Source organism: Rousettus aegyptiacus, unplaced genomic scaffold (genome assembly GCF_014176215.1).
Source record: "Rousettus aegyptiacus isolate mRouAeg1 unplaced genomic scaffold, mRouAeg1.p scaffold_m13_p_4, whole genome shotgun sequence".
NCBI classification, from domain to species: domain Eukaryota; kingdom Metazoa; phylum Chordata; class Mammalia; order Chiroptera; family Pteropodidae; genus Rousettus; species Rousettus aegyptiacus.
Window position 1 is genome coordinate 119,586,085 of NW_023416307.1, and position 120,891 is coordinate 119,706,975.

At 36.9% G+C, this 120,891-nt stretch overlaps 2 protein-coding genes and 2 pseudogenes across 25 annotated transcripts; 2 read left to right on the forward strand and 2 right to left on the reverse strand.

Annotated features, from left to right (window-relative positions):
- Nucleotides 1-14,965: 14,965 nt before the first annotated feature.
- Nucleotides 14,966-15,084, reverse strand: LOC118601844 (annotated as a pseudogene).
- Nucleotides 15,085-17,115: 2,031 nt separating this feature from the next.
- THUMPD3 (THUMP domain containing 3) lies at nucleotides 17,116-38,896 on the forward strand. Of its 3 annotated transcripts, XM_036218679.1 has the most exons (10): nucleotides 17,172-17,230; nucleotides 18,417-18,705; nucleotides 20,018-20,095; nucleotides 26,291-26,767; nucleotides 28,334-28,464; nucleotides 30,809-30,878; nucleotides 32,514-32,629; nucleotides 35,267-35,377; nucleotides 35,980-36,103; nucleotides 36,287-38,896. In XM_036218679.1, exons 1-10 carry the CDS (start codon nucleotides 17,217-17,219, stop codon nucleotides 36,452-36,454), a joined length of 1,578 nt encoding a protein of 525 aa, XP_036074572.1. In that variant the 5' UTR covers nucleotides 17,172-17,216; the 3' UTR covers nucleotides 36,455-38,896. The 3 variants fall into 3 exon arrangements, with proteins under 3 accessions (XP_036074573.1, XP_036074571.1, XP_036074572.1); XM_036218680.1 differs by lacking the exon at nucleotides 36,287-38,896 and having other exon boundaries at nucleotides 17,116-17,201; nucleotides 35,267-36,097; XM_036218678.1 differs by lacking the exon at nucleotides 36,287-38,896 and having other exon boundaries at nucleotides 17,165-17,230; nucleotides 35,267-36,097.
- Nucleotides 38,897-46,202: 7,306 nt separating this feature from the next.
- SETD5 (SET domain containing 5) lies at nucleotides 46,203-117,658 on the forward strand. 22 transcript variants are annotated; one of them, XM_036218671.1, is made up of 27 exons: nucleotides 46,204-46,482; nucleotides 73,101-73,152; nucleotides 75,955-76,139; nucleotides 76,691-76,787; nucleotides 76,946-80,456; nucleotides 80,739-80,844; nucleotides 81,170-81,378; nucleotides 81,716-81,774; nucleotides 82,266-82,444; nucleotides 83,381-83,419; nucleotides 86,710-86,952; nucleotides 87,510-87,658; nucleotides 88,033-88,150; nucleotides 88,897-89,006; nucleotides 89,840-90,089; nucleotides 90,461-90,544; nucleotides 91,279-91,533; nucleotides 92,216-92,536; nucleotides 92,930-93,172; nucleotides 98,450-98,579; nucleotides 104,565-104,809; nucleotides 108,045-108,101; nucleotides 110,009-110,479; nucleotides 112,836-113,134; nucleotides 113,990-114,123; nucleotides 114,599-114,687; nucleotides 115,022-116,477. In XM_036218671.1, exons 5-27 carry the CDS (start codon nucleotides 80,365-80,367, stop codon nucleotides 115,625-115,627), a joined length of 4,488 nt encoding a protein of 1,495 aa, XP_036074564.1. In that variant the 5' UTR covers nucleotides 46,204-46,482; nucleotides 73,101-73,152; nucleotides 75,955-76,139; nucleotides 76,691-76,787; nucleotides 76,946-80,364; the 3' UTR covers nucleotides 115,628-116,477. The 22 variants fall into 22 exon arrangements, with proteins under 22 accessions (XP_015990321.2, XP_036074565.1, XP_036074564.1 ...); XM_016134831.2 differs by having other exon boundaries at nucleotides 75,955-77,170; nucleotides 80,264-80,456; XM_016134829.2 differs by having other exon boundaries at nucleotides 75,955-76,787.
- On the reverse strand, nucleotides 70,401-70,519 carry LOC118602274 (annotated as a pseudogene).
- Nucleotides 117,659-120,891: the final 3,233 nt, after the last annotated feature.

Sequence of the window (120,891 nt, forward strand, 5' to 3'; positions counted from 1 at the left end):
GCATTTCTCTGTTGTTAGCACAAAGAAAGAATTCTCTCTCAGACAGGGTCCAGTTACCCTGCAATTTCCCATATCCTCTTCTCGAAGATATAAGTCTCCCTTTCTCTGTCTCTGTCTCTGTCTGTTTCTCTCTCTCCAAGGCATCAGATCCATGATAAAGACTGAGAGTATATGTTCAGACAGAGTGAAAGTAGACTTACCCATAAGCAACTTTTAAACAGCTCTTTCAAATATTTCCCTAGAGTGGTAACAGACATGGCTTCTAACATAGAGAAGTGGAAATTAAATTCAAATCATCAACTACCGAGTGTCTGTCTATTCCTGCTATACCTCATGCTAGGGACAGAGATCTACATAAGGCTTAGGCTCTGCCATTAAAGTAAAAACTCTGCAGACACTATAAAGGAAAGAAGGCAAAGAAAACAGTCATCTGTTTGATGGAAAACCTAGCAAGTATCACCTGAGTATCACCAACAGAAAAGAAATTCTCGGGATACTGAGCTTCTGTTTCCTCAGTTTTATTGTGACTATAATGATGTAAATAATAATCTTGTTTCATAGGATGATCACTATAGGGATCAAATTAGAATATGATTGAATGCATCTTGCAACTGCGCAATTGATTCTATTCAGTCTATTCAATTCTATTCGATCAGCATTTATTCAGCCAGGTCCTGTGCTAGAGAGATTGGAAATATAAAAAGAATCCATAATCCATTGAAACTAAAGCACCCAAGGTCTGAGTAGAGAGACATGTAAAAAAATATATAACACAGTGTGCTTATGTTCTGTAATAGAGATGTAAAAAATGTACCAGATTTCAGAAGAGAGATGGAATTATCCAGCCAGGGTTATGGAGAGTAGGAAAGAAGGAAAAGGCCATCACAGGATGCTGTATAAACAGAGCACATAATGTAAGAGTAACTATCTCTCTTTAAGGCTCTTCTATGTACTAGTCACTATATTAGGCACTTTACAGATAATATTGTCATTAAATAAAGACTAGATAGAGGGTTCCCCTTCTTGAAAACATTGTGTCCCATTAACTTAGATTTTGGCTTTAGTGGCTGTCAGGTTAATTGGCCTGAAGAAACTAACAGTTGATTGCCTAGATGGAAGGGGCTAAAAGCACTTAAGTAGAAGTGAAAAGTGATTGGTCCTTATCCTGCCCTGTTTCTATATGGCTCTACAGATGTCTCTTAGTTTGCTAGTTCTGTTTCCTCATCTACAAAATGGAGATTTAATACCAGTTGACCATGTAATGTTGGGATAATCGATACGTACAAGGCTTTCAAGTCTGCTGAGCGTTCTTCAAGTAAGGCCCAGGCTCGAAATTCACTTCCTACAGAGGCCAGGGAAGTAATATAATTCAACAAACCAGGTCAGTGGGGACTCTGCCAATTTTATATCAGCTCTTGCTGCATAACAAGTCACCCTACAACTTAGCAGCTTAAACCAACAACAATATATTACTTTTTTCTGTTTTATAGGTTTGCTGGGTAGTTTTTCTGCTGGTTTTAATTGGGCTCACTCATATGACAATATTCATTTGGAAGGTTGGCTGGGAGCTGGACTTGTTCGGGAGAGTAGGGCAGATATTCCTTGTTAGTTAATGTTGAATGTTTCCCTGCAGAAAACTGGGCCCCTTTTTGCAAACCTATTGTTCTTGAAAAATTGAAATATTTGCCTATGTATGTGTGTAAGTCCCTGACTTTTAAATATTAACTAATTTTTTTAATGGAAAACATCGTGTGACCCTAGAAAACACATCTATGGGTGTGATTTGGAGTATGGGCCACCAGTTGGTAAACTTCATGCAATGTTTCCGGCTGGCCTTTACTTCTATGTCCATTCTATTACGTTTTCTTCAATCACAAGGAGCCGTCATATCAGGCCCATCTGGGCTCTCTTCCTTAGTCCATGCCCTCTTAGTCAACAATTCTTGAGGTGTAGTCTGTAGATCAACAGTGACAGAATCACCTGAGAACTTATTAGAAATGCAGATTCTTGGGCCTGTGGACAAAAAAAAAGGGGGAGTGGGGTCGAGGGGAGATTCCAAGGAAAGTAAAGAGTGATCTGATTATAAATTCCTAACCGGGCAGGTCATGGTGGGTCATCACGCCCCAGGCATACAACTTTTTAGTGAAAGGTTTATCTTTGCCATAAGCAAACCCGTCCATTATTTCTGTGCATCTAGGTTAACACACTTTTGAAATAAACTTTAACCACCTCAGGAGAGCACATAATCTTAACTATCTTGTAATCCAATCCTTGTCTTGCTTTTTCGCACCTTCGTGCAATCTTCCTTATGTTCCCTCCTTAATTTCAAATGCATAAAAGAAACCACACAACTGTTATTTTCCGGAGCATTTGAGATCTTGCTTCCCGACACATATCATCAGTTTGGCTCAAATAAACTTATGAGAATTCTCTATAGGTTTGTATGTTTCTTATCTTGACAAGCCCTACTCCAAATTTACTGATTGGGACAGTCTCAGATGGGGCCCTGCTACCTGTGGTTTAATAAGCCCTCCATGTGAACATGATATAACTAAAGAACCAATACTCTCCATATTTTGGAAGAGAAAGGGTGGAAGGGATATACAGACTGCCTTTCTAAACTAGAAACGTTCTCTTCCTTGAGCATCACAAAGCAAGCCACAGGCTCCCCACTATTAATGAGATCACAAGCAGCCAGATTGTGTGACATAAACCAAAAGGGCCATGGGAGAGCTCAGTGTCTTCTGATCAGGAAGACTTCACATTAGTTTTCAATCCCTGCTGTGGATCACGTGGAGAACTTGCCAAAATATTGATGTCATGGTCCCATCCTCAGCGATTCTGATTTAAAGGTCTAAGGTGCAGCCTGGCTTTTAGGATTTTTAAATGCTCTGTAAGTGCCTCTATTTTGAAACTATGGGACTTCACTTGGGCCTTTAAAAAAAGGAAAAAGAAAATACTGGTAACTGCAATGTCTCTGGGGGTAAGCACTGGAGAAAGAGAAGACTGGGAAAGTGTTTCACTTTTTTATGCACTCTTTACAGTGAGCACTTTCTCCAGGTCTTCCTTTCTTGAACTTCCAGCAGGTTAGTCTTCTAATCACTTTCCACAGAGCACAATGCTCAGTAATGAAAGCAATTCAATACTTTTCAGGAATTTTCTTTGGAAAGTTTATTTAAAAAAAAAAGTTAGAAAGAAAAAAGGGGAGAAGGAGAGATGAGAGAGAGAAAGAGAAATGGGTAGAATGTGAATTTATAGAAAAAGGGAGAGCTATATTCTAAGCAAAAGAAACAGTTTGGACAAAGGTGAATTCTGCAAGGGATGTTTACAAACAATGAAAAGCCAATTTACCTGGGGCATGGTCCCTATAATATTGGATCTCAAATTTCATATGTGCAAATTACAAGACAGAGTAGTTCCTGCACAGAAGGAACTCAATAATTAGGCTAGTTTCCTTCTGAAGGGTACCAGGAAGTCATCCCAAAATAGCCTCTTTTGCATATGGATCATTTTGAGCTAAAGGCAATTAAGAACCAGCAGCAGCAAGAAAAGCCCTTTTAGCAATTGCCTAAAAATAGAGTATAAATTTCCCCTTTTGTAAAGAAAATTTACATTTATAAAGGAAATTTCCATCCATAAAAGTGTCTCTGGATGAGGAAGTGAGAATTTTTTTATCACCTGAGACTCTAACCTGCATAACCAGAGAACCCATCTTTACCATGTATTTCCTCCCCTTACCTTCCCATAACTTGCCTCTCCCCCCACAGAAGCCCCTTTTCCTTTGTCTAGCCTAGGATGGTATATAAACCTCAAGCATCTTAGTCATCTCCTTGAGTTTCATTTCTTTGTGAAACTCCCATGTGTACCTATATAATTAAAACTGTCTTTTTCTTTTGTTAATCTATTACGTCTGATTCACGGGCCTAGCCCGTGCAGGTGGGGGGGGGGAGGTTTTTCCTCCCCTACTTGTCCTTCCTAGAGACTGTGGGACACTACGTGACTTTATAGTGGCCAACATAAATGCATGCAACTGTAGAGACTGGCAATCTGGAGAGCCCATGTCCCACTAAAGGGCAGTGATCCACCCAACATTAGCCACTAATTTCCAGGAGGGGATGCACATCCAACACTCTATATTTTCTAGTTTTAAAGAGAAGCAGAAAATCTGGATGTTAACTATCCCTATTTTTAAATGTTGGCAACTAATTCAGAGGCAAGACAGGTAGTGCAGGAACAGTCCCTCTCCCTTTAGGACATGGCTCCTGAAATTTTTCTTCTTCAGACTGCTCCCTGTTTTACCCCTGGCAGAAGAAGGAAAAGCCAAAATTAGTCCTTTCCAGCCTAGATGCCACCTTTGGCTAAGGCATGACCTTTGGCTAATTATAATATCACTATAATCTCATCTGCATTGTACATGCTGCAGCTCCTATCATGCCCCTCATGGCAGCACAGGAAACACCACGTGAGGAAGAAAAAGCTGGAACTGAGCTCTTTGACTACTAGGAGGAGACAACAAAGCTACTTAGCATCACCTTCAGGGAAAACAAAAGTTCATAATCCAGCCATCTCGTGTGTCTTTCTCTGGAGTAAACCCGCACGGCCTGCGCTCGAGTGTGTATTTTCACTTTAATAAACTTTGCGCTTTCTTGCTTGCTGTTTGCCTTGCTTTTGAATTCTTTCTTGTGGAATAAAATGAGAACCTGGTCACGGGACCCCTCCACATTCCACAGCCATTCGCCTTACTCTTGAATTCTTTGGGGTGGAGTAAAACAAGAACATTTCCAGCAATAATTCCAAACCTGGGGTAGAACAAAAAAAAATACATCTGACCCAGAGGCTGCCCATTAGCAACTTCCATTACAGATTAACCCCAAGAAGTCAGGGCATTCAGATAACTCCCAATTTTAAGCACCCTCTGAGGCGTTATGCAGGAAGACTAAGAGACTTTTAGTAAAATCCTTGTTTCAGTCCAGCTCAGTCTCAATCAGCATAATTTTCTTCATGCTCCAATGAAATAGCAACCTGGTATGACAAGATCATTATCACCAGAGAAAGGGACAATCTCACCATGGTCATCAGTTTGCATTATATAAATGAATCTAAGGACTTGGTATGAGGAAACAATGAAAATGCACTGAACAGGGCAGTGTGAGGCACAAGCAGTTCAGGAACCAAATGTGCTGATGGGAAATAAAGGGTTAATCACGGATATACCAGGAACTTTCACTTAGCACTTTCAGGTAATATTTTCCCAGTGTGATACTGCTTTCATGTTTAGTTTGCCTCTGACTCTTTCTGGTTCAATCTATTTTGTTTACAGATTTAATATCTGGCACTATTCCTTTAAAGAGCTCACAATTTTCCTCTGTCTTCTCTTCCCCCTCCTGCTTCAGAGCAGGGCAGATGGAAAATGAAATAATAAACAATGACAGATGTAAAAAGATATGGATATGTATGATGCTTTGGTTTGGGGCCCCAATGAGGCTAGCCCAAAAGATATACAAGATTAGAGCTGCCTTATCCCTAAAGCAGAGTCTAAGCATTGTTGACTCTGACATATACCTTGTTTATAAAACCCAGTAATTACAATTCTGTTCTAGACCCCCATACTTCCCCCCTTAATGTGTCTCTTCTACTTTGCCACTTAAGGGTAACTGAGCATTCTGTGAGTCAGAAACGACCCTGATAGAACTGAGTCATCTAGAAGTCCACCATATGCTCTCGGAAGACCAACATCCAATAGACTTTTTACCTGTTGGAAAAGGTCAAAGACAATGAAACTGGTACCCAGCCACATCCCTTGATATGCATGGGAACACAAGAGCCCTGTGGAAGAGATATTGAATACAGCCCACAACTGGGATATACAACCTTGTATAATGGACAGGGGAATTCCTTAAAAAAAAAAAAAAAGGCTTGTGTTAGGAGAGACACTAGGGCCACTAAGAGAAAATTACCATGAATGAAGGAGTCTACCAGGGTGTATGTCTTAGCCAGTTCGTGCTGCCGTAAGAAAACACTATAGCTAAAATAAATACTTTTATTGTATTTCACGAGATCGAAAATTACTTTCATGGTGATACTCTATATGTATGGTTGCAAAGAACCTCAAAATTGACAAATGTAGTGGGAACTCTTTAGCACTTAAATTATCTGACTTCTCTGGAATCTGATATTGACAATTACTTCCTTGAAATTCTCTCCCCCTTTAACTTCCTTGTCCCTCTGAATCTCTCTGGCCATTTTTGGTATGCCATGGCTGAACCTAGTGCAAATGGAGAGGCAGTAGGAAGAGAGAACACAGCAGGGAATTGCCATGAGAACAGCTGGCCCCTTCCCCAGCCCAAAGGGAAGCGAGTGGCAGATAAGACTCGAAAAGGACTGCACTGACCACTGAACTTTGGTCACGTGCCCATGAGGAGCAGAAGAGATTCCAGAGCCTACTCACTCACTTTCATTCTCATTTTCTATGGCAATTGCAGTGCTTGCTTGCAAATCTGGTATTAAGCTGAAATGAAAGCAACCTTGTCAGGTTTTAAACTTGGATTAGCCTATTATTAAGGCTAGCCTAGTTTATCATTCCTCAAAATTCTCAGTGGCTGCCTCCTCCTTGTCCTGCCCTGAACTGTTATGCCTCCTCTGGGTTCCCTTCTCAGCCCTTTTCTCATTGTATACTCACTCTCCAGGCAACCTTAACAACCACCCAGTTTTAACAATCATTCATATACTGATGATCTCTACGTATACATCTCTGACCACACCTGAGCTTCAGTCTCGTACCACAGATTAGTACATGCAACGCAAACCCGTCAAACTCCATATGTCCAAAACTGAATTTATTCCCTCCCTCCACACTCTGGTCCATATTTTATATTCTCTTTCTTGGTCAACTGGGCATCTACTAACTTTGCTAAACATTTAGCCAGAAAAGGAAAACCTGATTACCAGAGTTAGCTCTGAATTTCCTTAAATGCATATTTAAAGGTACCATAAGGTTATAAATGAATCATGTTGGCTCTTTTAAAAGACCACTTTCACTACTGACTTGAAGATGAGATATATGTTTATAGTTCTCACAGGATTACTGAATATGTCTTCAATCAGCTTTTCCTTCTCTATCCACATTGCCATATCGTTAGTTCTTAGTCATATCGTCTTTTACCTGAACTACTGCAACAACCTCTCATCTAATATCCCTCATTTGTATTTCTTCTAATCACTGCTACCACAGTGATGTTTTTGTTTCAAGTATATTTAAATATTTAAATATTAAATATTAAATATTTTCTTTTCTTATTACAGAATACATGTTTATTATAGACATTTGAGAAAAGTAATACTACAAAAAAATCAATATTAACATTGTATAATATACACCTCCAGTCATTTTCCATGGATATACATCTTTAGATAAAAAATGATTATATTTTATATGCCCTACTTTTAAAAATTAATGTCGTGAACAATTTTCTAACATAAAAATAATTTCTTAAATATGCTGTAATTAACACCTTTATACATGCATCTTTGTTAATATTCATAATTATTTCTTTAGGAATGGAGCTGCTGGGTCAACAGGGATACATATTTTTAAGACTTTGAACCTGTTGCCAAATACTCCCTAGAAAGGTTTTATCCATTCGTTATACTTCTGCCAGTAGAGTGATCATTTCAATGTAGAAATCAGCTAGCTAGAAGAAAGTTACAGGTTCGATAACATAAGAGCAGAAAAGACTCAGAAATAAGACTATCATAGTCATTTAGGCTAGCATGTTTCCAAGTTTAGTTGTGGCCCACTAGTCTTCCTAAAGAACCATGAAAAGATCAAAATATGCAAGTTCTCTCCTCAACTCAGAGAGAATGTCATGCAAAGCCAGGGACTTTCATTTTTACATGACTAAGTATTTAACAGCTTCCTTCATTAATTATTAAAAGTGATTAAAATTTCATGTTCACCAAAAAAAAGTACAGTATAGACAATTACTGAAAACTTTGGCCGCCATAGAAAGTTGGGCAATTACGCAAATTTCCTGCTGCACATGTGTCAACATACATTTCTAGATTTTCCACAATTTTCAAGAAGGATGCTTTTTTTTTCCTCAGGACTTCACAGTGTCCTAAGTTTCAAATTCGACCCTTCTGGTATATGTTACTTCACGAATAAAATGTGTTTGATTTTGATCATTTTGTTCATGCATAAACATTATGCTGCCATTTCAGGTTCCTATTTTGTTCCTAATTCTTTATCATCAAATTCTTTTGCCACCAGAAATGAAAACAAATGGGGTGTATTAGGTGTATTGTGGTGTCCTTTGTGCCAATTAAGTTAACATTTTTGAAAACTGATGGTCTGAATGCCTCAAAATCTTCCTACCTTAGTCTAAGTTGCTTTACTAGGTTGGTTAATTAGTAAAGAGGACTGGTAAATTATTGCTTATAAGATGATCAGATATTTGAATGAAGGGAGAAAAACAGAGTGGCTAAAAACAATTTTGAGAAAAGATGAAAAGTGGAGAAAAAAGAGAAGATGACAGGAGGTTTATAGGTTCATCTGCACATATAATAGAAAACTGGTTTTTAAAACACTGGTCTTATGTGATGGAAGAATATATGCAGGAATATATGTTATATGACTATATAACAGGACTTGATTAAACATTAGCAGGGCTAAGAGGTCTGAGCTACCTATTAGCCTAATTGAAATATAAACAAGGCTGTGCTGAGAACTGAATCAATACTGTTCTGTACTCAGCCCAACCTACCCAGCCACTGGCCTACAGATTCATGAAACTCCTGATTTGAATATGAAAGACTACCAAGAAAGAAGAAATCTTCCTACATGAGTGACTAACCCAGGAAATTGAGACAACTGGATAATTGGTTCTAGTGATAGGTCCAAAACTCCTTTTTTTCCCATCTAGCCCTGGGAAGTCATGATTTTAAAATGTAGGGAGGGGATTTACCTTGACAAACAGCTTATGAGAGGATATGGGAATCTGATTTCTACCAGTTCAGTTTGCATTTCAATGGAGATTTACCAGCCTGAGAAAGAAATGGTTCATGGTAGTATATTTCCATTCCCTTAGGGAAAAAAGAGGGAGAGAAAATTGGCTAAATCAGTTCTACTTGGTTTTGCTCACATTTCTACTGTCAAGAGTAGCACAGTTACTCACCAAAAGACACTAAAAACACCCACATGCTCAGAAATATACACAGTCAGGCATTTATTAGGCTATAACTTAATAAGCTTGCTGTTTTCCATAATCTAGGCCGTCGTTAAAATATTCAGTAGCACTAGAATTGAACTTGCCTAAACAGCAGAATTTTATGTGAAGTCCTAAATCAGCTATAGATCACAAATAGTTACATTTAATCCAAGATAAAGTTCCAGAATCTTTTTCTGCACATCCTCTGAGGTAAGGCAAAACATCTGTGAGGGTCCCTGACAGGCCACAAGTAAGGGTAGGAGAGAAGAGGTACAGACAGAAAAAGGAAGAAAAGAAAAGGACAAAGACTGGAAAGAAAAAGGAGAAAGACTAAATGAAATAGAACACTTTAAAGATAAATGTGAATGATCTCATTTATCACAGTACTGAACTGTCATACGTTATTTATTGAGCATCATCTACTTTATGCCAGACACTCTTCTAAGTGCTTTTACATGCATTATTTAATTTATTCAACACACATTCATTGTATACCTTCTGTATGCCAGGCATTGTTCTAAGCAAAGAATTTTCCATAAAGAACAAAATAGATGAAGCACTGTCTTCCTGGAGTTTACATTTCAGTAGGGAAGATCTTATTTAATCATCATGGTAAAGAAAAGAGACAGGAAAGGCATGGTGAGAAGGGAAGGGATATGGATAGACAGAAAAAGGAAGGATTTAGGAAAGAGGATATAAAGGAGATGAAGGTTAAAGTATCATTCTCAGGGCTTTGAGATGCTAGATTAAAAAGTAAGTCTCTGTTCATGCCTCAGATCTTTCAACATAAAGGCTTTGGAAGGTCCCACCATGACAGATTGACTAAAAAGTCTGAATTGTAAATGTTTAAAGAAGTATGCTTCTATGTTATCTAAAATGTATATGGCAATTAGAAATGCTAACAAATCTTTCTAAGTAGATATACAGCAATATGCTGTATATCTACAAAAATACATATTTGTAATAAGCAATGTTCATCTGCACATATAAGCCTTGTTTTTCCCACCTATTCCAGTGAAGGGGGAAAAAAATCAGTGACATAAGATGAATTAGGTATTTAGCTGAATCCCTCACCTGTACCAACAATAATACTAATAGATACCATTTACTAAGGACTTGCTTTCTGTTACATAACAAACTATCTCAAAACTTATTTTTAACAATATTTTTAACAGTAATTTTTAACAGTATTTTTAACAATAATGATTTATTATTTCTTGTGATACTGTGGGTAGTTTTAGTTTTGTTAGACTCACTTATGCAGATGAATTCAGATGGTGGGCTCAGCTGTGACACTGGCTCCCTGATGCATCTTCTCTCCTTTTGGTCTCTTACCATATAAGACTATAGGCTGGGCTTCCTTACATAGTGGTGCTTAGTCTAAGAGAGCAAAAATGGAAGCCACCAGGCTCTTAAGACCCAGACTTGGCACTACCCAACAAAATATCTGCCACATTACTGAATTGTCAAAGCAAATCATAAGTCTAGCTCAAATTCTAGGGGAAGGGAAATAGATTCTAACCCTTGTTGGGAGGAGTGGTATTTAACAATGATGAGAATTGTTGACAGCCATCTTTGTAGGCAATCTGCCTCATTTGCCATATGTCAGATACTGTACATTATCTCAATAAATCTTCACGGCAACTTACTAAGTAGTCACCATTTTGTTCCTGTTTTACAACTAGGGAAAAGTAGTTCCTAAAAGCTTAAATATCCTCCTGCAAGTAGATGGCAGACCTAGGACCAGACCTTAACCACTATAGAATTCCACTTCACAACTATCCCTCAATATGAGGGTCAGTAGATTTAGAATAGTTGAACCTCATGCTCTCTCTCCCTGAGAGAAGAAGGAAATCATATGAGTTAGGATCTCAGACCCTCTGGTCAAAACACCTGGGTTCAAATCTTGGCTCTAAGTCTCATTAGCTTTGTGACTTTGGGCTAGTTAGCCTCAAGTTCATCATCTGTAGAAAATGGCTGATAATATGTACCCCCACAGGGCTATTATAATGCATGTAATGCACTGCCCAAATGTGTTCCATAAATGTTCATTACTTTTGTTGTTCCCTGAGTGTCCCAATTAGTTTACCCTGAATCAATCAGTACTGCACTGCCCAGATAGAATATGTTTTCCAGAAATGTTCATTACTTTTGTTGTCCCCTGAGTGTCCTGATTAGTTTACCCTGAATCAAGCAGTACTGCAGTCCCAAGACCCCAGTCTCCAGAGCTGCTGTTGCTGACCAATGATCCTGAATCTATGTGATATGACCATCACTGTCCCTGCTGGCCTTACTGATTCTGCTTTGCTTCTGGACCCATGCTGCTTCTACACTGACCACTGAGGGTCCTGCCTCACTGTGGTCCTTCTCTGCTCATTTGTTGTACTTCTTGCTTCCTTCTAGAATTGCTACTTCATACTAGAGATCTGGTAGCTGTCCATGTTCACCTACAACACTCTCCCTTGGTCAGTGCTCTGTTAATTCTTCTCATTTCACAAAGGGAGAACAGCTCTCAGAAGCTAATCCACTAATACTTTGTTTTGTCTTTGACTATTTTAAAAAAGTTCACTAGCATCTCTTTCTAACATGAGAGGAGGGAACAGAAGTTTCCCGGATTCAGGACATTGCCAGGCTATTTCCTGTACTGTTCCTTTTCTGTTGTGCTTTGAAGATTCAACAGTGCTTTGCAGTGTTTCAGAATGAGTAACCACTAGGTGGCAGGGGTGTTTCGTTCCCCAGCTCATCACCTTCTACCAATAACCATCAAGATATATACAGTTCCTTTCAAAACGAATGAGTTGCTTTTAAATCAACTTACTTATCCATATGAAGTTCGAAGTGAACAATAAATCTCAGGTACATTCTCTTGAAAATTCATTGTGATGTCACTAATTCCATCGAAGAGCTCTCACAGGAGTTTTATTACTAAAGCAGTTTTATAGACTTTGGCTTGAAAGGGCATGGGAAAAGTAAATAAACCTCAGCTTGTTTAGGGAACGGCCAAAGCTGATTATTCTCCCCTCTAGTTGTTAACACCCAATAGGCCAAAGGTCCATTGAGTTAAGAGTTCACGGACTTATGGGCTATCATTTAGTTAATAGGACTGTAGACACAGCTCTCATTTCCCAATGAGGTCCCAAAAGGTTTTCCCGGAGAGATAGAATTTCAGTAGCTTCTTGAGAAGCAGGTGTAGAGGCATCCTTTCTTTCAATTACATGCCCACAATAATCCAACCTGCCAAGCAGAATATTTTTTTAACAAAATGGATTGGCAGGTACAAAGAAGGGAGGAGAGGTAGAGGAAAGGCCAGGAGTGTTGATAAAACCCTCACTTACAGTGTAGGGGAATCAAGAAATGCTGTTCAGTGTTGATAGAATGTTTAATATATCACTTAAATTTACTCAGGTAAATTTAACAAAGAGGAATAAAGTATTTGGGTTATAATTTTAATGGGAGAAGAGGAGAAACAGGATAGTGGAGATGTTAGTAGGCTAAATCTAAAGTATCATAAAAGCATCTGTAGATAACCCCTAAAATTGAAAAAGCAAGAAATAGCATTTCAGGCATGTTATTTAGAGACAGAGGAAATCACCTATGAACTACAGGCAGAAGTGTCAGTAGTGTCAGTAGTCCTAATAGAGCTGAGGAATAGCTGTACTGTTGGACTTTCTAACCAAGACTTTGTTTTATCCTTAAGAATAGGAAAAGACAGTTATTATGTTAAAATAGATATGAGTTCATGGGAACAACTGTCACTGAGTTCCTAATTTGTGTCACTATATCTGATAGGAATTATCAAATTTGATCTTTTGTTTGTTTACATAGGGGTCACTTTAGTTTAATATAACACTATAGCCAGATAGAAATTAGAGGCTTCAATTTCCACATGTATGTGACTTACCGAAAATTGGCATTTTCAAGCAAGGATCCACTTTAGTCAGTATTTTCACAGTAGATCATCGAGGTTTTTCTAATGTAAACTAAAATACTATTACTCTGCAATAAACCAAAAACGGAATTCTGAGGAGCAAACGTGTCCATTTTTACTTTGTAGCGTTTTAGCCTGAGTTCTTCTTGAGCATGCATTTCCCAGCAGAAGAGCACTCTAGATTAGCAAATCTGCCAGGTCTGATTCTCAAACTCCCAGTTCTTTACCTTCTTTTCAGACTTACATCCAACCCACCACTGATGAGAGGTCATCCTTCAAAATACATCAGAATATGACAATTCTCACTACATTAATCCCTATTATTCTAGTTTGAGCCATCATCATCTCTTACTCGGACCACTGAAATAGGCTAATAACTGCTTTCATTCCTGCCCACTACCATTCTCCATACAGTACCCTGAGTGATCCTTTTTACAAGTAAGTCATGGTGATAATTTGTAAAACATTGACCTATATGATGTACCCACCCCATTTTATCTTTGACCTCTCTCTCTCTCATTCACTCCTTCCTGGACTCGTGGCTCTTCCTAGACTCTGTTGAGCATGTTCTTACTCTCTGCCTGGAATGCTCTTCTTCCAGGTATCCAATGGATTGCTCTCTCATTTCCTTCAGGTTCTTTGTCACCTTATCAATGAAATCTTTCCCAACAACCTGATATAAAAAGGGCATTTCCCTCTCCCCCATCTCTTTACCCCCTGATCTTGCTTAGTTTTTCTCCATAATATTGATGATCACAAGCATGTTACATATATTTTTTCTCTAGTCTGTCTTCTCCACTAGAATATAAGCTCTATAACAGGAAGTTAGGGACTTTGGGACTTTTTTTTTCACTGCTGTACCCCCAATACCTAAGAGTGCCTGACACATAATAAATGATCAATAAACTCTGTTAACTCATTTCCCGTTTGCCCCGAGAATACTCGCTGGCAGTACTTGCGGCTGCAGCATTTACCTCAAGATGACTCGCAAATTACAGCCCTAACCTTATCCTCAAAGTTTGCCACAAAATATCTCACTTTCATTATTATTTTCATTTTGCTCTAGCATATCGATAGTCTTCGGGAACAAATGATATCATTCTATTTATCGCATTCTGGTTTTATTAGTGGTATTTCCACTTACAAAATACAGTAATTTCCAATCACTGAAAATGTCAAATCCTAGAAAACGGAGCATTCCTATACGCTGATGTTTAACATCGTTCTTGAACACTTGTTAGCCAAAGATTCGTTTGATGAATCTGATTTATGTATACATTTTTGTTTCATTAGGATTAGAAACAAATTCTGTTTAGAAATAACTCCAAGAATAGTTTTTAGATTTTATTTTCACATTGAAAATCAGTCAGATTTGCTTCAGCTTCAAAGAGGATGTTTGTGTAAAATTAAATTAACACTGGCAGCAAGCTGTACTTTTTTTTTCTAAACGGGAAATGGGTTAAATAACAGACTCAACATGATACTACTGGTAGATAATGTGTCTTTAGGGCACAATGTTTCCCCAAGTGAGACCTGTTTATAGAGATAATTTTAAATAGTATAAAGGTATGCATTAAATAACACTAACTCAGATGGAGAATCTTTTCAATGTTTTGATCCTTCTCACTTTGTCAAGGTCTCATTTAGTGCTAGTTTGTCCCTAATGCTCAAAAATTTGTCCTTTTAAAGAACAGAAAATAGGCCTTACATGTAGTGCCTATTAAGAGCCCTTTGCAGGGAAAAGTATCTGGCTAGAATTTAATCGTCTTGCTTTGTTTCCATTGTATTTATTTTTAAGGGTACAATCTCTCTTTTTTTTTTTTTTTTTTTGTGCTTACAGCACCGGGTCTTCCTAGGTGGTCTCCCATCCAAGTACTAACCAAGCCAGAACCTGCTTAGCTTCCAAAATCAGATGGGATCGGGCGTGTTCAGGGTGGCATGGCAGGAGACAGGGTACAATCTATTTCCATTATGTGTCCATCAACATGTTAATCTCATTAAATCATATAAGTCTTATCCAAGAAGTTGCATTTTGCATATGAAGAAACTGCAGATGAGTTTCCCATAAGATCAAAGTTTCCTTTGAGACAAATTCACAGAACAAAAAACCCACCATTTAAATATCTGAAAGTGTACAATTCAATGTTTCTTAGTCTAGTCACAATGTTGTATTCCTTATCTATTCGTCCACTATCATCACTATCTAATTCCAGTACATTCTCATCACTCCAAAAAGAAAACCCATACCTTTTAGCAATCATCCCCAAATTCTTCCCAATGCTAAGCAACCCCTAATCTACTTTCTATCTCTTTAGATTCACCAACTATTGATATTTCATATAAATGGAACCATATATGTGGTCATTTGGATCTGGTTTTCCTTAGCATAATGTTTTCAAGGTTCACCCCTGTTGTAACATGTATCTTTTACTTCATCCTTTTTTAAAAGAGTAATATTCCATTGTATGAATAGACCACCTTTCCTTATCTATTCATCCACTGATGAATATTTAGGTTGTTTCCACTTTGGGGCTATTATGAATAATGTTGCTAGGTACATTCATGTTCTTGTTTTTGTTTAAACATGTTTTCAGTTCTCTTGTGTATGTACCTATAAGTAGAATTGCTGGGTCATATGATAATTCCATGTTTAACTTTTTGAAAAAGGCTGAACTGTTTTCCAAAGTGGCCATACCATTTTAAAAGTATTCCCACCAGCAATGTGTCAATGTTCCATTGCTCCACATCCTCATGGGAACTTGGAACTGTCCATTTTTCCAAAAATTTAGCCATTCCAATAGGTATTGCATTGTGATTTGAATTTGTATTTCCCTAATGACTACAGATGTTGAGCATCCTTTCATATGATTATTGGCCATATGTATGTGTGTATATATATATATATATATATATATATATATATATATATAAGAAACCTCCAAGCCTTTGCTCATTTATAAATTATCTTTCTGTTGTCCAGTTTTAAGTTTTCCTTCTAAAATAATTTTTAAAAATATATATTTAAAGAAAAGTGTTAAGTAAACAATAGTGCAATTGGGCAAAAATAGTGATGGCAATAAAGCAGTCACCTCTTTTCAGTGGGAGATATGGTCCAAGATCCCAGCTGATGCCTGAAACCACAGCTAGCATGTACTAAGATTTTTCCTATACATACCTACAATAGTTTTATTTTTGATTTAGGTGCAGTGAGATTAATAATAACTGATAAGAAAATTATAATAATATGCTGTAATAAAGTTATGAGAATGTACTCTCTCAGAACGATTTATTGTACTATACATATGTACACTGTAGATACATCAGAGAAAGGAATGATTTAGATCCTAGGCAAGTCTAAGCAGAGCAATGGGAGATTTCATTACTCAAAACAGCATGCAACTTAAAACTTATGAATTGTTTATTTCTGGAATTTTCCAGGTTATATTTTCAGACCATGTTGACCCAGAGTTACTAAAATGGTGGAAAACAAAGCAGAGGAGTGGAGGATAACTAGTGTATATAACTCAGGGACTAGTCTGAGCAACAATGACTCAGATGTTAAGAAGTCTAAGAGTCAGCCCACTTAAATTCACATCCCCAGTTTGCCTGGAAAGTGCTGCGCCTAACATTTTGGCCAAGATATTTAATATCGTTGGGGACGTTTCTCCTGCTTTAAAATGCAGACAGCCTTGCCCACATGAAAGCGTTGTTGGAACAGATAAAAGGACGCATGTGAAGCGCTTACTCAGGTCTTGGCATGGCTAAACACCATAAACGTTAGCCATTATGACAAGCCACAAGGCCCACAGGCTCTCCAGGTTCAGCTTGCAGATGCTGTCCCCAGCTGCATGAGCGAACACGCCATGTTAGCCGCCACGGGAACAAACCTTTAGGTTCACGTTTCTCTCCGTACGACCTTGTGCCAGCGCCCGCCCCTAGCTTGGGTCATTTGTGACCGCTCCGCCCGACTTCCGTTTCCGGAGCTGTGGAAGCGACTTCCGGCGGCGTGACCTGGGCGCGCTGGGTGGGCAGCGTGCCGGAGTCGGAAGGGTCTACGCTTGCGGCCGGTAATCGGACGGCGGATGGGAGTGGCCGGGTGTGGAGCCGCTAACCCTCGGGAGGGAGGGACGACCTTCTTCTTGCTATCCAGGCCAGCGCCTGGCGTGTCTGGTGTCAGTGTGGCTCTCTTCTCGCTGCCTCTCCCTGGCCTTCACCCCATCCCCTGAGTTCCTGTGATGAGGGCCAGGCGGTGGGAGTCCGGAGACTTGGGTTTCATTTCAGCCTACGCCACTGATTGGCTCTCTGACCTTGGGCGAGATACGTCCTTTCATAGGCTTCAGCCTCCTTATTTAGAAGCTGGAGGTTTTATTCACAGTGATTGTGAGCTCTTTAAGAGCAGGAACAGACTTTTATTAGTGTTAGACACTATTCCCTGTCCCAGATACAGAACAAGGACAATTTAGGTACTCGGTGTCTTAAGTTGTTTTAGATCTGTTGAGAGCTGTTGATCTCCACTTCCCAACTCGTAACTCCACCCCCTTCATGCTCAGACACAGGAAATTTGGTTTACTCTTTTGATGCCCACCCATAGATCACAGAGCCTGGCCCATAGTAGGCATGAAAATGTTTGTAGTTAGTAGATGTTCATTTAAATGCATGAATCACTGTACCTTTCACAGGAGGAAGACAGAAATTCTGTTAGCAATTTTTAATCATGAGTCTGGCATAGTCTCGCTTAAGACTCCCAACAACTCTAGAAGAGAGGTATTATTTCCCATTTTGCAGATGGGGAAATTGTTGCATAGGAGAATAAATTTGTTTTAGATCATTCAATCTATGAATGAAGAGGACAAGAATTCAAACCCATATCTGAAATTCCAAGGCCCCGTGTTCTTAACTGCTACCTGAAAAATGACTAGATGCAGAAATGTATCTGTTCTCTAGTAGCCTTCGTTCTTGGATATCAGCTGTTGTAGTTATGAGACGACTATTAGCCATATTAATGATCCCAAACCAAATATCGAATGCTTGTCTGTCTCCTTTTCTTCCATTGTATCTATATTGCTTGTTTAATAATATATTTTCTATCCTGCACTCTGTGCCCATGTTGTTCAATGCTTTTATCTTTGGTGAATACTGATTGAGGTGTGTTGACTGAATATGGCCATATCAGTCATGTTGCCTTGTTCTTCTAGCCCTCTAAAGCAGATGTTTTTAGTTATAGTTGAAATATGAGGTGATAATGTTGGACATTTTTTTTCCTTTTCTGACTGATTTTAAAGGGACTATATTAAGGATCCTGGAAGCACTGCCAACATGTCTGATGTTCAAGAAGCCACTAACCAACTTCTGGATGTGAATCTTCATGAGAACCAGAGGTCTATACAAGTGATGGAAAGTGGCCCTAAAAGTGAATCAGAGCATCTCCGAGTCACTATTGGAGCCACGGTACCTACTGGTTTTGAGCAAACAGCTGCGGATGAAGTAAGAGAGAAACTGAGGTCATCATGCAAAATCAGCAAAGACCGCGGCAAGATATATTTTGACATTTCAGTGGAAAGTCTGGCTCAGGTTTGAATGAAGCAATATTTAAAATAGTTTTCTAATTAGGTCATTTTATGGTTACTTTCTAGTTTACAGGCCTCTCTGGAATCCTTTTTGCTTTTCCTTCTCTGCTCCAAAATAGGTGATTTTAAAGTTTTACTGCATTTTCTATTGGGTACCAATTTATAAGTTTAACAAGATTTGCTGTATTTTTAGAAGTGATCTTAATATTTCCTGATGATGAATTCACCAGAAGAATTCTGTGTAACTTATAAAAAAATTCTGGGTACCTGCTATACTCATCTTTGAATTTGTTTACTTCAGCATCCAGCTAAAGTTTAGAATTTGGTGATAAAGCATAAAAATAGACATTTTTCTTTTGATCTGAGTCAAGAAACGCTTGCTCAAAAGTAATTAGGAATCACTGAAGGTGAGAAGTGAAGGTCAGCAAATTGCCATCCCACTAGAATAAAACAGCTAAACTGTATTCATTACCACTTAAGCAACATGAGGGCAGGAATTGCCATCTCTCTCTTTTTATTTTTGCTGCTATCTCCCAAGCTTTTAGTGTCTGACATAGAGGAGACACCCAATAAATACTTGTGGAGACTGGAGTGATAGGGAAATTTTTAAATACAAATTACAGGTATAGTAGAGCCCCCCTTCTCCATGGTGGACATTTTCCAAGACCCCCCAGTTGCTATCTGAAAGTAGTACTAAACCCTATATATATATATATTATGGTTTTTCCTATACATACATACCTATGATAAAGCTTAATTTAGGAATTAGGCAATTTCATGGATAGAAGATTTATTTTTGCCACATATTTTAGCAACCTCAGGTTTTTTTCTTATTAAATTCTTATTAATTCAAGAACTTTCACCTTTTCACTTAAAGGAAGCACTTTATGGCTTCTCTTTGGCATATCCAAATTGCCAGAATTACCACCCTTGCACTTTAGGGTCATTCTTAAATAACAGTTACTTGAACAAAAGCACTGAAATACTATGACATAGCTACAAAGTGACTAATGGGCAGCTAGCATATACAGTGTAGATACACTGGATAGAGAGATGGTTCATGTCTTGGGCAAGATTTCATCAAGCTACTCAGAATAGCATGCAATTTAAAACTTATGAATTCTTTATTTCTGTAATTCTCCTTGTAATATTTTCAGATAGTGGTTGACCATCGGTAACTGAAACCACAGATAAAGAGGGACTACTGTATTATCTGCTTTAAAGCCTTAGTACCTAATTTTTAAATTAAAATGTCAATAGTTTGTGTGATTCAAAAGCTTTCTCAGAAATTTGTTTTTAACATTTTCTCTCCCCAGGTTCATTGTCTGAGATCAGTTGATAATTTATTTGTGGTTGTTCAGGAGCTTAAAGATTACCAGTTCAAAGAAACAAAGGTGAGCTATCCCAAATATGGTAGCTGATTTTCAATCATCTTTCCCAAAGATATTATTTCTACTTTTTGCATTCTATCATTTAGCATTACTGCTGCTTTTTTTAAATAACATTTTTTATTTTTCAATTATAGTTGGCAATCAATATTATATTAGTTTCAGGTGTACAACAGTGATTAGACATCTATATAACTCACAAAGTGATCACCTCACTAAATCTGACACCATACATAGTTATTACAATATTTACTATTGACTATATTCCTTATGCTATACATCTCCATGACTATTTTGTAACTACTATTTTGTATTTTTAATCCCTTCCTCCTTTTTCACCTAATCCCCCAACTCCCCTCCGATCTGGTAACCCTCAAAATGTTCTATGTATTTATGAGTTTGTTTCTGTCGTTTTTGTTTATTTTGTTCTTTAGATTCCACATGTACACAAAATCATATGGCATTTGTCTTTATCTGACCTACTTCACTCAGCACAATAACTTCTAGATCTATCATGAAATGTCTTTTTCCATCCATTTACTTTTAGTCTTTAATCTGAAGTGAGTCTCTTGTAGGCAGCTTATATAAAGGTCTTGTTTTTTTATCCATTCAGCCACCCTATCTTTTGATTGAAACATTTAATTCTTTTTCATTTGAAGTACTTGTTGACAGATATGTAGTTATTGCCATTCTTTATTCATATTTTTGATTTTTCTTCTTAAAGAAGTCCCTCCAGCAGTTCCTGGAATACTGGCTTGGTAGTGATGAACTCCTTTAGCTTTTTCTTGTCTGGGAAGCTCTTTATCTGTCTTTTGATTCTAAATGATAGCTTTGCTGGGTGGTATAATTTTGGTTATAGGTCCTGGCTTTTCATCACTTTGAATATTTTGTGCAAAGCCCTTCTAGCCTACAGTTTCTGTTGAGAAATTGGCTGACAGTCTTCTGGGAGTTCCTATGGGTAACTAATTGCATTTTTCTTGTGGCTTTTAAGATTCTTTGCATTTAACGTTTGACATTTTAACAATAACGTGTCTTGGTGTGGGTCTCTCTGGGTTCACCTTGTTTGGGACTCTCTACACTTCGTGGGCTTATACATCTACTTCCTTCAGCAGGTTAGGGAAGTTTTCTGTCATTATTTCTTCAAATAGGTTTTCAGTTCCTTACTTTGTTCCTTCTCCTTCTAGTATCCCAATGATGCAAATGTTGTTGCACTTGATGTTGTCCTAGAGGTCCCTTAAACTATTCTCGTTTGTTTTTTTTTTTTGGATTCTTTTTTTCTTGTTGCTGTTCTGATTGGGTGTTCTCCACTACTCCATCCTCTAAATCTCTGATTTGATCTTCCACTTCATCCAATCTGTTGATTCCCTCTGATGTACTCTTCATCTCAGATTTTTTATTCTTCATTTCTAACTGGTTCTCTTTTATGTTTTCCATATCCATTTTTATGTTTTGTCTCTTTATTAAAGTTCTCCCTGAGGTCAATACTCCTCTCCTAAGTTCATTGAGCATCTTTTAACCAGTGTTTTGAACTCTACATCTGGCAAATTGTTTATCTCTACTTTGTTCTTTTTTTGGAGCTTTGTTCTGTTCTTTCACGTGGGACATGTTTCTTGTCTCCCCATTTTGGCTACCTCCCTGTGTTTGTTTCTATGTATTAAGTAGGGCTCCTTAGCCTCCCAGTCTTAGTAGAATGCTTTTATGGTGTACTGTGGGGCCCAGTGGCACAGTCTTTCCTGGTCACCTAAGCGAGGTGCTCAAAGTGTGTCCCTTGTGTGGGATGTGTGTGCCCTCTTGATGTAGTTGAGCCTTGGTTGCTGTTTGCACTTCAGTTGGAGGGATTGACCCCTTGGGCTAGTTGGTTGTGAGGATTAGCTGGTGAAGGGCTGGCCCTGTGGAGCAGGATCCCCTTTAGCAGGGCTCTGGTGCCTGCCTAGTCTGCCCTTTGGGTATGCCCTTTTCAGATGCAGAGCACACTGGCTCTCTTGCAGGTCCAAGAAGGCCTTGGGTGTGCTGGCCCAAGGGCCTTCTAGGTGGGGCCCAGGTGCAGGCCAAGTTCAGCCACAGCCTGTGAACTTCCCGGGCTACCTTATAAGAGTCACTGAGCAGTCTGCAGATGGCTGTTACCTGTGCTCTGCTTATAGGTGCCTCGAGAGGCCAAGCCAGAAACCAAGGCTGGCTGCCACTAGTGCTGGACTTGGGACTGCTCAGCAAGAGGTACCAGGTACACCAAGGTCAGATGCTGCTTCTTTGGGTTTTGTGAGCCTTTGAGAGATTTCAGGAAAGTCCACAGCATGGGTCAAGACAGTGCATCCCCAAAATTGTTTTTAAATATCAGTATCAGTGGTGGGGGTGTGCATAGAGAGTGGGCAAAATGGGTAGAGGGGGTCAAAAGGTATAAACTTATTGTTATAAAATAAGTCATGAGGATGTAATCTACAGCAAGGCAACTATAGTTAATAATACTGTATTGAGTATTAGCAAATTGTGAAGAGTAGATTTTAAAAGTTCTCGTCACAGGAAAAACAATTTTTGTAACTATGGTGACAGATGTTTACCAGATTTATTATAGTGATCATTTTGCAATATATACAAATATCGAATCACTATTGTGTACCCCTGAAAATAAAATGTTATATGTCAATTATACCTTATTTAAAAAAAAATGAAATAATAAAAATCAATATTGAAAAACATCAAAATTTATAAGAAATAAATTGTTTGCCTTTCTTATAAAAGATATATACCTTAGATTAGCTTTGCTGATGTATAGTTACAAAATAGAATTGCTTCCCAACTGTGAACCAAAGAGCAAGTGATGGTTTGTATCATCTACAAATAACATTTTCTCTCACCATTCTGCTTTTGCCTGGCCTTCTCTAACTACATTTTTTAAAATTAAAGCCAAAGTAACATGTTAATACTCCTTCAGTTGTTAACAGCTTTGTCTCCAACTTGTATTTAGCATCTGATTCCTAAATATTGAGACTGCCTAAGCTGAAGGTTGAAAATACATCTCAGTAAGGCTTTAGTATCTTTCCATATTGCTTTTTGGTCAGGTTTCCAGAGTTGAATGCTTGAAAACTTTTTCTATCAGTTTTACTCCTTGTATGAGTAATAATCTGTTTTTTAAAACTATGATATGCTGCTTACTTCTCTAATTTTTATTTATTGACAGGTTAATGTCCAAAACGTTATTCAGAAACCAAAGTGATATGAATCCACAGCTAGAAAAATAAAACCAGACCTAAAAGAATTCAGACTGAAAATAGATAAAAATTTTATTAACCAAAAACATAACTTTCAACAACAATATTATAACCATTCAGACTTCCAACAGTCATTGGCAACTGAATCATATCTGTGAAATTAGTAAATAATAGGCAGGCTACTGAAAATTTTTGCTAAGTATTTCAAAATGTTAATAGCCAGGAATAAATGTTCATAGGCATTAAAAAAAAAACTAAATTTTTTAAAATTCTTAAATTCTTTCCTCTAACTTACTGGGGTATTGTTAATATTTTCAATTCCTGAATTTTTGCCATCTTAGAGTTAGTATCATTTTGGTGTTTTTGATATCTAATTGGAGGTTAATTTGATGTTGTTGAATGGTTCTATATGAGCCAGCTTCAGAGTTGCTTTGTAAATAACTGCAAAAGAGGTTGCTGGTGGAAGTTTCCAAAGAAGAGCACCAAAGATTTAAGGTAGATTTTCAGATCTGTGTAAGGGCAACTTCTGTTGTGTGTAACCATGAAAAATTGTTAAGCTCTTCACTCTGTGGACTTAAATTGTAACATGTGCTAGTAAAACCGTATATTTAAACATTTGCTTCTAACTTTCATTCTGTTGACTATTGATTTTATTCTTTGTAGCATTATACTTTCCCGTCTTATAAAAAGTGTTCTAATGGGTTTTCTTATTCTTAAGTATCCATATATCAAGCTCCTGTTTCTTCTTCACCTCATCTTTCTGCTTTTCTGTCTCTGCCTTGAGCTCTTACTTTACAAAAGAATCTCATTAGGTTTTTTGGACACCATGTCAATACATTGGATCGTAGTTTTTAACTGCAGTGTCTTTCTGGTCAGTTTTTTGCCTACTATTTTTGTTACTTTCCTCCTTTTTCCTTTTTTTATGTTCCTGTAAATTCTGTGCTAACTTTTGGTAAGTGTTCATCTTTGAATGATGGAATTCCTCTTGGACCTGCTATTTATAGGAGTTTCTCTTGGGAGAAGCCAGGAACTGTTCCAGGCCAGCAAGAAATCTCCCTGGTTTACCGTGAAGTTCCGTCTGACAAAGGGCTGTGAGTGAATGAGTTCTTCTCTTCCTCCTCTTTTTTTTTTTTTGGTGAAGTTTTACTGAGATTTAATTTCCATACTATTAAACAAGTTCTTTTAACTGTTACTTCTCCCTATCCTTAAAGGATCAGCAGGTTCAGGATCATTCACTATGTAGAGTATCTCTCTCAATTCTACTTCACCAACAGACTGTTTCCAGCAAATAGAGCATTTGTGGGATTTCTTGTTTGGCCTCTATTTCTCTCCTCTGTTGCTTCTTGGTAGAAATGAAGTCCAGTGCACATACTTCTTCCTTGCTATTTGAAAAGAGTTTATTTGCTACTACTTTGAAGACTGTTCTACCCTTTATCTGAGATCTATAGGCATTCTCCCTCTCATGTCTTCCTGCACTTGTTTGACCTTCACTGCATTAGAATGTTACAGTTCAAGGTTACAGATATCACATAGATTCTATTAAGATAGAGTTGGTGTTTCTGATCTTTTACTTTTAGAAGTTTCTAAAGAAAGAAAGGGATTGTACCAGTGTTATTCCACCATGTTAACTTAGAAGTCCTGTAGATGCCCTTTATGGGAAAATTATTTGTAAATACAACTGGGTTTGCCAAACCCAAAATGTACCATTATTTCATCAGGTTTCTAGTATCAAAGCCTTCACTCACTTCCATTTCAAGTTTCAGTTCTATCAGTCAGCACTGATTTCGTTCTGCTTTGATCTTCAGTAACATGTGCTGTCTATATACCACCAGCATTCTGCCATAGAGCTTTCTAATGGAAATGTTCTATGTCTTCACTGTTTATCATGGTAGCAATTAGCCATCAGTGTGTGAAATGTAGCTAATCTGAATGATAAACTGTTTTTTTTTTTTTACTTTAAATCATTTAAACTTCAACAGCTACATGTGGCCAATGGCTGCTGAATCAGACAACATAGCTCTTTTAACATTTAATCATGTATTATCCAACAGCTGTTTATTGAGTACCTTTTGTATACCAGGCACTGTCTAGGAGGGTAGCTTATAGCAGTGGTCAAGACAGGTAAGGTCCTTCCCACCCTGTACTTATCTTCTGGGAGGAGCCTTGATGATGAACAGTACATAAATCTAGTAACTTTAGATAATACTAAGCTCTGTAAAGAAAATAACATGAGAAGAGATGACTTGAGAGGATTACTTTAAGTAGGTCTCTCAGAGACTTTAAATTGCTGTTAAATAATGAGAAGGGAGCCAGCAGTGCAAAGCGATGATGTAAACCAAATATCCTCCAAGCAGAGGAAGTGTGGAGAGAATGGTTCTAAAGTGATGTATGCGAAGTAGGCAGGAGTCAGATTATGTTGGACTTTTTAAGGAATTTAGTTTTTTTATGTGAAGCTACTAAGTGTCTTTAAGTAAGGGAGGGACATGATCAGATTTACTATTTTAAAAGATGTCTCTAGATACTATTTAGAAATTGGATAGATTCATTTTTAACTACTTAAGGTTTCTTTTTTTTTTAAAAAAAATGTTACTTTTAAAAAATTAATATGTATATACAGCACAAAATTCAAAAGGAAGTCAATGAAGTCAATAAGAAGTTGCCCTTCCTCCCATCTTTTCATCCACCCACTTCCCTTCCCTAGAGGTAACCACTGTTAGTAGTTTTCTTACTGTTTACATTTTTAATTTTGAAGCCCAAACTCCAATCCACCACTCTGTCTTGTATTATTCTTTAGTGGCTTAATTTATATTGATATGTTATATCTTAAATTTCAATGAGATTTTTACTTCTTCAGTTGTAGCCATTATTTTATTGACTCTTGCTTTCCACCCCTACCATCCCCAACATAACAATGTCATCCGTAGGCAAAGTAGCAGCTTATTTGTTCAACTAAAATATTGAAAAATGAATGGATTTTATTCTCTGTCCCTTATAGGAAGAAGTTCTAAAGGATTTTGAAGAATTGGCTGGGAAGCTTCCCTGGTCAGATCCTTTAAAAGTATGGAAAATTAACACCAGTTTCAAGAAAAAAAAAACAAAACGCAGAAAGATAAACGAGAATTCAAGTAAAGAGAAGATTGATAATGGACGAGGAGACAAAAGAAATGAGAGAGATGTTAAAAAAGAGTTGACTAACAATGCCTTAGATTCACATATCTTAGACTATTATGAAAATCCAGCCATCAGAGAAGAGATATCAACATTAGTAGGTGATGACTTAGCATCTTGCAAAAATGAGACTGATGAAAGCTCAAGAGAAGAAACCGATACCGAAGTGCTAAAATTTAGAGTCACATGTAACAGGGCAGGAGAGAAACATTGCTTTTCTTCAAACGAGGCTGCAAGAGATTTTGGGGGAGCTGTTCAAGATTACTTTAAGTGGAAGGCTGACATGACCAACTTTGATGTGGAAGTAGGTACAGGCTCTGATTGTGATGATTTAAGAAGGCGGTCATTATAGATTTGTTGAATTTTCAAACTAACCCAATCTTATGGACAATTAAACAGGCCATAGAGCTAATAGGTGTGGCTAACAAGAGTGTGGGCTGTGGAGACATACGTAGATTCAAATTTCGATTCTACAACTGTGTAACTTTGGACAAGATATTCTCTCTGAGCCTGTATTTCAAATAGAGCCTGTAGTAGTATATACCCTAAGTGTGTCCTGAAAGTTAAATGAGACAATACATTTTAAGTATTTGGTGCAATGCCTGCTATATACTAAGTGCTCAAAAGATAGGAGCTATAAGACTTGAGTTTTATAATTTCTAATCTAGTACTTTTCCTACATTACATAGGCTTTCAGATTATAAAATTCAACCAAACTTAAAACAATTATTTTTGTTTTTGTGCATCTTGGCTGTAGAGTTTTGCTACTAAAAAGAGGTAGAATACATTTTTAAAACAAAGCTCAACCTCCTAGAATCAGGCCATCATTGCTAACATTCATCCTAGAGTCAGCTCTCCTCTTAAATTCTACTAGCTTCCCAAACCTAGATACCTCTTTTTAGCATGCTTACTCTCCTTAGTCTCAATCATCTACTACATGGGTGATTCACATGTGAGAATGAGAATGAATAGGTTCACTGGAATGGTAATGTCCGAAAGGTAGCAAGGGGTATCAGAGGACAGATTCTGGAGCCATAATGCCTGGGTTCAAATACCAGTTTACAAGCTGTATGACTATGGGCAAGTAAGATGATGTCTTTGTGCCTCAGTTTCCTCATCTGTAAAAGGAAGATAATAACCTAGGTCAGAGAGTGCAAATATGAAATGAAGTGATGAATATAAAATGTGTAGAACACTGGCTTGCACATATCTAGGTAAGTGTCAGCTGCTGCTGCTGCTAAGATCATAAGAAAATTTTAAGTGGAAGATTGGAGAATTTTTTTACTTTTATTTGAATAGTTTATATTGTTAGGAAAACTATAGGGCAAAAAACATTATTTCACAGACAGTTTAAAAAATACTAAGAAAATAATAGGTGATAAATGTGGTACAGTATTATTAATAGTTCATTAAACGTTAAAATCTTTAAAAATGCATATTAAAAAACCATAGACTTTCAAAATATGTTTACATTATAAAAATTCAGGGGAAATATGGTTGCAGCTAACTTATAGTGAATGAAAAGAGTAAAATAGATGTTAAAATTTTCTAGTAGTATATACTATATGATTTCATTTACATGATGTTAAAAAAAAAACATGGTGGTAGTGTTCAGATTAATGATTACTTTGGCAGGTAATGGCTGAGGGGGGCAAGGGGAGCCTTCTGGCATGCTTAAAATATTGTTTATCTTTATCAGTGTATCTGTAGGTAAAAATTCACTGTACTGCACACTTAAGATTGTATTTTACTGTATGCAAGGTATACCTCAATAATAAAGTGAAAAAAATAATAAAGCCTGAAATTAAAAAATCCTAATAGGTAGTTTGAACAATTCTAAAACTATTTTTATTGTCTTGTTCTACTATAGGTGCTTCTGAATATCCATGATAATGAAATCATTGTGGGCATTGCATTGACAGAAGAGAGTCTCCATCGAAGAAATATCACACATTTTGGACCTACAACTCTCAGATCTACTCTTGCCTATGGGATGCTCAGGTAAGAGAATGCATTTGCCAACTAGATTAAAATTACACCTTGGTTTGAAGTTTCTCTTGAAAACAGTTTAATTTGTTGTGAGGTATACTGTGTTGTAATTTAGTGAATAAATAACAGGATAAAAGCTATTGATCTGTTTCTTTCCCTTATATCAAGTTTTTATTCTTTGTGATCCTGAGAATATCACTTAATTACTGTTTTGTTTTGTTTTTATTTTAAAATGGAAGAGATAGTTTTTATTTGCCTCTTGAATAGAGTTGCAACATTTCTGTTTAGAAAGGATATACTATATGTTGGGAAATAGAGCAAATTTTGCTTTGTTTCATTTTTGTCAGTGAAGCAGATGAAAGCATTTTTGAAAATGTGTATGATGTGTAAGTGAACACAGAGAGCTTTTCCTTATATTTTTAAATTTTATACTCAGTTCATCCCAGGAATCATTCTGGAATTCTCCATGTTTCCAAGTGTAAACTGTAGCTTTCTTTCTCCTTTGTCCTTTTTGTTTTTATTGGGTGCTTCTTTCCACCACTCAGACAAGTAGTCTTCTCTAGGTTTCTGTTTTTCAGAGTGCAAAATGGGTTTTCTGTGAGATTTGAAGATTATTAGGAGTGAATGCAGAAACATATGCAAAATTCCTGCTATATACAGTACCTGGCATAGTTTGGTAGTCTTTTTTTACCTGCTCATCCATGGAGTCCAGTTCAGCACTATTGGAATCTATTAATTCAATGACAATAATAGAAAACTAGGTCCAGCTGATAAAGGAAGAGCTCCTAGTCTTCATTCACTTAACAAACATTTATTATCCACTGCCAGGCATTATGGTGTAGGAGCCAGGTATAAGAAGAGTTACTTTGGGTGCAACTATTAGAAACCTAAGTAAGCTAGTTTAAGATTTAAAAAAAAAAAAAAAAAATGTGATGATGGAGTGGGAAGGGGATGTATTGGAAAGACCCCGAGAAATCTTGGGAAATCCACAGAGAAACTGAAAGCCGTATTTCAAGAAGGGTAGGAATCAAATTGTGGAAAAATACCTTTTAAACCTAGACAGTCACTTTTATCTCTCTTAGGAGTCTGTGGGCTCTTGTTTCTGCTCACCTGTGCGAATGGCTGCCCTTCATCTAAATTTATATATTTCCAATTTCAAATGACCAGCTCCATACTGCCTAGGGCTTCTAGCTCTTGCCAATTCTTGAAAGAGAGAATCAGACAGAGTCTCAGTCAAGTGTTCACTCAGACCCCCAGCAGCAATGCCTAGGAATGCATTAGTGGGGTTGCTTACTACCAACACTGTGGTCAAGTATTCTGTTGCCATGTGTTAAGGGGCAGGAACAGGGAGGTAGACCTGGACAGGTATTAAAATAAGAAGAGTGTTAGTCCCCAAAAATCTTAATCTTGTGAGGAAGATAAATAATTACATGTAATAAATACTATAATAGAATATGAAAATGTTAGCAGGACAAAAGAAGGAAACCTAGTGACCTGTCTGAGGAGGGAATGCTTCATAGATGGGGTAATATTTCAGCCACTAACAATAATGCCTCTAATCCTGACTTTATCACCTATTAGTTTTGTATCTGTGGACAGGTTTTGCATCAGCCTCTCTGTAAAATAAGAATAATAATGACCCACCTCATAGGGTTGTTAAAAGATTAAATGAGTTAATACAAAGAGTTAAATCCAAACCTGGAATATGTAGCAGGTCCTCAAATAACAGTTTCTCTTATAAAGTTGATGAGATGCCAGAGATGCTGTAGGAACTTACATCGTGTTTATATCAATTAACCGCTGATAAAATTGGTTCCATTGTCATTTCACTTAAAGTTACAGAAGCTATCCACGACATTAAAGAATTACTGTACTAAGTTCTCAAAGTAAACCAATTATTTTATAGCAATGTTATTATCTTTAAAATTTGTAAGGGAAGGAATACTGAATGTCTAAACTACCAATAAACTTATATTAATACATGTTCTACTTGAAATATGTTTCAGGTTTTTTTTTTTTTTAGTGTAACAATACAGGTTTATATACAAAATAACATGTATTTTCTAAAAGCATATATATGTATATTTAAAAGACTTAGAAGCTAAATTCCAACTGGAAATGAAATGGGATTTTGGATAATACTCAAAGGGTACTTTTAGTTTTATTTAATGTTATTTTTAAAAGCTAGGCTATGAAGTCAACATGTAATTACAAATTGATTTTTATAATGGATATTGATTGATGTTTCTTCATGCTAACATAATAGGTCCTTGATCTTATAGCTTCAGAATAGTCACTGTGGAAGCCTCAGCTCTTGGCTGAAGTCTCTTCACATAGGCTGTTTTCTTTTCTCTAGGCTCTGTGCTCCTCAGCCTACTGATATAATAGTTGATCCAATGTGTGGAACAGGGGCAATACCAATAGAGGTAATAACTTTTCATTAGCTTTCAGATAAGCAAGTGATATGTCTGGAATGTTCTTGAACTAATGTGCAAATTATACATAATGAAATCACCAAGGTTGGGTCAACGGACCCAAGAGTTTTGAAAAAAAATACTCTAGTAAAGCTGGAACTTTTGTGTAAAGGCTGTAACCACTTACTACAAATAGTCAAGGACTAGGTATATTGTAAATGATATTTATTCATTGGATTACAGAGGAGTCTGAGAATTTCAAAGTGGTGAGTCTCTTTTCTCTAATAGGTAAGTAAACATGAGTGGAAGCGATCATTGAAAGCATAAGCATAAACTGGAGGAAGGTGTTTCATCTCTATAAAGTGAGATTATGCTTCTTAATCCACTTACGTTCTTGGAGGGAGTAAGTATAGTTTTAAAAAAGGGGAAACCTAGGAACAATATTTAACTTTTTTTTAGGAAGTCAAGCAAGGTTATATACCAAATACTCTTAAGTAGCTTTCAAAATTACTGTGATACTGAGAGGACTCAAAACCTGCCTAAAGTAAGACATGGAAAGGTATTTCTAATTGGAGAACATTAACAGGGAAGTGTTCTTGAATCAATATTATCTATACTTTTATAAATAATTTGGATGAGGACAGTGAAACAGTAAGGTCTTACATATAGTACACATAAAGCCAATGGGAGATACCATAGATTCTTTGAGTGACAGAAATGGAACAGATGAGCAAGTGTAAAGCAATCCACAAAGGGAAAAATAATCCAGACTGCAATTAGAAAATGATATGTCATCTGGGAGTTAAAATCTCAGAAGGAAATCATAGTAGTTGAGATCAGCAGTCCCTAACCTTTTGGGTACCAGGGCCTGATGATCTGAGGTGGAGCTGAGTGGTGATACTAGTGCTCGGAGCACCTACAAATACAGATGAAGTTTCGCTTGATTGCCGGCCACTCACCTCCTGCTGTGAGTGGTTCCTAACAGGCCATGGACAGGTACCAGTCCACAATCTAGGAGTTGAGGACCCTTGGTCTAAATGACTACTGTTTTCTGCTCAAATTGACTAGAGAAATTTACTCTGGCTAAAGAGACCTACCTAGAGAAAATTCAGTATATGAGATTCTCATATACTCCAATATATCAGATTATATAAAATCCCATAATCACAGGGTATATAGATTGGTCAGTTTGATTTGGGTAACTTTTTCAAATCACAATTATATTTAAGGTCTGTAATGCCTACTATGTGTCAGACACTGCTGGGTGAGAGATTGAGTAAAATACCAAACCTGAGGTTCCTAGATTTGTTGAGAGGCAGGCAGGTATCACAATAAAGAGAGAACAAGTGCAGTGCTTTTGGGGGGAGGGGGTCAAATGAGAGACAGCTTGGATTGTTGAGGTTTATGTCACAGAAGGTGTGACGCTGAAGCTGGGTCTTGAAAGACGAGTAGGAGTTCAATAGTCAGAGATAGAACAGGAAAGCATTTCAAGCAAGTTGACAAAAGGCAGTGTTTTGCCACTTTAGGAAAGCACTGGATTATTGGATCGGATGTCTTTTTTATTGACAATCAACTGAAATGATTTTTTCTTTAATCATCTTTTTGCAGTTTGCTACTTCTGTTTTAATATATATTCTTGTCTTTTAGGGCGCTACTGAATGGTCTAATTGTTATCATATTGCTGGTGACAACAATCCATTGGCTGTGAACAGAGCAGCAAATAACATCTCATCTTTACTGACCAAAAACCAAATTAAAGAAGGGTAAAAATTTTAAAGATTTTGTAGCACCTCTTTGACTGTCACTTTTCATAATGACTTTATGATTAATACCTCCAGTACATTGTGAAATCATTTAACCAAAATGAACATGTTGAGACTTTTAAGATTATTGAAAATGATTTATATTTTAAAAATATTTAACTGTAATTTCCCCACCCTAAAGCAACAATTTTTCTTCAGTTTTCTTATATATTTTTCCCACATAGGATATTGTATATTCATTTTAATTTCAAATATTTTTTTTGTATACGGCTTTTAATGACTGCATAACATTCCATTCTATAGAAATACCATAATTTAGTCTTTCCTTTATTTGGCACTTTAAAACATCTGAGTTGCAAGAGACCTGAAAACCATCCCCGTGGTGCCTACATATCCTACAGATCTTAACCATTGGCCTCTGAAGGCTGTCGATTCCATTTTTACACTAGTCATGTTTTAGTGAACTGAGTGAGTCTCTCCCTAAACCTCCTACAGATTTTCCTCCCACTTGAGTCCATAAAGAAAAATCTTATCTCTGTCATGTGATTGGCATCAGATATTTGAAGGGCTACCAAAACCCCTACGTTCCTCCATTCCACCCCTCCAAATCCTCTCTCCTTCAAGCAAAATATTCCAAGTCTTTTAGCTATATCCTTTTGATATCTGTGCAGTGGAAGTCCAATAACCTCTGGGAAATTTTTTCATCTGAGATGTGTATAATTATAATATTAAGCCCTAGCCTACTACTACAAATTACATTTGACACCATCTGGGTAAGCCTTTCAAAGTCTCCACTGTCTTTGGGAAGAATTGGTTGAAATGTCAATTAGTCTACAATTTCTCACCAGAGATCCCATCATAAAATTGTGTCTCTCATCTCCTCTGCTACTGTACTTCATTTTCCTATAAAGTGGCAGGAGTAGGTCATCAGATTTATTAGGTCTTACAGGTGCTCCACTTTCTAAATACATAGCCCAAGAAGTCATATCCTATGATTGGCCATAACAGATCTAGAAACATCTGTCTCTATAACCTTTAGTGTGAAGTTTATATTTGTAAGTAGAAATCAATTGTTTTTTAAAATATTCATTTTATATGAATATTCATTTATTACTTACACATGGCATACCTAATGCTATTTTATATCTGTATATTGGTTATCTAATTTTTTTTCCCCTTTTCAATAGAATTACAGTGCTTTCTTTTGTTCCTTCATATACTACTTGTTCTATAGTTTAACACTCAATACTTCTTGTTACCTATTGAGGTTTTAAAATGTTACCAAAAATCTTAAATTGTATGCTATAAATATCTTCTTTTTAGTAAGTTTTCATTAGAGTGTTTATGCTAAGGACTCCTGTTGACTGTATCTTATAGATTTTGATAATTACCTACTTTGGTTACTTTCTACATCATTACTTATATACTTCTTTCTCTGATCAGTTGTTTAGGACAGTGCTTTCAAACCTTAATGTACCTATAAATCACTTGGGATCCCATTAACATACAGAATCTGATTCAGTATGTTTAGGCTGGGACCTGGGAGTTTGCATTTTCCAGCAAGCTTCTGGCTAACATTGATGCTACTAGTCTGTGGCCCAGCTTTTTGAGTAGCAAAGGTTTAGATTTTTATACATAAAACTGAAAAGCAATTAAAAGGCTTTTTGTTAATTTATATTTTACTATGAATTTTTATGGTATAGTTTAATATTTATTGAGATATTCTTAAGGCTTAGTGCATGACCAGGGTTTTCTTGAAACTTGATAAACATTTTTAAACAAATTATTTTTTTCTGAATATTTTATCATTTTTCAGACTACACTTTTTGTCTGATCAATCTGTAGTCTTTTTATAAATCTTACCTAGATTTTTAATGTTTCTTGGCTTAATTTGTAGTTGTTAGTGCTTTAACACTCTATTTCCGATAGAATACTTCTCTTCTCCATTATGTAGTGATTGTCTTCACTGCATTTTATCAAAAAGCAATAGTGTAACTCTTCATTTGTTCACCTTTGATTTGCCTTTCTTAGCCTGTGCATTATTGCTTGTATTTTATTTCTTAAACCAGTAGCTTTGCCTTAATGGAGCAGATTTAAATCATGTTTTTATTATATTGTCTTCTGGTGTCTATTTTATCTTCTTTGCCTTATTAATAGTGCATGTATTTTAATCTTAAGCACCTCTATAATTACTAAGTTTACATGTCTCCTCTTACTATTTACCAAACTTTATCCTTCATATGTGTCTCCTCAATCCTTTTTTACTCTTTAGCGTTGTTTCCATGTTTCATTAATAGCTTGCATTATTGGTTACATAATTTACTGCTTAAACAGCTTTTCAAAATTCTGTTGTTCTTTGTGTTGCAATCTTGTTTTTCCCTTTAACCTAGATGAAGCAGATGTAGACATCTTTTGAAAATCACTCTTAACCATTTAAAAAGTTTTTTCATTATTATAGATTATCATTATAAAAGTTGTATCTCATGACCTTATGCTTCCTTCCAACATTCTTTTAGAGTTGTTTCTATCGCTGATATTTTAGTAGCATTTTGTACTTTATAGCAGTCTCTTTAGAAAAAAAAATTTTTAATTTCGTATTTCAGAATATGTTGAAGCGCCTTTCCTTTGTCTCCACAGCAAACCATCCTGGGGCTTGCCCATAGATGCTATTCAATGGGATATCTGCAATCTGCCATTGAGGACTGGCTCTGTGGACATTATTGTAACAGACATGCCATTTGGGAAAAGGTGGGGACTTAGTTTTTCAAAAAATGAGTTCTACCTTCATAGTACCTACTTACCTTCTAAATCTATTGTCCTTTGTCATCAGAAATCTTCAATTCCTTCTAGCAGAATGTCAAAAGAGCAGTTTTTCTCTTACACACTATGGCAATGGATTCACCCATTTTTTCCTTCTAAGAGCTCAGGAATGTATTTAACTACATTTGATCCTGACCATCAGATTCACCCACTTTCTAGTCTATTATTGAATTACAAACTTTACACAGAAAGATTGAAGCAAACCTGGTTCTATTTCTCAGTATAAATGATTTCTAATCACTGGTTTGGTTTATACAATGTCTGCTAATATGCTTATTAAGAGGACAGTTCATATAACTATTATAGTTGTTTGTTCTGTAATTGATTCACCTTAAAATTCTGTGCCATTCATTTACTAAAGTCCCATCACTCATTTCATTGACATATAATGGCAAAGTTCTAGTTTCCAAATGGCAACTATTTTTCATACCTCAGGATTTTCTTGTTGCAATGAGTTTTTAATATTTCTTTAATAGAGTTCTAGGTATTTATTTTTTCAAGAATTTGACTCATTGGACCTTCTTTAATAGGATGGGTTCCAAGAAGAGAAACTGGAACCTTTATCCAGCTTGCCTACGGGAGATGAGCCGTGTCTGTAGACCTGGGACAGGCCGAGCTGTACTACTTACTCAGGACAAGAAATGCTTTACCAAGGTACTGTACAGTAGCTCAGCCTGTGGTAACTTTAGGAACTTAAGTAGATTTGGGGATATTAGTCTGAGTAGGATTTGTGTTCTCTTCCCCTCACTGTTCCTTATTGTCAACAAAGACCCCTGGTTAGTCTAGAGCAGTAGGTCATAAAAGCTAACTATTTTTATGCCTTTTGTGTATACACAGGCATTATCTGGAATGGGACATGTATGGCGGAAGGTGCATACTGTCTGGGTGAACATAGGTGGTCTTCATGCTGCAGTTTATCTTCTGAAACGTACTTCTCAAGCTTTTGTTCATCCTTCAGAACAAGATAAAGAACTCCTTGGTAATGAATACAAAAATGATGAATAGTATTTGTGCTTCCTGATAATGGAAATGTTAACTTGCTTTGGGAGAAAAATAGTATTAACAAAAGTGCAAGTTTCTGCAGTTTAAACTGGTCTAAAGCTCTTCTAGTTAGCAAAAGGTATGAATGTCATATAATTGAGAAAGTTATAAGGATTGTTATTTGGAGCTGCTTTGAAGGGGTAGGTGGGCATTTAGTACTTTTCTTAAAATGCTTTGAAGATGCTAAGCCTACTAAAATGCTTTGGGATTTGGGTTCAGAACATTTTCAGGCTTTATTAATAGTTCCTGTTTTCCACCGTAGCTACCCTGGCGTAATCAAAAGGCAGAGAACATAATCAGAGAATCTTAGGCAACATCTCATTGCCTGTGCAGCTTTGCTATTTAGTCGCTAAATTCTCTTTACCTCAACTTAAAAGACAAAGCATTATGTTTTATGAAACAGGGTTTGCCCCAGTAGATGAAGTCTCATAAGACCTACTAGGAAGTTTACCATTGCCTTAAAAACTAAAATAGTCATGTTATTCAGATTAATACTTTAGGATTTATCAAAGGAATTATAAAGATGCTTTACTGTTAGCAATATAGGACATTTCTATTTGTAAATAGCAGCAAATACATTGTTAAAGTATGGGACCAAAAAAGTCATTAAAAAAATTTTTTTCCTTTCAGTACACATTAGTGGCTTTTTAAAGTCAAACATAAACCTTTCAAAATACCCAGTTTCTTTAAAGGACCCAGGAACTGATGTTATCTTTCAATTAAAAATTTCACTTGTTTTCTCTTGGGTTATTATTCCTATTTAGTTGCTTTTCCAGTTGTAGAAGGTCCTTCCTGAAACATTGGAAAATGAAATGACTTCAGTATTAAGTCCTCATGAAAACAGTGCTTCCCCCCTAGGTCAAATAGTACTTGTGGTTTTATGTGGAATTCTTTATAGTCTTCACTTGATTTTGGAGTTTCTGGCTATACTCAGCTTAGATTTTCAGTGTCCTATTAGTAATATGAGTACTACTCATTACCTTTGATGTCTCTCACATTTAGTATAAAAGGACAATACTTCTTTTCTTTGAAAGAACAGGTCACATTAGCAGTATAGCCAACATTCCTAGTCTGGTTTCTCTAATATACTACCTCACACTTGAGAATGAGTATTTTACATCCTAGCCTGGAGTTTTTACCATCATCAGAATGCAGTCGCACTGTTATGGGTTCAACTAAGTTTTCACATCTGACAAAAGAAATCATTTAAACCTCTACTGTCAGTCAGCAGTCCACAGAACTGGCAAGTACCCAGTTCAAGGAACCATATCTGTTCTCACCAGTTCACCAAATGCTTGGCACAGTGCCTGCCAGAATAGACATTTAATATTTGTTCAACAAATGAATTAGTATTTTTGCATATTGGCATAGTCTTTTTAAGTGTATCAAATCTGTGCCTCAACTTGTCTTATACCACTGTAAAAACATGACCAGATTTAAGATATTACAGATATGTAGAGAGCATTATCTGTAATAGTTTGCAGTTTTCTTCCCTAGTATTGTTTTGTAATCTGCTGACAGGAAAAGGAAATGGGCTATGAGGATTGAGAAGAGCTGTGATTGAGTTACATATGACACTGTCACCTAATAGTTCTGTGACCTTAGTTTTTTAACCTTTAAAGTAGGCCTCTCCTACACCATAGGAATGTGAAAAGATGGGGGACACAAACTTAATCTGAACACAAAATAAGTGAATTATAAATAATCTAGACAGTCTTTAACTGGGAAAGTCAATATTGAGGGAAAAAACATTGAGACAAATTTTATAAATTTAATGAAAGAGTTTTCCCAGAGATTGACAATGTACCTAGTGGCAAGAAAAGGAAACATTTGTTAAATCTTTTAAAATGGTTAAGACTTTCTAGAAACAGCCAAAACCGTAGATTCTTACCAGTATCACATCCAACTCAGGTCTCCACTGCAAGGAGCAAAAGGTAAGTTGAAGACTGAACAAAAGGAAGTATTTTAAAAGGTAGTAAATTACCTAAAGTATGATAAAACCTACAAGTGCTTGAGATTAATTAGTGAGATAGGCATAGAAAAAGTAAAACATCCTTATTCTCAGCACAGCCTTTTCCAAAAATTTCAGGTGGTGGTAACTGGGCATTTCAGTAGGGATATATATATAGTGTAAAGTAAAAAATTCTGTAAGAAAAAATCAATTATTGTACCTTAGTACGTTAAACTTTAAAAAGTTCAGGAGAAACATCATATGTCTCCTATACCAAAAATTTTTAATGTGCACAATGTGGAAAAATGTATTATTGTTTAAATATGCCTATTCTGTCACTCTTATACTTTTGCCCGAAGGCTAACATGTTTGCTAATCAGTTGTGAAGTTGTAGCTAATTCAGTGATATAGTTCAATGATATAGTCTATGATAAAGGAATTTCCATTGGAAAAGAGAACAGCGTTTTAGTTTTTCTCAAGCCCAAATTCTAAACTTCCAACTGACTGCTATAGTTACCTTTATGTATCCCACCTCAAACTCAGCATGAACACTAACCCGCTCCGTGTCCTAACATACCCATTCTCACAGTCTGCCAGGCTTAATACTGGAAGTCACTTTTGTAAAACAAAAACTCCATCCAGTTATTCAATAAGAATTTGAGTGTTTACTATGTACACTGTGCTAGAACAGCTGTTTCTTAAAGTTCTTGGTCTCAGGAATCTTTCACATTCTTAAAAATTGAGGGCCATAAACAGCCATATTAGAAATTAAAACTGAGGAAAAATTTAGATTACATCAACATTTTCATGGAAGTAACTTTTCAACAGAGTGGACTGTTCCACATTTTTGCAATTCAGTTCTCTCAAATGTCTGCATTAATAGGAAGCAGCTGGACTTCTATTTATCTTTCTGAATTCAATTGGTTGAATGTTACTTGCAATTTTTTTATCATTTCGTGTATTGGTCATTTGGAAAATACTGGTTCACTTAGTTACATAAATATACCAAATGCTGACCCAGTTCATTATATATCTAAAAATCACATTATCTCTTTTAAAACCCTAAGTTCTCGAAAGATGTCAAGCATCTGATAGAGGATACAAGTCTCCCCAAAATTCTAATTTTCACTTCAAAGTTTGAATTTCATCATTGACAACACTGCTACCAGTTGTTTTCCTTGAAAGGCTCACTTCCTTTATATTTGAAAAAATGCCTGCCCTATAGCCAACTCTGACAACCAAAATTTGACATTCTTTCAAGTAAAAATGGTGTTTCAAGGAAATAGTACCTAATTCAGCTTGCAGCTCAACTGAGTGAGTCCTTTTTCTTGAAACAAACATCGTACTTTAGCATGAAGCAGAAATACCATATGCAAATTTTCTATTTCATCACTCAGGGTCCAGATTTTTAAAATAATTTTACTGTTTTCACAAGGACATGAAGTGAAACTGCTCTCTTCTCTCTCCCGGATGTATAGACTACAAATGCATGGCAGTGAAGAATAACTAGTCTGGTATCACTGCCTTGATTTCTGCCAAGATGCTGGCAGTTTTACTCACCTTTGTTTTTTCACCATTAAAGCATCAGAATTTAAGTTATTCAACATTTTGACTATTTCAGGATACATTTGTTCCCAAGCTTTCACTTTAGAGTCTATGATTAGTTGACACTGATACAGGACAAATACAAGCAAATTTAACAAGCCCAGCCATATTTGTAGATTCATCCATTTGTAAGGCATAACTATAGTTCTACAGGTGGGATTAAAGCAGACTTCATGTCTGCACATAAATCTTTAATGACATTATTGTTAAATAGTGGCACCATTTGTTACTTCTTATCCAGCAGCTATTCAGCAGTGTCAAATGTATATGGCTTTTTGTAAAGTTTTTAGCCATTGTGCATGTTTCTCCAGCCAATGTCATACTAACTTACACTTCAGTTAGCTTTCTTTGGAGTTAATTCTTCCTATAGAGAATTCTGCAATGTATTAATTTCATCTTTTAGCATTTTTAGACATAGTTGTGGGTTGAGTAAGTAATGTTATACTTTTTTAAGCCAATGATCCATTCTTAAAAACATTATAAATTGGTTTATTGAAGTTATTAAATTCTAAAAGAAGCTGTAGTTAATGTACTTGTTTATAATCTGGCACAAAGAAAATGACAGGATTTTATAATAGTTGCACAATATGATGGTTGCTAAGATTACAGAAGGTATAACCAAAAATGTAAATTAATTCCTAAACAGATATTCATACCCTAAACCTACCACCTTAGGAAATTCTAGAAAATTCAAGAATGGATATACTGCACCATTCGATTAACATCAGTGATCTCATCACACATGGTAGCTCTGCACACTTGTGAGAATGAAAAGGTAGTAATAGCTGAGTATTATGAAAATAGTTTGACCTTGAAGACCTCCCTATGCTTTGGCAACAGGGATATAGCCATACACAAGTACTTTCCCTGCCCTCAAGGAGCAACCTAAAAAAAGTTAACCAACCAATTACACAACTACTGATTTGATTGCAATGTGAGAAGTGCTATGACAACATTCAAGTGGGGGACCCAATGTACTGGAGTTGAAGGCATCAAGGAAGGATTCCTTGAGAAATGCTTTGTTGAGACTGTCTTCAATGACTGACATTTGATCAGTAATTGATTCCTTTCCATTTTGATTGCCATCATATCAGGCTTTATAACTTCATGTCTGGACTACTGTAAAAGGACCTCCTAAATGGTCTCTCTGCCTTCACATTTCACCATTTCTACAACCCATCCTATATCCTGCAGCCAGATTAAATTTCCTAAAAGATTTGTACTAGAATATGTTGCTATAATTTAGTATAGCAAAAAGTGTGCGGTAAGAGTTTAACCATGGTCAGTAAAAAAGTGGTGAATGAAGAATGTTGACTGAGTTGATGAGAATTCATACAACTAGAAGTGGGGTTAGTTAGCTGGTAAAATAACCAATTCTATAAATATGATCTGAAAATGTGTGAATCTCGTCATCAGGAAGAGCCAATCTTAAACATGGTTAAAAAAATAATAAAACTAGAAAACAAAGAATGACTAAATACCAGGACAAACTAAAGATCAGTAATGAACGAACTCTAAGGAAAAAAGCTGGAAAGCAGGATTATTAAATATAACCATAGCTTGGAAACATAATCAGAGGAATAGTCTCTCTACTCAGCACAAAGGTGTACATCATTATCAGGAATAATTCATCTGGTTCAACCCTGGTTTAGATAAAATAAACCTAAATATTTGATTCCCTGCTACTAACAGTTCTGCTTCAATCTGGTTTCTCACCTGCTCCTTCAAGAATGGAGTCATAAATAAGAAAAAATACATCCTCCAATAAATACTAAGTAGTATATGCCACTAAGTAACAAAATCAAGAATTGTCAGCCTACAAAGTACCAGACTCCTAGATGTTACCTAACAAGGCACTCTACAATTAAGACTGGCCTAAAACAATCAAACCAGTCTTAACCTTGTGATGTGGATTCTTATCATGTTCTGAATTAACAGTTGCAGACCCTGATTATACCAAACCTCCTCCATACATAAGTATATGAACAATATTGTGTAGCTCAATTTTGCAAGTCAAAAAAGTAGAAGCCCTTACAAAAAACCTTCAACTCTCTCATACAAATATAGGTGTTAAATATAGGTGATTTTTGTCCTAGAAGTAGTATTATGGCTCTACCTCAAAAGGAGTTGGTTGCTGGTTTATTTTAAAATAATAAGGCCCAAGGAATCATGGCAAGAGGATAAGTGCAGTGGCTCATACAGGAAACCCAAGAAAGAGCTAAACGGTGGACAGATGTCTTCAGAGACCATGAGGCATTCAGTTTCCTTTATGAACATATTAAGGGACTTAGGTTCACTTAAGTTTCTCCATAAAAGGAGGCTGTGTCTGTGTTTTGTGGACTATTATTTGAAAAACAATTTCACATATAAATCAAAACCAACATTTATTGTTCAGGCACTAGGGAATCAAAAAGTAAATCTGTATCCTTGAGAAATGCACGTAGTTGGGAAAACAGCCAAAAAGGGAAAACAATCTGACCTGGAAGTTTGCAAAACTATTAAATATTACTACTATTTGCCTTTCAAAATGTCTTCTCATTCAGTTTTTTGGGTGGGAAAAAACCAGCTCTGTTGAGGAAATAGTTAGGGACAAAGGAAAGGGTACAATTAAGACAGGTGTTTCTCAAGTAGAAACCACCTTTTGTCATATAGGTGTACTATAGGTCCCAGGCTGTTTTTGCAGTGTGGTTTCTGGTCTGCCAAAATCAAAAGCAAATAAGGAACTTTGCCAAGATACAGAATTTTAGTGCCTCTCTCCCCTGTCTCGACTGAATTCAGAATCTCTGGGTGTGGGACTAGGGAATCTGTATTGCATAACAAGCCAATTGTGTGCACTGAAGTTTTGAAGACCCCTAAGGCTCTTGTATTCTAAAAAATTAAGTAAAACAACCTTTAAAAATATATTTGAAGTTTATAAGATGCTGTTAGCACATAAATCGTAAAGCACTTTAGTGTTAAGATTTTTTGAAATCCAAACTAGTCAACACTTGTCTTCTGAACGTCCAAGGCAAGTTTATCTCTAGTAATAGTTTGTTGGATTCATCTTTTAGCTGAGTACAACTGTAGAGAAATTGGTAAAATAAAACAAGCAGGAAAAAACACTTAAACGGGCCAGAGGTTCAACTTTTATTTCCTTATTGCTCAGTATGAAAATTATCAACATCCGTATGTAGTATTCTGCAATCCACAACATGCTTGTGACTACAGCTACAGTTTAAATTACATAAACATAAAAATTCAGTTCTTTAGTCATGCTAGCCACATTTCCTGTGCTTATTAGTAATATATGGTTAATAGCTACCATATTGTACAGTGCAGATAAAAACATTACCATTATTGCATAAGATTCTAATAGACGGTGCTAATCTAGAGCACTAAGCAAACTACGAAGAACTGTTTGAGACCAATAAACCATTCAAAGACACTAATGTCATTCAATCCATTTTATTTAGGATTGGCTAGACATCAACCTATATACTAGGAGTTTAGTGGTACAAGACTAACAGGAACCTGTGCTCACAAAAGTTAAGAGAATTTAAACAAGCAATGACAACGACCTGAGAAGTGCTATGATTCAACCTGCTATGGGATCAGGAGAAAGCAATGCTAATTTTTATAAGAGAGTTTGGCTTATAGGACAATAGATTAGGGCAGGCAAGATCATAGGGGAGACAATATTTGAGCCTTAAGTCTTGAAGGGTAAGGAGCATCAAGGGTAGCATTCCACAAGGAAGCACTCTACAAAGAGGTATGGCATGGTCACTACATTTGGGTAAAAATCAGTGTGACTTGGGTAGAGAGGTAATGTTGGCATGTATATATGGAAAATTGTGGCAAATGAAAAAGCCATTAGCCTGTTGAGGGACCTTGTGTATCACAGTGATAAAGGAATTCACACTATTTAAGTAGATAGCAACCAGTAAAGGAGTTGCATCATTTTCATGCTCATACCTGTATGTTAGGACAACAGTCCTAGCAACATGTGAGACAGATCAGAAGAGAATACAGTTGCTATTATGGCAACTCCGCTCAGTTACTGATACGAATAGAAATAATGAAATGGATTGAGAGGTTATTCAAAGGAGGTAAAGGGGAGATGTTGCTGAACTCATGTCCAATTCTCAGTAAAGCAGTAATCAAGATAACCTAGACTGAAAAGGGTCAGGGTAGAATCCCAGCTGGGGTAAAAAAGATAATGCTGATAAAAATGGGGCCTCTGCTCACGTTGGGTAGCCTTAATTGGAGGTAGGACCAATTTGTCTGGTTTCATGGCTCACCGGTCTACTAAAAACAGGAGAGAAAGCCAATGGCAAGTATGGGGAATGGATGAGCAAGGACAACAAATAGAATATGGACTCAAAGTATGATAAAGAGTTGCGAAGATGCGATGCCTTACCCTGGGGATGCAAGGCAGGGGGCTAAAATTTTAAGATTAAGATTTAATCTGAGCTGCCATTCTTTGGGGGTTTAGCAAAGGTCTCAAATGGAGTGAGTAAAAAAACTCACTCTGCCTTTAGTCTGTCACTTTATCTCCAGGAAAAATGCTACAGAAAGGACCTTAAGTAGTACTAACACCCAGTCGGAACGCATACAATCAGCCTCAGGTGAATGCCTAGACTCCATTTCCCGCCTCCACTATTATAATTACTTTGTGTGACACAAACTCAAGTCTGTGGGAAGACAGAAATTGGGCTCACCTTCAAAATTTTACACCCGCTCAAACTCCTGTAGGACAACGCCCAAGCACCAGGGTAAGCCTGGGCAAAAGAATCCCGCCCACAATCTAGAGGGAGTGACTCGGCATGGAGGCGATGAAGAGACCGCGGGGGAAGGAGGGAATTCTTCTAGGCCCAGGGCGGTCCTTAGGAAACAGGAGGCAAAAAAAACTCCCATGAAGGTATTGCAGTATTCCCCTCCCCCCCCCCCCCGCCTAAAAGGGTGCGGCCTTCTCTCCTCCTCCTCCACTGCAGCTCGCGCCGATTTTTAGAGAACATGCGCCTCCCACGCACAAACCTGCATGGACAGCCCCGCTCCTTTCCCCACCCCCACGGGCCCAAGAGCCGGTCGAGCATGTCTAGCTTTTCGGGCGGCGGTCGCCTAGGGCGGAGCTGCGGTCGGCACCACCCAGAAGCCTCCACCGGGCAGCCCGCCCCCGCCGACTTTGCGCGCTTCCTGCCACGTTGCGCAGGGGCGCGGGGCCAGACACTGCGGCGCTGGGCCTTGGGGAGGACCGTACCAACGACCGCCTCCCCGCCGACCCTCGCAGTAGTTTCGCTCTTTTAGGACTCGAACCAATAACAAGGGGCCGTCCCCCGGGCTTCAGCAACCAATCAGATGCCGAAACCGAGCAGGCGGCGGGTAAACCGACTCTTTCCAAGGGAGGGTGGCAGGACGCCAGCGGAGGAGCCACTTTCCCTCTCCTCTCCCTCCTCCTTCCCCGCCCGCAGGAGACCGACCGCGCCCGCGGATCCAACTATCCCCACCTACCTACACACCCGACCCAGGGAGCAATGCGAGTCTCTACGCGGCTGCGCACTCACGAGGCTGTAACTGACAGGCCCTTTACCCCAACCAGAACACGCCAGTTGTGTTTTCACACGCGGCGGGAGGAGAAGCGGCCAATCAGTGACAAGAGCTGAGCCGGAAGCGCTGCTCCCTCTGCAGGAGCAATGGCTCCGTCCGGATTCGAGCCTTTTCCGCCTTCTCCCTCCCCCTCCGGTTGCCGCCAGGAGGGCCGCATTCCCGGCCTGCCTCTAACCGCTTTCCCTTCCAGCGTAACAAACATACTCCCGACTTCCCGCTGGAGAAAGCGACGACCACTTAGGCCACCCATTACCCGCCCCGCATCCACCGGACCTCCCTCCCACCAGAGTTCCGCTCCCCTACCTAGCCGAGGCTCTCTGAGGAGCTGGAGCCCCAGAACACTGCCTCTTCTTTAGGCGGCTTCAGCGGCTTTAGCTGATTGGCGGCAAGCTGGCCAATGGGGGCAGGGAGGAGGGCAGAGGGGCCAATAGCGCGGTGGGAGGGGGCGTGTCCCGGGTGCCCCTGGCGCCGGCGCTGGGAATCCCCGTGCGGTCAGTGGCGTTTCCGCTCGGGCAGCGGGCTGAGTGAGCTGCTGCCGCCGCCGCCGCCGCCGCCGCCACCGCCGGGGGAGGGGCGGCCGCCGCCCGCCTGCGCTCAGAGACTCACGCAGCCCCAGTCCCGCCAGTCCGCCAACACTGTAGTGCCGCCCCCCCTCCTCCCCTGGCCCTTCCCCCTACCCGCCTTTGCTCGCTCCGCCTTTCTGCCCCCACCCCCACCTCACGGGCACGGGCCATTCGCGGCCAGGAAACGCCGTGGCGCCGCGTTGGGCCTAACTCGAGTGCTGCTGCCTCCCGGGAGTGTTGTGCGCCGCAGCCCGGGCCCAGGCCCAGGCCCCGGCAGCGCCTGGGACAAGGTAAGGGTCCGACAAGAAAGAGGGACCTAGCCTCACGATCGGGCCCCAGGGGAGGGAAGGGTCACGTCCTCCGTCTCCCCGCGCTCGTTCTCGGGACGTGGGCCTGGCCCTCCCCAGGCTCTAAGCAGGAGGATGCTGCCCCTTCTTATCCTCCTCGCCACCCCCACACACACCGTTGCATCCCTCTTTCACAGGGAAAGAGGGCCCCTACGTAATCTAGTCGACCCCACTACCTTTTTATGTCTTTCCTGGGTTAGGACGCTTCCCCTCCCCCACGTCTCTTCACCCCTTTTCCTGGGAACTGCCTACTCCACGTTTACCTTTGACTTGAGGATAAGGCATCTCGCTGCCCTCCTCAAAATACACAGGCATACTTTTTTTCCCTCCCCTAACCAACACCCCCACCCCCGTTCGCGCGGCCTGGTGATAAGTCTGATTGCTCTTGGGCCTCGATCTCCTCTCCATAATGTTCCTGGACTCCTTCCTTATCGTTCTTAGGTCCCCATCTCCAATATTGCTTCCTTTCCCACACTAAAGACGTTACCTCGACCACCCCCACTTCACATTCTTGGATTTTCAGTGGCGTCTGCCCCAGTATCTCTGAAAAAGCGTTATTGAATTTGTAGGGTTCAAGCTTGGAGTTGCGCCAGATTGTGTCGTTCTCCCTGCCTTGGGCGTGGAAAGCAGTCATTTGAGAATGTCTTTAAAAGCAGAAAAATTTACCCTTTATGAATTCCCCTTCCCTCTGCATGGAAGCCAGGGATGCGAAGTGAATGGCGGTGAGAAAAAGCCCTGGTTTTTAAGTAGATGAATTGCGTGAGAGGGAAAGTTTAACTGTTGGGAAAGCCCCTTCTATGCTAATTTATTCTGTAGAGGTCTATTGCTTGTCTCACTTAGGAATAATTGGTCTTTCCCTTGGATACTGATGCTGCAGCCAGCTCTGCTGGTCTGGATCAGGGGTGCATGTATGACCTGCATTTTCTGCTTTCTCATGTTACTTGTGCAATGTGTTCACCAGTAATTCATTTATTGCCCAGATCTCTGGGTTCTGTTGGGCTTTGTCTATACTTTAGTTCATGTCTCCAATTTTCCCCGGGCTTATGCTGCAATAATCCCCAGGTTCTCAGCTAATTTCCTTCATCACTTGACTAAACAAGTTGCTTTTAAATGACTTAATTTTAACCAAGGTCATATTTACATTTTTTGTTGGGGTGATGTTGCATAGCTCTACTTTTGATTAGAAAGAATCTAGCTGAGCTGAATGCTATGAGCTTTTCAAGAGAATGTGTGTGTACCCTTTATTTGGGAAAATTTCTTGGTGGTTAATTTTATGTCATTAATGTTTTTAGGTCACTCAGAAAAAAGTTATAAATTGTAATTTTAAGTGTGTGGAATCTGAGTTAGGACTAAAGCAAAGAATATTCACTTAATCAGAGGTTGCTGGGCCTCTTGGAGGACACAGGAAAATTTTAATATTGGATTTCTTCCAATTTCCTCAGGAGGATCATTACTTTCTTATATAGCCAAAAATTCTGGCCCGTTACAGGATTAGAGTCCTTAAGGTTTACTCATCCTGTCATTAAAATAGAAAAATGAATTATGTCCTTTGGTAGGACATGACACAAGGCTCTGTCTCTAGCTGCAAGTTTAAATTTCACTGTAAAGAGAGTGCTTGGAAAATTGGTCTTTTAAAGAGTAAAGCTTAATCTTCACTCCTAAATTGCTGGCGTAATTAAAATGAGTATCTGGAATTTGGTAAATACTGATTTTTCTAATAAAAGGCTCTTGGTTTAAAGCTAAGTGGGTGACCTTAAGATTGTTTCTTTCCGAAAGCATAATTCCAGCCCTTCTGGCGTGGAGCATTGGTCCAAAAAAAAAAAAAAAAAAAGTGTAACGAGTGGGGGTGGGGTGAGGAGAAGGTTGTTCTTTGGGTTGGACCACAGGGGTGAGTATACAAGGCAGCAGCAGCTGCTGGCTCTGGAGCTCTGGTTGCTACGTGAGAAGCTTGAGTAGTGTTGGCTGCTGTCTCCAGGGAAGGACAGCAGTGCAGCGTCCATTAATGCTGTTGGCTGCAGGGAGCTGCACTTAGACGATGGCTGCTTCAGGACTAAGAAGAAACCTTGCTTTTCTGGGAATTTTCATTGCTGAGCTGGTTTGCATTTTATTGGTGGGGAGATGAGAATTAGCAATTCATCACCTTCTACTCATTTATGGATATCAGCATCTGGAAACTGGATTATAGTTCAAGTTTTTTTCTTTTTTGTTTGGTTTTTATTTTTGGGGCAGATTTTTGTTTTTTATCTGCACATTTGTGCTTGGATAGGCCCAAAAGTTCCATTAGAGTTTTAATTTTACAATCCATTTAAAACCAGCGTACTAAGAATTTAGGGATCTTCCTGAGAACCAGAATAGGAAGGATATCAATTCTTTTTTCTGCAACCAGCATGTGTCTGTCCTTTAATCACTGACTTAATTTTAATATTTTGTTGTTGTTGCCTTCCTTTCAGTTGTTAGGCCCTATTTACTTTATTGAATAGATGTTTTGTTAAACATTTGACTAAAATTGGTATCTTAAACTCTGAAAAGAACTGCCCTTTTCACAATGATTTGCAGATATAAATCTCAGAAGTATTTTCTTATTTTCTGGATCGGGAATAGACTTCTCCAGATTAGATTATTTCTTTGGAGTTTGACCTATAAAATGGATTCATTAAATGTATATTGGATATAGTCTTCTAAGATCACAAGGATGTATGTTTGGCGGTGATCCATCTGAAATATAGGACAGACCAGAAGGAATATTCAGAAATTGAATAAGTCTAGAGTATAGGATACTTAAGAAGATAGCCTCTGAGCCCCTTATGTGGTCTCCCCTCTCACAGCTCCTGCAAATTAGGAATATCTCTGATTAGGCAGAAGAATTTGTTGAGTATGTAAATACTTGAAAAAGAACCACCATTCAAATATACTACCAATTACAACACTTAACAGATGCATTTCCGCCCCCACCCCACCCCACCCTACCCCACCACTTGCATCCTATATTTTTCCCTCAGAATTTTGATATGTTCAGTTTTTTGTAAATGTACTTAAATCCCACAATCATCTATAATGTGTATAGCATGACTGGTATTTGTGGCAGGGAACCAAAAAGAATGGAAATGAGTTTTGTCATTCACAAATGTGGTTTGCATTGTTTCTCAGTGATATATGCTGACTAATGAAACAGAATCTTTCAAGGATAATATTTTAGGTGGTTCTAATTTTTATTACTATCATGTATAAAAGATGCCAAAATAGATAAATATGGTTTCACTCACAGTGGCTGTTGAACATTTTACATATGAACGTTTGTAGCTTGTTATTTAATACGAAAGTTACCTTATAAAATAATTGCTCTTTCACTTGTTTTTCCTATTGCTTGAAACCCGTTGTGATCTTGATGCAATCATTTTCTGAAAGCTCATAGAGGCCCTTTTCTTAGGAGTTATTTAACCAGTATGCTTGCAAATTTTTATCTTCTGATACTGTTTTGTGTCTAGGAACTTACATACTTTCTGAAGTTATTCTGGCCTTTTTTGGGGAGAGTGGCTATTCAGTTTTTGTCTTTATACGGGAAAATGATACAGGGCAAAATGCAGATGGGCACACAACCACTTTTACTTTATCCTCTTCCTGTAGAAATAACTTGTGGTTGAAATAACTTGTGAAACATTAGGCCATAGTCAACTGACTATTGGATACAATTTTTCAATGAGAAATTGGATCATGACTAGAATGAAATTTTCATATAGCTTCTGGTTCTACTCTGGTGATTTGTCAGTTTAATATAAAACTAAAAAGGGACTCATTAAAAAAAAATAAATGTAATGTGCCTGTGATAGTAGTGATTGGTACCATTCCTCGCTGCCAAAATTCCAAAATATGTGTTGAAATGACATTTTTAACCTTCCATTTGATACAACAATTGATTTCTCTTGTGGTAAAGATTCAGGAAAGTTCATGAAAGGTGAGAGAATATCATTTTCTTCACTTATTATCAATACACATTGTGTTAAGTCAGAGTCTTATGTAAAGTATCCCGTATATTCACGTCTAAACTGAGTAAAAAATACCCATTAACTTGGGGGGAAGGATGTCAGTTAGAAAGCATCACTTTAGAGAATTCTCTTATTCTGACAAAGTATATTCATTCAAACTCTTGACATTTTATGAAGGGAACCATGAGAGATGATAAAGGAACAATGAAACTAAAGTCTCAGTCTACCTTTATAGAAGCCCTCACTGAGCAAGGAATTTGTAATCCCATCCTGCCTCACTCAGTTTTTCCATCCTATTGATTTTGTTTGCTGAATACCTCAGGGAGAGATGGAAGGGTCATATTAAGTATCTTTGCTATAAAGACAGGGAAAAGGAATTTTCTTATTGGAACAATGTCTTAGTATTTTTAAAACACTAAGATTATTGGCCAGTTTTGCTCATGTATTCCACTGTTAGTTTGGTCTGACTGCTTTCTCTTCTGTGTTCTTCTATGGAAATTCTCAGAGTTTTGATGGCAAACTGAAGTAATAAGAATCGTTTCTTTAGCCATATTAGCCATATTAGTATATACACCCAGAGCTGGGAATACTCATTGGCCTATGTTGAGTTACAGAAAAGCAGAGGATATAGGAATTTTTCCAGAATTTGTTTCTGTCTGGGAAATCAAATTTTTTGATGTGCTACCTAATGGAGGGAAAATGTCGAATTCCTTGTTGCTCTATTTGAAAAATAGATGGAAGCATGGGAGGAGCCTGAGACCTTTGCAGCAGAATTTGGTCTGAGTAGAAAATGAAGATTTTTGTTTCAAATTGCCAGCTGCTTATGTCAGACTGACTCTCTTATTATGCTTCTAGTTGGCCTGTCAGTATGGCCAAACAGCTAGATAAGTGCGGGGCAGGACAAAGGGCTCTTTACACAGCAGGGAGGCAATGTTGTTGGGGGAGGGGCAGGAGGTAGGAAAGAGGAGGAGGTTCTTTTCCCTGGGAGATTATTCACTTCGGTATACAGTTAAAGAAATCGTTTCTGGTTTTCACTAAAGCATTGAATTTGTGCCAACCAGATACTGTTAACCTGAAATTTAGTATATTGCTGAATATCTGGTAGGGATCCATCCTCTCTCCTCCAAGGAAAAATCAAAGACTAAAGCTTCGTATAGGTTAAAAGAAAATAAATCTCATGCTCTCCACACTCCTAAATATGAGTTACCCCCTTAATAGGCCAGTTGTAGAGCATCTGACAGCATATTTCTATTTCTCATTAAGTAATAGAAAAGAATATTCTACCTGAATAAAATTTATATTTCAACACATACACTGTCTTTATTTGAGTTGGGATTAAATCAGATTAGGTAGAATAATTTGTTTCTCTTCGCGTGAAATAGTTGCAAATCGTTAGCTCCAATTTTATATCTGTAATCTGGAGAGCACCCTCTATAGACATTCATGTTATTGGCTACCATCTGTAAAATGCTAGCTGAAGAGAGGCTATTTACTGTTTCAGTCTTAATCCTACTTTCTGGAGAACCTGATATTCCCTAGAGGTTACTCTCCCCGCCCCCCCCCCCCACATGTTAGTGTTAGTACAACTTTGATACATGTGCTCAACTCCCAACTGAAAGTGGGGCAGTTGCATCCATACTGTTAGAATTAATATGAATCATAGAGTTGGAAGAGATCTGTGGGTTATCTGTCCCTTTAAGCAAAATCATAATGAAATAGTTGAAAGTTTGGGCGCCTATAGAAGTTTTCATTAAATTGTTAAAAGGATCAGTGTCCTGAACAGTATTATTTACTTTTAAAATAAATTTCAAACAATAAATGCATCCTATTTCTTTTTTAAAAAATCAAAATATTAAAGAATTGCTTCACAGACAAGTTAGGTAGCAGTTATTTGGATTGCAGAAGAACTCCTTTATAAAGGGGTATATGTTAAGGTTCTTTTAAAAGCTTAATATATTTTAAGAGATTTTGATATTTAGAAATAATGGATTGTACCACAGTTTTCCAAGAGTACATCTGTTGCTTGAATTTAGATACCACCTGTATTGCAATGTTATTAAACTAGGCTTAAGTTTTCTCTTCTGTCCAAACTGCAGGAGACAGTAGGAAACTGGAATACTAAATTTTCCTTATGGATCCGGAGCTTGTGACTCTTGGCAAAGAAGAGATGTTTTAACTTGATAGAATACTTACAAAACTGCCTTTAATGTAATATTACGCAAACCTGACCAAATTTTGTGTCATTTCCCTCTGTAAAAGAAAAATGTGTTACCTACTTAACATTATATTCCTATGTGTATAGGTCTTGGCAGTAATGATATAATATTTTGATCTGAAAAGGGAAATGTGAGTGACTATAATCCCCATTAGTTAAAACTTTTTTATCAGTAGAATAGCAATGTTAACATGAAATTTAGTAGACTATATTTTATATTACTATAGAAATTTAGGGTAGTCATTTCTTCTCTGTATAATTCATTCACAAGGATTATTTCCATAGATTTGCGAGACAAAAATAGAAGTCATTTAGTTCAAACCCTGGCCTCCAGTCCAGTCAGTTTACATGTGTTAAGACCCACATTGCTAACTAAAGTAAACATCGTTTTCAGCGTTCAACTAAATAATTAGAAATCTCTTCATTGTGGCTTATACTGCTTCTATTATCTGAATCTTGCTGGAGGCCCTAAAAAGTTCCTGGCAAATGTAGGGGAGGGTGTACATTTTGATCTCAAACTGTTTGATAACTGCTTTGGCTCCTCAAACAGCTAATCCCATTTTTTTAAGACTCAGCCGACAGTAGACTAGAATGGAGGTGAAACACAGCACTGTACCTCATTTTGCCTTTGCAGCTGCTCCACCTTGTTTCCTGCAATTATTTTCCCACAACGCCTCTCCCCAGCAAAAAAGAAACTAGGACAAAGGAGGAAAATAGGATGGGCTGATAGGATTTTTACTATGGTTATGAGTTTGTTTATGTGTACTTAAATACAAAGCTCATTCGTTCTGTCAGTAATGAACGATTATAAGTATCTTCCACTTCCTTCATAAACCATTTCAGATTCTCAGCTTTACAGAAAAAAAAAAGTTTTTAAACATACTTAATTTTGCTTGCCTGTTTACACAGTCTTTACTGCCAGATGCCACTATATTATTAGCTTGAAGAAAGGGAGACTCTCTTCTGTAGATAATATTTGAAGTTGATATTGGGAATTACTGATTTGTGTAACTCAAGATTAAAGACTAAAATAAGGTTAAAAAATTAAACATTTATTTTGTTCTTCTGCCTTTATCTTAGTGGAGATGAAATTAATTGTTCAAATATAAATTTTTCATTCTTTAGAGTTTTCCATTAAGCTGCATAATTAATGTCCTTCAAGCCTTCTTTTTCCCACACAACCCCCACCCCCAGGAAAACCCAAGAAATCTTATTTTTATCATTTTTTATTGCTGTTAAGATTTTCTTCTCACCTCTTCTGAAATGTGAAAACTCAAATAAAATTCAGTAAACTAATAAGGTATGTGCACTACTGAATATAGTAAGAGGATTATTTCATAATTCTTAGAAATTATGATCTGGTTAGACTGTTCTAATATGTTAACACATTTAATAATGTTGACCTGTAATTTTAATATATATCCAAATTCATCTCAGTGTTTTATATTTGCACCAGTTGTTTGTCATTTTTTATGAGGTGGTTGTCGCCCCCACTCCATCTCCCTGTTTTTTTTATTTCTGTCCTGTTACGATCTCTGGCCTTTTGCAAAAATCTGTTTCCTTCCACCAGTCTCTGCATGCCACAACACACAAAATTTGTACTCTCTCAGTTCTTTGAAGGAGGATGATCTGCGGTTAATAATCAACTGTTTGGGCAGTCTTGGTATCTAAGGAAGGTTTTACTTATAAGGAAGAACCTGGAAGGACCTGTTGGCAATTAGACTGCTTCTGCATTTATGCTACCTTTTCCTTTATTAACATAGCTGTTGAGTTGAAGGTTGACTTGTTTTGTAAGAGAAACCAGACAGAAAGGGAAGAGCTACAGTTACATACAGTTATTTTAAAAATGTTGTTATGATCCTATTTGGGATAGAATCTTGGGGCATATTTAAAAAAAAAAAAAAACTTCATTTTAGTTACAAAGACAAAAGAGTTTAACCTAAAACAGAACGAAGAGAAGGCTTTTGAGGCAGTATGATTGATTGCATGTCCAGTTCAGCACTAGATTATTGTATGAATGCATAAATTTTTATTGTCTCAGTATCTGTGGTGCAAACTGCTATAGCCATGTGAGTTAAATGTCTTTATGCTGAAAAATATTAAGTGGAATGACTTTTTTTAAAAAAATAACATCTGAAAAAAATATAGGAGCAAGTCCAACTTTTTGATCTCCCTTTTTAATTATTTTTGGTTTTGCTAGACAGATTTAGTTTTATTTATGGGAGTTAGAACTTTAATGACGTAGCTTAGTAATAGAACCAAATATGAGTAGATTGACATAGTGTTAATGCATATTTTAGGATGAGACTAATATTGTACCTAATAGTTAAACATATTTAGGTTACTTTTATTGAAAAAGTTTACCCAAGATTTAAAAATCAATGAAATGGATTCACATTTTAAACTAGTCACCTTAACAGGTGGTACATCATATAAGCAATAATCAGATTTTTAAAATCAGGTATTTACTGAAAATGCAAAAAAAAAGAAAAAAGAAAAGAAAATTATGCTAGCATCATATACAGAGCTTTGAAGTTACTTGTAGCTATACCACTTAGACCAAGTAGGTAAATAATGCCAGCACCATGGCTCTTACTTTGAAGCCTAGGCTGGTTGACCTGACCCAGATGTTTTTACCACAACTTGTCCTTACTTAACCCATAAGCTATTAAGATTTGAAGTGTTGCTAGGAATAAGGTAACCGTTCAGAAATTGAGTAGGAATCTGACTGGTTCATGTGTGGAGGCCTATGGGACGACATGTACTTTTTAGAGAAGCAAGGTTCTGGATAAGTGTAATTTTCCTCTCATAGTTTATCATGAAAAGGAATTGCTGGAAGTTTGCAGACAACACTAAACAGCAAGAAGTAGACATATCTCGTTTTATGAAATAACTGACAAGCAAAGGAGATGAAAAGTAGTTTTTTTTTTTGTAGAATACCTTAGTTTTTCTGAAAATTCTAATATTAGGAATGTGTTTCTATGCAAATTAGTTACCCTAATAATTGAGTATCTTTTGTGAAAATGATTTAAAATTTTCATCTTTTATTGAGTGACCATATGTCTTGGTTTCCATGGGACAATCCCGGTTTATGCCTACCGCATAATTAGTAATAGCTCCCCTTTCACTCAAAAATGCCCAAGTTTGGATCATAAATTATATGTTCACCCTAATTATAGAGGATCATGGAACTTTTTGTTACTATGTATCAACCCATTTTTCTTTTATAGAGAGAGCTCTTCTGACTCTCCTCTCTGCTAGGATTTATCTGTTGGCCTCTCTGAACCCCTGTTTCCACATAAGGAGTTTTTAGAATTAAGCCTTTTCCTTTTAGTTGATGATGGGAGAGGTATAGATTTGATTAATTTTTTATTATAAAAAAATTCAAATACAACAGAATAGAGGAAATAGAAAAATCGACTCCCTTTGGAATATATTTAAACCATCTATTTGATCAAGGTAAGGTTTATACATTGTACTTGGTTGATACATTTGATTCTTTGTAATTTATAGATTCTCCTTGTCTTTTTTATATGATATACTTGTTAAATGAATTTATCATCACGTAAAGTTCCTCTTCTTTGGATCTTTGAAGTTACATCTACATGGTGTCGTTTAATATATTCTATTAGATGACCCTCCCTCCTGTATTTCATATAAATTAGTGATTAGATCCATTGCAAATATACTTTATAAGACTACTGTGTACTTCCATTGAGTTACATTATGTTTACTTGTCTATGTAATGTGAAGCAGCTGTTGATATTTATTGCCTATGTCAGCCATTCTTAAATTTAACTCTATAAAAATTGAAGGTCTGAAAGAGCCTTTGTTTGTGTGGGTTATATAGAGATTTACCAGATTAGAAATTAAAACAGAAAAATAGTTACCTTAAGATACAGTTTGCCTCGTACAAGTTTTCAAAATAATGAGTTGGTAACCTAGCAACCTCCAAAGGTGATCAATGAAGTACTATTATTATTATTGTTACGATTTTAAGGATATTTGATGTGTTTCGGTTACTCGCAGTTATTATTTTTGACATTCAGATTGTCCCACATTTGGCTCTTGGCTCCGAAGTCTTTTTTATTCATTCTCAATCGCTTCCTGGCTTGCTTTTTTTAAAAATTGGTTCCTTGCTGTTTCATATGACAGAATGTTCCAGGATCATTTTTTACATTTCCTGCCCAAACCTAGAATTATTTGTTTTTGCAAAACTCTGGAAGTTTTTTTTTAGTAGAAATGGTACTTAGAGACCATAATCTGAGTGCTACAAGTGTTCATTGCTTGAGTTGGTCCTTTTTTCCAGACCTTTTCAGAGGACATAACTAAAAGCAGTTTCTTTTCTTTCCTCTTTTTTGTTTCTTTTTTTAAAATAGAAGTTGTTGGTGTTTGATAACTTTCATATCAAATTCAGTATTTTATATTTACATAAACCTACTCTTTTCTCCATGCCCAGAATTCTAGTTTCTGCTAACATCAATGTAATTACTGTTCGCTTTAGCCCACAATATACACACAGCAGTTTTAGAATCTCAGGACAGTATGATTACTGGAAAGTGTGTTGTTTGTTTTTACCCTTAGGATATGCCCCTCTAAAAATATACAGTCAAATTACAATGTTTTAAAATCACTTGGAATAGTTCTATGTGACTGTGCCGCCAGCTCAATACACAGTAAGGTAAATTTTTTTCATTTCGCTTTCAGATTTTTCAGGGCTTAGTTTTTGTAAATTTCACTTAGTAACCATATTGTAATCACATTGAACACCTTAATAGATAAGGAAGCTTTAAGGAAACAAAGTTTCTTTTCAGGATCCAAGGTGCTTTTCAGACATTATTAGACACTTTTATTTGAAGTGACTTGTGGGCACTGTATATACTGACAACTGTTAAAGGAATTTTTTAACTCTAGAATTTTAAGATACACCTGCCTTTTAAAAGTGCCTTCAGATAGTGCTATGTAACACCAGATTGCTCATTAGTTCAGGTGTTTAGTGTTTTTTCTTTTTAGCTTTATTGAAGCATACTTGACAAAATTATAATATATTTACAGTGTACAATATGATGATTTGATATACATCTACATAATGAAAGGATTCCAACAATTTAGGTAACTAATACATTATCCCTTATGTATTTACCCTTTCTTGGAGAGGTGAGAACCCTTAAATTCTAATCTCTTGGCAAATTTCAGTTCTACAATACATAACAATTACCAACTATGATTATTGTGTTTATACATTAGATCTCAGACCTTATTCATCTTTATAACTGAAAGTTTGTACCCTTTTACTAACCTTTCATTTCTTTTACACTCCAGCCCCTGACAGCCACCAATCTACTCTCTGTTTCTATAAGTGGATTTTTATTTTTATTTATTTATTTTTTAAAAATGATTCCACATGTAAGTGATACCATGCATTATTTTGTCTTTCTCTGGCTTAGCATAATGCTCTCCAGGTTCATCCATGTTGTCACAAATGGAAGGAATTCCTTCTTTTATGGCTGAATAATATTCCATTATACATAAATAGATAGACATCATTTTTTTAATCCATTCATCTTTTGAGAGACACTTGTTTCCATACCTTGACTATTATGAATAGTGTTTTAATAAACATAGGAGTATAGGACAGATATTTCTTTGAGATAGTGATTTTGTTTCCTTTGGATTTATTCTCCCAAATGGGATTGCTGGATCATATGGTAGTTTTATTTTTAATTTTTTGAGGACCCTCTATATTGTTTTCCATAGTGACTGTACCAGTTTTATGTCACCACCAACAGTGTACAGAGGTTCTCTTTTCTCCACATCCTCACCAGCATTTGCTATCTCTTGTCTTCTTGATAATAACCATCCTGACAGGTGTGAGGTAATATCTCATCGTGGTTTTGACTTTGGTTTCCCTAATGACTAGTGATGTTGGGCACCTTTTCAAGGACCTGTTGATCCTTTTTATGTCTTTTTTGGGAAAATATTTATTTGGGTCCTTCACCCATTTATTAAATTTTTTGTTGTTGTTTTCACTGTTGTATGAGTTCCTTGTATATTTTTAATGTTAACCCTTTGTTGAATATGTGGTTTGCAAATATTTTCTCCCATTCCATAGATTGCCTTCCATTTTGTTGATGGTTTCATTTGCTGTGCAGAAGCTTTTGGTTTGGTGTAGTCCCACTTGTTTATTCCTGCTTTTGTTCTCAAATCCAAAAAATCATTAACAAGATCAGTGTCAAAGACCTTACCACCTATTGTTTTCTTCTAGGGGTCATATGGCGTCAAGTTTTATATTCAAGTCTTTAATCCATTCCAGGTTCATTTTTGTGTGTGGTATAAGATAGTGGTCCAATTCATTCTTTTTCATGTGGATATTCAGTTTTCCCAGCAGCATTTATTGAAGAGACTATCATTTCCCCTTTGTATATATTTTTTCACTTGTATTTATGTTTTAATTTTTTCATGGTGACATTGGTTAATTAAATCCACTATTTCAAGCACCCATTGTATGTTTTTGGCACCTTTGTCAGAAACTTAATTGACAATATATATGTATGGATTTATTTTTGAGTGCTCTGTTCTGCTTCACTGATCTGTATGTTTCTTTTTATGCCAGTATGTCATCTGTCTTGATTATTATAGCTTTGTAGTATAGTTTGAAATCAGGAAATGTGATGCTCCAGCTTTGTTCCTTTTCAAGATTGCTTTAGCTATTCAGGATCTTTTATGATTCCATAAAAAGAATTTAGGATTTTTTTCTATTTCTGTGAAAATACCATTGGAATTTTGATAGGGATTGAATTTATAGATCACTTTGGGTAGTGTGGACATTTTAACAATATTGATTTTTTTAATTCACAAGCAAAGAATATCCATTCATTTGTGTCTTCAATTTTTTTCATCAGTGTTTTATAGTTTTGAGTGTACGGATCTTTCTCTTCATTGGTTAAATATATTCCTAAGTATTTTATTCTTTTCGATGCTATTGTAAATGGGGTTTTTATTTATTCTCCCCCCACTTCCACCCCTGTCCTATGGATGTTGCCATTTCCCCTTAAAAACTGAATCTATGAAGGCGGGGCATCTATGGTTCGTGGCTCCACCTGGGGTGCAAACCCAGGATCTTCTGCGTGTAAAGCAGGCGTGCTAACCACTACACTATGGTGCCACCCCCTTTCTCTTTCTTATAGTTTATATAAAACATGACTTATTTTTGTATGTTGATTTTTCTATCCTGAAACTTTACTGAATTTGTTTGGTCTTACAGTTTTCTGTTTTTGTTTTGTTTTTGGTGGAATCTTTAGTGTTTTCTAGATGTGCCATGTTACCTGCAAACAGAGATAGTTTTACTTCTTTTTAATTTGGATGTTTTTTGTTTCTTTTTCTTGCCTAATTGCTCTGGTTAGGACTTTAAATACTATTGAATGGAAGTGGTTAGAGTGGTCATCTTTGTCTTGTTACTAATCAAAAGCTTTCAGCTTTTCACCATTGAGTGTGATGTTAACTGGATTTATCATATACAGCTTTTATTATGTTGAGGTACATTCTATCTGTACTTAATTTGTTCAGAATTTTTATCATGAAAAAATATTCATTTTTGTCATGCGTATTCTACATCTATAGAGATGTTCGTATGATTTTTATTTTTTATTTTGTTGATGTAGTGTATCACATTAATTGAGTAGTAGAAACATTTTTCTATCCCAGGAATAAATTCCACTTGATCATGTTGTATGGTCCTTTTAATGTACTGTTGAGTTTATAGTTTGCTAAGCTTTTTTTGCAGACTTTTGCATCTGTGTTTATCAAGGGATATGGTTCTGTAGTTTTCCTTTTTTGTAGCTTTTTGTGGGGGGAGGTTGTTTTTGTTTTTGTTTTTTGCTTTAGTATCAGGGTAATGCTAGTCTCATAAAAGGGGTTTGGAAGTGTTCCCCTTTCTTCAGTGATTTAGAAGTTTTGTTTGTTTTTAATACTTTAGGATTAAAATGAGTTTGAGGAATGCAAAAATGAATTCAGATTGGATAGCAAGTCCTTATGCTTCCAGAATGTTTCATTATACCATATTACTTACCTATCTAGTTATTTTAGATATAGAGTTCTAGGAAAGAACAAAATGGTGGGCTAGAGTTATTGTCCCTCTTGCAAAAGAAAACAGGAACTAAAATGCACACGTTCTTTTGTTTAAAAGAATCTTTTCGACAGATGTGCTAAAATATTTATGGTTGAAATGATATATTGCTGGTGTTTGCTTTAGAATGGAGAAGAGGTAATATATGAAACAAGGTTGGATATGAATTGGTAATTGTTCAAACAATGATGAGTAAATGAAGTTCTTTATAAAATTTTACTTTTATACTTGTTTGAAATTTTAAGTTTAAAATAAAAACATCTATAGACTTGGCTTGGCTTTTAGGGATCTTGTTAAAGCAGACTATTAAACGTACTCAGATGTTTCAGTCTCTCGTCATTGGTGCTCCTTGCCCTCTGAGCCCAATTCCTCTTGTGACTATCACAGGATATTTCCAATCAATGGAAGAATAGAGTGACTATGTTAGTATGTAATAACTTTCTATACTAAAAGGAAATTTTAATATTTTAAGGAAGTCTGTACAGATTCTGGAAAGCATTCTTGACAGGAATATCGAGGACTCAAATGGGTAAATTAACAGTATGTTCAGTATACAATGGATTTTATTTCATGAGATGAGTGAATTCCTGAAAAGGTATCTTATAAATATCAAATCAATGCCAAACAGTTGAGATTTTTAAAAGAAAATTATTAATAGGGTATTTGACTGAGTGAAAGTTATTCTGTGACTGTTAGCAAGTCTCAATATTAATGAGTTTGGCAAATTACTATTGGGACTCAAACTGTAGATTCCTTTCCTTCACTTCATATTATTGCCTTGGAAACAGAAAGTATTACCTATTTGCCTTCATTATACTCTCTGTTCACTTCTTTAATATTGTAACCCAGCATACCAGCAGTTGGGTGCTTGCAATGTGCCATATATCTTGGTAGATTCTCTTATGAGTGTTATCTCAATTTTCAAAGTAGTGCCATGGGGTAGTTTACAAATGAACAGACTTAATCAGAGTGACCACACAACTAGTAAGAGGTGAGTCAAGTTTCCTATGATTCCAGAATCTTTTCACTATACCCAGTTATCTTAATTAAAGAGACTTGCACCTCCACCAATATAATCTGTAACTTTTCCTGTCCTCTTGACTTGGGGCACTGCTACTCATCTGTAGTATGGACCTTTTTCTTTAGGATTTTTTTTGCCTAGAATTGTATGAGGCTCCTGAATCTGGATAGAGAAAGGCAAAAATAAATGAGTTTTGGGGGGGGCTTTATCCCCTACTAGAGTAATTATAAATTCTGGTTATAAAAGTTAATGGGCCTCTCTTTCAATCACCCATACCTTACCGGTCAGTCACTTATGGGCTTCCTTTATCCCAGACTATCAGCAGTTCAGGAAAGGGTATAGAGCAAAGGCCTACAAATCCCTAGAAGTTTACAAGTTTTGTCTGCATTTTTCTGAGGAAAAAGTTCATGGCCCTGTCCGATTCTTAAAGAAATCTGTGTCACTTTTCAAAAAAGTTAAGAACTACAGGTACTCCAGGATTTGGTTCATTAGGGAACAAGATATAGACTCAATTGATACTTCTTGGGCTGAAAAGATACATCCCTTTGACCTATTGAGTCCGTTTGCAAACCACCACAAAGCATACAGTGAATGTACTTGTTCTGATACAGAAATGATACGCAATTTCAGTTTTTATTTTTGAAAATTCAAATAAATTTGCTACTAAAATTGAAACGTACTTAGTTTTACTTGTATTAACTTGGCATAATTACACTCTCAGGTGTGGGTGGTAAACTCAATAATTTTTTCCATAAGAAGATACTTTGTAAAACAGAAGACATTAATAACGGATTTAAAAGTCAGATAAGACTTCCTAAAGGAATTCATATTTCAGTAGAATAAGGCAGCTCCCAAACATTGATCTTTAAAACTTTTTGGGGGGCTTGTAAATTGGTGTTTTTATTGTAATAGTCAAACATTTGTTATAGATCCCTCAAAGAGGCAATCAGGCAAATACTGTCTCCTTTGAGTTCATGAAAGCAGAATTAGAAGAAATTCATAAAAGCATGTGTGTTCAAAGTTTGAAATCTGCAATATAAACCAGTTATACCAAGGATCAGTTTTGGAATATTGATACTACGGCCAATGGAGAGCCTAGTTGGTTTTCTTCTTTCTTTCATATATATATAGGGAAAGAGAATTCACAACGTGAAACAATATTGAATCTTAGTGGATTCTTAAATTCTAAATTTAGTGAAGAGCCATGGGTCATGTAATTTTTTTTTAGACTTCAGGGATGAGTGTGAAGACAATGTTGCTTTAACAGGGCAGGGCCTTCATGGTGATTTGGCCCACTAGGTCAAAGGCAGGGATACTTTTATAGGCAGGAATCTTCTTTGTTCCCCTTTTTTTGTCGCCCTTAGTATCACGTGATATGTTTACCAGAGTAAAAATTATGTAGTCTTGTAATGCAGCAGTTCCCAACCTTTCTGGCACCATGGCCCAGTGCACCTGTGAGAACCTAATGTCTGATGATCTGAAGTTGAGCAGAGGTAGTGGTGCTAGCCCTGGGGGGCAGCTGCAAATACAGATGGCGCTTTGCTCACTGGCCTACTGCTCACCTTCTGCTTTGCAGCGCAATTCCTAACAGGCCATGGACCCACTGGTCCACAGCCCGTTGGTTGGGGACCCCTACTATAATGAAATAGGTAATGGTTCTTAACGACTTAAAACGAAAGGATCTTGTACAGAAGTATTGTCAGTTGTCTGTAATTATTCTTGGACCTTGGTACTTTGTGGGCCAGGAACCTCAGTTGCAAAAGTTATAATAGTATATTTTTTAATGTTTTATCCTAATCAAGAGATTAAAATTTTTGTGCTTTTTTTCTGAGACTAGAAGTCTGAGATCAGGATGTAAGCAGGATTGGTTTCTCCTGAGGCCTCTCTCATTGGCTTGTAGGTGACTGCCCTTTTGCTGCCTCTTCATGGTTATCTCTCTGTGCGCACACATCCCCTCAGTGTCTCTTCACGTGTCCCAATTTCCTCTTCTTGTAAGGACACTGGTCATACTGGATTAAGGCCCACCCTAATGGTCTCATTTTCAAAAAAATTTTTTTAAATATATAGTTGACATATTATTAGTTTCAGGTGTTCAACATGATTCACTATGTATACACATTGTGAAATGATCACGGTAGTCTAGTTAACATTCATCATCTTACAAGATTCCCTAAAAAAGTTTTTTTTATGATGAGAAGTTTTAAGATCTACTCTGAGCAACTTTCAAATATGCAATACAGTGTTATTAACTATAGTCACCATACTGTGCATTGCATCCTCGTGGCTTATTTATTTTATAATTAGAAGTTTCTGCCTTTTGACTCCTCTGCCCATTTCTTCTACCAAAATTTTTGCACTTTTAAAGGGCTTTCCTTTTTCCCCAAAATATTGGGAACCACTACTCTGAGTTATTAGTGGTAGAATACACAAGATTTGTCATAATCTGGAGCATAGGGTTAAAAAAAAAATCTTACTTTTTATATTGGTTGCCAAATGCCAGAAAAAGAAGTACAGTATTCAAAACAAAATTACTATTCAGCATTTAGAAATATTTTGCTCAGGAAAGATTAAATTTGTAAATAGAAGATATCTTAAAAAGGGAAAATAGTAGGGAAATCCTAAAATCCTTTGCGTTTTACTCTATTCAGAGTTAGAATTCTGGGTTTTGCTTAGAGTCAGACTCTGATATGACAGGAAAACCAACAGAGATGATTAAAGGAGACAAAATAACAGAAATTTTAGTGTCATGTATGTTTGTGATTTCATTTTGCATAAGAATTTGGAGCAACTTGCTCTGCCAGTTGTATCACTAACTAAAGAGTACTGTTTTGTTAGTGTCCTGGCACTAATACATTCTAAGTATTAATTAATGAGTGAGAATTTTGGCCTAAATATAGCTGAAATGTTTACTGAAACTAGACCAGAGATGAGCATCTATATCATGGTTTTTAAATCATTTTTCTTATTAAGATCTCCAGAGAAAATTTTTACAGTATTTTGATGTTTTGTATGATGGGAACTCTTGAAGTTCTTGGATCTCATAACAAACCACCAGCTAGTTAGTTCATCCTCTAGGGCTTCTAGGGAAATAATGTATTCATCATTCCAAAGATTCATTTTACTTAGTAACATACTATATGAATAAATACAGTCCAGTTTTATGCTTAGGCAAAACATTGTATATCGATGTATTGTTTTCTGCTTTTTTAGTTCATCGTTGTCTTCTATCACTGTTACTTTTTAAATTACAAATTCTTCTAAGTTTAATTTTATTATCAATATAACTTCTGGTGAGTAATTGGTAATAGAATGTGTAGTAGTGTATGTATGTGTGTACACACACACACATTGACATTGATTTATGGCGATTTTCTACTAACTGAACCTTAAGGTTTATGTGCTTTGTGGTTCAAATAGGAATCATCCATACACACCCCAAATGTTTTTGTTCTGTGACACTATTATTTCTGAGCTATTTTTTAACTGGAAAGTGCCTCAGTTGAGTTGGTGAGCCTTTTTACCCTAAGTTTGTCATTACTCTGAGACTCCCCTACTATTCTAAGAATCTACTCACTAAAAATAAGCTGACCAACTGGTCACTACCTTGGATATAAGCCATTGGTTCTATGATGTAATCTGTCCTTGTCTTTAATACACAGGTTTATGGACCATTACACTTTACCTGCTTTGGAGTGTTTCTTCTGTGTTTTGTCCATTTTCATTTATTGATATAGAGCATACATAAGACATGCTGTGTCACAGCTTGGGTCATGGGTATACTTGCAGTTACACTGCTATGAGAAGAAATTTGCATTCCTACAAACAGAAGAGAATTTATTATCGACAAACTCTTGTCAAAAAAGTAATTGCTTACAGCGATTCTTTTTTTGTTAAGGAAAAATGATTAAGCATTTTTAATAGCCATAAGTGTATAATTGTAAAGCATAAACATTACTGAGCAGTAAGCTCATTATCCATCTTAATTTTTGCAAAAGAATGATGGCTTGCCTTTCCCTGTCATTAAGACCTCTCATACACAGACCACTCTCACCCATTTTTAAGATAAAAAAGGAACACCTCCACTCAGCAATGGGATGTGTACAGCTGATGTTTCTGGAATTTATTATAACATTCTGTCGAAGAGGAGAGGTTACAGATGAAATAAGATTGGCTATAAGTTGATTGTTGATTAAAGCTAGGTAGAGTCTGTGAGTTAATTATAGGGTTTTCTCGATTTTGTGTGTTTGACATTTTTCAGAATAGTTTTTTTAAAGATGAAAAAAATGGCGTGTGAGACAGGATACATAGTGTGAACAAAATTTTGGAGAAGAAACAGTTTAAGTAATTAACAAAGAAAGTCTTAATCCATTTAGGCAAAGGAGTTTCACTTAACCCAGTAGACAATTAAGAGAGCAAGCCGTTGTAGAGTCCCAATAGTGGCATGATAACGATCAAGGTTCTGCTCCAGAAAGGTAATGAAGAATAGATTGCAAAGTTGAGAGGCTAGAGTTAGACCAGTTCATTGCTTTAATGTAATCTTGAAATCATAAGGTGAGTAGTGTTGGTAAATGGATGGATATGACAGTCTGTGAAACACTTCAAAGGGAAAAGAATAGCTCTGCATTCAGGCTCTTAGTTAGGTGCTGGTGCCAGCTGAGCAAGAAGATGCTTTTGCCTCATTTCTCCAGGACTCAAATTTGGACCCTGTGGTTGTCATAATGGAATATACCAAATGAATTTGTAGCTACAGCACAAAACTTAATTTTTTGGCTCTTTCTAATGGTAAATTAGTATTGACAAGCCTACAGTTTCAGAGTTTCTTCTCTTTCCAAGGATAATTTAAAGTGAAGACATATTTTATACTACTAAGGCAGAACTGCTAAAACAATTTTGATAACCTGTTAGAAACCAAAGAGCTCAGATTTTCTAGATTACTTGCATTTTTCAGTGAGGACCCTACAGATAACCAGCTAGATTACAGATTTTTTTTTCCCCATTACTGGGAAAAGAAATTTAGAGGTTGGTGCACTCTATTAAAAGAATGAAAAGTTATCCCATGGGACAACCATAAGAAAATACTTTGGTTCTGAAATAGTGCTTTATCTAGGTTTTATTTTGAAGATCCCACCCTAAATTTAGTGAAAGCTACTGAGATCTCCTGTTTAGTATATCAGAATTTTAGAACACAACAGCACATCCAGTCAGTAGGTGTGTCCCAGAATAAGAAATTACAATTAAATTTCATTTTAGGGTTTTCTCTTAAAATGTAGAGAGTTTTCTAATCAAAAGACTGTGAGGAAAGAATTGAAATTATTTTAAACCTTATGAGAAAATGTGGCCTTCCCACTATTTGTAGGAGTGTAAAATTGGTTTTTACTTCCTGAAAGGTGTGATTGTGTGGTTCAGCATCACTAATAAATATGCTTCTGTCATTATAATAGTTCCACTTCTAGGAATGTGTCCTAAAGAAATTGTTTATGCACCTGTGGACAAAGGCGTCCATACTGTTTGGTCCAGTGTTGCATATGTTATGGAAAATTAGCAATAGTCTAAACATTTATCTGCAGAGGATTGACTTAAGTAGATCCATAAGATATAGTACTGTGCCTTCATTGAAAAGAAGTAAATTTTACATCTTTGCGTATAGAAAGATGTCTAAAACATTGCTAACTGAACAAAGCAGATTATAGAACAGTAGGGTTATTTTATCTGGAATATCTTTGGGAAGTGGGTTTGTAAGAATTTCACTTCTACTTTTTATGCTTTTGTAATTTTATAATTTTTACAGCATATATTTTATAATAATAATAAAGATACAGTTATGGGGAGGGGAAGGGAATCCTAATGTGCACATCAGGATTATTAAGCTTTATGTTCCTTTATTGTTTTATACTTAGCCACTTGGTCTGACAAATAATCATAACATGTATGATCAGTTCTGTTCATCTTTGTTTTTCCCTCTTTCTTAACAGAATTTTTCATGAGACTAGTCAGTAAGTTTTGTCTAAACACTTTTAAGAGATTTATAATCCGTTTCCATAGAAGACTTCTCTGTGTCACTGGTAAACTATAGAGTAGTTCAGGGTTTTCTTGGAGGAGGGGAGGAGCGTGTCATTTTCTCTTTAGAATGACTCAATTGTAGAGGCATACTTTAGGATTTTTTTTTCCCCTTCACGGTTATGAAAATGTGCTGTGGGTCACATAGGCAAACCTAAAGTGTTTGCAAATTACCTACCCTCTTTTTGGATAAGAGACATATCTTGAAATAGCACTTAACATAGCTTTTCCACATAGCAGTTACTTTGGATTGGATGGATGGATGGATGGATGGATGGATGGATGGATGGATGGATGGATGGAAGGAAGGAAGGATGAAAGGATGAAAGGATGAAAGGATGAAAGGATGAAAGAAAATTGGCAAATCTAGATGATTTAAGTCCCAAGAGAGCCAGAAATTTTAACCCTGACTCGTTTTTATTATGTAGCACCAATAATTGGTGCTTAATTTAAAATTTTTTGTTTTAATTCAGATATCGCTATCTAAAGTAAGTAGTAATTAATAAATAGAAACTATATATTAAAATCTTAATTTTTTTTCTGAACTCCAGCACTATGTATGACTCCTTCCAGTTAATACATTTATGGCCCTATTTCTTCATATGTAAAACAATGAATTAGATTTTAATCTTAAAACTAAATTTTTTATCAACTGGAGAAAATTTTGCCTCAACTATAGAAAGTATAACATATTAATGCCTTATAATTGTGTATAACTTACTTCATCTGGAGTAAATCTGGTTCCCATTTCAGGGTTTGAAAATGAAAAAGGTCTGGAAAGAGGAGGCAAACAGAGAGATATGAGAGGTTCTTTTCCCATCTGATGTGCTACATGTTTCTAAAGCATGTTTGAAGGCTCCAAACACAGTAGGACAGAACCTTCAGAAATTCTTGAGAGTATAGCTCTTTAATGAGGCAAATCAAAGTTCTTTGAGGGTGTCATCTTTATTTAATACTTAGAAGCCTAAAATTTTTCTGATTCTTGTTAAGGATAAAGTCCAATTCTTGGTTAGTTTAGCAATTCGTATATGTTTATCATTGTTAAATGAGTTCTAAGTAAAATTTTTTCTTCAGTGGCAAATTAATTTAAGATCGTAGCACATATTTAGTTTCATTATTTATGGATTGTACCACCACTCCCCGTCCCTTCCAGTTACACCTAAGTAAGTATGTCTTGGCCTCTATAATATTGCCATTAACGAAATTTTTCATAGGGGAAGAAATTCTTACTGCGGACAAAAATAGGATATATTTTTTTAAACTGGGTTTTAATTACCTCCTAGTCTGGTAAACTTATTTGAGCTTTTATAGTTATTGGTTTGTTGCGCCAAGCCCAGCAGCCCCTAGAGGGAGTATAAATTTAGGCAAAGTTGCCAAGGGACGAGCAAGTGTTGCAGAAGAGGTGGGAGGAAGGAAAACTTTAATCTTCACTCTAAATTACTAAATGACAATATTTATTTAGTCTCTCTTAATTGTTAACCCCAGTGTTTCTCTCTTTTCTTTTTTCTCTTCCGCCCTAAACTTCTTATAGATCCTTTGCCTACAGTAACTTGCCTCAACGTATAAGACTAACTTAGAATTTATACTATCCCAATTATATGAACTTTTCATCAGATCTCTGAGCACTTTCTCTTTTCTTAGAGTTCATCTCTGGTTTTCCAATAATTCTTACTTGTTTCTTCTAATGCTTATCACCTCTCTCTCTTGCACTATTTTTTTTAATGTTTCCTACATATGTTCTCACATTATTTACTGTAGCAAGATTGAAATACACTGTTGGAGAAGAGTGAAAATAATTTTTAGCCACATTCAGAATGTTAGTAGCAGCTTCTCTTTCTTCACATATATTTTTAAAGGTTTCAAAAAGCCATTTAAACTCGTATTTGCTACAAATGAAGTCCATATGCACCTGAGTCAGCAGGACAGGTATTATTCTTTCTATTCTACAGATGAGAAAATTGAGACTTTGAGGCATGAAATGCCTAAGACAGTACTAGGAATCATAAGAATTTGGAGCAGAAAAAGGCTACTAAAGATTTATTTTGAGGAATTTAAGATTCATCTATAAAAAGTGATTTTTCTACAGCCAAACTAAGTTGTAGGCTAGAACTCAAATTTCCTAATTCCTAATAAGGTATAGTACTTTTTTCTTCTCCCAAGGTAAAAGTGATTTGTTACAGTGCAATAACACTGTTTTTGCCTTAATATTTCAATTTGAGTTGGAGGTGAAAAATAAGCATATAATGCAGATGCCATATTAGTTCTCTAACAAGTTGATGGTATAGATAAAACACATATATCTGTTAATTTTTATTATTAATAGTAGATTGGGCTGAAAATATTGATTTCAGGATATATTTTATTTTTTTAATTAATTTTTTTTTTTTAGGCGAGGCAACTCTTGGTTGACTTCACTCACAGATTGCATGGACCTTGTCAGTTTACAATCTCTTTTTTTTACACCTCCAGGACCTGGTCTTCCTAGGTGGTCTCCCATCCAAGTACTAACCAGGCCCAACCCTGCTTGGCTTCTGAGATCAGACGGGATCAGGCTTGTTCAGGGTGGCATGGCCATAGACTTCAAGATATACTTTATATGCTTGTGTTTTTAATGAATCTAGTTTAAGGGTTATTTCTTAAGGGAAGAAATTTGGTTATCATGTCTTATTAGTTGGAGTTTAGAGAGCTGAGGTTTGTTGTATGCAGGGTCTTTTATTTGGTGATGGAGAAAAATCTAGTAATTTTTTAACAATGCAGTGTGAAGAGCTTGATAACAAAGCTCTGAAAAAGAAACCAGTCAGGTCTGGGAGTTGAGGAATCTAGGGAGGATTTTTAAATTAAGGATATTTGTAAGCGAGATTCTAAAATAGTAAGTTGTGGCTAATAGGACGAAAAGAGTTTTTAACCCTCTCATAAAATCTGAAGTAATATTGTTACCCTCGAGAAAAGTAAGCATTACAAAGTATGATGATAGTACTTAACCTACCTTTTCTACCTTTTAATGTCAGCTTCTGCAAGAGGTTTTTTCTTTTTCTCCTAAGACATACCCATATTTATTATAGTTTCACATAATTTCAAAAATGTCTACAAAACATACCTTTCTGGCCCTGAATTAGAGAGAGTGCATAGCTGTCCTTACTTTGAAATCTCATAATTGGGCCACTACCTCCCAAAAGGTTTTCTTATGAGAACAAGAATAATAAGTGTAAAATTTCACTATAAACACCTTGCTGTTAATATGCTCAAAGAATTCTATTCATAAAAGTAAAAATGTTCTCAGTGTTCTAGTTAAAAGTGAATGATGGATGATCAGTGTCGTAAAGCCAAAGGAATTAAAAGCAAAGGGACATTTTGAGAAAATGGCTTGTTCATATATATCTAAATATATATTTATTTACTTACACATTTTGTCAGAAACTGAATGAGGAAGAGATTTGGCTTTCTGGTGGTTTGTGAAGAGAGTTGATCAGAGATTGCTCCTTGGCTGAGTTGCTGTCTACATAGGCTGTTAACAATTGTTTCTCTGGCAGCAGATCTTGTTCATCAGGATTGCATCATTTCTGGGAGAATGGCCAAGGTCCACAGCCTCAGTACAAAGACTGTCTGAAGCATATGAGGCCTGTTCTCTTTCTGAAGCAGCACTCCTCTTCCTGCCAGTCCTCTTCACAAGATTACTGAAGCAGACTTGTTCTGAATTTCTTTCACTGGATTGGCTGTTTATTGGACTGTTGTCTTCCAGCTGCTTCCGGCTCACCTGGCTGATGCAATTTCTTTTTCTGAAATCTCTGTTGGAATTGTTTTTAAAACACTTTGTGTCTGTCTTCTCTTAGAGTGACCCAGACAGATCACACGCACGATTCTTGTGCTTTCGGCAAGTCATGTAGAGAAGAGACTGGCAGAATGACAAATACAGAGACTATTGACCATTTCATAACCCAATTTAAAAAGATGGGTAATTATAAACTATTTCTGGCATCTTCTATTTAACAGCTTTTTTCTAAGAAACTGTAAATGGTGACTTTTCAAAAGAGTACTCAGTACTGGGAAATAGGCTGGTTCTGCTTCTGAATCCAAGAACATAGTAGTGTTCCTGTGGATTCTGACGAATTGTTCTAGAAATAGATTAAAATGAAATTGAAACTCTGATGCATCTATTTCCCTCCCTGCTCTACACTCATAATTATTTCTTTTTTCTTCTTTCATTTCTTTTCTTCTTTGTTCTTGTTGCTAGAGGAGTCTACTTCTTCCCTGGTTTATTTAGTTTTTTTCTTTGACTGTTACCTTCATACCTTTTAATTATTCCTAGCATTCTCTTTTTGAATTGTTTCCAAAGAGTAGTTTATTTTCCAATTTTTAATAAATCGGAAATCCATAAAATATCGGCATAAAGTACGTTTCCTCTTTACTCCTTGGCAACTGAAATACCACAAACAGCTCTTTTCATATATTTGATATATTAACATTTCAGGTGTTAATACTTCATTCTGACTAATGTTGAAGTTCACCTTTTCCCCTAAAGGTCCTGGATCGTCACCCATTTTCCTTTCCTTTTTTGGAGGGCAGAACGTTAATTAAGGCTTTATTTTCTACATGTTCTATTATGGAGTTGACCACAAAAAGAAATAACTTCCTTTGTCACTTTTTCTATAGTAGGACAAGAAGATATAGGTGGGATGGAGTCAGGGGGAAGAAAGCAGTAATACGAATTTATGCATTAATAGGTGACAGTAGGTCCTTGTCTGACTAAAGGGTAAATTTGACATTCGATTAAAGAAAAGCCTCTGAATTTGGGAAAGGGTTAGTGGAGAAGAAAAGCACCTCCTTGGAGAGAGAAAAAGAAGGAATCCTTTGGGAAATGGGAGAGAATTCTGATTTGAAGGGAAAAGGAGGATTATCCAGTGACATGATTAAGTATTTACCACTTCTTAAATACAGGTGAATTTCACTTTCTATCCTTTATTTAGGTCTGGCTTTACAGACCTTAATAGGATATAAAGATGAAAGTATAAAATATAGTACTAGATAGAGCATAGAATAGTCAACAAGACAGTATACAGAGATGAAACAAATAAAATTACCATTAAAACATTATTTCTGTAGATTTCTTTGTCCATCCATGTTAGTTTTTTCTATACTAATTTGTGTCTCAACTTTTTCTAGGTCTTCAGAGCTACTGACATAATTTTTTGGAACTTCAGAGGTCTATAAAAAGGTGACTGAGCCAAATATTTTAATTTGTTTTAATTTTTATATTTTGATGAATGCTAAAATCATACGGTACGATGATGACAATCAAAAATCAGCAGATACTTCTCAAATATCCTTTCTGTGCTAGGCACTGTTCTGATTGAACACTGGAACTACAGCAGAGGATAAAACAAAAATCCCTGCCCTCATAGAGTTCATATTCTGTTAGGAAGAGACAAGCAAATTAACAAGGAAAAGATATCTTGAAAATGTTCCACCTAGAGACAGTTAATTCTTATCAGTCTTTCTAGGACACATTTCCAAACTACGGTAGATTAATAATAGCTATAACTATTAAGATCGGTAAACTATACTTGGAATTTATTGTCTTGGCTTATAAAACTAGAGTAATTGTAATAAGAAGATATTGTGTGTAGATGATCTGTTAAAAGTTCTTTAGTTAACGTTTTAATAGCTACATTTTGCAGAGTTATTTAGGGAAGGAACTACTCAGGATTATATGAGAAATTTGGTTTTATTTTTTGAATTAAGAAGCCTCAATATTGTGAAAACATTTTTTAGAACAAGATAGTCAAGCTAACCTATGATTGCTTTCAGCAGTAGAGTGGAAGAGTCAAGTAAAACTAGACAAGGAAAATAGAGCAATTCATGACAGAAATTTGTAGTTAATTACTTAATGTTTCTTAAAGTTATTTCTTAACTATACAAATAGCTGAGGTGGGATTTCATTAAGGAATGTATTAATCATTCATTCATTAAGGAGATATCTAAAATAATTTTTCCATCTTTTCCTTTTACTGTAGCCTTTAAAAATTACTCATCAGCTTAGGTTTATGAATTGTGTTTTATCTGGAAGCCTACATTTTTTTGTGGGCATATAACAGTAATGGCTGTGACAAAGGATTTTTAATGGTACCAAGTAACATTTTTTGTCTTTCACTGAAAATACTATACATGATTTATATGATTCAGATTCCAGTATTGGTCAGGGATGATATGATCATCATTACACTGTCTTATTATGGAGCCAGGCAGTCTGAGGGCTTTTTAATTTTTTTCTTTTTTTTAATTCAAATTATACAGTGATACTAAAATTAGAGAAAGAGATTTAACCAACAATCCCCAATATTTAATTTTACGCCCTTTGGACTTATTTGATGTGTTCCTTCTTCTGTAATTTGTATATTTTATTTCAATTTCCTAGAGGCTTTGAGGATGTACTACTTAAATCTCTGTTTAGATATATCATTAGGAAAAAGGAACATTTATGTGTAAAATGGGCCCAAAGGCAAAAAGTTATATTAGTCACTTTTCTTTTATGAGCTGTGAGGAAGCACTAGATAAGATTTGCCCTTTTCATTTAAGTCCCAAGTCTAGCAATGTCACCTTCAGTTGATTAAGAACTCTCCATATTTGGAGAGTCCTAGATCCATTGGTGAGATCAAGCCCTTTTAAAGTATAGGTGGCAGGAGGACTGCTCATTTTATAGCTGTTTTGTTACTCTAAAATAACAACACAAAAGAATAGTATTATCTTTATGTGTTCTTAAAATCTTGGCCTGATTCACTGTTCACAATTGGTTTTATTTTCTATATTCATTTGTTTCATGTTAAAATAAGATTCAAGCATCTCAGATCATCTGTCATTTAAAATTTGCATTAATCCCTGGGATTGACTCATATCATAATATCATATACTTTTCATTCCATTTAATTTTTTTAAGTATAATTGTTTAACTTTTCTAGTGTCTTTGTCTTATGAATTGGTATATCAATCATGTCTCTTTTCTTTTCCTTTTTTTTTTGTTTTTTGTACAAAAGTCACCATTAATCTGGGTCTTTAAAATCCATATTGACTTTCTTCCCTCCCACATAAAGTGCTTTCTGTTTCATCCTTTTCATGGCTTTTTACAATATAAAACCACTAATGTAAAATCATACAAAGTACATTTTTGTCCTTTGCACTGTAACAATTTCTTAATCTACTTTTTTATACTTTGGTTGTGAGTCTTTCTGTTCCCAAATTCCAATGCTTATGATCACCAACTCAAGGTATCTTTACTGCTTTTCCAAAGCTTCGTAATCTCTATAATGAAACTACTCTGCGGTTCATGTTTTTATTCATACATAGTAGTGGTTATTACTTCACAAAGTTGTTAAGATCATTGCATCTTCTCTCAAAATTATAGTTAAAATAAAAATGGTTTTAAAAAAAGAAAGTCTTCTGTGACAAAAGAAGGCAATAAGAAACAGCCATATCCAATCAGATATAAACAAATTGATCTCTTACATATTTAATTTGGAAGAAATAACATTATTGGCTGCTGATAAAACTGGATTTGTGGTGATTGAGGAGGTTAAATGATGATCTTGAATGAAGTAGATGTTTTTATTAACCATTCTATATCTTAAAAGTTGTTTGTTAGGTCCTAAGCTGCTGGAAATTTTTATTTGATGAGCAGTTGTAGAATGGGTGAAATGTACTTATTGGTGAGCTGGGCAGACTATTACTTTCCCTTTACCTGAAAAGAAAAAAAAATTAAAGTAGAAATTAAAAGTAAACATAACTTTTGCTACCTCGCTTTGTGGAACATTAATGCAATACATAGTAAACATGGGACAATGTGTAGATCCCTTGCTGTACTTGTTTTATATTCATTCCTTTAAAAGCCTTATTGAAAAAATAAAAATTAAATAAATAAATAAATAAATAAATAAATAAATAAATAAATAAATAAAAAACAGTAGCATTTAGGATAAATTTAAAGATCTGTCTGGTTACTAGATATTTTCCTTTTCCGTGACAGGATTCCTCATGTCCATAACATGTTGGTTGAGGCTCTGCGGCTCACCCCCACTCTCAGAGTGGCCAGTCTCCATTAATTGGACCCCGTGATTTCCACTCTGCTGTGTCGGACGTCATGAGCATTGCAATCCCTCTGGGAGTCACCACACCAGATACATCCTACTCAGATATGGCTGCTGGATCAGAGTAAGTGCTACCTCCTAGGTAGTAGGTGAATTACCAGTTTGTGTGGAGACAATTTTTTTATGGGCATCTAATAATAAATAGTATTTTCTAAACTCAAGCCTAGCCCACTGCAAATGACATTAGACCTTTCTCCCATAGAAACTGGAGGAAAAGAGAGGGGAAAAGAATTGGAGGGGAGGGGGACCAGGAATTCTGAGTAATTAATAGAATTAAATTTATAAAGTAGTCGTTACATTTTCATTTGTTTTGATGGGGGAGAAAGATTGAAATAAAGTAGGTATCACTACCTGCTTCTGTAGAATTAATAATAATTCTGATGGATAGAGATAAAGAGGAGTTCTCTCCAACTGATTTTCCTTGAAGGCCTCTTCCTATGTACTTCTCATTGTTCTAGAGTAAAGGGGCTGAAACTTTATATTTATGGGCAGGTTACTTAGACATTCTGACATTTTGGGGTAGAAAACATGGAAAGCAGTGTCATCTGTTTTTTGTAATATTCATTGCCTAGAAAGAGGACCTTCAAAATCAGTGGTACCAAACTTTTTTTTCAGCTAAGAGCAGCTTTAGGAATTCAGAGTTTGTCGAAAAGCCCAGTCCCTAAAATAGACTCTCAATTCTTGAAGAATTTAAATGCCAAATGGCAAGAAGGTAGGCTTTGTTATAAAACTTTATATATTATTCACAGTTTTTAAAATTTTAGCTTTTTGTATCCCTTCTCTTTTAAGTTGTCCGAGCTTCCCCCTGCTTACAGATTCCCCCTCTTGTCCTTTTACCTCCCTTGTGTACCCAATCTTCCTTGCTTACAGAAAGGAAGTGGAAGCCCCCTACCTTTCAAGACGAAGTGGCACTACACCAGGATGTGAAAGTCCAGCGAAAGAGACCCAAGGGGCCTAGGGGGCAGCACACCCCCAGAAGCCAAGTCTATTCCAGGCAGTACCAGGGATTAGGGTCTGGGCTGGAAAAATCCTGGTGTTTTGAATATGTTCAGGTCCAGTTCAGACTCTTGATCCCACAGCCACTTCTTGAGTGAGGTGGGTGTTGCTCTAATTCCCCTGTTTCTCTTGCCATTTTCACAGTCCCTGGGGATTCTTCCCCCTTCAGCAAAGCAAAGCAACTATACCAGAACTCTGGGTTCAACTGCATCCCTGAATAATAGTGGTATTTTTCCTTAAAATATCAGTAAAGAGTATGTATATTTCTTCACAAAGCCACCTAGGATAACTTAATTGTTTACTAACTTCCTTAAAGAGGAAGACCTAAACTGAAGCTACCCTAAGAAGCAGAATATTATATTCTGGGGTAGTCTAGAATTTAAAGCAGTTTTTGGCCTACTTCCCTCATAAAAAGGAAGATGGAGGGTGGGGCATGGGGAAGGGTGAATTGTGTTTCTTCCAGGGCTTTTTTTTTCTGGTTTTGTATTGTTTTTATTTTTTTTGCATGCCAAAGAGATTTAGTTATGCCAATAGTTGAGGTTTCCAATTTTATAACTGTTCCCCAAATAGATTACTTAAAAATCTTCCTGTATTAGTTGGGAACTAGTTGTATAGTGTTAATAGATTTTTATGAAGTCAGCCATTGGCCTCCTATATGGATTGACTCACCAACTATATAGATAGACAGCATTAACATTCATGAGAAATTTCAACAAAGATTAAGTCAGTAGGTTTGTGATAAGTGGAAAAGAAAAGACCTAAAGCAATTATTCCTAAAACTGGTATTTTTCACAGAGTAGAGATGGCTGCCCATGATGTTGCTAGGGAGTCAAGAAGTAATTACAGAAAGAAAAAATACTTCTGGCCTAAAAATTGACTGCAGTGTTTCTGTTACCTGAAACATTTCATTCATAATCTCCTGATAGATTTTTGATACTATGGTCATAACTAATTACAGTTATTCAGTATTTCTACAAAGGGAAGAGCATGTCAACAATTAGCATATTTCTGTTAAATTATTGATATTTATTAATGCTTCACCATGCATATTCCACTCTTCTGGGCACTGGTTTGAAAATTAAGCCCGATATGAAGGGCAGCATACTCAAGCAAGCAAGTAAAGCATACTCAAGCTCATACTTTATGTGTTATGTATTTTTTATATATTTATAGGGAAATCTCTGTATATAATAGTAGAAGCAAAGATTTTTCTGAATTTGTAATCCTGCCAACAATGAATTTCAGACATTTCCCAAGAGGTAGCATTATAGCAGCCAGGATGCATATTGTACTTTGAGGACAATTGGTGGAGTATATCTATTGTAAGCATGGATTCTGTGTATGGGCCCAACTGTTGTAGCAGTTCAAACATAGAGAAAGAAAAGCTATAATTACATTTGCATAAAATGGTTGGCTAATAAAGAAATGCTATTCTAATGCTCCAAATTTTAACCCATTTAAAATATAGATAAGAGCTGGTATGTTTGTCAAGGAATATCATAAGAAATCATGTAGCTGCCTGTCAACATGTAACTATATTGAATCAATAACCAGTATGGAAATTGCAGTTTCTTCACCAAAACATAAAAGCTTAAATTTTAGCATTTGTCATGTATAGCAATAGGTTAAACGCTGTGCTTGACCAGACAGTATTGCACAGTCAGATGGCCTTTTAACTTCTCAGTATACATTTTATTTTTATTTCCTAGACTTGCACATGAAGTGCATATGTTCATTATTACCCGGTTTGGAGATGAATAAGATACAACCAACATAGCTACATCTCCATGGCCATCTTTTATTTCATGCCACTCCTTTTTCCTGTCAAGAAAAAAAAATTCCTAATAAATAGCTGTCATGTTTCACCCCATGTGTTCAGTGATACAAAATCACTTATGTAAAATATATACAGCTCTTTGAAATACTTGTTTATCTAGTAAATTAACAATGTTGTATAAAGTTTCTCTTAACTGACCATCATAGAAACTAAATTCTACCTTCATTTTATTAATGCTTATTTGCCTTTGGCTTCATTTAGGAAACCCCACCTGTTTCCTAATAGTCAGAGCTGATAGCCTCTCAGTGAGACATGTTCTGATCATCTTTTTCTCAAGAATACTAAACTGCATTCTTAATGTATCCCCCCCACTTCCCATCTTGCAGACACTCTTAAAGTAATTAAATGCTTGCACTTCATTAACAGAGAATACTTTCCTATGTCTAAAGTTCTTCACCTAGAAATTATTTTTGCTGTTATTAATAAGATCCCTTCTCGCAGTTTTGGAGCATATTATATTACTGGGTGAGTTGGATACATATCAGAATTTTCTTTTATCCCTCACTTCTCAGCTGACCTTGCACTGTATTGAACTTCACACTTTATTCCTGCCAACTATTGTATATTGTATATTTTCAAGCAGGAAAGATATATATTAATTGAAGCAAACAGTGTGCATTATTTGATTCCCTAAAAGACCCTTTGATCTTTAAGGCTGAGTTATGCATGATATTTTTGGAGTTTCTAATTTGTGAATCTCTGCCCCGATTAATTAAATGACAGATAATCTATTATTCAATTCTGCAGAGTCATACAATTGCATTTCCTAATTATCTTTCAAAATTCTCCAAAATCTAACCAGTTAAAGTTCCTTTTTCCCAAAAAAACTTGAATTTTGTCCTTTGTCACCTATGCCATTTATTACAAAGTAAAGGATTACATGAAATGTCTATATTTGAACACATTTATAATTTATATTAAAACCAATTAAGCATAGTGGAAAGAGCATAGGCTTTGGAGTTTGACATTGTTTCAAGTCATGACTATATCATTGTGTGACCTTGGCGAAGTCAAGTCATCTCACCACCTCATTTTTATCCTGGAAATATGGAGTGCTGTTTACCATGTTTAGTAGTTGCAGAGTAAATTAATTGATATATAAAAAACACCTAACAAACAATGGGAAATTCAGAATGGTAGCACTACTACTGTTATTAGTTGTCACTAAATTAACAACAATTTTGATTATTTTGAAGTTCTATATTACCATGCAGCTGTTAAATGTGTCTTAATATGCTTGCATGTCGTTGGTGGATGAGAAATTACTCTAATATTTGAAAGGTGTTTGGGGGTTCATCAAGATGAGAGGTATGATAAATATAAGATGCCATTGTTTTTACCTGTACTTTCTTCAGGGTATCCTGTCTTGGTAGTGAATGGAAGAGGGCCTGGTCCCTGGGGCAGTGCAGAAGGCACTTTCATCATCTCACTCACTGCAAATGTCATGTGAGGTTTCATGGAAGTATTAAGAGATCCAATTAAGAAGAATAGTTCTGAGTCTAAAGCAGCCCAGAGTGGCTTCTCTAGGGGAAACTCCCTGCTCAGCTGGTACGTTTGTGTTTGTCATTAGGGACACCTTGTATCCCAGGTGCCTGCCTTGAGACATCTGCCTGTACTGGCTTCATGTTACACACAAATCCACATTTAATAACACTCCTAATGTTTTTTATAGGCTTAGTTATGTTAATCAGATTGTTTCACTGAGTTCTTTCTTTTATTCTAGTGGCTGGTGGTTGTGGAAAGAGGAGGGGTTAGAATAGGAAGTTAAGTCTTAGTTTAAGGGAAGATTAGGTGTTATGCTATCATGCGTTGCTTTTCGCCTTTGTGCAGCCCTGAATCTGTGGAGGCTAGTCCAGCAGTTAATGAGAAGAGCGTGTATTCCACTCATAATTATGGGACCACTCAGAGGCATGGGTGTCGAGGACTGCCTTATGCTGTGAGTATGCATTTGTTTCTCTCCAGAGCAGTGACCTTCCTGGAGTGTAATCCATTCTTATACATTGTGACTTTCTTGCAATGTTTATATGCAGCATGACGAAGTTGCCCCTTTTGCACTTCCCTGCCTCCAGCGGACGTCTAGCCCTGCATCATTGTTCTTGTTTTTATGTCCCAGTTGACCTTGGCATTTTGTTTTATCACTTTCCTGGTTGAAGCCAAAAAACAAAGGGTACTACTTTCTTCTTTCTTTCCATATGTACCATACTTTAGGGGAGAGAGGGGCCAGTGTTGGACACTGTTGATTTAAAAAATCTTATTTTCAGGATCATAATTACGGAGCCCCTCCTCCTCCGACACCTCCTGCTTCTCCCCCTGTCCAGACGATCATCCCTCGTTCTGACCTGAATGGCCTGCCGTCGCCCGTAGAGGAACGCTGTGGAGACAGCCCGAACTCTGAAGGAGAGACTGTTCCTACCTGGTGTCCTTGTGGTCTTTCTCAGGATGGCTTTCTTCTCAACTGTGACAAGTGCAGGTAAGATCATGTTTCATCTAAGTTCAAGCCTGGGTTACTGGGATTAGGATTTCTTATTAGTAGGGAAAGCTCAAAGTATTCTTTCTTGTGTTTGTTAATGTAGATGATTCCTTAGTGCTCCTTGGCTCGAATTCTCTGCACTAGGTGAGAATTGCTGACAACAAGGAATGAGAGATTGATGTTAAAGCTATTGAATTTGATAAGAAATTTAATGTCCTGGAAACTTTTGGTAGGTGGGAGGAAGGGGGTAGTATATGCAGAGACACTTTTCCCATGTGTGCGATGATGTGCTGCATGCTGTTGGAAGGACTACTTTAAGTTTATTTTCCCTCTTTAGGGGAATGAGCAGGGGGAAGGTTATTAGACTTCATCGGCGGAAGCAGGACAACATATCAGGTGAGCAGAAGATGGGGTAGGCCCATATTTTGACATATAATGTTTTGCATTTTAAATATTAGTCTCAATAACCCCTCCTGTGAGTTCCCATGGTCCCTAGCTCTATTCATGGAGAAATCCTCGCAAGACCACTGTGTAATTCTCTTGTTGTGAGCTAAATGTATCCATAAACAGTAGCAACCAAAATATTCTTTTTGAGTAGAAAACAGGCAAATCCTTTTTCTGTGTTGCACGTTGAGGCAATGGAGCTTGGGGACTGAATAAAATGGAAGAAATAGATATGTAGAACAGGGTTTATGTCCTTATTGCCAATGATACAGAAAGAATCTTATTTTCATATGGAAGGTGGTGGGTATTATATTCTACAGATGATATAGTTAATAATTAAAGTAATGACTACTGGATATGGGTAGAGCTAAAGGAATAAGCTGCTTTTAATGTGCTGTTGAGGCTATTTGTCCAGTGTGAACTATGAAATAACCTTTTTTCAGGTGGGGATAGCAGTGCAACAGAAAGCTGGGATGAGGAGCTTTCTCCTTCCACTGTGTTGTATACAGCAACACAGCACACACCTACAAGCATCACCTTAACTGTTAGAAGAACCAAACCCAAGAAGCGGAAGAAGAGTCCAGAAAAGGGTCGTGCAGCACCAAAGACGAAGAAAATCAAGGTATGGAGGGTAAAAGTATCTTAAATAGAAATATGTCTGAAATAGCTCAAGTTTTGGACAAAAAAAAAAATGTACCAGAATTCTTTTAAAAAGGTTGATACAGATGTTTGAAAGGCCATTTTTGCTCTCCTTGCAAAAAACGGCTAATTTGTGTTGTGAATATGTAGACCAACCTCTCTTCTGCCACACCATACCATCACAACTGGCACAAAGTTTCTTCTCCAAGCCCCCAGGTATGAAATCCCAACCCCACCTGGCACAAGTCCATATTTGCTATATAACCTCCAGTCTAGGCTTCCAGTGTCCTTACAGTATTTCCCTGCCTCCTTAGCCCCAAAGCAGTCCGAAATTCTTGTCCTGGAAATGCCCACCTCGTGTCATTGGAGTGATTTTTTTCCTTGTTTCAAAAAAAATCAGGAAACATCTCTTGAATGGTCTATGCTTCCTCAGTGTTGTGGTCACTTTCCTATATTCTCAATTTAAAAATCTCCAGGAGAAACTTCTTCTGTTTTGTGTTCTTTCTTCCCCATCACGGCAACTTTGTTGCTCCTAGGTGACTTGCCCACCCCTTGTTAAGGGGATTGGTCTTTTGTTTCCTTCTTAATTTCAAAACTGGTAAATCTGCAACCTTACTTAACATTTTTATTTTTTTCCTTTTAGTGTCAGGAGTGCATGTAGGATTTAAGTGATGCATGCTCTTCCCTATTAATTATGTAGTTCCACAGTGGGAAGTACTAGAATTAGCCTGAGTTCACTGGCCTTGAGCTACCCCTGTTCTTGATAATAGTATGGGGAATTCAATTGTATTTGTTACCTAGGGAAAAGGGGAGAGCTGAGAACAATAGTTCTTGCCTTAGTTTTAGTTTCAGATAGGTATAACTGTCATTCTTGGTACCAAGTTTTGTTTTGTTCTACTTGTTTTCCTCTTTGGGATAGGCATTTCGAGAGGGATCCCGGAAGTCCTTGCGGATGAAGGTAAGGGGTATTCTTCCCTGATGCTGTGTTTTACTTCACTGTGATCTTACATTTTGGTCAGCTTCTTTCCTGACATTGATGGTCTGGGAATCTTGGACTCTCTTTTTTGTTAGTTTGTAATTGTTGACATTCAGTTTTCATAGAGCCTTTCTCCAGAGATTTTCTTGGCCATTTTCTGAAATATTTTCCCTTTCTGTAATCAGCCTTTATTTTATTGGTTTTTTGTTAGCTGCTTTTGGGGGTTGGGGGAAGCGGTGCGGGGAAGTGACATTTTGCCAACCAAAATGCAGTCGATGTGTTCTATCATTGTGATTGGCCTCAACCTCAGGACTCAGGTTTTTTTGGTGATAGAGGATGTTTTGTATATCCACTGCAGCACCATGTGGGCTTTAACCACCTTTTGGGAGGATAATTTTCATCAGTAGAAAAGTATTTATTGATAGGAATCACTCTTATTTGAATTACTTACTTTTCGAACTGTTTTCTCTGGCGTATTTATTTCATATAGAAGATTCAGATAATGCTAATATGTTTCTTTTCAGTTATCAAATAAAAGAATTTATGGGGAATGATTTTGGATAGCAGTTGGAGAATAAATTATGTACAGTGGACTTAGGTACTGGTTGATAAAAATAGTTCGCCCAAAGAAGATTTGATTATACTGTTTGGTATCTTCCTTTACCTATGTACATACAGGATGACAGCATACCTACCTTTCAAACCATGACTTAGAGATTCAAAGCATTTAATTAGAATTAAGGTCTGTTTTCTATAAGTAGTCTTATCCTTAAATGTGTAAATGGTATAAAAGCAAAATCTTTCCTATTAACAGTTATATGGCATAAACATTAAAATCTTTTAGTGAGGATAAGCTTTCTTAGGATGTGTGTGTACATATACATACATACATACATACATACATATATAGAGAGAGAGAACAAAGATTACAGGTGGCACTTTATCTAAAAATTTGAAGCCCTCACCTTGCATACCTATAAACAGATTTGTTCATATGAAAGAGATGAGGGAGGACATAAGAGTCCAAGAGCATCAGAGTCCTGAGATGTCTTGGAACACACTTTTTTTTTTTTTTTTTTTTTTTTTGCTACATTTGTCTTCCGTAAAGGGCCACATTTGCTTTAACTGCCTCTTTATTTTGGTCTCCTTTGTTTACAAGTGACCTTAAATAGACTTAAGGAACAGACATAGCTCCTGATCCCAGCTGTTAAGCCCTTTTCTCTTTTATCCGTTATCATAACATGCCTCTAGAGGTTTGAAATGTTTTGGAAGCTGTCTAACTGTCTCTCCCAGAAAACAAAACCCCAAATATTTCTTACTATTTTGAAATATTAACAGATAACCTCATAGATGAGTTAAAATTTAGACAAGAAAATACTGGTTTGCTTTATTTTAATTCTCATATCAGAATTTTAAGTTGAGTTATATATTTTGTACTCAGAATTAATTATTAGTAAGAACTCCACCAAAGATCTAGGTGAGAGCTGTGAATGGGAAGAATTTATCATTTGAATTTTTAATCCCAAAGTAAAGAGCTTCCCAACTGGACACTACTCTAAACCAGAATTTTTCAACGTTGACACTGTTGACATTTTGAACCAAGTAATTCTTGGGATTGGGAGGTGCCGTCTTTTATATCGTAGGCTATTTAGCAGCATCCCTGGCATCTACCCACTAGGTGCGAGTAACACAGGTAGGGTACTCAAAAATGACTTAAGCTACTGCAAAATGTCTCCTTGGAGGCAAATCACCTGTGATTGAGAACCTCTGTCCAAAAGTCACTGAGATAGGGTCTCTATTACCCAGAAGAATGAGACATCAGAATAAACAGTTGTGCTAATGAATAACAGCTAATACTATGGCAAAGGCTTCCACTATACATTAAGTTTAACAAATCATAAATTTAATGATCACTACTGGATGCTTAAACTTGGGAATACTGTTTGGGCATCCCTGATCCCCAGTCTTATAAGTACCATTAAGACTCTAGATTTACACTTTTCTTTTGCTCAGCTATTACTGACATTTCAGGCACATTATATTGTTGTCAGTGTGTTGGCCTTAGGTGTTTCTTGGATCACTTTTTTTATTGTTCAGTCTTTTGGATTCTAATAAGAAATGTAGAAAACAATGGTGTTAGTTTTTTCCTTTCCTGTTTCTTGGGGAAAGAATAGTAGACAAGAGTCAATCAAAATCAGTGACACAAAAGCAAAAGAAATCAGTTGTTATAATAGGCATAAATATTTTCTATGTCATTGTGGAAAGTATATTTAATTTTCTTTGCTTGTATTTGCAAGTTTAATGTGGATATGGATTTGCAAGTAGCTTTGGTACTATACTGTTTTTTTTCTAGTCATCACTAGTATAACATCATCCCTGTTGGTGTTTGTTTTGTGTTCTGATGACACCTTAAGTCTTGAGCACCATGGAGGAGAACATATGTCAGACTTAAACTGTGTCTCAGTAGTTCAAGTACATATAAACTGTCAATTTAGGATGATGAAATGTTTCTGAGATAGAATAATCTTTTCTCAGTACTGTCACCATAGAGGGCAGTGGTTTTCCTAGAGAAGTATAGCAGTGCACTGCTCAGTACGTTCTACACACCACCACCCCTGCCCCCCACCTCACCTCTTCAGAGTGTAGTTATATTTATACTGTTGAAAATGGGGTGTTAGATACTCTCCAGAATTATAACTTTCTATATAGGAGGTGAGATTATGGGTTATTGTGTATTTGGGTCACATGTATATTTAGAATGAACATGTATTAATTGTATGATGAAAATAATAAGCCACACAAAAACAAAAACATTCTCCTGGAGAGAAATGAAATAATACCAGTTTGGGTTGGCATGCTAATGCAGATGTTTGAGAAGTGTTGACATTTAAGCCATGTGATTATGTTGAGGGGTCTCTTGTTCATTTTTATAAAAATTTTCTTGTGAATTTGGTATTCTAATAAGAACAAAATTGATTTTTATGACTTAAAAATAGTCATAAAATCACCGCAATGGGATGGAACTATGATCCAGATTAAATTCTCACTTTATAAATGAGGAAACCAAGCTCTTCAAAGAAGTTGTTTAAGGCCTTTCTGCTCATTGGTAATGAAAGTGTGGTAGAAGCCAGATCCCCTGACTCCAAGGCCATTATTCTTTTATGCCACACCAGCTGCCAAGCAAAAAACAAATTTTCTCAGACTCAGCCTGTTTCCCCCTTCCATTTTTATTCATCAACTTTACTAACCTAGCTGACCTTTGTTCTCTACAGAATTCGCCTTCTGAAGCACAGAATTTAGATGAGAATACAACTGAGGGATGGGAAAATCGGATAAGACTGTGGACTGATCAGTATGAAGAAGCTTTCACTAATCAGTACAGTGCAGATGTACAGAACGCCCTTGAACAACATCTACATTCTAGCAAGGAATTCGTGGGCAAACCTGCTATTTTAGACACTATCAATAAAACTGAATTGGCCTGTAATAATACAGTCATTGGTTCCCAAATGCAGGTAAGGATCAAAGGGTTAATGACTCTTAGTAAGTAGTTGAAATTTTACTAACCCAGAAAGAGGGCATATATGAGAATTATCCTTTCTTTCAATATACAAGACCTTAGAATAACAAATTAGCTAATTATTGAGCATCTTTAACTAAAAGTAGGTTAAAGTAACTGGAAACTATCCAGATATTTAAACTATCTTTGTTAATTAAAAGTAGATAAATTAGGGTTCGGAAAGTTTTTACTGCCCCAATAGGACTTACTAATAGAAAGCTAAGCTTGTTTTTTCTCATTCTTACATTAGACATAGAACCACTAACATCTTAATCATGTATATCTTTAGTCTTTTCTTGCCTTTGGTAGGGCAGTGACAAGATCACTATATGGTGTCTGTTTCCTAGAAATACCAAGCTTTTCTCTAATTCAAGTTTTTCTATTCATTGAGCTAAGTAACATATACTAATAAAATCTAAAAATATTGGTATCTTTTCCTGAATCAGGAGTATTTTTTTGTGTCTACTAAGCTACTGTTGCTGTTGTCTAATGTTAGTACTTGGTTTTATTCAGCTGCAGTTGGGAAGAGTCACTCGCGTTCAAAAGCACCGGAAGATCCTGAGGGCTGCAAGAGATTTGGCTTTGGACACTCTTATAATAGAGTATCGAGGGAAAGTCATGTTACGACAGCAATTTGAGGTCAATGGGCATTTCTTCAAAAAGTAAGAATGTCATTTATTGAGTGGTGAGGGCTAAAGTGTGCCTGGCTGAGCAGTATGGCTATAAAAAAACATCCTGGTTGATATGGGAAAAGATTACAGCTCAAATAAACTCAACGCCTATCTGCTATTTCTAGAGAAGTGCAAATAAATCTGCAAATTGTTTAATGTATAAAGTAATGATGCTTTTCCAAGCCAAGCATTCCTTGCTTTGTGCTTATTCTTTAATCAAAAGCAGACAAGCATGTGATGTTTTCCAAGTTTAGGCATCGCAAAGGACTGCTGCTGCTTCTGTCAGCATATGCTTCATATTTGAAGTCATGGGGTAGCCTTTTTATTTGTGTTGAGAATTACAGGAATTTTAATTATATCCCTAGACCATACCCCTTTGTGCTCTTCTACTCAAAATTCAATGGTGTAGAGATGTGTGTGGATGCACGTACTTTCGGTAATGATGCTCGGTTCATCAGAAGATCATGTACACCAAATGCAGAGGTAAGATTTCTGTAGCAACTTCTCTTTGATTGGAACCACCAAAGAACAAGTCTACTGATGAAGCAGTGCAAAAACTTCTCCCAGATTAAGGTCTGTAGATAATGGTTATGATCTTTCATCATAAGAGACAAAAAAACAAAAGTAATGGTGCTTGTATTCTGAAAGAATGGGGGCAAGGAATGGATTTTCTTTAGAGGGACAGAAGTGGGAAAAAGCAAGTTAGCATTTGCTAAAAAGAGCTTAAGACAGGATAAGAAGTCATATTAAGACTGGGTAAGAAGTTATAGTAAAGAAGTTACCGTATAATAGAAAAATATGTCATTGGGCCCCAAACTAAGCTGTGTGGTTGCAGTTTTTTTAATTTTTAGGTAATGGTCTTGTAAGAGAGATTCTTGACATTTCTAGAATTGCTTACCTCACTGCATAATCCGTACGCCCATATCAAATGTGGCAAGAAAATCCACAGAGCTTTTCTTGTAGTCTGCAGAATTTAAATTCTCTCAGAACAGCTTTATGATGTAGAGCAGTGATTTTACCCTGATTTCTAACATCTCAAGGTTTTATTTATTGAAGAAATAGCATACATTTTCAGTCAATTATTATATAATAGTTTCAAATGAAATGATGGAATTACATAGCAGACTAACTCTAAGTGGGGAAAAACTAATTTGGATAAAAAGTTTTATTCGTTTGGAGAGTTCCTGGTCTTTATGATAAATTATCAAACATAAGCCTTGTTCACACAGGTGAGACACATGATTGCAGATGGAATGATTCACCTGTGTATCTATGCTGTGTCTGCCATTACCAAGGATGCCGAGGTCACCATAGCATTTGATTATGAATACAGTAACTGGTAAGACCTCTAAAACCTTTCCTAACATGAGTAGCCTTGTCTTACATATTAAGCTATTAAGTCTACTTTTGTGCCAGATCTCTCTCTCTCTCTCTCTCTCTCGTTTTTTTTTAAACCATATCTTTTCATGAGTTTTGTATTTTCTGCCTAGAAATTGTGGTGGGAAAGACATTAAGGCATTTTGGATTTTGTTTTTTTAGAGACTTAGGTATATAGTGTGATACTGCTCACTAGGCTCCTAACCAAGGGTATTTTAGCTTAGGCCTCTATAGCAAGAATAGCGAAAAGGGTATATAAAGACACTTCTAGAAATTGCAGCAGCATCTGTTGTTATGCACACAGCACTTGTGCCAGGGACCATACTTACTCAAAACATGCAATCTAGTTATATATGTGATGGGTTTTGTAAAATAGATGCTTTTTTTCCCCTTGGTCCTTGTAGGCAGAAAAGGTCATGTGGTAAATTAAATGTTTGGCACATATACAAGAAGAAAAGATATCAATAACAAGTAGGAAATTGGTCGGTAAAAGGCTATTTTGAAGATAGTTAGAAGATGAGTATGGCCACCTCAGACCGTCACTGATTCACTGCATAAAGAAGTTGAGAGAATGTGATTTAGTGCAGGCTTTCCTTTCCACTGACCATATATAAGGGAAGAATTGGGGTTATATAGAGAAGCACAGAATACTGAAAGTATTCGTAGAATTTCTAATGTTTCTGTTTAAAGATAACACTGGAAGAAATTATTATACAAATATTTTAAGAGAATAAATAATGTAACTGATTTTTAAGGGTACCATGACTGACACTTTTGGTTGTTTCTTTGGAGCAGTAATTACAAAGTGGACTGTGCATGTCACAAGGGGAACCGGAACTGCCCTATACAGAAAAGGAATCCCAATGCTGCAGAACTGCCACTCCCACCTCCTCCAAGCCTGCCCATCATTGGAGCAGAGACAAGACGGAGGAAAGCACGGCGGAAAGAGCTAGAGATGGAACAGCAAAATGAGGCTCCGGAAGAGGATACCAACCCTCAACCAGAACAAGTTCCTGATAAAGTGACTGTATCCAGTGACCAAGAGGTAATCTCCCCTGGCCAGAGGCTATTGCTGTGTTACTGATTCTCTCCAAATGAAGAGGATTCCAGGTTGCCACATGTTGTTTCATATAGGGAATCTATAGTAACACTTAATGCTTTTCATAACAAGGTGGGTGTGTGTTTATTGACTCTTTCTTATATTTTTGAATGTCAGGAACATCCTTTCAGCTACTTTCCAGGTCTCAGTCTAGAGAATGGGGCTTACCATCTGTGTTTACTGTGTGGCTTCACATGAGTAACACTATAAAGTGCTAGAAATTGTTCCTACAGAGTTTCAAGCTACGGCGGAGGCAGGGGGGGGACATTTTTTTCAAGAGTTTAAGAGTACAGCTGAATATTGCATCTATCTTCAAGGAAATAGACAATCCAGAAGAAAAAACAGAAGAAGAGAAAGATGATGTCACAGATGACCAGGAGAACCCAGCTCATAGCAGGAGGGTAGGTACCTTTTAACATCCTTTTGTTCCTGTTGATTCCTGTTACCTGTAGTATGTGTGGTGCTTCTCTTCTGAGTTTATATTATCTCATTTCTTTGACAACATAATGTACCATCGCCTATGGGTTATAATTTGGGCTTTTTCTGTAGAGTTCCTTAACTTTTTTTTTCACCAACACATGAAGTAATTGTTTAATGGCTATTATCTGATATGGTCTTAAGGAGCTTCTTACTAACAATATCATTTCCAAAACATGCTGCCTGGTCGAACTAAAATGTCTCTGTTGGGGCTACTTGCTCTGACTCAGGAATTTTTTAAGTTTGTGTGAATTTGCACATATAAAATCCTTGTCAGTCACATGGATTCAAAAGTCTACCTTTTTGCTTAATCCATCCATGTTTTTTTCTGTCCCTGAGTTTAAGAAAATCTACTTGCTTATTTTTGAACTCTGAAAATGCAGAGGAATATTGGTTTTGATGGCTATTTTTCCTTTATATTAAAGTTTCAGAATAGCTGACCTTTGAAAAGTTCAGGTTTGACCTAGCCTTCCTTTACAACTCTAACACTTAAACATTTTATTTTTAGTTTTTACCTTTTTTTTTTCCTTAAGCTAAATGTGTTGTCTTACTGGTAGTTTTTATAAATGTCTATAAATTTTCATTAATAATATTTCTGAAAAGCTGTCCCCTTCTCCTGGCTAAGGCTTCTTTCTATGCTAATGCTATTTTTTTCTAGACCCGAGAAGATAGGAAGGTTGAAGCCATCATACATACTTTTGAAAACTTAGAAAAAAGAAAGAAGCGACGGGATCAGCCCTTAGAACAAAGCAACTCTGACATAGAGGTTACTACCACCACCTCAGAGACGCCTATAGTGGAAGAAACAAAAATCGAAGCCCCTGAATCTGAAGTTAGTAACTCCTCAAACGTGGCCATCCCAAGCACCCCACAGAGTGTTGGAGTGAACACCCGGAGGTCTTCCCAAGCTGGGGTAAGAGATGAAAAGACTCCAGGCCTTCGACAGCCTTGCTTTTGCTAATAACAGTCACCTGTCTTTTGGAATGGTTAAAGTCAGCATTTTCAGCTTTGCCTCGTGTTGTAATAAGGCCGTTTTCATCAGCTGATATGTGGGATTCAGAGAGAGAGAATTGGAATGACTAGACACTTTTAGACTAGAATGGAACTTCATACTATTTCTGCCAGATAAACTTTGGTGGTGAGTTCATAAAAATTACTTGGTTTCTCTTTTGGCCCTTCTGTCTAGCAGTTATGCACCTTTCATGGTATTCTCAGGATAAACTCACCTTTCCCTTCCCTACCCTACCTGTGAGTTCTAAGCTGTAAGCTAAAACCTTAGTATCTGGGAAAGAAACAAGGGAGAATTATTTTCTTTGCTAAGAAACCTAAAATTAGGTGTCTTCCTTCAGCTGACTTTTGACCTATTTTATAAATAACTTATGAGGAAAAGAAATAGCTAACAGGGATCTACCTACAGCCTCTTTAGCTAATTTAAGTATATAAATTTTTGTAAGGATTACATTTGAAATTAGTATTTGTAATGCTCATTCTTTTCACCAGTAAATATTCAGAATGCTTAAAGTAAATAGAAAACTGGATAGAATGTTTGCTGACAAGAAATTTCTGATAAGTATTGTACTCTGCTATTGTTATAGGATATTGCTGCAGAAAAACCAGTCCCCAAACCACCTCCAGCAAAGCCTTCTAGGCCCCGACCGAAGAGTCGAATTTCTCGGTACCGGACCAGTTCAGCCCAAAGACTAAAGCGTCAGAAGCAAGCCATTGCACAGCAGGCAGAGTTGTCACAAGCTGCCTTGGAAGAGGGAGGAAATAATAGCTCAGTAACTCCTACTGAAGCCGGAAGTATAGACAGTTCAGGAGAAAACAGGCAATTAACAGGGTCTGACCCAATAGTGGTATCAGTTGCTGGATCCCACATCAACCGTGCTGCATCTAAATACCCCAAAACCAAAAAGGTAGGTCATGAACACATCTTCATAAGTCTAGTCTAGCAAGGGCTATGTCTTAAGAAAGTGAGAGGACCTGTGATTCCCCAGAAAGTCTTATTAAATTGAAAGTTTTAGATAAAATACTTTGGCACAGAGGCAGAAACCATCCTACTACCATGTGTTTGTTCCCATACTTTTTAAGCAAAGCTAAATTGCTGATATCTGGAATTATTTCTTCCTTGGTGATCACAGGGAGGGTGAAGGAAGACATCTTGCATTGTGAATGCCCAATTTATGCTTTCTGTAGCTGCTGGCCCTATGTCCTAGTTTCTAGATGAGGTCTGTCCTTATGAGCTACACTGCTGCCTCTGGCTTTTACATCTGCAGCATCAATTAATGATCTTTTTTTTTTTACCTTAGTATCTAGTTACAGAATGGTTGAATGACAAAGCAGAGAAGCAAGAATGCCCTGTTGAGTGCCCTTTACGTATCACCACGGATCCAACTGTACTGGCAACGACCCTGAACATGTTACCCGGTCTTATCCATTCCCCATTAATTTGCACCACCCCCAAACACTACATTCGCTTTGGCTCACCCTTTATCCCCGAGAGGCGTCGAAGGCCCCTTCTGCCTGATGGCACTTTCAGCTCCTGTAAAAAGGTATGTCTATATTTATTTTTAACCTAGGATGTCTGTAATCATGACACATCTAACGTTCTCTAGATAGCCACTCTGCCCGTGTGAATTTATTATGAGTTAGTTGTTCAGCCATGAATACTGATGCATCAAGTGTCAGTGGGACTAAAGTGGAGCATATACTGCATTTTTGGTGCTCAATTTGTGAGTATTCACTGTTGTCTTTTCTGAGTCTTTAAGGTTACTAAGTTGAGAGCACATAGCATTTGATGCCTGGGTAGGGAGGGATGTTTTGTGTGTACTCTTGTGGTATTGGTTAACATGTCCATTTGTGATTATTGAGTGAGATTGGGCCCCGAATACTCTAGAGTACTGTTGCATAAGTAAAAAATGATCGAATTATGTTTTAAATTAATTCATTCGCTGTTATTTGAATGCAGGTAGAGGAATGTCCTATTAAAATTGACATAATTTCTGTTCCTTGATCAAATGACAAGTTGGACTGTTTATTCCCTAGCGAATATGGAACCTACTATAAAATTCATTTTCTCTCTCTCTCTTTCGCTCTCCTCTCTAGTTACATACTGTTTTTGGATCTAGTGGCAGTAGCGTTTGATGGTTGTTTGTTTTTGGAATGCTCTTCCTTAATTCCCAGAAGCCCCAAATATTTTCCAAAGGTGTCTCTCTGGACTAGATCACTCCCTCAGACTATAATGTCATTTTTGTGTTTCTAGAAGTATAGGACACCCTTTCATTTGGTCTTCCTTTGAGGTAGAGTCTGTTCCCTGGAACACCCTTTTCTCTTATCCTCAGATCTGGATTCAGGCTGCCTTCCTCAGTGTCTGCCATTGCCCTCCTCCACTGGCATTACGTACATGAGGATGCTGCATGTAGATTATTTGATGTGATGAAGTCTCCAACTCCAGGCAGGTCTTCCCTGACTCCTCCAAACTTAAAGCTTTTCTCTTTCCCCAAAGAGCAGAAAGTACTTCTTGGGGGGAGGGGGGCATGAAAGATGAGCCAGAGTGGTGCGGGATATGGAGGGGAGGGCAACAGGGATCTGCGCACAGAGGAAGGGCCCTATCACTGAATGAGCCACATACACTGAAAGTCTTCCCTAATCACACATCTTACCTAAATATTTAAGTCACTTATTGGTTTACTTGGGGGAAATTCCCAAGTAGAAGAACTCCTAAAGAGAAATTTGACCACGAGGTATTTGCCAAAAGGATTTGTAGATAATGCAGTAACATAAATAACTTTCAGTTGCCAGAAATAATAGTGAGAACTTTCTTAAGAAAAAAATAGACTAGAAATTTACCTAGGTAATAAAGGAGCGTTGGGTCTCTGGGGATACTTTCTTATACCAAGCCACTTATCTTGGATCTTAGTGATTATCTGAGAAGGAAAAACAAATGTTTGCCATTTAACAAGCCTTATGATTACCCTTATTCTATGATAATTAGTTGTATTAACTCTGGTATGACATGGAAAACTAACCTCTATGACATTTTGCTCAGTCCCTTATTAAGAGTAACAGATCAAAATCTCAACTGCATTTTCAGAGTAGTATTGAACAATTAGAGAAGGTATAGATATGGTCTTTAGTTTGGAGGAGCAAGTCAAGAGATGGCTTAACATATATATGAAAGAAACTTCTTTTTTCTGTTTTTGACTGGATATACTACTAGACTTCTAAGGGTGTTAACTGTTGAAGCATCTTATCAAGCAAGGTAGTAGAATCTCCTATTTCAGTTCTTCACAAAGGGTAGACAGTTATTCAGTACAGATTGATAGTGAAGTCTGAATTGTAAATAGTATGGACTAGCCTCTTGAAATGATGCCTTGATCATTCTGGTTCTGGGTTATGGTCTTCTATTCCCATCTTGCTTTTCCAACTAGCAGAGTCCTGTAAAAACCAAAAAGTCTATGAATATGACTTCAAATCTGATAGAAAATCCATTTCTTAGAGCTTTTTTTTAAAAAGGTCATGGTTTAGAACTTGTATCTATAGTTCATCTTTGTACCTCAACTGGCAACAGATAGAAATTCCATTTAACTCGTCCATACTATATTCTCCAAATGCGTCTGACTGTCCTTAGTCTTGTTTTATACGAACTCTACTTAGGTGCTTTCATCTATATATGTCATACCAGTCTTCAGGAAAAGTTTAGGCTATGTATGCTGAATTATCATAGTAAAATTACCTTACTTAAATTGGATCTTGTTTAAGTTTAGATCTGAATTGTTTATGTTTAAATCACAGCTTTAAGATTTGCTGTTCACATATCAAGATTATGCTATAAAACCAGAGTGTAGTTTTTTATGGGGCAACACTAATGAAAATGGGTCTTTTATTTAGAAATTGAATTCAGCTTTATCCTGGATGGGGATGGAGAAGAGTTATTTGTAGATTGCTTAGAAATTATTTATCTAGTGTAGGAACTGAGAAGATTTCCATGATTAAACTGACAAGAAAAACCATCTTCCACAGGATTAAACAGTATATATTCTTAATAGGCCTACTGTTTCATATCTAATTAAAGGAGGTAAAAGCCTCATAAGTTAAACTTGGTATAAAGTTGCATATGTATATTTGCACTCAGATTTGTAGAGTATTTGGCAGAACATTTTATGATGCCCCTGGAGTTTCTAAAGTAAATCGTATCATAGTTCTTAAAAAGCATGTTATGGTATGTATCTCTTTAATTGAGTCTTGCTTAAATCCTTATTTTAGAAAGAAAGCATTTATAAGTGGCTACTTTCAGTGGTGTCCTTCCTTGTTCTCTCTAAATCTTCTCTAAACTTACCTTGTAGGCATAATACATATGGGTCATTTGGTCTCCCAGACTTCTTAGAGAACCAGCCTGATTGAAAAATGAAACACTGTGCTTTGCATTGCTATTTAATTGTATACATTGGAGGATTATTAATCTATCTCTATACATAGCATTGAAGTTCAACTGAACAAGTCCTCACTGAACATGTGTACCCAGTTCTGTGCTATAGGCTGTCTTCACATATATTGTCTTACTTAGCCTATATGATAGCCCTGTGAAGTTGGGATTATTGGCCTCAATTTACAGATCAGAAGCTTTGGCTCAGAAACGTTCAGTAACTTGCCCGGAGTTAGGCAGGTAATAAAGACACAGCCAAGTTTCAACCCAGATCTTTGGACTCCAGAACCCAAATTACTTCCTTACTCTCTTTATCCTTTAAAGCAGCAGTCTTCGAAACCTTTTTGGCATCTGGGACCGGTGCTTCTATGAGAATCTTAATACCTGATAACTTGAGGTGGAAATGAGGCAGTAATGTTAGTGATAAGGAGCAGCTGCAAATACAGATGAAGCTTCACTTGCTTGCTTGCTGCTCATCTCCTGTGTGGCCCAGTTTCTAACAAGCCAGGGACTGATATCGGTCCATGGCCCAGGGGTTGGAGACCCCTGCTTTAAAACATTTCTCACTCATCTCTGAGCTTCCTAAACAACTCTTTCATACCAAGTTCAGAGAAGGAAGAAACATTCTTTTGATCTTAGTTAACTGTAGCTAGAACTCGGAGTTGGGGTGTCTGAAGTTAATTTATTATCTATAGGGATGATTAGAACTTGTTAGATAGAACCAAATGTCCATATTACTTTTTTTGTGGGCCCTAAAATACCGTGTAGACATACAGTAGGGCCAGGAGGGAGGAATGGGTTAGGTCACGTTTGCTGTGTTTGACCTTATATCTAATTATAGCAACATCTTACTCCTCAGAATGCCCATGTCCTGGTTTTATTTTCCCTTTTTGTAATCAGATCCAGAATGTAAATTCTTTTATGGGTGTATCTGCTTGACAAAGAAATAAAGAAATTAATTTATCTAGTAGAAAAGCACAGTAACCCCAGTTAGTTATCTGAATCCTGTTATCTGCTCTGAAAAAGAAAAATTTGTACTAACCTGCAACAAATGATTTTTTACCCATTTTCTTCTGGGCCTAATTTTTCTCATCTATACAATGATTGCTTTGGACAAGATTACCTTTAAAATCTCTTCTAAGTCGTAAGGAGATAGAGTTCTGACAGTTTATCTTTACATCAGTATTCTGTATAAAGCACTTTATTCTTGATCTTGTTTTGACCTGGTCATGTCCTATGATGTTGATCTGATCCACTTGACCATTGAGATCTCTTTTTGATATACCTATTTGTTCTTACCTCATGTTTACAGTTTTATTTTTGCTTTCATTTGGCAGACTACAAAGTCATTTACACGATGTAAAATTTTTTCTTGGTGAAATTTGTTTCACATTATTTCATAAGTTTCTAAGAGGATAAATCTTCTAGAATTGCTCTTTGGTGAAGAGAATATTTACTTACCTGTAATACTTGTTCTCTCAAGGTGTAAAATTATAATCACCTTTGCTCTTCCTATTTGGGGGAGGGTCTGACTCAAAAATTGATGTTTATCAAAATTCGATCTGTCTTATGTCAGGGCAGGAGAGCCACAGAGTGGTGAGCAACCTACAACTGTGTATCTTAAAAGAACACAATTACAGGTAAGAAATTTTCTCTCTTCCACAGGATGCATAATCTTATTACACTAATCTTTGCAGGCTTACTTTTTGACCTAAATTTATTCTTCATCCTTTAGATTCCAATGTTCACTACAAAAAATGTGACTGATTAGGGAGCTCTTTTTGACTTTTTCCCTTTTTGATTTCTGCAGGTCATTCTGGTGATTTGCATTATTCATGCATAATTTAACCAAACCACTTGATAGGAAGAAATAACTCAAGGATATTCCATCTGATAGTAGATGTTTTAGAAGTATTTTCATAGTGAAGAGCTATTTGTTCTCATTCAAAGTCTTCCTGTGAATCTTTTCTGTTTCTTCCTCAGATATCCCCAGCACAGGGTAGACCTTTTATCTTCCTTCTAGACACTTATTTTATGTACTAGTTTTATCTATATGATCTGAGTCTTTCTTAAATGCTAAGATTTCTTTCTTCCCATTTACCCCATTCTAAACGATATGAAAAGTTGAGTAGTAATCATTTTTTATTGGTTTTGATTTTTTGATGATATCTCATTATGCATAATCCAGGTTTTCTCAATTTTGCGCAGTAGAAGGAATTGATGGGGCAATATTCTAATGTGCTGAAACGCAAGACAAAAAAATACTTGACTTTGGAATTGAATGAATGTGTTGGATTGCATCTTTCACCAGTTGACATGTAATGACTTGGTTAATGCATTTAAAATAGGTATACTAAATAGTTTTAAATGATTATTAACAATTCCCTGGTTTTCCCCATTATAGCGCTGGATAAAGCAAGCCTTGGAAGAAGGGATGACTCAAACATCATCTGTACCCCAAGAGACTAGAACTCAGCATCTATACCAAAGTAATGAGAATAATAACACTTCTAGTATCTACAAAGACAATGCAGGTATGTATCTCAGATTTTTTGGAATATATGAGCAATGATTATTTCAGGTCCACATAAAAAATTTCAGTATGACTATTTTAAAAATTCTGTTACAAAGAGGAAATAGCATTGCTCTCTAAATAGTTACTTTACATCTGTCTTTACAGAGGAAGAGAGAGATCTCAAGTCCGGGATCAGTTTTCCCAGGACGACAAAGAAGGAGCTAGACAGTGTACAGATAACAGCAGAAATGGTTATTAAAAGGTTAGATACATTTAAAGTAGTAAGTTTAGGAAATCTTTATCCATATTTATAAGAGGGAAAATAAAGATGTGGGACACTGTTCAAGAATGAATCAAAATTATAGGTGATTGAGTTGGGTGGGTATGGCTTGGTTCAAGGGTCAGGAGATAAATGAAATAAACAAATTATTATGAATTGGTTGTTTTTAAAAGGGCTTGCACAGTTAGCAAAAAATTTTTTAGAGTACGTGGCCCTGAATCTAATTTAAAGTCCTCGTAAGTTTTTAAACTACAGGGTCATGAAAAGTCATCTTGTCCATTGTTTTTCACAGTGACTCTTGCAGGGAGTTTAATTAAATTGCAGTTGAAAGCATTGGTGCGTGACCTTGTGATACCATCTTACTTATTTTGAGACAGTCTGATGCTAAAAGTCATATAAGGCTACAGCTAGCATGATAATATTTCAGATTTTCATATAAAAACCACTTCATCATTTCTATTCATTGACCTACTGAGTAAATATGAACTTAAATAGATTTGTCTAATATCTACTTTATATTAAAATATTGTATAACGTATTTGGAGAAAAGTAGGCTACTAAAAAAATCCCCTGCCCCCCACTCCCCACCCCCGGCCCCAGTTATTGACTTAGTATATATTCTTCTGTCTCTGGATTGGATTGTACCTTACAAATTATCACATGTGTAATCCCAAGATAATTAAATCCCACTGTGGAACATCTGGAATATAAATGATAATGTACATTTAAAGTACTTACTCACTTCTTCAGAGATTTAGGGAGATTTACTCAAACCAGAGGACCGTCCTTGAATATCATCAATTTATTGGCAACCTTTACAGTATAGCGAGAATATATAACTTAACTGAAATCTTCTATTTAGTATGCACACATATGCACATTTGTATTTGTGTATGATGTGTGTCCATATTTGAAGTTTGGAACGGGAGGTTGTGTAGTAGTTCACGTCTTGACCAGCAAAGACTCCTAAAGAAAGTGCCTGTGTTATTATGTGCCTTGTTTGGAATGGAATTGGGACTGTTAGTCACCAACCCCTATTGAACTTAGTGTTTTTATCTCTAGCAGGAGGAACATGCAAAGGACACACCTTGCCCTTAAGTAGCAACATAAATAGATGGACAATATTAATTCAAATCAAGCAGTAGTCAATTGGGTGATTTGTATATTGCCACAAGTTCGTGTAAATCCCAAGGAATTATTTTTATTTCTTGGTTTAGGGGTTTTGTTTGTTTTCTCAAAAAGACCAAGGAGATGTTGATCAAGAAAGGTAGACAGATTGATATAGTAGAAAGACTCCAACAGACCTGAATTTGAAGGCCAGCTTTACCCTTTATTAACTATATGATGTTGGGTAAGTTACTAAACATCTCTGAGCCCAGTCTGTAAATGGGAATAGTAATGTCTGCTTCATAGAACTAATAGGATATTAAATGATACGTATAAAGTGCTTAGTACAGTATCTGGCCTATAATAGGAATTACTGCTGTTGATATTTGAACTCTTTCTTGTTGAGCATTTATGGAGCATTTACAGAAATTAGACATGACAGACAGTACTTTAAAGATTAAAGATTCTAATTTCCTAAAAGCCAAAGTTGTATAGAAATGAAAGGTATTTCTATTCAGCTAGGTAAGATTATAATAATCATTATTTAATAATTATGTGACTTTATATGTAGGAGAGCTTAAAAAGTCTACTGAGAAATATAGAATTAATAAGAGTTTAATAAGCGGTATATATGCAAAAATTAATAGTATTTATGTGCTAGGAAAATTAATGAAAAAATTTTTATTCCAGAATTTAGCAAAACTGAGAAACTGCCTAGGAATAACATTAGTGGAACATGTAGAGCAAACTATTAATAAGAAATATTTTTAAAGTCTTGAGGAAATGAAGAGAAACTTCATATTTCTTAATGGAAAGAATATATATAGTCAGTATATCTCTTATTTGCACATGCTTGCACACCCTCTCCTTTCTCTCTCTCTTTCTCTCTGACTTAATATAGTTCCCATCAAACAAGCTTGCTTTTGAAATTTGATTAAATTATATTGCGGTTTATCTTAAAAAAAAAAAAAAAAGCATGAAATTAACCAAGAAAAAAATTGAAGGAATGAGACATACACTTTCTGTAAGTATAAAACTTGCTTCTAATATGAAGCTGGAAGCTAGTAATTAAATTAATGCAGTGCTAGTCCAAGAAAATATATTATTGGGGTGATAGAAAAGAATAAGATTCTTGCCAAAGCAAATTCTATGCATATTTAAATACTTTTTAAAATCAAACTTGGATAAACAATGTTTCTTTTTCTATATTTGTCTCTGAATTAACAGAGGACAAATATATTGGGAGAAAGGATTTGCAATAAAAATGACAGAGTATTATCCCTACTAACAATTTGGTAAGATTTATCATAGGTATTAAAAATATTCATACCCCTTCATCTAGTAGTTGTTCTTCTAGGTATCTGTTCTACAGAAATAGGTGTGAACCAAAATTTTGGCACAAAGCATTAGTCATAGAATTATTGATAATTGCAAAAATATATAGGATAAAAACAACTTGCATTTCAGTTGAAGGAATGAAAGAATTTGTGGTTAATGAACTACTCTGCAGGATCATTAAAATTTTTACTCAATTCATTTTATTAAATTAACCCCCCCCATCGTAATATTACTTCTGAATTAGATTTCAGTGATCTGAATCTTGAATCTATAAGATTATTTAAAAGAATAGGTAGTGTATTATAACTAAATAAAATTTCTCCTACACAGTAGGTTCACTACACAGTAAATTAGTTTAATGATTAATAATAAAATAAAATTACTTTTATTTATATCTGTCTGAAAACAGTTGCCAGTTATGCTGTGTCCGGGAAAAAAAAAATTAACAGAAAAACTGGTGGAGATCAAAAAGGTAGCTGGGTACAAAAATATATAAACATTTTCTTTTACGTTAACAATAACATTGAGGTAACATAAAGGGAGAAATACATCCAATCCACAGTAGTAACCAAAAAATAGAAAACACTAGAGAGTAAACGTAATTAAAAATGTGATGAATCTGTATGAAGAGGTATATAAGTGAAGGTATGAGGAGCTAAAAGTTCATGCCTTGGTGCTGTAAATTCTCCCCAGATTACTCATGAATTTAATACAGCCACAGTTAAAATTCTAACTTTGGGAGGTGGTAGATCAGCATGGTTGACAAATGATTTTTATAGTTCAGTGACGTGAGTAAATTTGCTAGAATAGTCAAAATAGTTTGGAGAGCTAGAGTAGAATAACTGGTATTGCCCAAACAATTTTACTTAAAACTTTATATAGATATTAATGCTATTTGGACATCAAGTATACAAAATAACATTGAGAACTAAGCCCAGTATATATATATATATATATATATATATATATATATATATATATATATATATATATATATATACCAGGCTCTAATAGAGTAAATATCATATTTCAAATCTGGAGAAATTATAGTTCCATAATTATAAAATATTTTGGAAGAATGGTAGCCATTTGGCATGTAAAAGAAATAATCGTTATCCTATATTTGAGTTAAAAAAATTATAGAGATAAAAAATATAGCTAAAAAAAAAAGAATAAAAAGGCAGTTAGCAAACTGAGAAAATATAATTACGTTTGACAAAGTGTCAACGTCTTTATTTAAAGAAGCCCTTGAAAATGAAGAACAAAATCAAAACCTCTAGAATACAGGCTAAAGAACATGAGCTGACGATTCACACAAGAATAAATATAAAGCGAGTGAGTCTGTAGAAATACTTCTTTCATTTAACAGTTCTACATCTAGATTATCGGTCATTGAGGCTTATTTATAATAGCAAAAAAAATTTGAGTTAAGGTTAAGAACATAAATAATAGGTTTAACCACATAAAATTTGAAAGCTCTGTATGACACGAAAGATGAAGCTTGAAAAACTTTTTCGTAAGTATAGTGTTTTCAATAGAAAAAAGTAGGTAAATGACCACTGGCCCATAAACTTCACAAAGGCAGACATTAGGCCTGTTTTGTTGAATGTGACTATCATGATAAATACTCGGTAAATATATGTTACATGAATGACCTGTAAGTCATTGATTTGGGAGAGTTCACCTGTACTTTCTAACTTTACTGCAATGAACTTGATCACTTACATTAATTGCCTTTTGTAGTTACAATGTTGGACCTAGCAATATAGAAGTCTTTTAAAAGATTGACTGTTTAAGACTTGAAATATAGAAAAGGTATTCTAAATATAAGTCATGAATCACATGTTTGTTTGTTTTTATACCTAGGCACTTTTCAAAAGGAGAAAAGAAAAATAAGAAAATTTAGTATGTGGAACAAAAGGAAAATTTGAATATACTTCCAATCTAGGAAAATATGCATCTCCAGTACTTTTTGCATTGTACTTCTGTTTCAACAGCTACTGTAGTTCAGTGTCCCATAACTCTGTTATCTACTCCATGAACTCCAAATGGTTTCCCAGTGTCTAATCTTATCCTAACCATTGTTGCCAGAGTAATCTTCCTGAAGTATAGCTCAGATCATGACCTACTGCCCCAAAATGTGCCCTCAAAGGCCTAGGGTAAATGTTACTCCTACCAAGCCGTGGGGATATAATTTAACCTAGTGATTAAGAACATAGATGGGAACCAGATTATCTCGTCTATATCTCTCTATACATTAAATTCCTCATCTTTTAAATGAAGATGACAATAATAGTGCTGGATTTATAGAGTTGTTCAAATTAAATCTGATAATTCATATAAAGCCTGAACTGTAGTGCCTGCTACATGATAAGTACTTAAAAGCAAATTATTTTTTACTAACAGTGCAGCGTGATCACCTCTGTTGAGATTCTTAAACTTACATTAAACATGTTTTACATGTATTTTCTCTCACACATAAATTTATAAACCCCTTTAAATAGACTGCATGATGACCATTTCCCTCACATAACCTCGTTCAGTGGTTTTCATATAGTAGATATTAAGTATATAAATATCTTTTAACTTGTAAATAAATAAAAGTTTATTTTTCCTCTGAGAAACTGAAATAGGTACTTTGGCCTAAGTGGTCACTGAAACAGAGTAGTAACCTGTTTAAGTGGACCTAAGCAGTATAGAAAATAGGATATTCTTATAAGAAAAAGTACTAACCTAGTTTTTGAAAATGGTTGGGACTTTTTATAGAAATCATTTCACAGTTTGAAGCACTCTAGAAACTAGGGGCTAGATATGGATCGAGTAATCATGTGTAACTTTCCTACTAAAGCAGACTATTAGAGAAAGCTGCTGGAAAATGGCAAAAAATAAATAAGAGGAGATAAAAGAAGCATTAGCATTTCAGACGCTTGTACTGGTGACAGTTAAATAGAGGGTGATTTTAACAAAGTGACACAGATTTGTGATTTTTGGAAACTCAATGTAAAAAAAAAATTATATTTTGCATTGAAAGAGATTAATTAGCTCCATGATCAGTCAGAAGTATCCGATTCATCTGGCAATTTTCTGGAAATAGTTTTGAAAATGACTTTAAGTGTGGCAATTAAAGAGCTTCTTTGGGCTTTTGGGTTGATGGCAGATGATAACAATGAGGCAAAAGAGTAGTTAATACCCATTGTGGGTTATAGATTAACGGCTTTATTACAGAGCCTCCTTTTAAGCCATGGTTTCTTCCTCTCATCCAAGCTTTGTATTTCACAGACTTGTTGAGCCCATTAAAGAAATGGAAGTCTCGCTATTTGATGGAGCAGAATGTCACAAAGTTACTGAGACCTCTTTCTCCAGTCACACCACCCCCTCCCAATCCAGGCTCAAAGAGCCCCCAGCTGACCACACCTGGCCCATCTCACCCGGAAGAGGAATGTCGAAATGGATACAGCCTCATGTTCTCACCAATCACGTCTCTTACTACTGCTAGTCGCTGCAATACTCCTCTGCAGTTTGAGGTGATTTGGGTTTGGTTATTGGGAGTGCTGAATATGAAGTCATCATTTACACCTCATTTCAAATATATTATCATTTCAAATGCTTCTTTACCATGTTCCTTGCCTGTCTCACCAAGAGAATGGGAAACCTCAGGGTCAGTGTGAACTGTTACCTGATAGCCTCTCATCTTGGCAGTCTCTGTACTTCCAAAATAGGAATAATTCTACCACAGATGACGTTCGTTTGCCTTTTGCATGCAGTCCATCAGTCCCCTTAACTTTAGGTAGTAAGCATGCTAGATCTTCATCTTTGTCTTTAGTCTATACTTTGGTTAAAATAGGCCTCTAGCTGCCTCATTATCATTAATGACACCAGCCTAAGGACTCCTATCAATTGTTTCTGTTTCTAGGCTAAATCAGTGAAGTGTCTTTCCCTGTTGTTTTCTAGTCTCATTATGGCCTCAGTGAACAGAAATTTAGAAAGCATTGGGATATGGTATATGGCAAGTGAGAGGTTTTTTCCTACTTCAGGTTACTTTTTTGTCTTATAATGTGTTAAGAATGAGACTTAGAAAGAGGCTAGCAACATACATTTATTGAGACAAAATTGATTGCATTCACTCTGGATTAAGTTAGAAATGTGTATCAGCTGTTTCAGAAAGTTAATTCTGAATCAGTTTATTCAAGTTTGGGTGACAGCAGGTTTGCTGAGATTTCCATGTGTATAAAAAAGCATCAATTGCATGTTGCTTTGATTTATAATCAAACAGACACTGTCTTTTCCTTCTCAGAAAAATTTGTTCTGATCACTAAACACACTCAGCTCTACCCCTAGCTTGCATTTCTACAAATGTTTTCTTTTATAAAGGTGAATCTTCTAACCAGTGTCATCCCCCCTATTCAGCTTTTATGAGTGCATGGGCATTAAAAATACCTTGACTTTTAAATGACTAACTCAGAGGTAGCTAGCAGCCTTAAAAGCAAGAGACACAACTATGATCTGTACCTAAATTAGGTCATATTAACTTACTTTTGGAGCAAACCTTTCTGGGGGGTAAAAAGATTTCCTGGTTACATTTGGTGTCTAGGAAAGTTACTCTTTAACAAATTCCCTATGGTATTCTTTTTAGCCAGGTAGTAAAGCAGTTGATTCAGGCCTTACTAAGTTTACCTGGTCTAATTACAGTTAACTTTTTAGTTAGCAACTGCAGTTTCATAAGTAAAATTGCATTAAAGGATATTCACCTCGTGGGCAATATATTATAGGACTAGGGTTTAATACTTTGTCATTTCGGATTTTATTATAATTAAACGTGAAATTACAAAAATGAGAAGTAAGTTGCCTTCTCAAACAGCCAAGTTTGGCACTCAGTGTAGCACTTTAGATAATTATGAAACACTAAAAATTTAATGTGTTCTACCTTTTAAAAAATAAAGATCCTTTTAATGATGCATAGTCTAAGTATAACATTAGAATACCAAGAGGGAAAGAAAAATATTATAGTAAATAGCTCATCCCTTCAAGAAGTTTAATGCATATTTCTACTAATTTAATCCCACAATTTAACTGGGGAAATGTATAGCCTTATCAATAAAAAACACTTCACCATCATGACCATTCTTATCACCATTCTAATTGTTATGCTCTTTCCTATTTTCTAGAATAGGGAGTTGGGGAGCCTTATTTCCATCCAAAACTGTGACAGAGAAATATCCAATAGGTGTCACAAGTAAAGATCAGCTTGGATGGGGGAAGAATATTTTTGAAAGGAAAAATAAACATTCCAGGAGAAAAGTGAAAAATCTCTCCGATGCTAAGAAAAGGAATTGAGGAAACATGGAAGAGAACAAAATCATGAGGAAAAGGAAGCATCAAGGAAAAAGTAATAGCAACATCAGGAAGACAAATTTAATCAGCCCCCTCTTTCTATCAGAATGACCCTTTTTTTCCTCTTCCTGCCTTGAAATAGATCCATACTCCACTATCCATCTCACACACACTACCCATCCCACCAAGTAAAACTTAACAGCCAATATGTGGCTCTGCTAAAGCAGCTTTATTTCCCCTACCACAAACACAGATGTCCATATTCTACAACATAAGGAACACCACCCCACCCCCTTACCTTACCCCTGGCACCATGAACACTTGTCACAAGTACCACCATCATTCTCTCCATTTTGTGCTGTTCACATCCTCCCATTAGAGTTCACAGCCCAGTTTCTGTTTGATATGGAAGTGATGCCACAGGTGAACGCCCTCATAAGTGTAAGCCTGTTTAGGACACAAGGATAGACATCTGCTTCCCCCACCATGTTGCTAAAAGTACAATGAACATAAGAGAATATTGGTAGGGGGTGCTCAGATCCGTTTAGATTATGCCAAGAACTACCTCATTTATGAGCTGAAGGTTCTATCAATCATATCTTCTGTAACTCATGTAAAAGGAACTGGCCATCTCCCTAGCCCTGTCAGCCCCAGCATGCTAAGCAGTTTCCCTGAATAACAGTGGCCTGCCAGAGTCTCATAGGAGAATGAGGAAGTGTGATGTTCAGAATGGGGTGTGGGGTGAAGGAAAAAGGTTCTCCTTAGGAGGGTTAAGTGGTAGGGTGCCTGGCAATAACAAATACTATAGGTTGCTAAACTCTCGTCTAACACAGAAATATATAGTTGACCCTTGAACAATACAGGGGTTAGGTGTGCCAGCCTCCACTCATTTAAAAATTCATATATAACTTGACTCCCCCAAAACGTAAGCACTAATAGCCTACCATTGACCAGAAATCTTACCAATAACATACACAGTTGATTAATACACATTTTAAATGTTATATGTGTTATATCTTGGAATAAAGTAAGCTAAAGAAAAGTATTTAAATCATAAGAAAGAAAATATGTTTACAGTACTCTATTGAAAAAAATCTGCATAAAAGCAGACCTGCACAGTTCAAATCAGTGTCGTTCAAGGGTCAACTATAACAGTGTAAAATTTCACCCATCTCTTTCCTAATATCTGCTTGAGATGTTTACTTATAGCATGAAACATTAAGGCACCAGGAAGCATTTTAACAAGTCATTCTGTCCATTGAGATGAATTCTGTAGTTAAACATTTCCCCTGTGCATTCTTATCCCTACCCCTGTCCCTGCAAAAAAGTTGTGGCTAACCGTCTATGCTTGCTTTTACTTTATTTTTTGTTTTGTTTTGCTTCTTGACTTCAAGTAGATGAATAACAAGATGCTTTTCCCTCCTCTAGAACATATCCTCCCCTGAGAGTTACCCTGCGAATAGGCCCGAGTCCCTGTCACCCGAGGTAGTTATCACACCATCTCAATCACACTTGGAGGTTAAGAGTGAGTGTGCATGAGTGTGTGGGAAGGGCTGAGGTATCCACGTGAATGGGGTGCTGGGCTGGAGGGTGGCCAATCGGTCACTGTAAGTTGAATGAATCTTGCCATGTGTGACTGTGATTACTCAGAACTCTCAATATAGGTGGAGGTAAATGAAGTGCCTGTGTGTGTGCGTGGTGGGGTTTGTTTTTGTTGTTGTTTGGGGGAGGGGGTGGCTAAAGAGTTCTTTTAAAAGAAAAGTAGACTCTAAAAGTAAAGTTAAAAAGAAGCCAAAGATGTGATAGAGGAGCCTCGTTAGAGGAAGTCTAACAAATAATGTCTGTTAAATAAGAAAAGTTGAATCAAAAGTTAGTACGACCTGTTTTTTTATATTTATTATCTTGAGCTAATAAAGGAGCAGCTTATGTTGGAGAAGTTAGGCTGTGATTTATGCCTGTTTCCAAGTTAATCTGAGAGCTCTGTTTTCAGCTTTGGTTGATAGATTGAGCAGCTTCTTTAGGATAGGAGAGTCATATACCTCTCCACTTTCTACATTTTCTTTATCAATCCTTAATGCATACTCAAGGAAACTGTCAGCCCATGGCTTTTATGGCACAGGCCTCCATTCTGCAGTGGTTGGGATATGGTTGCTGTACAAGTATTATTTCAGGTTATCAGTTGAGAGCTTTGCTCAGAAACCCTGCTCCCGTGGAGATGTTAAATTCAAATTTTATTGGTAGCATTTTTTAACTATTAGAAGATTTGGATAAATGTAGTAAATAACTCTATGAGTTCATATGGAACCTTTTCCTCTTAAAGAGAAAGTAATAGTCTCTCAAAACCTTTTAAAAGTTAACCTTTAACCCCACTTCATTCTAATAAAAAATTAGTTTTAAACTAAGTGACAGTTGACCAAAATCTGAGTAAGTAGGATTTTATAGATCAATGTAAAGCTGAGAAAGATGGTATTCTAGTATACTACAGGTTTTTTGGGTGGTTTTGCTCTATTTTATAAGGAAAGTTAAGCACTGTCTCCTCAGCTGCTAAAGATTCCAAGATAGTGTAATTTGGAAGCTGACATGGTATGTTATCTGGGTTTCTGGAACCATTCTTCCTAGAGAGTTAGCTCGTTGACCCTAGTCATGGAAAATCTTGGTATTAGGAGGCAATGAAAATCAAATAGTAGATGGGGTTTGTTTTTATACATTTTAGCATTTCAGATACTCTGCAGTGATGGACATTAGTAGTCTTGTGGTATGCTGACATATGTTAGAGGGTAAAGAAAGAAGAAATGGGTGGCCAGAAGGTTTTGTGAGAAACATATCCACTTAATAATAGTGAAAATGAGTGAACTGGTTGGTTGATGTCTTTAATACCATTCTCCTTTACTGAACCAGTACCTTAAATATTTTGTCTACTTTCTTTCACCTTTTTTTCCTCCTCCCACTTTCCATCAATATTAATTTAGAAATAAATAACACCAGAAGCCAGTTATCTTAAGACAGTAGTCTCACGTCTGTAGCATACATGAGTCTCAGGTCCATCCCTAATTATATTGCCAGTCCCTTAATGCAGTGCAGGGTAACTCAGCAAACATGATGAAAGGCTAAGCAGGCAAAGTAGTCACATTTGGCCAATTACCTAATTGTGATTTTCCCAGTATTCTTCAGAAAGACTTGAAAGCATTTTGGGAAAGATGGGGATTCTTTAGTGATCTGGCCTGTATACACTATTTCTACATGGGACTCTTTCAGATGTTAATAGCTTTTTCTCTTCTGCTTCCATTCTTCTTTCCTGTTCAATTGTGCCCCTCTTGCCTCCCTTTCTTTCTGCCCTTTAACTTTTTCCATTCTTCCCTATCCCATGTCTCCATTGATTTTTATTCTTTCAGCTTTGTCACCGAAAAGACCTGGACTTGACAAAAGTAGGCTACCTTGACTCCAACACTAACAGCTGTGCTGACAGACCTTCCCTGATCAACTCAGGTCATTCTGACCTGGCTCCTCATCCCTCCATTGGACCCACCTCTGACACTGGCTTTCCAAGCAGAAGTGGCGATGGACATCAGACCCTTGTGAGAAACTCGGACCAGGCATTTCGGACAGAGTTTAACCTAATGTATGCCTATTCCCCATTGAACGCTATGCCTCGAGCAGATGGATTATATCGAGGGTCTCCCCTTGTAGGGGATAGGAAGCCTTTACATTTGGATGGGGGATATTGTTCCCCGGCAGAAGGATTTTCCAGCAGATATGAACATGGTTTTATGAAAGACCTCTCTCGTGGATCCATGTCACCTGGTAGTGAAAGGGCTTGTGAAGGAGTCCCATCTGCCCCCCAGAACCCACCACAGAGGAAAAAGGTAAGTCTTTCACTTTATATAGGCCTTTTTGAAGAGCATTGACATTTGATAGAAATTTACTAAGTTACTGACCACTATGTGTTCAGTACTGTTCTCAGTGTGAGGCAGAGAAAGATAATTAAGACATGGTCTCTGCTATGTCCAGCGAAAGACTGTTTTAATACAATTTGATGAGTGTTGTAAATAATCATCAAATTTAAATGCCTACCATGTATGTATTGTACATTTGCTAGGCAGTTCAAAGGATAGAACAGTGAAAAAGAATAATGCTAATTAATTGTATTAGTTAGTACTTCCCATGTTCTAGGCACTGTTAAGCTCTTATGCATTTAATCCTCACAATAATTGTGTAAGATGGGTAATTTCCCATTTTACAGATGAGGAAACTAAGGCAAGTTGAATAACTTGTCCATGGTCACACAGCTAGTAAATGGACGGGCCAGGGCACTACCCAGGTCTGTCTGATTCCCGATTGCATACTCTTCTTGCATGCTATATTGCCTCTTAGGTTCTGCCTTGATGGAGCTTATAGTAAGTTAGACTGAGCTTAGCAGATAATTAATTATATTAATAAATGATTAATTACAATGGTGGTGGATGCTCCAAAGGAGTTGTTCAGATGTGGTAGGAACATCTTAACCAGGAAACCGGGCCTAGTCAGATATGTGGTGGGTGCTTTAATAACAAAAAGAGGCTCTTGGCCAGTTCGAAGGGTAGTGGAGTGAGGGGTGACAGGTCACTGATTTAGCTGATTTTAAACACTATGTAGGAATCAATTAGACAACAAATGAGAGTGAGATTGTTACGGAAGAGGGAGCAGAACAAGTAACTGACACTCCATTGGGTGGGTGGCAGGGATGTGATGTGATTGCAAACAGTTGAATGTTGTCATGGTGTCAGGGGAAAGGTAGGGATACTCAGGAGGAGACTTTGTATAGATGGGCAGAGCCACGCCACTTTTTATGTCCATGGTTTTCAACTGGGGGCGTTTGGAAATGCATGGGAATATTTTGGGTTGGCACAGCAACTTTTATTTATTGGGCAGGACTAGAAATGCTAAATGTCTCAAATAATTGCAAAATATCCGTAGTATTCTTGGTGAAATGGTGAAATGTAGCCTAGTAGTGGCTTTTTATGCTTGCATTACAGTAAAATACATGACCAGAATTTATTATTAACTCCTTTCCAAGATTGAGTATAAAAAACACATATACAAAATTGTCTAACTTTGCATTTTTGTTATTTTTTAATTTGCACAAAAAAATGAGAGCTCTCAGTGGATAGAAGAAGAGGAAACTAGCAAGTAATTTGGAATAAGATAGCAGTGGGTTTAGAAGACTTGCATGAATAGTATTGACTATTAAGAACAGAAATGAAAACAGTTTTTGAATTTCTGGTTTCATTTGTTAATGTACAGCTGTACTTGAAATCATGATTTATTTCAGAAATATTGTTGAGTGCCTATATGGACCAAGTTCTGTGCTGGATGTTAAAAGAAAAAAAAGCCAAATAAACTAGGTCTTCAGTCTCGTAGAACATACAGTTTAGTGGGGGAACAAGCAAGATATGATGGGTCGATAGCCAGTGTAAGCACAGTGTACTAAAATAAAACAGCACAGAGGAGATGTGCCAGGTGTGGCAGGGAGAGGGTTCTCTTGTGGCAGTCAGGAAAGAAAGAGGTACATAAACAGCAAGCTGCGAAGAAACTTCCAAGTATGTGTAGGTTTAATAGAGCTGGTTTGCTAAAACAGAAACCAGAAATCATTTCTACTTTTACTTTAGTTTCTCTATGTGTAAGACAGAATCAGTAATAAATCCCTGGGTGTGTCTTAGAAAATCAAGTACATTTAAGAGCCCTGAAGCAATTGTTATTTCTTTCTTCTCTCTTTAAAAACAAAACAAAACAAAACTGTAAGGATTCCTAGGGCCTAAGGAAGAACTATCAAAATCACCTGGGAGGCTTTTTTTAAAAACTACTTGAGCTCCCAGCTCTTCACCCTCCCTTTTTTAGGTGCTAACCATTGTTGCAGATAACTTAACTGATAGCACATTTCTGTTACTGGGGTAACTGTAACCTCACAGGTTTCTCTAAAGGCAGAAAAAAGGTTGAGTTCTACTGGTGAACATTATTCTTCAAAGATGTCATCTCCTAGTGTCTTGTCTTACCAATTTCTGACTGATTTAAGTATGTAGCTGTGCTCAGATCTCTCTAACACCTGAAAAAAGTTGCTAGCGTTGCTGCGTACTTTGTTCACATGGCTCGCTAGTGGTTTACTAAGGTCCCATCTTCTTTCCTCATTGCTACTAATCCACTAACAATGTCTAGTGAGGGTCCTGTTTCTTGTTTCCTTCCTAGGTATCCCTGCTGGAGTACCGTAAACGGAAACAAGAAGCCAAGGAGAATTCTGCTGGTGGGGGAGGTGACTCTGCACAGTGCAAAAGCAAGTCTGCAGGAGCTGGGCAAGGCAGCAGTAACTCACTTTCTGACACTGGTGCCCATGGTGTGCAGGGATCCTCAACCCGAACTCCATCTTCCCCTCACAAAAAATTTTCCCCATCGCATTCCTCCATGTCCCATTTGGAGGCGGTAAGCCCATCTGATTCCAGAGGCACTTCATCTCACTGCAGACCTCAAGAGAATATCAGCAGTAGGTGGTAAGTTTATGTTTGATGCTTTAATCATTAAATGGATCTTTCCCAGTTTTACCTAAAATCTATAGGAACACTTATCTGAGAAAGCCAGCTAAAGTGCAGTACCATCTAACTGATTTAATAGTATCAGCCACAACCTCCCAGCCTTACAGAAGCAAAGAATTGTCACCAAGCCTGTGGAACACCAATTTGGACTGCATACAGTTGTGGACACAGATGAGCATTAGTATCTGTTGGGCAGTAATATTGCTTCTTCTATTTTCTCATTTTATATGAAAGGTAAGTAAGAAGTTCAGCTTAGTTCCACTTAAATTAACAACAGAAGTCTCAAGTCACACAGCTAGTATATACAGAGAGACATGCCGTATTCTGAAAGGACTTGTCTGGTTTAGGGGAAACCACAAATAAATAATACTAGTGGCAGGTACTCAGTATGAAATGAGTAAAATAGAGAATAAAGCAGTTCAGTGACTTGAACTAAAGAAATGAAGGCTGCAAAAGAAGCCACATGGCTCAAATGAATAATGTTTATTAACTTGTGAAATATGTCTTAAACTACTCTGTGCCAGGCAATGACTTCACAGAGGAAAATTATTAGCATTTCAAAAAGGAGATTAAAAGAAGTAACATCCTTAAATTTACTTTTTCCTTGATTGATTTTCTTTAAAAGTTTTTTTTTTCTTCAGTGCCTGACGTAGTTTGGGGCAGAGAAAATACCTTATTTTAAATTGATCCTGAGGAAAATGATGTTTAAAAGGATGTTTTTAAGAGGCTGTGTTGTACAACCTTTGTCAGAGCTTCAGTTGTTCCAGATTCTAAAGTCCTGTGGCATAAACTTGCACCTGGTTGCCTTCACAGGATGGTTCCCACTTCAGTAGAACGACTCCGAGAAGGAGGGAGCATCCCCAAAGTCCTCCGAAGCAGTGTGAGGGTGGCCCAAAAAGGAGAGCCTTCTCCAACGTGGGAGAGTAACATCACAGAGAAAGACTCAGGTGAGCCTGTGGCCTTCTGCCGAACAAGTTCAGGGACACATGAGCCAGGCTCCACACAGTTCATGCCAAATGTTAGGCTGAGGTGAGTCGGCTCTTTCTATAGTTGGGCTCCACTGTGTATAAGGTTCCATCTCAATTCTTGTCTCTAGTCTTTTGGAATACAGCATTCTTAAGATCTAGTATTGCTTGCTCTCTGTCTGCTCTTTTTCCCAAGGGATGCTTTTTTTAACTCATCTCTCTAAAGGCCTGGAAATCTACCTTGATGAACGATGAAGAGAAAGAAGGAGATAGGAATCAGACATTTAAGACATAGCCCATAATTAACCACTCCTTTTGCCCTTCTGGCATGCTGCACTCATCTGATTTGTCAGGAAGAGAGCAGCGTGGGTTAGTGATTTCATTGGTGATTTGAATAAACAATGGCTGTTTCTCACTTATTCTAAGAAGACAAGTTGGTTTTGTATTAACCTTCCAGACCCTGCAGATGGAGAAGGCCCGGAGACACTGAGCTCAGCACTCTCTAAAGGAGCAACCGTTTACAGCCCTTCCAGATACAGCTACCAGGTAAGATGAGAAATTGCTCATCTCTGGACATAGGAGTATGTTCTGGATTCCAAATGTTTTGTGATCCTGGCCATCTTTTGCAGTTGAGATGTCATTTTTGCATATAATTTCAACAGCCTTGGAAATAAGTCATCTGCTCACCTTCAAGTAATAAATCATGCCAGAAAAATAAAGTGACCAGAGATAGCCATTTTACCATCTTTAATGTCCTAAAAAGAACAAATGGTTAGGAAGATGAAGAAGAAAAAATAGAGTATTTTAAATATTCACAAGCTTAAAGATCTGAGTAGGGACTTTTTCACTTCTTTATCCTTTTCCTCCCAATTCTTTCTAGCTCCTGCAGTGTGATAGTCCACGGACAGAATCACAAAGCCTCCTTCAACAAAGTTCCCCCTTTCGAGGACATCCCACCCAGTCTCCAGGATACAGTTATCGAACTACTGCACTGAGACCTGGAAACCCCCCCTCTCATGGTTCTTCAGAATCTTCCCTTTCTTGTACATCCTATTCCAGCCCTGCCCACCCTGTGTCCACAGACTCGTTGGCCCAGTTTACGGGGACACCAGGGTATTATAGCAGCCAGCCACATTCTGGAAATAGCACGGGCAGCAATCTTTCAAGGAGGAGCTGCCCTTCTAGTGCTGCTAGCCCTACCCCACAGGGCCCCTCAGACTCACCGACCTCAGACTCGGTTTCCCAGTCCAGCACAGGAACTCTGAGTTCCACCTCCTTTCCTCAGAACTCTAGGTCGTCGTTGCCATCAGACTTACGGACTATCAGTCTGCCCAATGCTGGGCAGTCCACTGCCTACCAGGCCTCCAGGGTATCTGCGGTTTCCAATTCACAGCACTACCCACACCGCGGGAGTGGGGGTGTGCACCAGTACCGACTCCAGCCGCTGCAAGGGTCGGGAGTCAAGACTCAGACAGGACTTTCCTAGGGCTTCTGGATTTGGGCAAACAGAACTGAATGAGCCCATAGCTGCTTCCTTCCAGCTGCCTCTGGAACCTAGGCCGAGCAGATTGCTGGGGAAGGGGGTACAAGGTGCCAGAGGATTGGGTCTGGTCAACAAGAAACAAGACTTGTGCTCGCGACTGGCTCTGGCCTTGGAGAAAGATGTAAATCTTGTCTGAAGCAGAGACTATAAAGAAGTTTCTCCCTGCTGTTAAGGGTACATTGTTGACAAGCAAACGGTGTTTCGGTTAGTGACGGTTCTAAGTGCAATGAGTTGTGTTGAAGCCTCCATCTCCCATCCTTGCCTGTAGCCTGTAGTCACTTGTGCAGTGAGGACATCTTTTTAAATCAAAAAAAAAAAAAAAAAAAAGTTTCAAAGAAAAAAAACCTGAAAAGAGCCAATCTCAAAGCCCAAGCCATCTGAGTAGTGTTAGGGGTTTATGCACTTAAGAAAAAAGGTAGGTATGGTATGTAAATGTTCACCGTAAGACAACCATTCCAAAAACATCCAGCCAAGATGTGTCCACCAAGAATGCTCCCTAGCTTTGTCTTAAAATCAAGAAATAGGCAGGGATAGTGAAGCTTGGAATGTGCTCTGAGGAGTGCCTGGCTCTCTGAAGAAGAGCTTGTGGTCAACTCTAGATTATTCAGGAGCAGATTATTTTAGTGGATTGTCTGAGCCCCGGGCTGTTACCATCCCTCTCCCCCTCCCCCAAGCTATTTCACAGCTCAGTAACCCATGAAGTAAGTAGGCAAAGAAAAGAGAAATGATAAGTGAGATGGGCCAATTGCATTGCTATTTATCAGCTGTTGGCAATAAATTTAATTAGGATGGATCCCAAGTGGTTTGGGAATTCTTTGAGTTGTATTTTTTTCTACTCCCAATTAATCAGGAGTTGACGATCCCATGAATAGGACCGCCTCCATGATTGGGGAGCATGCACTCGTGACTGCAGGGTAGGAATGGAAAGATGTGTGTGGAGTGGCGCCGACAGGACTGTGATTGTGTGTGGGCATGTCCCACATTTCTTTGGGGGGTGCTTATTTGAGAGTGGCACAGGTGAGAAAGTTATAAAGCCACCCACACACCTACTGTTCTGGATGAGAGACAAGAGCAGACTGGCTTCTCCCCATCAGTGCATTGTGCCTGTTGTACACCCCTGGAGGAGCCCTGGAGCCAGCCCAGGTGGGGTACACAATCTTTTTAAATTCCATACGGTTGCCAGCTTATTTCTTTCACTTGTTTACTGTAATATCCGGCGTGTTTTTATTTATCTAATTTTGTATTCAGTTATAACCATGGTAGGGGTAGCAGATCTATGACAGGTGTAATCCCTGGTGCTGCAGTGGACCTTACTTCTTTTCTTTTGGACAAGATAATACTGTGAGTCTCCTCCCTTCCCTTCAGTTTTTTTTCTCCTTTTTTTCCCCCTAGCCTCTTGCATCCTCTTCCTTCCTACCCTCTCCTACAACTATCATATGCACAGTCTTCTCTCTTTGTGTGTGACTGTTACAGATTTTCACTTTTTCAAAATTTAAATCAGGTGTTTGCTCAAATGAGGGGAGATTTTTTTTTAGTGCTGAGACCTCAGCAGAATACTTTTCTTTTTGTTGTTTCCCCCACAAACCCATCAGTCTGGGAGAGCGTTGGGAGTGGAAATCATGTTGCCTGGGATGCTGGTTTCTTTGTATATTATATAAAACGTATGTAAATGTCTCTCCATTTGGGCTGGGGTTTGCATTCTTCCCTTGGCTGTTAACCAAGGGGAGAGGCCAGCGGGCAGGCGGCCCTCACCCTGCCTGGCACGTGCAGAGACCCCAGCCACTCTGTGTGGGCAGGGTGCTGTCAAGACCAGACCTCGGGGCGGGGGGGAGGGGGGAATGGGAGGGGGTGGGGGGAACTCTTGGAAGGGAAGAAGTATCACTTCTTTCTCAAGTGGAGTGTTTACACCTTGCTGTAACATTTGAACTTTCACAAGAGATGTAATAATTTTGATAATAAAATTCTTAACCATAATAATCATAATGTTCAGAACTTCTATTTCTGTGACCTTGCCTTGCCTGGGTTTCATAACTCTATTTCCTTACTTGAAGAGAGCAAGGTGGACCTGCGTTTAGGAGAGTGCGCTCTTGGTGAAGTTGTTTTGCCATAATGGGGCAAGGAATATGGATTGAACTTCCTTTAGCCTTTTATGATTAGGGCTGGTCTACAGCAATGGAACTGAACATTGCACTTGAACCAGACTGGAGTTCCTGACCTTGGCCTCATTCATTCAGCAACTATTTATTGGCCTTTTACTTTCTCTTTCAAAAACAAGTCCAGGCATTGTTTTTTGTGGTAAGTTTATATTGATTAAAATGGGGCAAGGTCTCTGCTCTCATGGAGCTTATATTCTAACGCAGGGTGAGAACTAAACCAATCCATAATTTCAAATAGTTATTTCCATGTTTTGTTTCATAGTAGATCTGTATCTAGGGAGGTTGAAGAGGCCGCTCTAGATAGGTTGATCAGGGAACGTCTATGAGGAGTTGGCGTATAAGCTGAGATCTCAGTGATAGGTAGTCATGGAACTATATGAATAAAAATCATTGGTGGGGAATTAACGACAGCAAGTATAAAGCCTCTGAGGAAGGAAAGACTTGGTTAGGATACAGTGAATGACCAGAATGAGGAAAGAGAGCCGATACCCAGGAAGATAGGAGTTGGATCATATAGAGCAGGGGTCAGCAAACTTTGTGAAGGGCCAGATGAGAAATATTTAGGCTCTGCAACTATTTAACTCTGCCATTGCAGTACAAAAACAGCTGTAAGCTGTACGTGGCTGTACTCCAGTAAAACTATATTTACAAAAACGTGGCAAATCAGATTTGGCCTACAAGCTGAAATTGTTGGTCCCCGATGTAGAGCCTGTGGGTTTAAAGAATCTGGATTGTAAATACGGTGGGAAAGTCACTGCAAGGTTTTAAGCAGAGCAGCCACATGGTCTAATTTATGGTTTGTTGGTTAGTTTTTTAAAATTGCTCTTTTTTGATCCTGTTAGGGGAGAGAGAAATAGACGCCAGGAAACCAGTTTGGAAGCTATAGCAGTTATTCAAGCAATCAGCAATACAATGATGGCTTCTATTAAGAAGGTAATATCAGGAATAAGGAGAAATACTTGGAATCAGAGTATGTTTTACAAGTAAACAGCAGTGCTTGCTGATGGATTAGTGTGGCAGCATTTTGCTCTAACATTTGACAAGTATTTACTGAGATCTGAGATAGACTACATTTTGCTAAGCACATAAGGGATTCAAAGATTTAAAAAATGGTACCCATTTTGTTAAGTGGCTTAGGAAATAACTAGTTGGAGACATAATAAAAACAATTGTCTTTTTTGAAAACCTTTCCAAAATGCCTATAGGAATACCTAGATAACCTTCCATCAGCCTAAACTAAATTCTACCTGAGATAAGAATAGTTTGCATACTCTTCTTTAAAAAGCATTTCCATATAGTCTCTTACTTGGTCTCATAATTCTGTGGTGAAAGCAAGTCAAGTGCTAGGATTTAAAGATGAGAAACTGAGGCCTAATACAATATTCCATCTGTACCACAGGGCTTCTGATTATGAATAAGCCCATCTAATTTTTGCCAGAATTGGAAGGTTATATTTCATCATTGTTTACTAAACACATTGTACCGGACTACGGATAAGGTGCTGATGATATGAAGGTGATTAAGACAGCCAACTACCAATTAGGAATTAGTAGTCTATTTGTTATAGTTATTAAATACCTACTTTTATTACTGAGTACTTTGATATGGTATAAATGTAAGAAGCTGAACAGTATTAAAGAAGTAAACTAGTACAACAGTGCACCGTATATAAGACTTTACAGTTTACCAGACTCTTCCATTTATGCCATCAGCTATCTCGTTCACACTTAACGTATAAGATGTTATTCCCATTTTTATTATTTTCAAATGAATTCCAGAGGATATAACTTTGATCTAAGATTTCTGTCTGCTAAATGGCAGACCCAAACTAACAGTCGGAAATTTTGCAGTTTATTTAGGAAATGAGACCAAGCGATGCTGTGAAACTATAACTAGAAATCACTTAACTAGCTGAAAAAATAGTATATCACTCCCTTTTGTACCTTAAGAATAACTCTGAACCAATGTTACCCCAATAAACTTAATTAAAAAAAATAATGATAACATTCTGGTCTTTTTGGCCCTCAAGCAGTAGTTTGATGGTCCAGGGTTCTCTCTTCAGCAGAGGTCACCCTGTAGGGGAAAAAATGCACAATTGTGCACATGAAGTTAGGCCACTTGCTTTTAAACAACATTATCAATTTATTAACCAGAGCTCATCAGCCTCCATAATCTGTGAAGCTCAGAAAGATAAAGGAGTTTGCCAAGTTTCTTATTATACCCTGTGCTAAAGATTGCTAAGGGAAATAGCTGAAAGAAAAGCATGATTACGGAAGGAGATGGTGTTACACCTATATTTTTTACCCGCTTCTACATTAAAAGCTTACCCAGCCGAGATTCTGAGATGATAATTTTGACTATTTCTCAAATCCCCCATAAAAGCACACACAACAGTCATGATAGCAAAACAAAACCTTGGCCAACATTACAGGAAAACTAAGTATTCCCATGAGCCCTAAAACAAAAGGTGGTTAGAAATAAACCACCATTAGTCACAAGACTTGCATGGTATCATCTGTTCCAGAGGGAGCAATAGAGCATCTGATCTTAGAACATGAAACAACAAATATTTACTTGCAAGTTCAGCAAGCCAATTAGAACAGCTAAAACTGGGTAAGGTTTGCAATGAGTAAAATGGATACATGGTTAGGTCAAGGGACTAGAGCCTTCTGGGCTCAAAAAAAAGTTTCAGCAGCAAAGCCCCCAGGACACAGCTCCTCTTTGAAAAGATACTCCTAATAGAATCCAAATTGAGCAAGACAGTCAAAAATAGAGATGGATGTAAGGGAGGGAGGTCACATTAAAGTATTTGTGAATAAGTGAAATTAGGATTGTCCCTTTAAATCCAGAGAAACGATTAGAAATAAAGGTGTAAGCATCTCCTGTGCTGAATTTAAACAGCTATTGTTTGTACGGTCCATATTTTAATATTGTAGAGAAGTACTGTAGAATCTTGAAACTAGAAAAACTCAAATCCTGTCTCCTTAAAATTGCAGAAAAACTTCTGTAAAAAATGGAAAGAATCAAAGTCAAATGTCAAAGGAGCGGAAT

Bases quoted from the DNA above. Each gene is read 5' to 3' on its own strand.
- SETD5 (XM_016134831.2), top strand. From the start codon at position 80,365: ATGGAAGTATTAAGAGATCCAATTAAGAAGAATAGTTCTGAGTCTAAA. The intron at 90,090-90,460 runs GTAATCTCCCCT...TCTATCTTCAAG, and splicing joins CTGTATCCAGTGACCAAGAG to GAAATAGACAATCCAGAAGA. The intron at 90,545-91,278 runs GTAGGTACCTTT...ATTTTTTTCTAG, and splicing joins ACCCAGCTCATAGCAGGAGG to ACCCGAGAAGATAGGAAGGT.
- THUMPD3 (XM_036218678.1), top strand. The intron at 26,768-28,333 runs GTAGGTACAGGC...GTTCTACTATAG, and splicing joins TGACCAACTTTGATGTGGAA to GTGCTTCTGAATATCCATGA. The intron at 28,465-30,808 runs GTAAGAGAATGC...TCTTTTCTCTAG, and splicing joins CTTGCCTATGGGATGCTCAG to GCTCTGTGCTCCTCAGCCTA.